We start from the raw sequence: 144,179 nt of genomic DNA, 5'->3' as shown, positions 1-144,179 counted from the left end.
CTCTGCGGTCCCGTCTGTCTGTGTGCGCTCTGCGGTCCCGTCTGTGTGTGTGCGCTCTGCGGTCCCGTCTGTGTGTGTGTTGTGCGCTCTGCGGTCCCGTCTGTGTGTGTGTGTGCGCTCTGCGGTCCCGTCTGTGTGTGTGTGTGCGCTCTGCGGTCCCGTCTGTGTGTGTGTGCGCTCTGCGGTCCCGTCTGTGTGTGTTGCGCTCTGCGGTCCCGTCTGTGTGTGTGCGCTCTGCGGTCCCGTCTGTGTGTGTGTGTGTGTGCTCTGCGGTCCCGTCTGTGGTGTGTGTTGTGCTCTGCGGTCCCGTCTGTGTGTGTGTGTGTGCTCTGCGGTCCCGTCTGTGTGTGTGTGTGTGCTCTGCGGTCCCGTCTGTGTGTGTGTGTGTGTGTGTGCGCTCTGCGGTCCCGTCTGTGTGTGTGTGTGCGCTCTGCGGTCCCGTCTGTGTGTGTGTGTGCTCTGCGGTCCCGTCTGTGTGTGTGTGTGTGCTCTGCGGTCCCGTCTGTGTGTGGTGTGTGTGTGTGCTCTGCGGTCCGTCTGTGTGTGTGGTGTGTGTGTGTGTGCTCTGCGGTCCCGTCTGTGTGTGTGTGTGTGTGGTGCTCTGCGGTCCCGTCTGTTGTGTGTGCGCTCTGCGGTCCCGTCTGTGTGTGTGCGCTCTGCGGTCCCGTCTGTGTGTGTGTGCTCTGCGGTCCCGTCTGTGTGTGTGTGCTCTGCGGTCCCGTCTGTGTGTTGTGTGTGTGCTCTGCGGTCCCGTCTGTGTGTGTGTGTGTGCTCTGCGGTCCCGTCTGTGTGTGTGTGCTCTGCGGTCCCGTCTGTGTGTGTGTGTGTGTGTGCTCTGCGGTCCCCGTCTGTGTGTGTGTGTGTGTGTGCTCTGCGGTCCCGTCTGTGTGTGTGTGTGCTCTGCGGTCCCGTCTGTGTGTGTGTGTGTGTGTGCTCTGCGGTCCCGTATGTGTGTGTGTGTGTGCTCTGCGGTCCCGTCTGTGTGTGTGTGTGTGCTCTGCGGTCCCGTCTGTGTGTGTGTGTGTGTGTGTGTGCTCTGCGGTCCCGTCTGTGTGTGTGGGTTGTGTGTGTGTTTGTGTGCTTGCTCTGCGGTCCCGTGTGTGTGTGGTGTGTGTTGTGTGTGCTCTGCGGTCCCGTCTGTGTGTGTGTGTGCTCTGCGGTCCCGTCTGTGTGTGTGTGTGTGTGTGCTCTGCGGTTCCCCGTCTGTGTGTGTGTGGTTGTGTGTGCTCTGCGGTCCCGTCTGTGTGTGTGTGTGTGTGTGCTCTGCGGTCCCGTCTGTGTGTGTGTGTGTGTGTGTGTGTGTGCTCTGCGGTCCCGTCTGTGTTGTGTGCTCTGCGGTCCCGTCTGTGTGTGTGCTCTGCGGTCCCGTCTGTGTGTGTGTGTGTGCTCTGCGGTCCCGTCTGTGTGTGTGTGTGTGTGTGCTCTGCGGTCCCGTCTGTGTGTGTGTGTGCTCTGCGGTCCCGTCTGTTGTGTGTGTGTGTGTGTGTGTGTGCTCTGCGGTCCCGTCTGTGTGTGTGTGTGCTCTGCGGTCCGTCTGTGTGTGTGTGTGTGTGTGCTCTGCGGTCCCGTCTGTGTGTGTGTGTGCTCTGCGGTCCCGTCTGTGTGTGTGTGGTGCTCTGCGGTCCCGTCTGTGTGTGTGTGTGCTCTGCGGTCCCGTCTGTGTGTGTGTGTGTGTGCTCTGCGGTCCCGTCTGTGTGTGTGGCTCTGCGGTCCGCGTGTGTGTGTGTGCTCTGCGGTCCCGTGTGTGTGTGTGTGCTCTGCGGTCCCGTGTGTGTGTGTGTGCTCTGCGGTCCCGTGTGTGTGTGTGTGCTCTGCGGTCCCGTGTGTGTGTGTGTGCTCTGCGGTCCCGTGTGTGTGTGTGTGCTCTGCGGTCCCGTGTGTGGTGTGTGCTGCGGTCCCGTGTGTGTGTGCTCTGCGGTCCCGTGTGTGTGTGTGTGCTCTGCGGTCCCGTGTGTGTGTGTGCTCTGCGTCCCGTGTGTGTGTGTGTGCTCTGCGTCCCGTGTGTGTGTGTGTGCTCTGCGGTCCCGTGTGTGGTTGTGTGCTCTGCGGTCCCGTGTGTGTGTGTGTGCTCTGCGGTCCCGTGTGTGTGTGTGCTCTGCGGTCCCGTGGTGTGCTCTGCGGTCCGTGTGTGCTCTGCGGTCCCGTGTGTGTGTGTGTGCTCTGCGGTCCCGTGTGTGTGTGTGTGCTCTGCGGTCCCGTGTGTGTGTGTGTGCTCTGCGGTCCCGTGTGTGTGTGTGTGTTGCTCTGCGGTCCCGTGTGTGTGTGTGTGCTCTGCGGTCCCGTGTGTGTGTGTGTGCTCTGCGGTCCCGTGTGTGTGTGCTCTGCGGTCCCGTGTGTGTGTGTGTGTGTGTGCTCTGCGGTCCCGTGTGTGTGTGTGTGTGTGTGCTCTGCGGTCCCGTCTGTGTGTGTGTGCTCTGCGGTCCCGTGTGTGCGCTCTGCGGTCCCGTGTGTGTGTGTGTGCTCTGCGGTCCCGTCTGTGTGTGTGTGTGCTCTGCTGTCCCATCTCTCACCTCTCTCCTCTGCAGAGACCGGGGAGTTCCTGAACTGTGAAGGCTCGGGGCTGTACATGCTGCAGAGCTGCTGTGAGTACCACTAGCACTGACTGTGCAGAGCGGCTCACTGTCCGGCAGCCCCTGATCGCCCCTTCTGTATTCACTGCAGGTAATCACAGCTGTGTCCCCAACGCCGAGGCATCATTCCCTGACAACAACTATCTGCTGCACCTGACTGCACTGGAGGACATCCAGCCCGGGGAGGTGAGTACCAGGGGCCTGATCACTTACATACACACAGAACATGAGTCATCCCAAGTTCAGATAAGTAATGTATGTACACAGTGACTGCACCAGCAGAATAGTGAGTGCAGCTCTGGAGTATAATACAGGATGTAACTCAGGATCAGTACAGGATAAGTAATATATGTACACAGTGACTGCACCAGCAGAATAGTGTGTGCAGCTCTGGAGTATAATACAGGATGTAACTCAGGATCAGTACAGGATAAGTAATGTATGTACACAGTGACTCCACCAGCAGAATAGTGAGTGCAGCTCTGGAGTATAATACAGGATGTAACTCAGGATCAGTACAGGATAAGTAATGTATGTACACAGTGACTGCACCAGCAGAATAGTGAGTGCAGCTCTGGAGTATAATACAGGATGTAACTCAGGATCAGTACAGGATAAGTAATGTATGTACACGGTGACTGCACCAGCAGAATAGTGAGTGCAGCTCTGGAGTATAATACAGGATGTAACTCAGGATCAGTACAGGATAAGTAATGTATGTACACAGTGACTGCACCAGCAGAATAGTGAGTGCAGCTCTGGAGTATAATACAGGATGTAACTCAGGATCAGTACAGGATAAGTAATGTATGTACACAGTGACTGCACCAGCAGAACAGTGAGTGCAGCTCTGGAGTATAATACCGGATGTAACTCAGGATCAGTACAGGATAAGTAATGTGTGTACACAGTGACTGCACCAGCAGAATAGTGAGTGCAGCTCTGGAGTATAATACAGGATGTAACTCAGGATCAGTACAGGATAAGTAATGTGTGTACACAGTGACTGCACCAGCAGAATAGTGAGTGCAGCTCTGGAGTATAATACAGGATGTAACTCAGGATCAGTACAGGATAAGTAATGTATGCACACAGTAACTGTACTAGTAGAATAGTGAGTGCAGCTCTGGAGTATAATACAGGATGTAACTAACTGATTTTCCTAGTCTACGACGTAAAGTCATAGTTTTATTAAGACACGGAGGCGAATATTGCTTTCTCTTCCTTTACTGATCACCATAGCAGCAAGGAGAAACAAAAACAAATGCAAATGGTCACCATAGTAACCCATACGTCCCACCCCTACAGCCCCAATATAAGGCTGCGTCCAAGGTGGTACTTCCTCTTTCTCTGCGAACCAGTCCATAATAACCGATGAACGAACAACTCCGGAACACCCAAAGAATGATCCGCGCCAAAGAGACCCACGGAGTCCAAGCAGGAACTTTCCAGCGACAGGATCCACTTCAGGGGAAGGACTGGAAACCATCATCCAAGACTCTCAGCAAATCCAACGTGGTAGATGCAGGAGCTGGAGGAAAACATCGTCCAGAACAGGAACATTCCAGGGCAGGAAGACTCAACCTGAAAGAACAAGAGAAGCAAACTCCGATAAAGCGAGAGTATGGCCAAGCCAAACCCATATCCAGCCGACACAAGAGGTCCAGGCCGGTGTAAAGCATACAAACAAGTATGAGCACATAATGGCGAACAACGTAACACAATAAAGTATAACAGTTCAAAATAGGCCTACCAAATAAAGTAGAGCTAACAGGTCAAAAAAAAAACCCACACTAAGAGTCCAGGGGAGGGAAGGGTGGGCAATATTCGCCTCCGTGTCTTAATAAAACTATGACTTTACGTCGTAGACTAGGAAAATCAGTTAGTTTTACATCAGACACGGAGGCTTCATATTGCTAGTTCAAAGCTGGTTAACCAAGGGATCAAACAAATGAGGAGGAGGACGGAAATAATACTCACGGAAAGTGGAGGCACTAGACCAGTCCGCCAATCGTAGGATGTCCTCCAGGCGAGCTCCCGAGACCGCCAACGAGGTAGACGCCGCACCGCGCGCCGAATGAGCTGTAAACACCGAAGTGTCCACACCGGCCAGAGCCATAACCCATTTCAACCAACGGGCCAAAGTGGGGCTAGTCACCGGACCGAACGGGTGACGGATGGAGAGAAACAATTGCGGCACCGCCGGAGACCTGTAAGGACGAGTCCTGGCCTCGTATTCTTTCAAACAAGCTACCGGGCACAAGGCCGGAGAAGCAGGAAAGCTGGGGTACGACACGACCCGGATGTTCGTCTTCGTGCGTCTCGAAATGTTAAAAGACACGCCCTCCGGGGTAAAGGACCTGGCGTCGTGGTCCAGAGCCCGCACATCAGAAACTCTTTTACAAGAAATTAAGCAAAAGAGAGTGACCAACTTTGCGGAAAGCTGACGTAAGGAAAGGTCAGTATTGGTAGGCCAAGAGGACAAAAAGGTAAGCACCAGGGAAACATCCCAAGTGGAAGAAAATCTCGGCCGGGGAGGCCGAGACAGCCGCGCGCCTCGGAGGAGGCGCGAAACGGAAGGGTGCTGTCCTGCCGGAACGCCATCAAATCCTTGATGTGACGAAGAAATCGCCGAACGAAAAAAAAATGATCGTTCTGTAAGCCTTTCCCTCTTCAAAGAGGGAGGTGAGGAACTGAAGCAACCGAGCTACAGGAGCTGAAACGGGATCCAGGTCCCGTTCCAGGCACCAGCCAGCCCAAGTTCGCCAGGCCGCCCGATAAGATTTTCGGGTGCCGGGAGCCCAAGCGTCGTCCAGGAGGCGCCTAGTTGCCTCCGAAACTCCGTCGACCGCTCCTGGAGTCCTGAGAGCCGGCAGGCCATCAAACGTAGGGATCCGTCCAGGAGCAGAGGGTGGGGGATCCCCTGAGGGCAGCGCAGGAGAGAGGTCGGGTTCGGTAGAAGGACGGGAATGTCCACTAGAAGCTCCAGGAGAGACGGGAACCACACCTGGGAGTCCCAGAACGGGACTATCGCCACCAACTCCGCCCGATGGCGACGAACTTGGAGAAGCATCCGCGGAATCATCATGAATGGGGGAAAGGCATAGAGAAGGCCGGAGGACCAGTCCTGCAGAAACGCGTCCGCCGCCAACGCCTCCGGATCCGGGCGCCAACTGTAGAACCGAGGGAGGAGAGCGTTGAGCCGGGAGGCGAACAAGTCCACGGAAAAGGGTCCCCATCTGGATGACACCTCCGAGAAAATCAACGGGTCCAACTGCCAGTCGCTGCCGTCCGTAAGATGGCGGGAACTCCAATCCGCCCGCACGTTGTGAAGTCCCGGTAGGTACTCGGCCTGCACCATGATGTCCCTGGAGAGACAGTACGCCCAAAAGTCCTTCGCCAATCCCGCCAGAGTAGCAGACCGGGTTCCGCCCAAACGGTTGATATAGCGAACCGCTGAAATATTGTCCATCCGGAGACGGATACATGCGTTGGCCATACCGTTGGTAAAACTCTTGACGGCCAAGGAGCCGGCCAGCAACTCCAGGGCATTGATGTGCAAGTGTGTCTCGACATGCGACCAAGGTCCTCCGGTGGAGACCCCGTTGCAGTGTGCTCCCCAGCCCTGAAGGCTCGCATCCGATTCGATGGTGAATTCCGGCTGGAAACCAAAGATCGCCCTGCCGTTCCAAGCCTCCAGATTGGCGATCCACCAACGAATCTCTTCTCTGGCCTCCGAATCCAATTCCACCATGTCTGCAAAGGAGGCCCCCGAGCGGAGGTGCGCAATCTTCAAGCGCTGTAGAGCCCGGTAATGCAACGGTGCCGGGAAGACCGCCTGTATGGAGGATGCCAGCAGGCCGATGATGCGGGCTAGGTGACGCAGGGACAGGTGGGCCCTGGTCAATGCCCGTCGCAGTTCCTTGCGAATGGACCGTAACTTGTCCCCTGGAAGGCTGAGGGATTCCGAGATCGAGTCCACTGTGAAGCCTAGGAAGTCCAACCTCTGGGAGGGAGTGAGCCAGGACTTCTCCAAGTTGAGTAGGAAGCCGAGCGACTCTAGGAGATCCGCCGTCCATCGGAGGTGCTGCAGCAGTGTCGACCTGGATTGATGCATCAGGAGGATGTCGTCCAGGTATATTATGAGGCGTACTCCGCGACTCCTCAACCAGGCCATGACCGGACGCAGGAGTTTGGTGAAACACCACGGAGCCGACGACAAGCCGAATGGAAGGCATGTGAATCTCCAGACCTCGTCTTTCCAGAGGAAGCGAAGGAGATCCCTGGAGTGGGGGGCCACCGAGACCGTAAGGTACGCGTCCTTCAGATCCAACTTCACGAGCCAATCCCTGGGGGAGAGAAGATCCCGGAGTAGATGGATTCCCTCCATCTTGAAGTGACGGTACCGCACGATGCTGTTTAGGGCCCGGAGATTGATGACGGGACGCATCTGACCCCCTTTTTTCTGGACCAAGAAAATGTTGCTTATTACCCCCCCTGAGTGGCCGTGAGCTCTCTCTATGGCTCTCTTGAGGAAGAGGGAAGAGAGCTCCCCGTCCACCCGGGCGGAGTCCGATCCCCTCCGAAGAGAGGACGGTGGGTGTTGCACTGAGCAAGGGGTGTCTATGAGCTCTATGGAGAAGCCCCTGACCGTCGTCAGAACCCATGGGTCTGATGTAATTAGTTCCCAAGCGTGTAAAAAATGCCGAAGCCTGCCCCCTACACAAAGTACCGAAGAATCCCCGTCCGGGGTCTGACTTACCGGATGACTTGCGGGGAGCCGTGTTTCCTCGGAAGGAACGAGAGCGCCATTGTCCCCCTCTGGATGGGAAGAACGTCGGGGGAGACCGCTGGTTTTGAAATGCAGCTCGCTGGGAGAAGGAGCCTCTGGATACACCCCTGCCTCGGGTGCTGGAGCGGCCGGACAGACGGCCCCTGTTGCTGCCGGCCCTGTGAGAGACCCGGCCCTGGAAGACTTTGCGCATAGTAGCCTGCGCCTTGTCCAGAGCGGAAAATGTGCCGACGAAGCGGCTGAGGTCCTTTATAAAGGAGTCCCCAAAAAGCAGGCCTTCCGCCTCTTTGCCCGTCTCCGTCTGGGCAAGATTTATAAGCTTGGGGTCTATCCTAAGCAGGATGGCTTTGCGCCTTTCCACTGACAGGGATGCATTGGTTCCCCCGGCGATGCAAATCGCCCGCTGGGCCCAGCCCGTGAGCTCCTCAGGGTCAATGTGGGAACCCTCATGTCTGGCGGACTCCGCCAATTCCATAATCTTTGCCAGCGGACCGAAAATGTCCAGGAGCTTGTCCTGGCATCCTCTAAGGGCTGAGTCTAAGCCCTTCTTGGCATTCCACCCAGACTTGGACAAAAATTGGGTCATTTTCGGGTCCACGACGGGCGTGTCGCAGACCTTATGGGGTATAATAGGCCGTGGGCACTCGGCCCGCAGCTTACTGCGCGCCTCCTTGGACAGAGGACGGCGGGCCCAATGCTCCAGGTAACTACTAATTTGTGTGTCGGGGAGCCACTCTGCCGATCTAGGGTGGTGGAGGGCCTCAGGATCAAACATGGGAGCCCCGGAGGAATCCAAAGGGAAATTGTCCACAGAGGCCGAGGAGGATTCCTTAGTTAAAGGAACAGCAGGGGGAGTGGCAATAGGGTCGGACCCCAGAGGGGCGTCATCCTCCTCTGAAAAATCGCTAGCCTCCGCCGGATCCTCCGGGCCCGAACCCAGATCCGAGTCAGAGTCGGCATCCGCTTGGGCTCTAGCGTGTTTCCACACCCGCGATTTATCAGCCTGGCGGGGACAAGCTCTTTTACGCGACCTCAGCGCGTCGTCTGGGGTGGTCATCAACACACCGGTCATTGTCTCCTGTCCAACAGGAGGTTCAGCAGCAAAAGAATGCTGAGCAATCTCAGGGGGAGCAAGTCTGGCCCCAGCTAGGGGGTGTGCAGACAGGGCCTGGGAGATGGTCTGTGATAAGACAGTGGACATGGAACCCATAGCCTGTAAAATAGCATTAGACACAGAGCGCTGGATGAGCTGCGCCTGTGTGTCTGAGTCAGTGAGATTAGCATCCCCAGGGAGGGGGGAGGGGGATGACTGGGCAGAGGGATCCATATGGTCCAGCACAGGGAACAGGGTACCTGCAGGAAGAAGACTGTGAGGGAGGAGAGCCTGAGGAACTAGGTGTAAAGCGCTTGGAAAACGAGGGGTTAATCACCCCAGGAGAGAGGGGAGCGGAGCGGCAGCACAGGTGACCGGCAGCAGGCACGCAGGAGACCGGAGGAAGCGAGATCTCGCGGGAACGGGAACCAAGATGGCCGCCGGATCTCGCGAGATCTCGCTCCAGCCAGCCAAAAGAGCGCGAACAGTGGAGAGAAGGCCGCCGAGCCGGGGAAGCAGACGCGCGCCAAAAGGGGGCGTGGCCCACCACCGGGAGGCAGAAGATGGCGGTAAGGCCAGCGGCGACGCCAAAACACAATGGGACCCCCAAGCAAATACTCCCGAGGGGAGAAGGGGGAGAGGGAGGAAACACAAGGACCCCCAGAGGGAAGGGTCCCAGGGGGAAAACGCAGCGCGTAATTAGGACCAGGGAATACTGAGGAAGGCAAAGGCTGCCCTGACAGGGATAAGCCCCTGGGACAAAGAATGCAGGGTAAATAGATATCCCGCCGCACAATCACTAAAGCACCTAAAGGGAGGAAACCAGCCCCAGGGGAGAAAATAACAGGGGGAATATAATCTATAGTGATATAAACCCCTAGGGAGAACAGAAGCAGCTAACAGATAAATGAACATGTTACTTATCTGGTGAGCAGCAAGAAAGAGGAAGTACCACCTTGGACGCAGCCTTATATTGGGGCTGTAGGGGTGGGACGTATGGGTTACTATGGTGACCATTTGCATTTGTTTTTGTTTCTCCTTGCTGCTATGGTGATCAGTAAAGGAAGAGAAAGCAATATGAAGCCTCCGTGTCTGAGGTAAAACTCAGGATCAGTGCAGGATAAGTAATGTATGTACACAGTGACTGCACCAGCAGAATAGTGAGTGCAGCTCTGGAGTATAATACAGGATGTAACTCAGGATCAGTACAGGATAAGTAATGTATGTACACAGTGACTGCACCAGCAGAATAGTGAGTGCAGCTCTGCAGTATAATACAGGATGTAACTCAGGATCAGTACAGGATAAGTAATGTATGTACACAGTGACTGCACCAGCAGAATAGTGAGTGCAGCTCTGCAGTATAATACAGGATGTAACTCAGGATCAGTACAGGATAAGTAATGTATGTACACAGTGACTGCACCAGCAGAATAGCGAGTGCAGCTCTGGGGTATAATACAGGATGTAAGGTGTCAGCAGTCAGTGCAGGCGCTGTGTGAATATCCTGCATGTGACATGCTTTGTCTCTTCTTTGTCAGGAGATCTGCATTAGTTATCTGGACTGCTGCCAGAGAGAGCGGAGCCGACATAGCCGACACAAGGCCCTCAGGTACATGACATGTCTTCTCTGTGCAGCAAAACAAATCCAGCCCAGAAACAGTCCAATAAAATCCATGGTGTATTTCTCAAAGTACGAAGAGTCCACATCCAGGGGCCCGCTCCCTGCTCTACACCCCATATGTGTTATGACCCTGTTCACACTGTTCTCAGGATTCTCAGTCAAAATTGAAGGATGAGATAATGCTGCTTGTTCATCTCCTGCAGCTCCCTAAACTGCACCCCAAAGATCCAGTAAGAGCCTCTATTCAAAAGTTTTCTAAGATGATCTTCTTCGTCTATACACCCTTTCTATGCCAGATCTCTTTAACCCTTTGAGGACATGGCAGTTTTCCATTTTTTTAATCCCTGCCTTTCTGGAGCCATAACTTTTTATTTTTCCGTTCACACAGCTGACCTGTTCTCTTCATCCTCCAGGTCAGTACGATTACAGCGATACCGCAGTTATATAGTTTTAGGGGTTTTGTTTTTCCCCGGCGCCACCCCAACGGCCCTGGACAGGAGGGTGTCCCCCTGGACAGGAGACAACACTGAAGCCCCAGATTTAAAAGGCCTCCTCTCCTCACCTAAGCCAGTGTTTCCTGTCCCCGGAGAGGGCAGAAGCTCCTGCTCTGACTGGTATGCCGAATTATTCACCGCACAGCCTTGTTGTTTCCCCAGGTTTGGGAGGGCCGCTGCAGAGGTCAGGGGCTCCGGGGACGCTGTGCCTCCCTTCCCCATCTTTAGGCATAAGCCCTTCCAAAAGAAGGCAGCCCCAGGCTTTTACCTCTATGCAGAGGATGTGGATCCAGCTTGGCAGGTGGGGCCTTCTCAGGTGCAGAGGAGGCTCCTGGCGGAGCGGGCCGTCAAATAACGCACAGTGACGTCATGACGCAGTGATGGTCCATCGGCATGTCGCGTACCCAGTGTGGGCGGGTATATGAAGGAAGATGGCCACAGCAGAGTCCGGTGGCGTTTCCCTGCTGCAGCATGTCGGCTCCCCAGGACGCAGACTCGGCCCGCAAGCCTGTGCATCCTGGTTCCAGCACCCTCAGCCCGGTAAGCCTGGGCAGATATTTTTTCTGGTGTAAAGCTCTTTTCTCATGCACCCATAGGGTGTCTGGTGCTAAAGGTTTAAAAAAAAATTCTGCTAGCCCCTTTTTTTTTTTTTTTTTTTTTTTTTTTTTCATTTTTGATTATTTTAGGGCAGAGAAACCTCCAAGACACCAGGGGGATATTCAGGACGCAAGAAGTGCGCAATATGCAGGAAATCCTTTATATCTAAATCCAAGAAGTCACTATGTGTGAAGTGCACAGAAAAAGTGGTATCTGAAGCATCTCCCTCATTTCCAGACTCCGTGAGGAGTATGAATAGAGAGGAAGTAAATGTCGCGGTGGAATCAGGATTGCCTCCCTTGTCTCCACGAGCCTCCACCTCTCAAAAATTCCCGGTTATATGGATTTGATGTAGATGAAGGAGAAATCCTTGAAGACAGCTCTGAGTCCTCGGAAGACGGTTATGAAAGACCGTTATTCCTTCCAGAAGAATCTCAGTCTTCTAAAAACCATAAGGGCTACTATGAACTTAGAGGATACTAGAGCAAGCCAGTCGGCGCAGGACCAGATGTTCCAGGGTCTGGGGGAAAGGAGAAGTCTTCCCTGTCCATAATAGCATTAAAGATCTAATCTCTAAAGAATGGAGAGACCCCGAGAACAGAGCCCCTGTCACAAGCTCTTTTAAGTGAAAATTATCCTTTTGCGGGTTCTGATTGAAATCTTTGGGATAAGACTCCAAAGATCGATGCACCTGTAGCCCCCATTTCACAGAAATTCTCCCTTCCATTTGAGGACATGGAGCTGCTACGTGACCCCCACGGACAAAATATGCGAAAGCTTACTTAAAAAGGCATGGGAGACAAATACCACTATGTTTAGGCCCAGTATGTCTTCCACGTGCACAGGTCCTTGTCAGTATGGCTGGGTCAATTAGAGGATCATCTGGCAGCAGGAACCCCTAGGGAGGAAATTTTGGCATCCTTACCAACGTTGAAACAAGCGTCAAATTTTTTAGCGGATGCTTCGGCTCATTTGGTAAAACTGTCTGCCAGATCAGCCGCCATCTCCAATGCTGCCAGAAGGGCCGTATGGCTCCATTCCTGGTCGGGGACAAGGCATCTAAAAAACGCGTTTGTTCCATTCCATGTGAAGGGGGTCAACTTTTTGGATCAGTCCTTGATGACATCTTGGAGAAGGCTTTTGATAAGAAAAAAGGATTCCCTACGGAGAGCAGGTTTTTTCATCAGAGGCGGTCTTTTCAGAATCAAAAGAACAGGCAGAAGACAAAGCAGAAGAGAAGAGACTACTCGGGAAGATGGCAGACCTCCAGAGGGAGGGGAAACGATCCCTCTTCACTCAATGACACCAGATATCAAGTTGGAGCAAGTAAAAAAAAAATAATCAAAAATGGAATGTACTGGGAACCTCCCCATGGGTTCTGGCTTCCATTCAAAGAGGCTTCAGTCTAGAATTCGATACCTATCCAACAGATTATTTTATAATCAACAAGCCGTTGCCTCAGAGGGAAAAGCAACTGTCCCTGGAGTCAGAAATCTCCATTCTTCTCCAGAAAAAGGTATCACTTCTGGTCCCAGAAGACCAACTCAAAAAGCGTTTCTATTCTCCAGAGTTACTGATCATAAAACCCGAGGGATCATTCAGGCTCATTGTAAATCTAAAGAGATTAAACAAATGCCTAACCCACAAGAAATTCAAAATGGAAACCATCAAATAGACCATAAACCTCCTTCACCAGAACTTCTATATGGTAACTATGGATTTACAGGATGCTTCTTATCATGTGCTCATCCTCCGAGAACTAACAGATAAATACAGTGGCGTGGCACTCTCGTCCTCAGCAGCGTGGCCTCCAAACATGAAGAGAATTATAAACTTCAGCACTCCAGTGGATATGGTGAAATCCTTGTATAGTTTTCTTTTAATAATGCAAGGCAACTCCAAGTGAACAGTCTAACGTTTTGGTCAATTTAGACCTTTTTCAAACACCATGGGGAGACAAGAATCCAAAGAAGACATCAATAAATCGATATGTAATTTTACAAGGTAATACATAAAATTGCGTATCGATTTATTGTTGTCTACTTTGGATTCTTCTCTCACCTTAGTGTTTGAAAAAGGTCAAAATTAACCAAAACATCAGACGTTTCACTTGGAGTTGCCTTGCATTATTAAAAGAAAAATATACAATGATTTCCCCATATCCACTGGAGTGCTGAAGTTTATCATTTTCTTCATCCTCAGAGAACACCAGAAGTTTTTGAGAATTGCGGTCTACATAGGAAGTCGCCTTTGTCACTTTCAATACCCTTCGGTCTCTCTTCTGCTCCAAAGATCTTCTCAAAAGTATTCGCCGAGGTAACAGGCTACCTTCATCTACAGGGAATTCCTATAATACCCTACTTAGTCAACTTTCTAATTGCGGCTGGAACAGAAGAGCTTCTTCTACTCCATCTAGACCTGGTAAAAAAGACCTTTGGTTTAGGATGGATAATAAATCTCAAGTCAACAAAAAGTCTTCCTAGGCGTTCTTCTCGATTCACGTCTGCTGATGTCTTCTCTTCCAAATCGACCATGTATCAGAAAATCTCTCGGTTTTGCAGGTTAAAAACCTCCACCATCAGGAGTATTATGACTGGTCTGGGTCATCTAATGTCTTCAATAGCGGCAGTCGGATGGGCACCGAGCCATACATTCTACAGTCCTTTTTCCTAGATTCCTGGGACTGTACTCAGACCTCCTTAGTCAAAAGGGTAGGTCTTCCATCAAACGTATTGCAGTCCCTAGCCTGGTAGAGAATAAGAAAACATTTACAGACGGGGGTCTACTGGTGTCAAGATGCTAGTCGTCACAACAGACCACAGCAACCGAGGCTGGGCTGGTCACGTTGCAGACCTAATAGTTCAATTTGGGACAAATCGATGACAAACAGAACGAACAGCAGTTCTCAAGGTTCTTCTGGCACTCCATTCAAAGATACGTCTAGGTCATGTAAAAATCCTATCAGACAACACGGTTGCATACATAAACAGACAGGGGGGCACTCGAAGCAAGAATCTTGCCGCAACTGCAAATTTTTCTCTGGCCAGAAAAGCAATGGACTTCCTTGTCAGCAGTCCATATAAAAGGAAGCAAGAATCTTGTGGCTGATTTCTGAGGAGGCAGACAATAAAAGGAGAATGGGCCTTGGATCCCGATGTCTTCCATCAGATAACAGTAAGATGGGGAGTTCCAATCCTCGACCTGTTTACAGATCTGGAAAACAAGAAGGTACAGAGATTTTGTTCTCTATCCCCACAGGATCAACCATAGATTCTGGATGCCATATCTCACCTATGGCCAAGAGGACTTGCTATACGCACTTCCCCCATTCAGCTTAAGTCCAAGAACTCTTATGAAAGTGGCAGAGGAACTGGCGCAAGTAATCATGATCGCTCCTTATTGATCAAGAAGGGCCTGGTTTTCTCTACTCAACTTGTCAGCAGGAGCAGACTGGACTGGAGAGTGTTTCCAGGACTCTTATTCCAGGGTCCGATCTACCATCCCCGAGTCCCTCAACTCAGATTGACAGCTTGGAGATTGAACGCCTAGCCCTAAGAAATAAAGGTCTCTCCGATCCAGTAATTTCCACTATACTAAAAGGTAGGAAATCGGTAACATCTAAAATTTACCTTAGAACTTGGAAGGCAAAGGTTATCGAAATTCCCTTACAAATGTTTGTTATTCTACATTTCCTGCAAGCAGGGTTGAACAAGGGCCTCAAGCCCTCTACCCTCAAAGTGCAAGTATTTTTCTGGACTTATGACTGGCAGAGCAACCTTTAGTCAAACGTTTTTTGTTTTTTTTAAGGGTGCCGTCAAACTCTCACCTCCCATACTCTCCACCTGGGACTTATGTCTAGTTCTTACAGCCTTAATGGAGTCACCGTTCGAACCAATTGATAACATTTCCCTGAAACGTCTGTCACTTAAGACCGTCTTTCTTCTAGCCGTAACTGCTAGAAGGATTGGTGAAATCCAGGCTTTCTCTTGTCTGCCACCGTATCGGAGTATTTTGGATGAGCGTATAGTCCTAAAACATTGCCCATCCTTCCTTCAGAAAGTGGTTTCAAAATTCAATTGCAATCTGGAAGTTGTGCTGCCGTCCTTCTGCTCTTCACCTTCCACGGACCGGGAGAGGAAATGCCACAATCTGGATGTGAGACGTTGCCTACTGTGTGATCTGGAGAGAACAGAGCAGTTCAGGAATTCGGACCATCTCTTTCTCCAGTTCCAGGGTCCTAATAAGGGTCTAGCAGACAAGAAGCCTACCATTGCCCGAAGGATAAGAGATGCTATCTCTTTGTTATACCAACAAGAATCTTGTTTCCCCCGTGGGACTCAAGGCCCATGTCGGCCTCCTTGGCAGAGAATGCCGCCATATCAACTGAACAGATCTGCAGAGCGGCTGCCTGGGCTTATCCTATAGGCTGGATGTGACTCACAACCAGGACTTGTCCTTTGGGCGTAGAGTTCTTTCTGCAGCAGTCCCACCTTAAGTTGTGTTTCATTCTGTTATTCCTCTGGTCAGTGCCGTTGGGGAGGCGCCGGGGAAAAGTTTATATGGCTTTGTTTTTACAGTGTCCCCAATGAGGTAAAACTAACCTGTTCCTTTCATTCTACCATATTTTTTGGACTATATAAGGAGGAAAAAAATAAATATTTCATCAGACCTCGGAGCAAACCACATTCTCAATCCGCCTCAGATGGGACCCCACAGCTCCCATCAGACCTCAGATCAGACATTTGAAGCCCTGCCACCTGCAAGAACTACTGCTGTGACAGGTTCTTCTGCAGGCCCCAGCCTACCACAGCTGCTCAGGGAAGCCGTTCAGGCCCCAGCCTACCACAGCTGCTCAGGGAAGCCGTTCAGGCCCCAGCCTACCACAGCTGCTCAGGGAAGCCGTTCAGGCCCCAGCCTACCACAGCTGCTCAGGGAAGCCGTTCAGGCCCCAGCCTACCACAGCTGCTCAGGGAAGCCGTTCAGGCCCCAGCCTACCACAGCTGCTCAGGGAAGCCGTTCAGGCCCCAGCCTACCACAGCTGCTCAGGGAAGCCGTTCAGGCCCCAGCCTACCACAGCTGCTCAGGGAAGCCGTTCAGGCCCCAGCCTACCACAGCTGCTCAGGGAAGCCGTTCAGGCCCCAGCCTACTCTACAGCTGCTCAGGGAAGCCGTTCAGGCCCCAGCCTACCACAGCTGCTCAGGGAAGCCGTTCAGGCCCCAGCCTACCACAGCTGCTCAGGGAAGCCGTTCAGGCCCCAGCCTACCACAGCTGCTCAGGGAAGCCGTTCAGGCCCCAGCCTACCACAGCTGCTCAGGGAAGCCGTTCAGGCCCCAGCCTACCACAGCTGCTCAGGGAAGCCGTTCAGGCCCCAGCCTACCACAGCTGCTCAGGGAAGCCGTTCAGGCCCCAGCCTACCACAGCTGCTCAGGGAAGCCGTTCAGGCCCCAGCCTACCACAGCTGCTCAGGGAAGCCGTTCAGGCCCCAGCCTACCACAGCTGCTCAGGGAAGCCGTTCAGGCCCCAGCCTACCACAGCTGCTCAGGGAAGCCGTTCAGGCCCCAGCCTACCACAGCTGCTCAGGGAAGCCGTTCAGGCCCCAGCCTACCACAGCTGCTCAGGGAAGCCGTTCAGGCCCCAGCCTACCACAGCTGCTCAGGGAAGCCGTTCAGGCCCCAGCCTACTCTACAGCTGCTCAGGGAAGCCGTTCAGGCCCCAGCCTACCACAGCTGCTCAGGGAAGCCGTTCAGGCCCCAGCCTACCACAGCTGCTCAGGGAAGCCGTTCAGGCCCCAGCCTACCACAGCTGCTCAGGGAAGCCGTTCAGGCCCCAGGAGCTCAGCGCACCCTCAGATCTGTCCATAATTGACCACAGCATCAGAAGGGTTGAACATCTGTAGTTGTCCACAGGGTATGAACAAGCAACATGATCTTATCCTTCAATATTGACTGAGATTCCTGAGAACAGTGTGAACAGGGACATATCAAATATGGTAACACATACTGCGGGTACACATAGACTTGTGTTTCTTTGTCTGCGCTTCCCGTCGGCCCCCCCGCTGCTTTTCCTTGCGCTTCCTTCGGCCTCCCAGTCGTCTCCCACCTTTGGTTTCTGATGCAAGATACTCGTACTTCCCATTATATCAGTTCTCTGCAACCAGTGACTACCAGTGTGGTGAAACTACAAGTCCCAGCATGCCTTGGAAGCCGCTTACTGGCAGCAGAGGGCCCACAGGCTCCAGGTCATTGATGTAGCGCACCCCCATGGACAGTCACATACATGTGACCATTAATACCACACTGAATGATGGACCCTGAGTGAACTACCCGGCAGCTGAGCATGCTGGGCATTATAGTGCACTTACAACCACCTGGTGGGAGGAGTTACATTTAGACCCCTCCTCTTCCAATGATACGTGCTCAGGGTGTCCCCTCTTCTTCCAGGGAGAACTATCTGTTTGTCTGCTCCTGTCCCAAGTGCCTATCGCAGTCTGAGGACCCGGACGTGACCTCCGAGGAAGAGGATGAGGAAGACGCGGAGCTGGAGGATGAGATGACGGATGTGTGACACAGACCGCCTCCCACCAAACCCCACAATCCAGCACTTGAATTGGCTTTGCCTGTTACCGCTATTCACATCTTTCCACTAAACTTTTATACATAAACTCTCCCCGACACAGACCCCCCCGAGTACGGGGGAGGGGCAGGTGCTGCATGGGCTCCTCCCCCAACAAACATCCACATTCATACTGGTCAATTGTGATAAGCATTTTATAGGATTGGCAGACAAAATACTAAATTATTTCTATACAGTTCTCCGGCAATGGCGGCCTCTGCGTCTTCTGTCTAAGCGCAGCACACCCCCACCCATCGGGGTGGGGTATCTACTGGAAAATCTGTGGGTGACAACCCGTATCACATCAGAATGGAGATCGATATCAATTATCCAATGCAAGAGCCTGGCGGTAGCTGTATAATCTGTATATAGTGAGCTCCCTCTAGTGGTGGCTGTATAATCTGTATGTAGTAAGCTCCCTCTAGTGGTGGCTGTATAATCTGTATGTAGTGAGCTCCCTCTAGTGGTGACTGTATAATCTGTATGTAGTGAGCTCCCTCTAGTGGTGGCTGTATAACCTGTATATAGTGAGCTCCCTCTAGTGGTGGCTGTATAATCTGTATATAGTGAGCTCCCTCTAGTGGTGGCTGTATAATCTGTATATAGTGAGCTCCCTCTAGTGGTGGCTGTATAATCTGTATATAGTGAGCTCCCTCTAGTGGTGGCTGTATAATCTGTATGTAGTGAGATCCCTCTAGTGGTGGATGTATAATCTGTATATAGTGAGCTCCCTCTAGTGGTGGCTGTATAATCTGTATATAGTGAGCTCCCTCTAGTGGTGGCTGTATAATCTGTATGTAGTGAGCTCCCTCTAATGGTGGCTGTATAATCTGTATGTAGTGAGATCCCTCTAGTGGTGGATGTATAATCTGTATGTAGTGGGCTCCCTCTAGTGGTGGCTGTATATAGTGAGCTCCCTCTAGTGGTGGCTGTATAATCTGTATGTAGTGAGCTCCCTCTAGTGGTGGCTGTATAATCTGTATGTAGTGAGCTCCCTCTAGTGGTGGCTGTATAACCTGTATGTAGTGAGCTCCCTCTAATGCTGGCTGTATAACCTGTATGTAGCGAGCTCCCTCTACTGGTGGCTGTATAATCTGTATGTAGCGAGCTCCCTCTACTGGTGGCTATATAATCTGTATGTAGCGAGCTCCCTCTGGTGGTGACTGTATAATCTGTATGTAGTGAGCTCCCTCTGGTGGTGGCTGTATAATCTGTATGTAGTGAGCTCCCTCTAGTGGTGGCTGTATAATCTGTATGTAGTGAGCTCCCTCTAGTGGTGGCTGTATAATCTGTATGTAGTGAGCTCCCTCTAGTGGTGGCTGTATAATCTGTATGTAGTGAGCTCCCTCTAGTGGTGGCTGTATAATCTGTATGTAGTGAGCTCCCTCTAGTGGTGGCTGTATAATCTGTATGTAATGAGCTCCCTCTGGTGGTGGCTGTGGGCAGAAGAAATTTATAGCTCTGCACCAGAATTAATCTATCGTACAGATATATATTACCGTTATACTGAGAATTTTAGAGCTCAGTATCACCTTGTGTCTGTAGAAGTGGTGGATCTCTGGTGAACTCCCCGATGTCTTGAGCGGGCTCTCGCTTTTCCAGTGCTGGAATTCTCGGGGTCATTCTCTTCTGGTAGGTAAGATACCTTCTACAATCTCAACCACTGACCTTTGATACTTCTACATACAAGTCACACTTCACTTGCAGGTCGGCTTCTGCCCAGCATCAGGTCACTTATTAGAAGCTAGCCGAGTTCCAGGAATGGTTCCTTGTAACCTTGGCACCGTGTGCAGCAGCGGGTGGTGGGCTCCTTGGAGAACTGGCCGCTCTCCCTGAGCTAGAACATATTACACTTTCTCTGGCCGGAGCGCTGTATATAAGGAGGCGCTCTCTGGCCGGAGCGCTGTATATAAGGAGGCGCTCTCTGGCCGGAGCGCTGTATATAAGGAGGCGCTCTCTGGCCGGAGCGCTGTATATAAGGAGGCGCTCTCTGGCCGGAGCGCTGTATATAAGGAGGCGCTCTCTGGCCGGAGCGCTGTATATAAGGAGGCGCTCTCTGGCCGGAGCGCTGTATATAAGGAGGCGCTCTCTGGCCGGAGCGCTGTATATAAGGAGGCGCTCTCTGGCCGGAGCGCTGTATATAAGGAGGCGCTCTCTGGCCGGAGCGCTGTATATAAGGAGACGCTCTCTGGACGGAGCGCTGTATATAAGGAGATGCTCTCTGGCCGGAGCGCTGTATATAAGGAGGCGCTCTCTGGCCGGAGCGCTGTATATAAGGAGGCGCTCTCTGGCCGGAGCGCTGTATATAAGGAGGCGCTCTCTGGCCGGAGCGCTGTATATAAGGAGGTGCTCTCTGGCCGGAGCGCTGTATATAAGGATCTAACATCGATCATCTTGTAGACCTTTGGCATATGCCTTTATATAAGACTTTTTTAGGGTAGTCTCTAGAATAGAAGCAAGGTTTCTTCCTCAAATCCCTCTTTAGTAGAGCAATTTCTTCTTGCACGTAGGTATTGCCCTATTGGGATACCTTTTTTCAATGCTGGTGGGTGGTAACTTTTCCAGTGAAGGACCCTAAAAAAGTCTTATATAAGGCATATAATAGAGCAAAAAATACTGAAAGGACTACTCTGCTGCAGGACCAAAAGCAAGAAACAGAAAATAAGAAAATAATACGATGTATCGGTACATATGATGCACAACACGAAAAAGTCAGAAATATTCTAAAGCGTCATCAGTACATACTACAAGCAGATGATGATCTAAGAGAAGTAATATCTCCTAATTCTACAATTCCCTACAGAAGAGGCAAAAATCTGAAAAATCTTAGTACACAGCCACTACCAGCCGAATCGTAAGGAGCAGAAAATGACATGGTTATCCACAAGAGGCTCATACCCCGGTGGAGATTGTATATTCTGTAATAAGATGGTTCCCAAAAAGGAATTTATTAATCCAGTGGACAATAAAAAAATCAGATTAAAGCGTACATTAATTGTAAATCCACAGGAGTAATTTATACTATTGAATGTGGGTGTCCTAAGACCAGACAACAACTGAGAAGACGCATTTCAAAACATCTAAGCAGCATTAATACAGACTCTGATGCAGCCCTTGCGAGACACATTCAAGAAAAACATAGAGGTGATATAAAAAATCTGAAAATCTGGGGTATAGAAAAAAGACTAGGCCCTAGACAAGGAGCCATTGATAGAATGTTACAACGAGAAGAGACTAAATGGATCTATCGATTTGAAGCCTGTCCCCTCTTGGACTCATTGAAGGATTCACATACGCATCGTATTCATGACTCATGAGGTATTAAAAGGAAAAAGATATGATCATATAGGAACATTGTATAAAAATAAAGACGGTAGAAGAATTGGTGGTAGGGGTATGACCAGTAGTAGTGATGTTTACCCCCCTCCTCCTGCCTATATCTCCCTTTATTATCACAGTGTAAGGGGTTGCTCTCTCAAGCAGGGCAGCGGTGACAGATTCGTTGCAGACAACAGGATTAAAGTCCAACTTGATGCTTCATTTTATGACACTGGCAATTTACAGGCACCTCCGTTTATAATTCACTGGGTACGGCGTAGATCCATCATCACAAAACATAAATCAAATAAACTCCTGCCCGTCTGGGCTCTAACTAATACAGATTAGCTCCTAGCTCACCTGTTGAGCGCAGGTCACACACCGAGTCTCCGGAGTCTCTAGCCAGCAAAGCAGCCAGCTTCCTAGTCTTTTTCCAGGTATCACTCCCCCTGACTGACAGCCTGGAATATGTTTTTATTTCCCCCCCAATGATCCCAGCTGGGTACACCCGAGGATCCCTCAGGCTAGGTGAAAAACCTGCCCTGGACTGGGGTGGACTGGGGAGGTCCCACTACCAAACCTACCTTCCCAGTCCAAATAAAATCCATCACGTTTAACAAAACTGTCTCAGCAACCTACACCTTGCTAAAACCACTTTAGATTTTTTGGATTTTACTTACCTCACCCAGTTGAGGAACCTGGGTGAGATATACACCCCTTCCAAGACTTTTCCATACACTTTACCACATATCCCCCCCCCCTTCTTCTCCAGACCAGAGGTCTGGGCATGTTCAGCAACCATACAGTGTATCCTGGATGACGCATCTGCGTTTCCCTGCAACTTCCCCGACCTCTGCTTAACTTTGAAATTAACATTTTGCAGGGAGAGAAACCACCTGGTCACCAGTGATGGTCAGTTCGCAGTGCTCGCCAGCCTCTAGACCTACCGCACACTTCTCAAGGCTTATGGTTAGGCAGCATCACTAATGGAGTCTATCACAGCCTGCACTTTCCAGAGGTGACTTTTCCAATCAGGTGAAAAAATGACCACATCATCCAGGTAAGCGGCAGCATAGTCACGATGTGGCCTCAAGATTAGGTCCATCAACCTCTGAAACGTAGCAGGGGCTCCATGTAACCCAAACGGCATCACTGTGTACTGGAACAGCCCCTCCGGAGTGGAGAATGCCGTCTTTTCTTTAGTGTCCTCTGACAATGGTATCTGCCAATAACCCTTTGTAAGGTCAAGGGTCATGATGCACCTTGCTTTCCCAAGCCTCTCAATCAGTTCATCTACTCTGGGCATGGGGTACGCGTCAAATTTTGACATCTCATTTAGTTTCCGAAAATAATTACAGAACCTCCAAGTCCTATTGGGCTTCGGGATTAACACAATAGGGCTCGACCACTCACTGGTGGATTCCTCAATGACCCCAAACTCAAGCATGCGCCTGACCTCAGAGGACACCGCTTTTCTGTGTGCTCCTGGTATCCTGTAGGGCTTTAGATTCACCTTACTGTGGGGCTCAGTTCTCACGGAATGTTTTATCAGGTGGGTATGGCCTGGTACGTCAGAAAACCTTCTATTTTTCTGCAGAAACTCGTTTGCAACTTTTTTTTTTTGCACATTTCTTTATTAATTTTTGTTACATACATGTCACATGTACCAGGACGTTAACTTAAATGGAGACAGGATTCGTGAATATTCCGAAGCGGGAGTGTATCTGATCAGGAGCCGTTTCCACACTTGATAGAGTTTTTTCCCCAAAAGCTCCTTATTATTCAGGGCCTCAAGCCATTATAAGTGAAACACATGTCTCGAGACGGAGCTGCAGGCTGCAGCCATAACTGCAAAATATGTTTGGCCACCATCAAAAGTTTATGACCCAATGGTGCAAGATGCAGAGCTCCACCATCTCCTTCCTTCCCTGAAGACTAAGAGGGCTGAATGATCGAGTGCGTGATCACCAATACTGCGGTAATATCTCCCTTAAAACTGCTGATATCCCGCAAGATCTGACCCACCTGTGACCAGAAATCTGCCAGCTTTGGACACGGCCACAAGCCATGGAAAAGGTCCGACCCTTCCAACATACATTTGGGGCACCCCTTCAATCTGCTGGTATCACCCTCCTTACATGGGATGTTAAAGCCATAAATGGCACGATGTAATATTTTAAGATGGGTTTCTCGCCATAGCTTATTTGTAACCGCTCTATATAGACCCGACAGACCTGAACAGATATGCGAGTACAAATCCTCCACTCCCAATAGCCCCTTCCATTTATAAAAAAAAAAAATCCCTATCCCTAGATCTCCATTTGTCTCGTAGGGACTGGTACAAGGAGGTTATCGTGGGTCTAGTCGTAGTCTTGAGAAATCGGTCAAAATTATTTCTAGTCCACTCCCGAGACAGGTCTTTAACAAAGCTTCTACTATAACTTCTAACCTGCAGATATGGCAAAAAGTTTGATCCCCGTATCCTCCATCTCTTGCATTGTGGCCCATCTGTCTTCCCTCTCCTTGAACAGGTCACCCATTGTAGTAATCCCTTTCTGGGCCCAGTCACCAAAGAGCTTCTTAGTCTCTCCCAATTGGAAGCTGGGGTTACAAAATAACGGAAGATTCTTAGAGAATTGGTAAGACAAATTGTTTCCTCAAGATCTTCCACGTCAGGACAGTGTCCCTCAATATAAGCGACCTCTTGGCAAAGATTGGGAGCTTGGGTATGCTAGTATGCAGCAAGGCCATAAGGTCCCAAGGTTCCACCAGTTGTGTTTCCACTCTCAAATTGGAATAATCGGACGTTTTATTAGCCCAATCCAATAAGTGACGGCTCAGGCACGTCAAATTATACCCTCTTAAGTCCGGGAAATTGAGTCCCCCGTGTTCCCTTCTCAACTTCAACTTGTCTAGGGAAATACGTGGCCTCTTTCCCTTCCACAAAAATCTCAAGAAACCCCGTTCTAATTTCTGAATATCCACATGCCTGAGCAAAAGTGGGATGGTCTGTAAGGGATATAACATTCTAGATACCCCCATCATTTTTATTAAATGACACCGCCCCATCAGAGAAAGTGGGAGGTTCATCCATCTTTCCAGGTCTGTCAGTATTCTAGAGATCAGCGGTGGGAAATTTAATTGGTACAGTGAGTGAGGGTCTTTCCCCACCTTAATGCCCAGATAAGTAATGTGGGCCTTGGCTCTAGTAAGAGGTAAACTTGTCAACCCACGCTGGGATCCCCCACTATCAGAAGACAACGTTAGCAACTCGCATTTGGCCATATTAACACGGTAACCCGAGTAGAAGCCAAAGACCCTCAGCTCCTCGAAGATTCTTCCTATATGATCTTGGGGTCGAGCTAGAAAGAGGATGATGTCCTCAGCGAACAAGGCCGTTTTCAATCGCGTGTTACCTATCCTTATCCCCTCAAAGAGGTCAGACTGGTTCAGGCTCCTATCTAACCCTGTCCAGAACCGTTAGCACATTCTTTATATTAATAACCTCCGACCTCCCCTGCACAAAGCCTACTTGTTTGGGGGCAATCAGAGTAGGCAACATAGTCGCCAAGCGTTCAGCCATTATTTTGGAGAGTATTTTCGTATCAAGTCTTTCCCCGCTTTGGGCAGCAATTTAATGTAGGACATGTTCTCCCTGTCTAGGGGCGCCTTTCCCCTCAGCACCTCGTTATACAGCCGCAGCAAGACTGGAGACACCTGGGTAAGCAAGGTCTTATAATACTCCCCCGAATAGCCATCAGGTCCTGGGGCTTTGGAGTTACCCAGGTGACGTAGGACCGTCTGGAGCTCCCCCATGGAAACATCTGCATTTAGCTGCGCAACCACGGCAATTGTACCCGACTTAAAAGAGTATCTGTAAGGCCTGCAGTGACAGGATCTTCATACAGGGATTTATAATACTCCCCCACTATTCTGTTGAGACTGGCTGGGTCAGAAACCACCTTGTTATCCGGGCCCCTAAGGGCAGATATAAATTGTGGGCGCCTTCGGCCCTTCGCCAGGTTCGCCAGCAGACGGCCCGCCGTATTACCAAATCTATGCAGGGTAGCTTCAAACGCAATGAACCGCAGGGATTCCCAATCTTTAGTGAGCTTGTCAAAATCCTGACGCCACCCATTTCCTTTTATTCGCTTCAGTTCGGTTTCTATGGCTACTTTCACACCTGCAGCAGGACGGATCCGACAGGCTGTTCACCCTGTCGAAACCGTCCTGCCGCTATTTCGCCGTGCCGCTGGACCACCGCTTCGTCCGCATTAACTATAATAGGGAGGGGGGCGAGGCTCCGACGCAGCACGGCAGTGCACGGCGAAAGGCCGCCGGACTAAAAGTCCTGCATGTCCGACTTTTTAGTCTGGCGGCCTCTCACCACGGTGAAATAGCGGAAGGACGGATCGGACATGGTGAACAGCCTGTCGGATCCGTCCTGCCGCAAGTGTGAAAGTACCCTTAGAAAGCAGTATAAGAAGTCCGAACTCTAGCACTAGCTTCTTCCTGTTGTACCAGCACCTTTTTTTTTCTTCCCAAACACATAGCTCATTATCCTCCCCCTCATCACCACCTTAGACGTATACCAGAACAAACTGGGGTCCTCCATATGCTCCTGGTTCGCATCCTGATATTCTTCCCACCACCCCACCAGCTTATTTTGAAAATCCTCTCGGGATAACAACTGGGAAGGAAATCTCCAGAGATAGTCCGGGCCTCTGGGGTACTCTGCACTAAGAACCAACTCTACCGAGGCATGAGCCGCAATTACTAGGTCCCCCACAGTCGCCATCTCCACCCTCCCTCTCAGAGAATGGTGCAGTAAGATATAATCTAAGCGAGACCACGAATCTCTCGCATGGGAATAAAAGGAGTAGCACCACTTATCAGGATGCAACCGTCGCCAAGGATCCACCAGCTCGGTCACCTGCATCAATGTTGACAACACCCCATCTTGGGACCGAGCGACCTCTTCTCCACAGTCAGCATGCTTCCTATCTTCCAGTTCACTGAGTACGGCGGTAAAGTCCCCCCCCCTACTATTTTGTTGGAACACTCATCCTGCAATAACATCTCCTCCAACTCTCTATAGAACCGCGCATTATTATGATTCGGCCCATAAATATTGTACAAGCTGTACTGAGTCTCCTGCACCTTCAACGATACATGCACCCACCTTCCCTGGCTATCTGACTCCCAGCCCATTACCTGATGTTAATGAGGACTAACACCCCAGCCTTTCTGATGACCGCCGGCGAGCCCACTACTTGCGCTACCCACAGCTTTTCCATCCTGAAAAATTCCTCCTGACCCAAATGTGATTTCTGCAATAAGACTAAGTCGGGTTTCAACTTTTTGAGATGTCTAAGAACTCTCCACCTTTTCTGTGGTGAGCAGAGGCCATTTACATTCCATGATATTCCTTTCATTGTACCGAAAAATAGGCAAAAACTTCATCTCCCCTCATCCCTGTCAACACCGCCAAACAGATCGTAAAACTTATTAGACAATATAAAGAGAGATAAAGGAAAAACAACTTAACGACTAGTAACGGTAGCTCAGTAAACCTTGGACGTTTGCCTCTTCAGCGTCTGTTCAGTCTGAAAGTCCCCAAAGGCACGATCAAATCCGCCACCATTACAGTGCGGACCGGAGCAGTCAATTCCTCTTGGTCGATGCTCTACGACTCCCCGGAGATCTCTGGTCCCGGGGCCGTGGTGCACTATCCCGAACCTCCCAGTCGCGGCCTGCCGGTTCTTGATCCTCCTGCTTGCCAGGCGGATCCCTCAAAGGGCCAGAAGTAAACGGCACATCAGACCGGTGAGAGTCCAGATTGTCCTCCTTGAGTCTTCTAAGCATTTGCTCCGCTTCCTGGGGGTCCCTGTAGAACTGCACCGAACCATCACGCAAAGTTACTTTTAGGCGAGCTGGATATTGTAGTTGGAACTGCATCTGCTGCTTATACAATTCCGAGCAAACTCGACTAAAGTCTCTGCGTTGACGTGCTACTGCGGCCGAGTAGTTGGAAAATAGAAGAACAACGTGGCCTCGGATCCACAGGGGCTCTCTACGGGCCCGGAAATCGCAGAGAATCGCCTCTTTATCGCAGTAGTCTAAATAGCACATTATCACCTGTCACGGTTTCCCACGGGCATCCACCGTATTGTTGCCTCTGCGACCTTTACTGTCCGGTGCCGGGCCTACACGATGGGCCCTCTCCACCTTATGCTTGCCCTCCAGACCAAGGGCTTCGGGCACCTTGTGCTCACATATCTCCACCAGAGCCTGAGGCCTAATAGTTTCAGGTAGGCCCAGAAGTCTCAAGTTATTCAGCCTAGACCTATTTTCCAGGTCCTCCAGCCGGTCTCTCAGGATATCGTTCTGTTTGTACAGATCCTGGGCTTCACTTTCCGCTCTCTCCATTGCCCCTTCTACTTGTAGCAGTGTTTTTTCCACCTCCTCTATGCAGGAATCTTGTTGGGTCAACGCCTGCCGGATCTCGTGCAAGGATTGGTTAGTGTCTCTCTAATGTCCGGCACCAAATGCCAAGCCACCTCAATTGCCAGTGTCTGATAGTCGATCACCGGAGTGTCAGTAGCCACTGTTTGGGGTACGAGGGATAGCGGCTCCACCGCCTGTGAGATCAGCGGCTCGACTGGTGAGGCAGGACAGGGATCTTCCATCTTGTTGAGCACGTTCTCCCCTCGTGCGGCCTTGCTGCTCGTCATTATCTTGCTCCAGCTCCTCAAAAGATAGCGGTCCATGGACCGAATTGCCCAGATGTGAGGCAAACCAAACCTCTCACGTTCCGGTCCCTGTTGCACGCCTTTACAATGGAGTGGGGTTCAATTTAGGTGAGCGGTGTCCGGAGCTCTAGCACTCCACGTCCTGCATCTGTCACGGAATGTGTACAGGTAACAAGGCAAAACAACATGCATAAATGACTCGCTGGATCCAAAAGCTAAGGAACGAAAGGGAGACCCCTGTAGAAGACCTGGCACTTTCCCTGGCTGCTCAGCCTATGCATAGATCCGAATGGTGGAGGTATGCATATCCACATACCTTGACTATATAACCCCTGAGCACCCTACAATAGTGAGGGGACACGACCACCGGCTCCCTACACCAGACACGGAGGGAGTCAGGGTCACCTGGGATCCAGCAAACAGAAAATAACAGATAACAGTTTAACACTTAACTTTGTAGAGGAGAGGAGAACCAGATGGGCATGCACACATACTCCAGGAAGAAATATAAGCCGCCCAGAAAAGGCTTCTGTGGAAGAATTTAAAGGGAAGCAATTAGTCCAACACATGACAGCTGAGAGAGACTAACGAGAGGAGGAGCTGAATACCACAACACAGAAACTCAAGGGGGAGGTTCTGAAAGGCCTCTGTCAGAGCTTCTCAGCTGTCTGGTTCTGACAGTACCCCTCCCTCTACGAGTGGACTCCGGACACTCAGAACCCACCTTCTCAGGATGGGACCTATGGAAAGCCCTGATGAGACGAGAGGCTTTAATGTCCGTCACTGGGACCCACATCCTCTCCTCAGGGCCATACCCCTCCCAGTGAACAAGGTACTGAAGAGAACCGCGGACAAGACGAGAATCCACAATCCCAGAGACCTGAAATTCAAGATTCCCATCAACCATAATCGGAGGAGGAGGCAAAGGCGAGGGTACAATGGGTTGAACATAAGGTTTCAATAAGGACTTATGAAAAACATTATGGATCTTCCAAGTCTGAGGAAGATCAAGACGGTAGGCAACAGGATTGATGACAGACAGGATTTTGTAAGGCCCAATAAACCTAGGACCCAACTTCCAGGAGGGAACCTTCAATTTGATATTCTTGGTAGACAACCACACCAGATCACCAACATTCAGGTCCGGACCAAGCACACGTCTCTTATCAGCCACACGCTTATATCTCTCACTCATGCTCTTTAGATTATCTTGAATCTTTTGCCAAATAGATGACAAAGACGAGGAGAATCTGTCCTCATCAGGTAAACCAGAAGACCCCTCTCCCGAGAAAGTCCCAAACTGTGGATGAAACCCATATGCACCAAAAAATGGTGACTTATCAGAGGACTCCTGACGACGGTTATTTAAAGCAAACTCAGCAAGGGACAAAAAAGAACACCAATCCTCTTATATTCTCTGCCACAAAACAGCGCAGATATGTCTCCAGATTCTGATTGACGCGCTCTGTCTGGCCATTCGACTGCGGGTGGAAAGCAGAAGAGAATGACAACCGAACCCCCAAGCGAGAACAGAAAGCCTTCCAGAATCTGGAAACAAACTGCGTGCCCCTATCAGAGACTATGTCTGAAGGAATACCGTGCAATTTGACAATGTGATCAACAAATGCCTGCGCCAGCGTCTTAGCATTGGGCAAACCAGGAAAAGGGATGAAATGCACCATTTTGCTAAATCGGTCCACCACCACCAGAATCACAGTCTTCCCCGAGGAACGAGGCAGGTCCGTTATGAAGTCCATGGACAGATGTGTCCAAGGACGGGAAGGAATGGGTAAGGGAAGGAGAGAACCTGATGGCCGTGAATGAGGGACTTTGGCACGAGCGCAAGTCTCGCAGGCTGCCACAAAACCCTCAACCGACTTACGAAGCGCAGGCCACCAGAATCTCCGAGCGATGAGATCCAGTGTGGCTCTTACCCCCGGGTGCCCAGCAAGGACCGTATCGTGGTGTTCTTTAAAAATCTTGTGTCTTAAAGCGAGAGGCACAAACAACCTCCCAGGAGGACAAAGATCAGGAGCCTCTGACTGGGCTGCCTGCACCTCTGCCTCCAATTCAGGAAAAAGAGCAGAGACCACCACACCTTCAGCCAAAATGGGACCCGGGTCTTCAAAATTCCCGCCTCCCGGAAAACAACGTGACAGGGCATCTGCCTTCACATTCTTAACTCCAGGGCGGAACGTGACAACAAAATTAAACCTAGAAAAGAACAACGACCATCTGGCCTGTCTCGGGTTCAGACGCTTGGCTGACTCCAAGTAGGCCAGATTTTTATGGTCAGTAAATACGGTAATAGGGTGTCTGGCTCCCTCTAGCCAATGGCGCCATTCCTCAAAAGCCAACTTGATGGCCAACAATTCCCTATCTCCCACATCGTAATTTCTCTCTGCGGAGGAGAGTTTTCTTGAGAAAAAGGCACACTGTCGCCAATTGGCAGGAGAGGAACCCTGAGACAAGACCACACCCACACCCACCTCAGAAGCATCAACCTCAACTATGAAGGGTAACGAAACATCAGGTTGCACCAAGATGGGAGCGGAAGCAAAACTCTCCTTGATATCAGAAAAAGCCTTACGCGCCTCTACTGACCAAGAAGAAAAATCTACCCCCTTTCTGGTCATATCAGTGAGTGGTTTAACAATAGAAGAATAATTCAAAATGAACTTCCTGTAATAATTGGCAAAGCCCAAAAAACGCATCAGCGCCTTTTGATTCTCAGGAAGCTCCCACTCAAGCACAGCGCGGACCTTCTCGGGGTCCATGCGAAAACCAGAAGCGGAGAGAAGAAACCCCAGAAATTGAATTTCTGGAACCGCAAACACACATTTTTCCAGTTTCGCATATAATTTATTCTCCCGCAGGATGAGCAAGACCTGACGTAAATGTTCCTTATGAGTTTTGAAATCGGGAGAAAAAATCAAAATGTCATCCAAATACACCAATACAAATTTTCCCATCAAATGATAAAAAATGCTGTTCACGAAATGCTGAAAAACGGCTGGGGCATTCATCAAACCAAAAGGCATAACCAAGTTTTCAAAATGGCCCTCAGGGGTATTGAAGGCCGTCTTCCATTCGTCTCCTTCTCTGACCCTGACCAGGTTGTATGGCCCTCTTAAATCTAATTTGGAAAAGACTTTAGCCCCAACAACCTGGTTAAATAAGTCCGGGATCAGAGGAAGCGGATAAGGGTCACGAATTGTGATACTGTTCAGCTCCCTGAAATCCAGACAAGGTCTTAAAGAACCATCTTTTTTCTTAACAAAGAAAAAACCAGCGGCAACAGGTGACTTCGAGGGTCGTATGTGTCCCTTTCTCAGACTCAGAGATATAAGCACGCATAGCGATCCTCTCAGGTTGGGAAAGATTGTATAAACGAGATTTAGGCAGCTTGGCGTCTGGGATGAGATTAATAGGGCAATCGTACTCCCTGTGCGGGGGCAAATCCTGAACTCCACTCTCAGAGAAGACATCCGAAAATTCAGAGAGAAAAGATGGTACAGTCTTAGTAGCAACCTCAGAAACAGATGTCATGAGGCAATTCTCTCTGCAAAAGTCACTCCAACCATTTATTTGCCTCGCTTGCCAATCAATGGTAGGGTTATGCTTAGTGAGCCAGGGCAGCCCCAACACCAGAGGGGTGGGCAAACCGCTAAGGACGAAACATGACACATCCTCAACATGAGCATCACTCACAATTAAACGGATATTGTGAACTATGCCCTTTAATGATTTCTGAGAAAGTGGAGCGGAATCGATAGCAAAAACAGGAATATCCTTTCTCAAAGCGCACACCTGGAAACCATGAGTTATCGCAAATTGATTATCAATGAGATTGACCGCTGCTCCACTATCCACAAAAATCTCACAAAAAATGTTCTTGCTCTCTAGCGCCACCCTAGCCGGCAGGACAAAACGGGAACTACAAGCAAACGGAAAACCTTCAATTTCCGCCTCAACCCTGCCAATAGTAACAGACGGAACATTTTTCAAAGATTTTTTCCTCTTTGTTTCTTTATTATACCCAGAGAACTGCCTGAATCTCCTAGAGGGACAAATATTTGCCAAATGATTAATACCTCCACAACAAAAACAAACCGTCCCATGCGGGCTGAATCTTCTATTGTCAGAAGCAATCAACCCAGCTGCATGGGCTCCTGCTCAGAAGGGGCTGACAGCGACTGAGACCCCTGCGCACAGAATGGGACCGCTGCACAGTCCTGGGACCGAGTATGACATGAAGGAGAGATCTCTCCTCTCTCTCTAAGACGCCTGTCAATACGAACGGCCTGAGACATAGCAGAGTCCAAAGAAATAGGCCTCTCATGAAAGGCAAATGCATCTTTCAATCCCTCTGAAAGACCATGGCAAAATTGACTTCGGAGTGCAGCATCATTCCAACCAGTATCAGCTGCCCATCTCCGAAATTCTGAGCAGTATATCTCTGCGGATTGTTTACCCTGGCATAAGAGACGTAGTCTAGACTCCACCAGCGCAATACGATCCGGATCATCATATATCTGACCCAGGGCTAAAAAGAATTCATCCACTGAACGGAGAGGCCGTGCCCCCTCCGGCAGCGAAAAGGCCCAGGACTGAGCGTTACCTCTGAGCAGCGATATAATGATCCCCACCCTCCGTTCCTCATCTCCAGAGGAAAGGGGAAGAAGGCGAAAATGGAGTTTGCAAGCCTCTCTAAAACGCACAAAATTCTCACTACCCCCGGAGAACGTAACCCGGGAGCGAGATCTTAGGCTCAGAACAAGCTCCATGAACGCCAGCTGAACCGGTCACTTGAAGCTGAGAAAAAGTCTTACGGAGGTCAGCTACCTCCAATGAAAGACCCTGGAAGCGTTCAGCCAAAAGTGAAACCGGATCCATGCTTGAGACGGTTTTGGCGGCTTATAATGTCACGGAATGTGTACAGGTAACAAGGCAAAACAACATGTATAAACGACTCGCTGGATCCAAAAGCTAAGGAACAAAAGGGAGACCCCTGTAGAAGACCTGGCACTTTCCCTGGCTGATCAGCCTATGCATAGATCCGAATGGTGGATGATCGCATATCCACATACCTTGACTATATAACCCCTGAGCACCCTACAATAGTGAGGGGACACGACCACCGGCTCCCTACACAAGATACGGAGGGAGTCAGGGTCACCTGGGATCCAGCAAACAGAAAATAACAGATAACAGTATAACACTTAACTTTGTAGAGGAGAGGAGAACCAGATGGGCAAGCACACATACTCCAGGAAGAAATATAAGCCGCCCAGAAAAGCCTTCTGGGGAAGAATTTAAAGGGAAGCAATTAGTCCAACACATGACAGCTGAGAGAGGCTAAGGAGAGGAGGAGCTGAATACCACAACACAGAAACTCAAGGAGGAGGTTCTGAAAGGCCTCTGTCAGAGCTTCTCAGCTGTCTGGTTGTGACAGCATCACAGCGGAAGTCTCCTTGTTTACTTCTTGTTTCTGGTGCACTGACAGTGCCTCACTAATTTTTACCGGGGAATTTGGTTGCGACACTCCTTAGTCATGGTCTGTGTGGCCACCAAGGATTCCCAATCTTTCCACGGCTTGATCAGATTTACGTGGTAAGTCTGGAAGGGTTTTCTCCTTCCTGGTTGGTGCACCTTATAGTTCACCTCGCCCACTTTTTCCACAATCCTCGTAGGGACCCTGCCACGTTGCCAGAAACGTACTCTCTATAGTGCGAATTAAGATCAGGACTCTGTCCCTGGGATTAAAGCCCCTTACCCTGGCAGATCTGTTGTAGATTCTGCTTTGAGCCTTCTGAGCTCTTTGCAGATGCTCTTTAACTATGGGCATCGCGGTCGCTATCCGGTCTTGCATTTGAGTCACATGTTCGATGACGCTTTTATAGGGAGTAGCATCGGTCTCCCAGGTTTCTCTGGCCACATCTAGTAAACCCCATGGGTGACGGACATATAGTAACTCAAAGGGCGAAAGCCTGGGGCACCCCTCTGATGGAAACCATAAGGTAGGGGAGGAGCAGTCCCAGCCCCGACCATCCTTTTCTACCACTTTTTTTAACATCTGCTTCAGGGTCTTATTGAATCTCTCGAGCAGCCCGTCTGTCTGGGGGCGATATACGGATGTACGTACTTGTGTGATTTTAAACAATTTACATAATTATTTTATTACCTTTGACATAAAGGGGGTACCCTGGACTGTGAGAATTTACTTACGGATCCCTGTGCGGGAGAACATGAAAAACAACTCGAGCAATATTTTTGGCCGCCATGTTTCGTAGGGGCACTGCTTTCGGGTAGCGAGTGGCATAGTCCAATACCACCAAGAAATACTAGTGTCCCCTAGCCGACTTAACGATGGGACCCACCAAATCCATCACAATTATTTCAAAAGGTACCTCAATAATGGGAAGAGGCACCAAGGGTCTCCGGAAATGTGAGGTCGGGGCCCTTATCTGGCAGGTGGGGCACGGCTCACAGTATAATCTGACCTCCTTATACACTCCATGCCAGTAAAACCTTTGTAGTACTCTCTCATGGGTTTTTATAGCGCCAAAATGACCCCCAAAGTAAGTGGCTATGTGCAAGACGCTCTCTGGATGGAGCGCTGTATATAAGGAGACGCTCTCTGGATGGAGCGCTGTATATAAGGAGACGCTCTCTGGATGGAGCGCTGTATATAAGGAGACGCCCTCTGGATGGAGCGCTGTATATAAGGAGACGCTCTCTGAATGGAGCGCTGTATATAAGGGGACGCTCTCTGGCCGGAGCGCTGTATATAAGGAGACGCTCTCTGGATGGAGCGCTGTATATAAGGAGACGCTCTCTGGATGGAGCGCTGTATATAAGGAGACGCTCTTTGGATAGAGCACTGTATATAAGGAGACGCTCTCTGGATGGAGCGCTGTATATAAGGAGACGCTCTCTGGATGGAGCGCTGTATAAAAGGAGACGCTCTCTGGATGGAGCGCTGTATATAAGGAGACGCTCTCTGGATAGAGCGCTGTATATAAGGAGACGCTCTCTGGATGGAGCGCTGTATATAAGGCGACGCTCTCTGGATAGAGCGCTGTGTATAAGGAGACGCTCTCTGGATAGAGCGCTGTATATAAGGAGACGCTCTCTGGATAGAGCGCTGTATATAAGGAGACGCTCTCTGGATGGAGCGCTGTATATAAGGAGACGCTCTCTGGATGGAGCGCTGTATATAAGGAGACGCTCTCTGGATGGAGCGCTGTATATAAGGAGACGCTCTCTGGATGGAGCGCTGTATATAAGGAGACGCTCTCTGGATGGAGCGCTGTATATAAGGAGACGGTCTCTGGATGGAGCGCTGTATATAAGGAGACGGTCTCTGGATGGAGCGCTGTATATAAGGAGACGCTCTCTTTGCCATGTACTACTCCTCCTCTCATGCAGCGGGCGGAGAATGGGGGTGATTTCTCCTCCTCCAGGAAGTAAAAAGTCTAAAATACTGAAGGGAAACCCCTCGCGCCCCAGTCACTTCCCTGCTCCGGACGCCATGCTGCCCCTGTGCCGCCTGCTCCTGCCCAGAGCCCAGGTAATACCAGCCCCAGTGGAAGGAGCAGCACAGAGGGTTTCAGGAGAGCAGTGAGCTGATCCGCATTGCTGCCGTTTCAGGTCTCCCCTCGGACTCTCCGCCTGTTCTCGGACTCCCCGGCCCCGTTCCGGATAAAACACCTGGACCACCTGGTGCTGACGGTGCGGAGCATAGAGCAGACGGTCGGCTTCTACACCCGGGTCCTGGGCATGGGCCTGGTCACCTTCAAGGTACGACCGATGCCCGGTGCCCACTGCTCTGTGCCCTCAGGGCCGCCATCCCTCCGGGCATCCTCCCAGCTTTCCTGCTGATCCCTCTGTACAGTCAGAAGTGGCCGAGGTAGGAGAGATAGGCCAGCACCGCACCGAGGGGCCCCCACCTCCACTGTAGGGGCCACTGATCTGCAATAGACTGGAACCTGCTACTGACACAGAGATCTTACTGACAGGCAGAGGAGGCCATGTCCGAGGGTCTTACTGACAGGTAGAGGAGGCTGTGTCCGAGGGTCTTACTGACAGGCAGAGGAGGCTGTGTCCGAGGGTCTTACTGACAGGCAGAGGAGGCTGTGTTCCAGGGTCTTACTGACAGGCAGAGGAGGCTGTGTCCCAGGGTCTTACTGACAGGTAGAGGAGGCTGTGTCCGAGGGTCTTACTGACAGGCAGAGGAGGCTGTGTCCCAGGGTCTTACTGACAGGTAGAGGAGGCTGTGTCCGAGGGTCTTACTGACAGGCAGAGGAGGCTATGTCCCAGGGTCTTACTGACAGGCAGAGGAGGCTGTGTCCGAGGGTCTTACTGACAGGCAGAGGAGGCTGTGTTCCAGGGTCTTACTGACAGGCAGAGGAGGCTGTGTCCGAGGGTCTTACTGACAGGCAGAGGAGGCTGTGTTCCAGGGTCTTACTGACAGGCAGAGGAGGCTGTGTCCCAGGGTCTTACTGACAGGTAGAGGAGGCTGTGTCCAAGGGTCTTACTGACAGGCAGAGGAGGCTGTGTTCCAGGGTCTTACTGACAGGCAGAGGAGGCTGTGTCCCAGGGTCTTACTGACAGGTAGAGGAGGCAGTGTCCCAGGGTCTTACTGACAGGCGGAGGAGGCTGTGTCCGAGGGTCTTACTGACAGGTAGAGGAGGCTGTGTCCCAGGGTCTTACTGACAGGTAGAGGAGGCTGTGTCCCATGGTCTTACTGACAGGTAGAGGAGGCCGTGTCCCAGGGTCTTACTGACAGGTAGAGGAGGCCGTGTCCGAGGGTCTTACTGACAGATAGGAGGCCGTGTCCGAGGGTCTTACTGACAGGCAGAGGAGGATGTGTCCCAGGGTCTTACTGACAGGTAGAGGAGGTTATGCCCGAGGGTCTTACTGACAGGTAGAGGAGGCTATGTCCGAGGGTCTTACTGACAGGCAGAGGAGGCTATGTCCGAGGGTCTTACTGACAGGCAGAGGAGGCTATGTCCGAGGGTCTTACTGACAGGTAGAGGAGGCTATGTCCCAGGGTCTTACTGACAGGCAGAGGAGGCTGTGTCCGAGGGTCTTACTGACAGGCAGAGGAGGCTATGTCCCAGGGTCTTACTGACAGGTAGAGGAGGCTATGTCCCAGGGTCTTACTGACAGGTAGAGGAGGCTGTGTCCGAGGGTCTTACTGACAGGCAGAGGAGGCTATGTCCGAGGGTCTTACTGACAGGCAGAGGAGGCTATGTCCGAGGGTCTTACTGACAGGCAGAGGAGGCTATGTCCCAGGGTCTTACTGACAGGTAGACGAGGCTGTGTCCGAGGGTCTTACTGACAGGCAGAGGAGGCTGTGTCCGAGGGTCTTACTGACAGGCAGTGAAGGCTTTGTCCGAGGGTCTTACTGACAGGCAGAGGAGGCTGTGTCCCAGGGTCTTACTGACAGGTAGAGGAGGCTATGTCCCAGGGTCTTACTGACAGTTAGAGGAGGCTGTGTCCCAGGGTCTTACTGACAGGCAGAGGCGGCTGTGTCCCAGGGTCTTACTGACAGGTAGAGGAGGCTGTGTCCCAGGGTCTTACTGACAGGTAGACGAGGCTGTGTCCGAGGGTCTTACTGACAGGTAGACGAGGCTGTGTCCGAGGGTCTTACTGACAGGTAGACGAGGCTGTGTCCGAGGGTCTTACTGACAGGTAGAGGAGGCTATGCCCGAGGGTCTTACTGACAGGTAGAGGAGGCTGTGTCCGAGGGTCTTACTGACAGGTATCGGAGGCTATGCCCGAGGGTCTTACTGACAGGTATCGGAGGCTATGCCCGAGGGTCTTACTGACAGGTAGAGGAGGCTGTGTCCGAGGGTTTTACTGACAGGTAGCGGAGGCCATGCCCGAGGGTCTTACTGACAGGTAGAGGAGGCCATGTCCGAGGGTCTTACTGACAGGTAGAGGAGGCCATGCCCGAGGGTCTTACTGACAGGTAGAGGAGGCTATGCCCGAGGGTCTTACTGACAGGTAGAGGAGGCCATGCCCGAGGGTCTTACTGACAGGTAGAGGAGGCCATGCCCGAGGGTCTTACTGACAGGTAGAGGAGGCTATGCCCGAGGGTCTTACTGACAGGTAGAGGAGGCTGTGTCCGAGGGTTTTACTGACAGGTAGCGGAGGCCATGCCCGAGGGTCTTACTGACAGGTAGAGGAGGCTATGCCCGAGGGTCTTACTGACAGGTAGAGGAGGCTATGCCCGAGGGTCTTACTGACAGATAGCAGAGGCTATGCCCGAGGGTCTTACTGACAGGTAGAGGAGGCAGTGTCCGAGGGTCTTACTGACAGGTAGCGGAGGCTATGCCCGAGGGTCTTACTGACAGGTAGAGGAGGCCGTGTCCGAGGGTCTTACTGACAGGCAGAGGAGGCTATGCCCGAGGGTCTTACTGACAGATAGCAGAGGCTATGCCCGAGGGTCTTACTGACAGGTAGAGGAGGCTATGCCCGAGGGTCTTACTGACAGGCAGCAGTCTTACTGACGAGCCCCGTCCCGATATCTGGCTGATGACGTTTTGCTCTCTCAGGGGGACAGGAAGGCGCTGACATTCGGGATACATAAGATTAACCTCCATGAAGTTGGGAAAGAATTTGAGCCGAAGGCAAGACACCCCAAACCGGGCTCCGCCGACCTGTGTCTGATCACCGAGACCCCCCTCCGCACCGTGCTGCAACATCTGCAGGTCTGTCACTTGGTGAAAGAGTTAACTATCCCGACCCTCAGCAGACTGGGAACGCTGGAGCAGTTGTCCATGGATCGGCCACTCCAGGATCACTCCCATCATCTGCTAGGACTCATGACTGCTGCTGATGATGGGTGATGTTTTCTATTGTTCTTGATCACAGTCGCCTCCAAGTAAAACTACAACCCCCATCGTGGCTGGAGACCACAGTTCCAGTGTAGAATCCGGCCTCACGCACACGAGCGTATTTTCTTTCCATTTCCGTTCCGTTTTTTTTTTTGCGGACCATACACGGAACCATTCATTTCAATGGGTCCACAAAAAAAACGGAGGTTACTCCATGTGCATTCCGTTTCCGTTCTGCAAAATAATAGAACCTGTCCCATTATTGACCGCATTACGGACAAGGATAGTGCTGTTCTGTACCGCAAAATACATACGGTCATGTGCATGAGGCTGGGCTCATTAACCCTATGGTGGCCTTCTCTTAGTACTTGCTGGGCCCCATCCTGTTCACACTTCTGAGGGTTTGTTACAGGACTGACCCATCATATATCTGATCATAGCGGGTCCGACGCCCCCACCGATCAGATGGTCCGCAGCGGAGCCACAGCTACATCTCCAGGCATTGACTTCAGTGGAAGCAGCGCTGCAGTTACCAGCTCTGTCCACTCCACAGAGGATGGCGCCAAGTGCGAGGTGTCGGTCCTGTGGACGGCCCACCAGATCCACTGACTCTGCAATCCCGTCTTACCCAACTCGAGTTTCGCAGTCCTGCTTCTTCCGAGGCACAGCCAGTCCCCGTCCCACAGATCAGCGAACCCCTCGGGGCCTCACCCATACATCAAAGTCACGTGCGCCGCTGCTCGGGACTGTGGCAGACGGCGACCAAAGGAGCCGGGGCCCAGCACCAGGATGAAAGGCCCTGGAAGCTGGCGCATTCTGAGCGGAGTGGGTGAGGCCCTGAAGGGTTAGAGGAAACTCAGGCGTTACCAGCCACATGGTAATTGGGGCTCATCCACACTAACATTTTCTTTCCGTGTCCGTTTTTTTCTGCAGCCCATATGTGGAACCATTCATTTCAATGGTGCCGCAAAAATGAAAATGACTGTGTGCATTACGTGTCCGCAAGTCCGTTCCACAAAAAAACAGAACATGTCCTATTTTTTGGACAGGCATTGGCACAACGGATGTAACATGGACGTCACACGGATGTCATCCGTTTTTCTGGCGTTTTACAGCTGTGTGCATGAGCCTTTAACGGGAGGATTTATTGCTGTCTCACGGGATTCCAGGAGACGTGATCCTGAACGCTCTGCGCCGGTTAACGGGACGACATTTGATAAAATTGGCACAAAACTGCCGTCCCTTCTGACAAGGGCTCATGGATCCGCGTGACGTCCGTTATTTTGCAGATCCATTGTAACAATGTCTATGAATAGGACGTGTGGTACAGGCTTGCAGACATACAGATTCGGAATGCACACGCAGTCATTTCCTTTTTTGTTTTTTTTAACATGGTCCTGCATACAGGCGCAAAGAAAAAAAATACGGAACAGACATGGACAAAAAATATGTTCATGAGCCCTAAATCTCTCTTCCCCCCCGGGTCGCACCTACTGCCCGGAGCCCCCCGCCCTTCCTGTTGGATGAGTTTTGTACTTGTTCCCGGTTGTTGCTGCAGAGCATCGCTCCCGCTGCGCTCACAGATGTACGTTTCTTGCAGGCCTGCAACGTCCAGGTAGAGGAAGGCCCGGTGCCCCGGACCGGAGCTGTGGGCGACATCCACTCCGTGTATTTCCGGGATCCTGATCACAACCTAATAGAAGTCTCCAACTACGCGACCGACGTCGAGCGACCCTGAGGAGATGAGCCACAGCAGAGGCTTTGTTACAGTCGTGTCCGGTCCAGATGGTCCACGCGTCAGGTGCTCCTGTCCTGATCGTTTGTTACAATGTATCAGTGCAGGCACAATGTATCCAACCTGTCTAGAACAGATACAATGTAACAAACCCTCAGCTGTGAGACTGAGATCGGGACAGTGGGCACACTCACCGGGAGACATGTACAGTGACGGGCCCCCGGGGGCCACACCTCTCCTGCAGTTTGCAGCATTAATGATACAAAGCTGGAATCTTCCTGTTTTCTCTATTTTAAATAAATTACTGCTGGTGCTAAGTCTGCAGAGCATCGCATCACTGACCCGCAGCCCATAAGTAATGGCGCCGCTGATCCCCAGACCTCAGTTCATACACACAACCGTTTTTTTTTTAAGGTCCGTGATCCGTGTCCGGTTTTTCATCCGTGGGTCTTCCTTGATTTTTGGAGGATCCACGGACATGAAGAAAAAATCGTTTTGGTGTCCGCCTGGCCGTGCGGAGCCAAACGGATCCGTTTGACGTTGACACAATATGGTGTAATTGCAAACGGATCCGTCCCCCATTGACTTTCAATGTAAAGTCAGGAGTCCCTATTATACCATCGGATCAGAGTTTTCTCCAATCCGATGGTATATTTTAACTTGAAGCGTCCCCATCACCATGGGAACGCCTCTATGTTAGAAAATACCATCGGATTTGAGTTAGAATATACTGTCACATCGTGAAAACTCAGATCTAACACAGAGGCGTTCCCATGGTGATGGGGACGCTTCTAGTTAGAATATACTAAGAACTGTGTACATGACTGCCCCCTGCTGCCTGGCAGCCCCTGATCTCTTACATGGGGATATGATACGCACAATTAACCCCCTCAGGTGCCGCACCTGAAGGGGTTAATTGTGCGTATCATATCCCCATGTAAGAGATCAGGGGCTGGGAGGGGGCAGACCCCCCTCTCCCCTCTTAATTTCATTGGTGGCCAGTGCGGCCCCCTCCCTCCCTCTATTGTATTCTTTTCGTTGGTGGCCAGTGTGCGGCCTCCCCTCTCTCTCCTCCCCCCATTGGTGGCAGTGGAGAGTTCTGATCGGAGTCCCAGTTTAATCGCTGGGGCTTCAATCGGTAACCATGGCAACCAGGACGCTACTGCAGTCCTGGCTGCCATGGTTACTTAGCAATATTAGAAGCATCATACTTACCTGCTGCGCTGTCTGTGACCGGCTGGGAGCTCCCAGCCGGTCACAGACAGCACAGCAGGTAAGTATGATGCTTCTAATATTGCTAAGTAACCATGGCAGCCAGGACTGCAGTAGCGTCCTGGTTGCCATGGTTACTGATCGGAGCCCCAGCGATTAAACTGGGACTCCGATCAGAACTCTCCGCTGCCACCAATGATCGGGGAGGGGGGCTGCACACTGTGCCACCAATGATATAAATACAATAGAGGGAGGGGGGGCCGCACTGGCCACCAATGAAATTAAAACGGGAGGGAGGGGGGTCTGCCCCCTGCTGCCTGGCAGCCCCTGATCTCTGACAGGTCTGAAAAAGCTTTTATGCAGACGGATCTTCGGATCCGTCTGTATGAAAGTAACCTACGATCACGGACGCGGATGCCAATCTTGTGTGCATCCGTGTTCTTTCACGGACCCATTGACTTGAATGGGTCCGTGAACCGTTGTCCATCAAAAAAATAGGACAGGTCCTATTTTTTTGACGGACAGGATACACGGATCACGGAGGTGGATGACAAACGGTGCATTTTCCGAGTTTTCATCGGACCCATTGAAAGTCAACGGGTCCGCAGAAAATTATGGAAAACGGAACAATGGGCACGGGTGCACACAACAGTCGTGTGCATGAGGCCTCAATCTATAAAAAATAGCATCCAGAGCTGCACTCTCAATTCTGCTGGTTCTCACTGGAAACCATCAGCAAGCAGCTAAGCTCCCGGGGGGGGCAGTTATTTGTGGCCTGATGACCCCGGCTCGCGCGCCATCTTACTATAAATCAGGAGATCAGACGCGGTCTGTGAAATCATCTTTATCTTGTACGACACGGAGTCCGGGAGGAAGACGAGAAATACAAAAATCAGCTTCACAAAAGCGAAAAAACCTTCCTGTGCAGAAATAGAGTCAGCGGCGCCCTCTGCTGGAGAACACCGGGTGGCGCTGCGGTCGCTACCAGAACGTCCAGGGCGGCTGCCGGAGCTCAAACGTGGGGATGCTGCTGACGTTGACCGGGATGGAGATGACCGCCCAGGGGAGGCCGTGCTGCTCCAGGGAGCGCTGGATCATGTACCTGCAGGGGAGACACAGGCCGAATTATACTCCAGTCACAACCAAAGCTGCAGTCACAACCCTTCTGGCTACCGGCTTATGCCCTGCACTCCAGACACTGAACCAGCAGGGGCAGCTGTTAAGTGAGGGCGTGCAAATAGGATAGTAAATGCAGCTCTGGAGGTGACTGGAGTAGAAGATAAAGATCTCTCAGGGCAGAACAACCTGTGAATTCACCGCCGAGATCATGTGACCCAGAAAGCTGACATATCAGCGCCCGGGAAAGCTGGGTGAGAACAAACATGGCCGCCATACTCCAACAGAGCTAGGTCAGCCCTGCGCCGCTCAGCTCTGCTACAACACACGTTCAGGAATATATGCAAATGAGAGCGGACGACGAGGACTAATTTACATCCTAGGCCCCACCCCCCAGGCCAGCTCACCCGTCTCTCCCCAGCAGGAAGAGCGCTGGGATTTCCGCCGTCCGTCCGCTGTTATCCTGGATCATCTCCACGTAGACGCTGTCGTTGTCGGAGGCGTTGTCAGCGATGATTACCGCTCGTCCGCCGTGTTCCTGGATCACCCGCGTCTTGGACAGAAAGGAGCAGCCCCTGTCAGGAGGAGACAAGACCACGGGAATCAGAGGCGGAAGCTCCCCCTGTAACCATCACATAATGGAACTGTCCAATAGACATGCGGGATACGAGCTCCGCCCACAGCGCAGGGAGGGCCTCATCCACACAGCTGAATCTGCCAGAAATAAGCCATTACTTAAAGGGCCGGCGTCCAGTCTTCTGTATTATCGTACAAGGATAAATTCTGCAACTTAGTCATTTAAATTTCTAACTATTTAAAAAAAATAAAAATCTCTGCTTCCTGTCATTGAATGGAATCATTTATAGATCATAAGCAGAGACTGAAACCCCATCCTGATCTAATACCTCTCACCGCTGATGGTTTGTTGCAATTGCGTCCAGTCTAGACAATCTTCTGCCTGCAAAATAACCTACCTGAACGGATACACTGCAACAAACCCCCAGCTGTGTGAGGAAGTTGTAGTTGACAGTACCGGCCTTTTAACGAGTAATCAATGCTCCGTGTGAGGAAGATGCATTTATACCGCAGTGACCATGAGCGACTCTCTGCACGCAGTCTTAGGGGATTGCCTGACGTCATGTGACCTACGAACGGAAGGAGCGGCTCCTCCGTCACCTGCGTCGCTCCTGCCCGAGAGGACAGTTTAGTAAAAGACATAAATGAGGGAATTGTCCTGCATGCACTTCTCCCCCCGCAGGGTTCACAGCGGCACCTCTGGAGTTAAACAGCAGGATGTGATTATAGAATCAGCTGATACATTGTGTCAGATGCTTCTGTTTCCATGGAGACGAGAATAGTGTCCGAGAAGTGTGCTGCTGCTTCATGTCACCTGGAGGTGGCGCTGCTCAATCACAGCAGCTCAGGACGTACCAAGTGCTAGTACAGAGGGGCGTACCACCCATACTGGGTGCAGGGGTGTGCCAAGGTGGTGGCGGTCCACCCGGGTGCCAGAAGCAATGAGCACTCCCATAAATAAAGATGGAAGTGGTCACTGCCGGAGCCGGCTGTCCTTTCACTTACTGACCACCCAGCTCCCCGCACTCCTTGTCCCTGATGATCACCTCCAGCTCTCCCCCTGCGGGCACAGATGGCGCTGCCGACCTGTGTGGGAGGAGCCTGCAGGCTGGGAATCGCCTGTGCTCCTCCCACACAGTGCCATCTGTGCCCGCAGGGGGGAGCACTGGAGGTGATCATCAGGGACGGGACAAGGGGAGTAATTAATAAAAACAGTGACAATGGGGGGCACAGAGGGCATCGCCAGCGTGAAGGGGGGCACAGAGGGGGAATCGCCAGCGTGAAGGAAAAAAATGTTTTGAAGTATGGGGAGGTGCCAAAGAAAGGACCCATCTCAGGGGCAAAACACCTTAGACACACCACTGACTGGGGGCCCCTTTATGGCATGGTCCACTCACCCGCGCTCCACCAGTGCGATCTGGCCCTGGATGAAGGCGCCATTGTTGAGCTCTCCACAGGCCTCGGGGGGATCAGCCGGGACCAGGTGGATCTGGTCGTATCTCTGGCTCTACAGGAGAAACAGACACAGAGGAGTCAGGGCCAAGCGTTTATGTAAAGTGGCGCCAATCTTACGGGGCGGGGCCACGTGACAGCCTTACGTGACAGATATCAGGTGCAATGGTGTTATAAGGTCAGTGGCCCTTTAAGACAAATCTTGTACCATGTGACCTCACGGTCACATGACGCTATCTGCGCTCCAGTCAAACTGCACAAACCTTCTACAGACAAAGTCGCTGGAGGGCGCCAGAATACTCACAAACGCTCCACCAAAGTCTTTAGCTGGGGTGGCAGTAAAGATGTAGCGGATATCGCCTGGGCTCAGCACCTGGAAATACAAGTAATCCTGGATCCGGAGGCCTGAGGGTGAGAGAAGAGGGCGACCATTAACCACCGAGCACACCGGGGAAAAAAAAATAAATCACTCGACTGGCTACATCCAGGGGGCACTACACCAGAAAATGGGTATTAAGCTGGGGGAGGAGTTTGATGTGATGCTCCACCCACCCCAGGTCTGATTACAGAGGACGCTGGGAGGTGCAGTTCATACTACTCTCTCCACAGTGCACGTTTCAGGTCTATCCCCCTGTACCCCCTCTCACATTCGGCTCTTCTGAGATCCACACCATCAGACTCTTCCACCTACCAGTTGTCTATGGTCCCCCAGGCTCCCCCCACCAATTCCTAGATCACTTTGCCACTTGGCCTCCTCACTGACCTCCAATATCCGTCCAACCCTGCCAACGAAGAACATATCAACCCTGGCACACGCCTGAAACGCGTTTTCTCCGGTGATGCTCCAGATGTGCAGAATGCTTATGGAGAAAATCAACTGATTTCCTCCATTATAAAAGTATAAAAAGAATTCGGCTCTCAACTTTGACAAACAGAAGTACTTGTCCTCTCATCTCCTCACTCTCAAATAACCCAAAACCACTCTGACACTTTTCATTCTCTTCTAAGCCCTAAAGTTCCAGAACCTGTCACTGACCTCTGCGCGGATGGCACGGCCACTTACATCAGAGATAGGATTGGCAGTATCCGGCAGGAAATAATCTCCCAGTCCCCAACCAATTTCAGTCCTCCTCCCTCCCACACGTTCTTTCTCCTCTTTTGACCCTATAACAGAAGGAGTCTCCAGACTTCTCTCTGTTTCTCGACACCCCCGCCCTCTCTACAATACTTAACCTTTTTCTCTCTTCTGATATCTTTCTGTCTTTCAAACATTCTTCTATAACCCTGCTACTAAATCACTACTTGATCCGACCCGTTTCTAACCTCGCCTTCATCTTTAAACTCCTGGAACGTCTTGTCTACTCTCAGGTAATTATCTCTCTGCAAACTCTCCTCTTGACCCCTTACAATCTGCCTTTCGCCCTCTTCACTCTGCAGAAACTGCCCTTACTAAAGTGTCTAATGATCTCCTGACAGCAAAAAGAAATGGTGACTATTCTCTACCGATTCTGCTGGATCTCTCTGCAGCGTTCGATACCGTAGACCATAAACTCCTCCTCACCATGCTCCACTCAATTGGCCCTTAAGGACACTGCTCTCTCTTGGTTCTTCCTATCTCTCTGGCCGCTCCTTTAGTGTATCATTCTCTGGCTCTTCTTTTCCTCTTGATGTCAGCGTTCCTCAGGGATCAGTACTAGATCCTCTACTCTTCTCCCTCTATACAGCCCCCATCAGACAGACTATCAGTAGATTTGGTTTTCGATACCATCTCTTTGCTGACGACACCCAACTATACACTTCATCCCCTGACATCACCCCTGCTTTACTCCAAAACACCAGTGATTGTCTGGCAGCTGTCTCTAACATCATGTCCTCTGTATCTAAAACTGAACCTCTCAAAAACGGAACCTCCTTGTCTCCCCCCCCCCCCCAATCTACTAACTCACCTAAACTTGATATTTCAATTTCGGTCTGCAGCACTATCATAACTCCTGTGCACATGCTGCTGTCTTGGGGCCACACTTGACTCTGATCTTGCCTTTGTTCCCCATATTCAATCACTTAGGCTACTTTCACACTAGCGTTGTTTGAATCCGGCGTGCAATTCCGTCACCGGACCTGCCCGCCGGATCTAGAAAAACGGATTACATTTGAATCCTGATCAGGATTTTGATCACAATGAAAAAAATGCATTGGAAAAAACAGATCCGCCATTTATGGATTTTAACTTTTTTTTCACATTTTTCAGGTTTAACATACAAAATCCGGATCCGGTTTGACGGAACACACGGCGCCAGATCCGGCATTAATGCAAGTCAATGGGAAAAAGGCGTTCAGTCAAAGTGTTCCGGATTTTTGGCCGGAGGTAAAAATACAACATGCTACGGTTTTCTGAAAAAGCCCGATTAGTCAAAAAGACTGAACTTATGAACGGATCGCTCTCCATTCAGAATGCATGGGGATAAAACTGATCAGTTCTTTTCCGGATTTGAGCCCCTAGGACGGAACTCAGCGCCAGAAAAGAAAAACGCTAGTGTGAAAGTACCCTTACACGCTCTTGTCGTCTGCACCTCAAGAATATCGCCAGAATCCGCCCTTTTCTTACGGTGGAAACAGCAAAACTCTTGTTGTTGCTGTAATTAGTTCTCGTCCTGACCACTAATACTGGTCTCCTCTCACTAGTCTCTCCCCCCTTCAGTCTGTCCTAAATGCTGCAGCCAGGCTCTTCCGTCTGTCCATCCGCTAGACCGATGCTACTAGCCTGTGCCAGTCACTTCACTGGTTGCCCATCCAGCACAGAATACAAAGCTCTCCACAGTGCCGCACCTCCATACATCTTCATCTACCACCCTGCTCCTGCTCTCCACAGTGCTGCACCTCCATCTACCACCCTGCTCCTGCTCTCCACAGTGCCGCACCTCCATACATCTCCATCTACCACCCTGCTCCTGCTCTCCACAGTGCCGCACCTCCATACATCTCCATCTACCACCCTGCTCCTGCTCTCCACAGTGCCGCACCTCCATACATCTCCATCTACCACCCTGCTCCTGCTCTCCACAGTGCCGCACCTCCATATACCTCCATCTACCACCCTGCTCCTGCTCTCCACAGTGCTGCACCTCCATACATCTCCATCTACCACCCTGCTCCTGCTCTCCACAGTGCTGCACCTCCATACATCTCCATCTACCACCCTGCTCCTGCTCTCCACAGTGCTGCACCTCCATATATCTCCATCTACCACCCTGCTCCTGCTCTCCACAGTGCCGCACCTCCATATACCTCCATCTACCACCCTGCTCCTGCTCTCCACAGTGCTGCACCTCCATACATCTCCATCTACCACCCTGCTCCTGCTCTCCACAGTGCCGCACCTCCATATACCTCCATCTACCACCCTGCTCCTGCTCTCCACAGTGCTGCACCTCCATATATCTCCATCTACCACCCTGCTCCTGCTCTCCACAGTGCTGCACCTCCATATATCTCCATCTACCACCCTGCTCCTGCTCTCCACAGTGCTGCACCTCCATATACCTCAATCTACCACCCTGCTCCTGCTCTCCACAGTGCTGCACCTCCAAACACCTCCATCTACCACCCTGCTCCTGCTCTCCACAGTGCTGCACCTCCATCTACCACCCTGCTCCTGCTCTCCACAGTGCTGCACCTCCATATACCTCCATCTACCACCCTGCTCCTGCTCTCCACAGTGCTGCACCTCCATCTACCACCCTGCTCCTGCTCTCCACAGTGCTGCACCTCCATACACCTCCATCTACCACCCTGCTCCTGCTCTCCACAGTGCTGCACCTCCATCTACCACCCTGCTCCTGCTCTCCACAGTGCTGCACCTCCATATACCTCCATCTACCACCCTGCTCCTGCTCTCCACAGTGCTGCACCTCCATATACCTCCATCTACCACCCTGCTCCTGCTCTCCACAGTGCTGCACCTCCATATACCTCCATCTACCACCCTGCTCCTGCTCTCCAGTGCTGCACCTCCATATACCTCCATCTATCACCCTGCTCCTGCTCTCCACAGTGCTGCACCTCCATACACCTCCATCTACCACCCTGCTCCTGCTCTCCACAGTGCTGCACCTCCATATACCTCAATCTACCACCCTGCTCCTGCTCTCCACAGTGCTGCACCTCCATCTACCACCCTGCTCCTGCTCTCCACAGTGCTGCACCTCCATACACCTCCATCTACCACCCTGCTCCTGCTCTCCACAGTGCTGCACCTCCATATACCTCAATCTACCACCCTGATCCTGCTCTCCACAGTGCTGCACCTCCATACATCTCCATCTACCACCCTGCTCCTGCTCTCCACAGTGCTGCACCTCCATATACCTCCATCTACCACCCTGCTCCTGCTCTCCACAGTGCTACACCTCCATCTACCACCCTGCTCCTGCTCTCCACAGTGCTGCACCTCCATCTACCACCCTGCTCCTGCTCTCCACAGTGCTGCACCTCCATCTACCACCCTGCTCCTGCTCTCCACAGTGCTGCACCTCCATATACCTCCATCTACCACCCTGCTCCTGCTCTCCACAGTGCTGCACCTCCATCTACCTCCATCTACCACCCTGCTCCTGCTCTCCACAGTGCTGCACCTCCATCTACCACCCTGCTCCTGCTCTCCACAGTGCTGCACCTCCATATACCTCCATCTACCACCCTGCTCCTGCTCTCCACAGTGCTGCACCTCCATCTACCACCTGCTCCTGCTCTCCACAGTGCTGCACCTCCATATACCTCCATCTACCACCCTGCTCCTGCTCTCCACAGTGCTGCACCTCCATATACCTCCATCTACCACCCTGCTCCTGCTCTCCACAGTGCTGCACCTCCATATACCTCCATCTACCACCCTGCTCCTGCTCTCCACAGTGCTGCACCTCCATCTACCTCCATCTACCACCCTGCTCCTGCTCTCCACAGTGCTGCACCTCCATCTACCTCCATCTACCACCCTGCTCCTGCTCTCCACAGTGCTGCACCTCCATCTACCACCCTGCTCCTGCTCTCCACAGTGCTGCACCTCCATATACCTCCATCTACCACCTGCTCCTGCTCTCCACAGTGCTGCACCTCCATATACCTCAATCTACCACCCTGCTCCTGCTCTCCACAGTGCTGCACCTCCATATACCTCCATCTACCACCCTGCTCCTGCTCTCCACAGTGCTGCACCTCCATCTACCACCCTGCTCCTGCTCTCCACAGTGCCGCACCTCCATATACCTCCATCTACCACCCTGCTCCTGCTCTCCACAGTGCTGCACCTCCATATATCTCCATCTACCACCCTGCTCCTGCTCTCCACAGTGCTGCACCTCCATATACCTCCATCTACCACCCTGCTCCTGCTCTCCACAGTGCTGCACCTCCATATACCTCCATCTACCACCCTGCTCCTGCTCTCCACAGTGCTGCACCTCCATCTACCACCCTGCTCCTGCTCTCCACAGTGCTGCACCTCCATCTACCACCCTGCTCCTGCTCTCCACAGTGCTGCACCTCCATATACCTCCATCTACCACCCTGCTCCTGCTCTCCACAGTGCTGCACCTCCATCTACCACCCTGCTCCTGCTCTCCACAGTGCTGCACCTCCATATACCTCCATCTACCACCCTGCTCCTGCTCTCCACAGTGCTGCACCTCCATATACCTCCATCTACCACCCTGCTCCTGCTCTCCACAGTGCTGCACCTCCATATACCTCCATCTATCACCCTGCTCCTGCTCTCCACAGTGCTGCACCTCCATATACCTCCATCTACCACCCTGCTCCTGCTCTCCACAGTGCTACACCTCCATCTACCACCCTGCTCCTGCTCTCCACAGTGCTGCACCTCCATACACCTCCATCTACCACCCTGCTCCTGCTCTCCACAGTGCTGCACCTCCATACACCTCCATCTACCACCCTGCTCCTGCTCTCCACAGTGCTGCACCTCCATCTACCACCCTGCTCCTGCTCTCCACAGTGCTGCACCTCCATACACCTCCATCTACCACCCTGCTCCTGCTCTCCACAGTGCTGCACCTCCATATACCTCAATCTATCACCCTGCTCCTGCTCTCCACAATGCCGCACCTCCATATACCTCCATCTACCACCCTGCTCCTGCTCTCCACAGTGCCGCACCTCCATATACCACCCTGCTCCTGCTCTCCACAGTGCTGCACCTCCATATACCTCAATCTATCACCCTGCTCCTGCTCTCCACCGTGCTGCACCTCCATCTACCACCCTGCTCCTGCTCTCCACAGTGCTGCACCTCCATATACCGCCATCTACCACCCTGCTCTTGCTCTCCACAGTGCTGCACCTCCATATACCTCCATTTACCACCCTGCTCCTGCTCTCCACAGTGCTGCACCTCCATATACCTCCATCTACCACCCTGCTCCTGCTCTCCACAGTGCTGCACCTCCATACACCTCCATCTACCACCCTGCTCCTGCTCTCCACAGTGCTGCACCTCCATATACCTCCATCTACCACCCTGCTCCTGCTCTCCACAGTGCTGCACCTCCATATACCTCAATCTACCACCGTGCTCCTGCTCTCCACAGTGCTGCACCTCCATATACCTCCATCTACCACCCTGCTCCTGCTCTCCACAGTGCTGCACCTCCATATACCTCCATCTACCACCCTGCTCCTGCTCTCCACAGTGCTGCACCTCCATATACCTCCATCTACCACCCTGCTCCTGCTCTCCACAGTGCTGCACCTCCATACACCTCCATATACCACCCTGCTCCTGCTCTCACAGTGCTGCACCTCCATCTACCACCCTGCTCCTGCTCTCCACAGTGCTGCACCTCCATCTACCTCCATCTACCACCCTGCTCCTGCTCACCACAGTGCTGCACCTCCATATACCTCCATCTACCACCCTGCTCCTGCTCTCCACAGTGCTGCACCTCCATATACCTCCATCTACCACCCTGCTCCTGCTCTCCCACAGTGCTGCACCTCCATACCTCCATCTCCACCCTGCTCCTGCTCTCCACAGTGCTGCCCCTCCATACAACCCCATCTACCACCCTGCTCCTGCTCTCCACAGTGCTGCACCTCCATATACCTCAATCTATCACCCCTGCTCCTGCTCTCCACAGTGCTGCACCTCCATACACCTCCATCTACCACCCTGCTCCTGCTCTCCACAGTGCTGCACCTCCATATACCTCCATCTACCACCCTGCTCCTGCTCTCCACAGTGCTGCACCTCCATACACCTCCATCTACCACCCTGCTCCTGCTCTCCACAGTGCCGCACCTCCATATACCTCCATCTACCACCCTGCTCCTGCTCTCCACAGTGCCGCACCTCCATATACCTCCATCTACCACCCTGCTCCTGCTCTCCACAGTGCTGCACCTCCATATATCTCCATCTACCACCCTGCTCCTGCTCTCCACAGTGCTGCACCTCCATATACCTCCATCTACCACCCTGCTCCTGCTCTCCACAGTGCTGCACCTCCATATACCTCCATCTACCACCCTGCTCCTGCTCTCCACAGTGCTGCACCTCCATCTACCACCCTGCTCCTGCTCTCCACAGTGCTGCACCTCCATCTACCACCCTGCTCCTGCTCTCCACAGTGCTGCACCTCCATATACCTCCATCTACCACCCTGCTCCTGCTCTCCACAGTGCTGCACCTCCATCTACCACCCTGCTCCTGCTCTCCACAGTGCTGCACCTCCATATACCTCCATCTACCACCCTGCTCCTGCTCTCCACAGTGCTGCACCTCCATATACCTCCATCTACCACCCTGCTCCTGCTCTCCACAGTGCTGCACCTCCATATACCTCCATCTATCACCCTGCTCCTGCTCTCCACAGTGCTGCACCTCCATATACCTCCATCTACCACCCTGCTCCTGCTCTCCACAGTGCTACACCTCCATCTACCACCCTGCTCCTGCTCTCCACAGTGCTGCACCTCCATACACCTCCATCTACCACCCTGCTCCTGCTCTCCACAGTGCTGCACCTCCATACACCTCCATCTACCACCCTGCTCCTGCTCTCCACAGTGCTGCACCTCCATCTACCACCCTGCTCCTGCTCTCCACAGTGCTGCACCTCCATACACCTCCATCTACCACCCTGCTCCTGCTCTCCACAGTGCTGCACCTCCATATACCTCCATCTACCACCCTGCTCCTGCTCTCCACAGTGCTGCACCTCCATATACCTCCATCTACCACCCTGCTCCTGCTCTCCACAGTGCTGCACCTCCATACACCTCCATCTACCACCCTGCTCCTGCTCTCCACAGTGCTGCACCTCCATATACCTCAATCTATCACCCTGCTCCTGCTCTCCACAGTGCTGCACCTCCATATACCACCCTGCTCCTGCTCTCCACAGTGCTGCACCTCCATATACCTCAATCTATCACCCTGCTCCTGCTCTCCACAGTGCTGCACCTCCATACACCTCCATCTACCACCCTGCTCCTGCTCTCCACAGTGCCGCACCTCCATATACCTCCATCTACCACCCTGCTCCTGCTCTCCACAGTGCCGCACCTCCATATACCACCCTGCTCCTGCTCTCCACAGTGCTGCACCTCCATATACCTCAATCTATCACCCTGCTCCTGCTCTCCACAGTGCTGCACCTCCATCTACCACCCTGCTCCTGCTCTCCACAGTGCTGCACCTCCATATACCGCCATCTACCACCCTGCTCTTGCTCTCCACAGTGCTGCACCTCCATATACCTCCATTTACCACCCTGCTCCTGCTCTCCACAGTGCTGCACCTCCATATACCTCCATCTACCACCCTGCTCCTGCTCTCCACAGTGCTGCACCTCCATACACCTCCATCTACCACCCTGCTCCTGCTCTCCACAGTGCTGCACCTCCATATACCTCCATCTACCACCCTGCTCCTGCTCTCCACAGTGCTGCACCTCCATATACCTCAATCTACCACCGTGCTCCTGCTCTCCACAGTGCTGCACCTCCATATACCTCCATCTACCACCCTGCTCCTGCTCTCCACAGTGCTGCACCTCCATATACCTCCATCTACCACCCTGCTCCTGCTCTCCACAGTGCTGCACCTCCATATACCTCCATCTACCACCCTGCTCCTGCTCTCCACAGTGCTGCACCTCCATACATCTCCATCTACCACCCTGCTCCTGCTCTCCACAGTGCTGCACCTCCATATACCTCCATCTACCACCCTGCTCCTGCTCTCCACAGTGCTGCACCTCCATACATCTCCATCTACCACCCTGCTCCTGCTCTCCACAGTGCTGCACCTCCATACACCTCCATATACCACCCTGCTCCTGCTCTCCACAGTGCTGCACCTCCATCTACCACCCTGCTCCTGCTCTCCACAGTGCTGCACCTCCATCTACCTCCATCTACCACCCTGCTCCTGCTCACCACAGTGCTGCACCTCCATATACCTCCATCTACCACCCTGCTCCTGCTCTCCACAGTGCTGCACCTCCATATACCTCCATCTACCACCCTGCTCCTGCTCTCCACAGTGCTGCACCTCCATACACCTCCATCTACCACCCTGCTCCTGCTCTCCACAGTGCTGCACCTCCATATACCTCAATCTATCACCCTGCTCCTGCTCTCCACAGTGCTGCACCTCCATACACCTTCATCTACCACCCTGCTCCTGCTCTCCACAGTGCTGCACCTCCATATACCTCCATCTACCACCCTGCTCCTGCTCTCCACAGTGCTGCACCTCCATACACCTCCATCTACCACCCTGCTCCTGCTCTCCACAGTGCTGCACCTCCATATACCTCCATCTACCACCCTGCTCCTGCTCTCCACAGTGCTGCACCTCCATATACCTCAATCTACCACCGTGCTCCTGCTCTCCACAGTGCTGCACCTCCATATACCTCCATCTACCACCCTGCTCCTGCTCTCCACAGTGCTGCACCTCCATATACCTCCATCTACCACCCTGCTCCTGCTCTCCACAGTGCTGCACCTCCATATACCTCCATCTACCACCCTGCTCCTGCTCTCCACAGTGCTGCACCTCCATACACCTCCATATACCACCCTGCTCCTGCTCTCCACAGTGCTGCACCTCCATCTACCACCCTGCTCCTGCTCTCCACAGTGCTGCACCTCCATCTACCACCCTGCTCCTGCTCACCACAGTGCTGCACCTCCATATACCTCCATCTACCACCCTGCTCCTGCTCTCCACAGTGCTGCACCTCCATATACCTCCATCTACCACCCTGCTCCTGCTCTCCACAGTGCTGCACCTCCATACACCTCCATCTACCACCCTGCTCCTGCTCTCCACAGTGCTGCACCTCCATATACCTCAATCTACCACCCTGCTCCTGCTCTCCACAGTGCGGCACCTCCATATACCTCCATCTACCACCCTGCTCCTGCTCTCCACAGTGCCGCACCTCCATATACCACCCTGCTCCTGCTCTCCACAGTGCTGCACCTCCATATACCTCAATCTATCACCCTGCTCCTGCTCTCCACAGTGCTGCACCTCCATCTACCACCCTGCTCCTGCTCTCCACAGTGCTGCACCTCCATATACCGCCATCTACCACCCTGCTCTTGCTCTCCACAGTGCTGCACCTCCATATACCTCCATTTACCACCCTGCTCCTGCTCTCCACAGTGCCGCACCTCCATACATCTCCATCTACCACCCTGCTCCTGCTCTCCACAGTGCTGCACCTCCATACACCTCCATCTACCACCCTGCTCCTGCTCTCCACAGTGCTGCACCTCCATATACCTCCATCTACCACCCTGCTCCTGCTCTCCACAGTGCTGCACCTCCATATACCTCAATCTACCACCGTGCTCCTTCTCTCCACAGTGCTGCACCTCCATATACCTCCATCTACCACCCTGCTCCTGCTCTCCACAGTGCTGCACCTCCATATACCTCCATCTACCACCCTGCTCCTGCTCTCCACAGTGCTGCACCTCCATATACCTCCATCTACCACCCTGCTCCTGCTCTCCACAGTGCTGCACCTCCATATACCTCCATCTACCACCCTGCTCCTGCTCTCCACAGTGCTGCACCTCCATCTACCACCCTGCTCCTGCTCTCCACAGTGCTGCACCTCCATCTACCTCCATCTACCACCCTGCTCCTGCTCACCACAGTGCTGCACCTCCATATACCTCCATCTACCACCCTGCTCCTGCTCTCCACAGTGCTGCACCTCCATATACCTCCATCTACCACCCTGCTCCTGCTCTCCACAGTGCTGCACCTCCATCTACCACCCTGCTCCTGCTCTCCACAGTGCTGCACCTCCATATACCTCCATCTACCACCCTGCTCCTGCTCTCCACAGTGCTGCACCTCCATACATCTCCATCTACCACCCTGCTCCTGCTCTCCACAGTGCTGCACCTCCATACACCTCCATCTACCACCCTGCTCCTGCTCTCCGATCCGTTAGTGATCAAAGATAAAAATCCTCCACGATTCGTTCGTCTTTAAGACTTTTCTTGAGCTGCACCTACTCTCTGGAATCCTCTGCCCTGGAATATCAGGTCAATTCCCCACTTACCTACCTTCAAATGTGCCTTAAAAACACATATTTTCAGGCAGGGTTATCATACTTACTAAACTGACTCTTCCCCAAGTAACCCCCCCCTCCCCCCTAACTCGTCAGACCTGAAATCGACCTTCTGACAGTAACCCCCACACCCAAAGCATTAGCGCACACAGATCGGCCCGTTCAGTCCAAAGATGGCTGGAACACGTCATATCACAATTAACTACCTTTTGTGTCCCCCCCACTTCCTCATAGATTGTAAGCTCTTGTGAGCAGGGTCCTCACTCCTAGTGTTTCAGTTGTATATTAACCGGTAACTTTGTGACGTCTTGTTTTGTACAAGAACCCTCTAAATTGTAAAGCGCTGCGGAATATGGTGGCGCTATAGAAATAAAGAATATCTGTGACTGCTTCCATTCAGACATCAAGACTCCTGAAATACCTAGCGTGGACCAGCAGAGGGCGCACCAGCACCTCCACACTGCACCCCCAGAGCTCTACCTGCTGTTATACCTACTCCAGACCAGCAGAGGGAGCACCAGCACCTCCACACTGCACCCCCAGAGCTCTACCTGCTGTTATACCTACTCCTGACCAGCAGAGGGAGCACCAGCACCTCCACAGTTGTACTGCTGGTATACCTACTGCAGACCAGCAGGGGGAGCACCAGCACCTCCACACTGCACCCCCAGAGCTCTACCTGCTGTTATACCTACTCCAGACCAGCAGAGGGAGCACCAGCACCTCCACACTGCACCCCCAGAGCTCTACCTGCTGTTATACCTACTCCAGACCAGCAGAGGGAGCACCAACACCTCCACACTGCACCCCCAGAGCTGTACTGCTGTTATACCTACTGCAGACCAGCAGGGGGAGCACCAGCACCTCCACACTGCACCCCCAGAGCTATACTGCTGTTATGCCTACTCCTGACCAGCAGAGGGAGCACCAGCACCTCTGCACTGCACCCCCAGAGCTCTACCTGCTGTTATACCTACTCCTGACCAGCAGAGGGAGCACCAGCACCTCCACAGTTGTACTGCTGGTATACCTACTGCAGACCAGCAGGGGGAGCACCAGCACCTCCACACTGCACCCCCAGAGCTCTACCTGCTGTTATACCTACTCCAGACCAGCAGAGGGAGCACCAGCACCTCCACACTGCACCCCCAAAGCTCTACCTGCTGTTATACCTACTCCAGACCAGCAGAGGGAGCACCAGCACCTCCACACTGCACCCCCAGAGCTATACTGCTGTTATGCCTACTCCTGACCAGCAGAGGGAGCACCAGCACCTCCGCACTGCACCCCCAGAGCTCTACCTGCTGTTATACCTACTCCTGACCAGCAGAGGGAGCACCAGCACCTCCACACTGCACCCCCAGAGCTCTACCTGCTGTTATACCTACTCCAGACCAGCAGAGGGAGCACCAGCACCTCCACTCTGCACCCCCAGAGCTGTACTGCTGTTATACCTACTCCTGACCAGCAGAGGGAGCACCAGCACCTCCACACTGCACCCCCAGAGCTGTACTGCTGCTATGCCTACTCCTGACCAGCAGAGGGAGCACCAGCACCTCCGCACTGCACCCCCAGAGCTGTACTGCTGTTATACCTACTCCAGACCAGCAGAGGGAGCACCAGCACCTTCACACTGCACCCCCAGAGCTGTACTGCTGTTATACCTACTGCAGACCAGAAGGGGGGAGCACCAGCAACTCCACACTGCACCCCCAGAGCTCTACCTGCTGTTATACCTACTCCAGACCAGCAGAGGGAGCACCAGCACCTCCACACTGCACCCCCAGAGCTGTACTGCTGTTATACCTACTGCAGACCAGCAGGGGGAGCACCAGCACCTCCACACTGCACCCCCAGAGCTATACTGCTGTTATGCCTACTCCTGACCAGCAGAGGGAGCACCAGCACCTCCGCACTGCACCCCCAGAGCTCTACCTGCTGTTATACCTACTCCTGACCAGCAGAGGGAGCACCAGCACCTCCACAGTTGTACTGCTGGTATACCTACTGCAGACCAGCAGGGGGAGCACCAGCACCTCCACACTGCACCCCCAGAGCTCTACCTGCTGTTATACCTACTCCAGACCAGCAGAGGGAGCACCAGCACCTCCACACTGCACCCCCAAAGCTCTACCTGCTGTTATACCTACTCCAGACCAGCAGAGGGAGCACCAGCACCTCCACACTGCACCCCCAGAGCTATACTGCTGTTATGCCTACTCCTGACCAGCAGAGGGAGCACCAGCACCTCCGCACTGCACCCCCAGAGCTCTACCTGCTGTTATACCTACTCCTGACCAGCAGAGGGAGCACCAGCACCTCCACACTGCACCCCCAGAGCTCTACCTGCTGTTATACCTACTCCAGACCAGCAGAGGGAGCACCAGCACCTCCACACTGCACCCCCAGAGCTGTACTGCTGTTATACCTACTCCTGACCAGCAGAGGGAGCACCAGCACCTCCACACTGCACCCCCAGAGCTATACTGCTGCTATGCCTACTCCTGACCAGCAGAGGGAGCACCAGCACCTCCGCACTGCACCCCCAGAGCTGTACTGCTGTTATACCTACTCCAGACCAGCAGAGGGAGCACCAGCACCTTCACACTGCACCCCCAGAGCTGTACTGCTGTTATACCTACTGCAGACCAGCAGGGGGAGCACCAGCACCTCCACACTGCACCCCCAGAGCTCTACCTGCTGTTATACCTACTGCAGACCAGCAGGGGGAGCACCAGCACCTCCACACTGCACCCCCAGAGCTGTACTGCTGTTATACCTACTCCTGACCAGCAGAGGGAGCACCAGCACACTGCACCCCAGAGCTGTACTGCTGTTATACCTACTCCTGACCAGCAGAGGGAGCACCAGCACCTCCACACTGCACCCCAGAGCTGTACTGCTGTTATACCTACTCCTGACCAGCAGAGGGAGCACCAGCACCTCCACACTGCACCCCCAGAGCTGTACTGCTGTTATACCTACTGCAGACCAGCAGAGGGAGCACCAGCACCTCCACCGCCAGAGCTGTACTGCTGTTATACCTACTCCTGACCAGCAGAGTGGCTCCTGCAGACGCCACCTCCAAGTTGTGTCTGAGATCTCCTGTCATGTAATACCTACCCCCGGCCAGCAGGGGTTGTGAGAGCAGCAGCAGGGTCAGCAGGCAGCAGCTCCACATTCTGCCCCCCGCGGTCCCCTCCGCTGTTTGACCATACGGAGCCTCCTCGCCGCTTCCACAGTCCAGCTGTACCGAGCCCCGCCCACACGAACGTCTATTGGTGGGTAGATACGTGAAACCTATTGGCTCGCTGTAACGTCAATCAATGTCCCTGCGCGTAGTCACCCTAATAGAAGCGCACGCTCTATGAATAAGCGGCAGCTCGCGGCTTCAGTCCCGCCTTCTGATAGGGATGACCAATCAGAATTGAGACAACCAATCGCAACCTCCAATCAGACGTTCCTCGGTGAAAACGAGGCATGAAACGCAGGCCTCTTATTTCCATGGCAACTGACAGATCCGGTATGGTAGGCCAATAGGAACTAAGAGGGATAGTGGTTGACCAATCATTTGTTCCGTCTCCACTCTCGGAGGCGTGGTCTCTGCCTTGTGCGTCTATGGTAATGAAATAGCCACGCCCAGTGGCGGTTGGAAGGTTCCGGAAGGTTCTTCCCGGTGCATTGTGGGAGCGGAGACGCTGGTTCGGATCCTCAGACATCTGACAAGATGATGGTGAGTGACACGATCCGCCGCCATCCGGGGCCAGGGGAGCCCGCCCGGTGGAGGCGCTCCGTGTGTCCCCTGTTCCGGGCGATGAGGGGCCCCGGGGGATACATGTGGGGTGCGGAGGTGCCCGGGGTGTGCGCACAGGTCTTCCGGTGCAGTGTGCTAATAGACAATGCATCTCCGCTTCATGTCAGTGAATGGTGAGCCGGTCCTGATTTTGTCAGTAGTCACAGCTGAGGGTTTGTTACATTGTATGCAGCAGGGCTCCAGTGATACATTGTAACGAGGTGTCAGGGGCCGGTAGGGCGCCCCCTGCAGTGCAGTGTGAGGGGCTGGCAGGGCCGGCTGTATGAGGTGTGATGGAGGCCCCTGTACAGGCGCATTCAGCGGCAGCAGTCCTCTGCAACGCTTAAAGGGCGATTCCATATCGCTAGGATATGCCCCCAGTGTCCAAGAGGTGCAGGTCCCTCCTCTGTACGCGGCCGCCCTCCATTCATTGGGAGCCGGGCTCGCCTGTCTCATTGGGGATATCCTAGCCATGTGTCCAAGATGGAAACACTAGTCCCGTAGCCTCAGTGGTGGCCCCTGTGACATTCCCAATTTGAATTCAGACACGGACCCTCAAGAAATGAAGGGGGAATGTAAATTACATAACTCTTACTAAGCGGACACTTTCACACTTGCGGCAGTGTGATCCGGCAGGCAGCTCCGTCGTCAGAACTGCCCGCAGGATCCGCCGATCTGGATGTGACTGAAAGCGTTTGTGAGATGCATCCGGATGCGGATCCATCTCACAAATGCATTGCAAGAACGGATCCGTCTCTCCGCTTGTCATCCGGCACTAATACATTCCTATGGGGAAAAAATGCCGGATCCGTTCTCGCCGGCATTCTGGTAAGTCCTCAGTTTTTTTCGCCGGAGATAAAACCGTAGCATGCTGCGGTATTATCTCCATCCTGATCAGTCAAAAAGACTGAACTGAAGACGTCCTGATGCATCCTGAACGGATTACTCTCCATTCAGAATGCAGGGGGATAAAACTGATCAGTTCTTTTCCAGTATTGATCCCCTGTGACGGAACTCGGTGCCCGAAAAGAAAAACGCTAGTGCGAAAGTGCCCTAATGAAGTGTCAAACAGCGCCATTACTATGGTACAACCATCGAGGAAATGAAGGGGATTCCCACTAATGGTGCGCCCCCCCGTAACTGGTAGTGGTCACCGACAAGATGTCCACAGTGATTGTATTTGAACAGTCTCACCAGATCCTGTGCAGATCTCGGGGTCCCAGTCCAGTGAGAGACATTCGGATGGGATCCAGTGGAGGAAACTCAAAAGGTCCTGGAGTCTGTGTAATGGCCGGTCCCTAGTAGAGCCTACCTGTCTACAGAGAGGGGCCGTCCCGTCCGGATATCTGACCCTGAGTGCGGCCGATAATCGCACAAACGCCAGCCACACAGAAGACACATACAGGCTGCACACATCACTTATAGTCAGGACCTGAGGGGTTAATTGTGGCGGATCGCAGCGCGCAGTCAGAGGCCGGGTATGGGATATGTCCGACACCCACAGCCTGCGTTTGTATTCAAGCATTAACTATATTCATTGGTGGCGCAGTGTCCACAGCCCCTCCCCTCCGGCTCTGCTCTCATTGGTGGCGCAGTGTCCACAGCCCCTCCCCTCCGGCTCCTCTCTGCTCTCATTGGTGGCGCAGTGTCCACAGCCCCTCCCCTCCGGCTCCTCTCTGCTCTCATTGGGGGCGCAGTGTCCACAGCCCCTCCTCTCTGCTCTCATTGGTGGCGCAGTGTCCACAGCCCCTCCCCTCTGGCTCCTCTCTGCTCTCATTGGGGGCACAGTGTCCACAGCCCCTCCTCTCTGCTCTCATTGGGGGCACAGTGTCCACAGCCCCTCCCCTCCGGCTCCTCTCTGCTCTCATTGGTGGCGCAGTGTCCACAGCCCCTCCCCTCCGGCTCCTCTCTGCTCTCATTGGGGGCACAGTGTCCACAGCCCCTCCTCTCTGCTCTCATTGGTGGCGCAATGTCCACAGCCCCTCCCCTCCGGCTCCTCTCTGCTCTCATTGGTGGCGCAGTGTCCACAGCCCCTCCCCTCCGGCTCCTCTCTGCTCTCATTGGGGGCGCAGTGTCCACAGCCCCTCCTCTCTGCTCTCATTGGTGGTGCAGTGTCCACAGCCCCTCCCCTCCGGCTCCTCTCTGCTCTCATTGGTGGTAGCGGCAGCCGCGCACAGTGGGGAGGGACAACGGCCGGCTCAAGATAACATGGTGCGCGCTGAGAGCGGCGCGTGCCATGTTCTATCGCGGTAGAGAGAAATCTCTATCGTTGGCCAAATTTATATCGTATGTCGCCCCGCCCTAGTGTACACCTAACCCTCTATAACATACAAGATCTCTGGTGTAGAATTTAATGTTTCACTCTCCACACGGGATCTACATATCATGTCACTGGCGAGTCTGGATACACGACTAGTCGGGGTAAGGCCTCATTCACGGGGTTTTCACGTAGTCTGTGATAATCCACCCCTCTTCCCACAATCCCTTGCGGCAGTGTCCGGAGTCAGCAGCTCTGTCAGTACTACAGGGGGGGTTCGTGGATGAGGCACGCAGCGTCCTGTCCCTGGGGGTCGGCTCATTACTGGACGCCATCTCCTCGCCTTTCTCTCTGGTCACATGTATTACCGGAGACGGGGCCTCTGATTTCCCTCATATCCTTAAAGGGTTTGTCCAGGGACATAACTGTGGGCAGCAGAGTCCTGAGCCTGCTGAGAACACCGTCCTCTCCCCACCGATCCAGGGGAAGGGGCCGCCACTATTGTGTACTTCTGCACGTAGTGCGCCGCCACGTACTGCACACGTAGTGCGCCGCCACGTACTGCACACGTAGTGCGCCGCCACTATGTATTGTCCACTGTGCTGTTTCGCCCCTGCACACTTGATGCCGCCGCTCTGTAGTACTGCACAGTATGCAGAGTTCCTCTGTAGTTGTTGGGCCCCGTGTACTGCAGGTTTCTGGCAGCGTGTCCTCCGACGTTGCGCCTACCTGTGGCTGATAGCGGAGAGGCCTCCTGCGGTGGTTGTTGGAGGCCGGTACGTTTGCCTCACAGCCTCCCATGAACTGACTGAGGGGCTTATTTAAAGTGCTCTGCATTCTAAAAAGCACTGAGGGCCCTTTGCTGCGGATGTTGGTGGTGGTAGTCCGAGCTCTCAGACCCCAGCCGTATCTTCTGTGATATATCGGAACATCATTTCTTTTGGCTGTGCTTCCCTTTTCTAAAATGTGAGGGCGTGGCCTTCTACATGTCACATGTTAACCCCTTGGTGGCTTTGTCTTGCAGCCCACACCGGTCATCCTGCTGAAGGAAGGCACAGACACGTCTCAGGGCGTCCCGCAGCTCATCAGCAACATCAATGCCTGCCAGGTGATCGCCGAGGCTGTGCGCACCACCCTGGGCCCGCGGGGCATGGATAAACTCATCGTAGATGACAGAGGTGAGTGTGTCCCGGTGGTGAAGGCCACTTACCTGTCAGTACAGCGGGTTAACCCCAGTCTTTCTTCCACACAGGTAAAGCCACCATTTCCAATGATGGGGCCACCATCCTGAAGCTCCTGGACGTCGTCCATCCTGCGGCCAAGACCCTTGTGGACATCGCCAAGTCTCAGGACGCGGAGGTAATGATCCCAGACATGGTCACCAGGCAGGATAATTATACTATTCCTCATGTCCGATGGGGGTTGTGGTACCTGCTGTAAGACATTTCTGTATCTTTACAGGTCGGTGATGGCACCACATCTGTGACGCTGATCGCTGCCGAGTTCATGAAGCAGGTGAAGCCCTATGTGGAGGAGGGGCTGCACCCCCAGGTCATCATCAGGGCGTTCCGCACAGCCACCCAGAAGGTGAGTGTCTGAGGGTTACCCCGGGGCGAGAGCATCATTTCCCTGCACTCCTGCCCCACATTTCCCATGTTCCTCTGCAGATTTTGGGCTTTGACTGATTTTTATTTTTCCATTTTCCTGCAGGCGGTTGATAAAATCCGAGAACTCGCTGTGACCGTAAAGAAGGATGACAAGGAGTAAGTGTCTGATCTGCTCTGTACAGAACCAAGATCTGAGGCCCGCCATGTTATTAATCCACTACACTGCCTGCCTTACAGAGAACAGCGCCGCCTGCTGGAGAAGTGCGCCGCCACCGCCCTGAGCTCAAAGCTGATAGCCGTGCAGAAGGACTTCTTCTCCAAGATGGTGGTGGACGCAGTGTCCTTGTTAGATGACCTGCTGCAGCTCAAGATGATTGGGATCAAGAAGGTCCAGGGAGGGGCTCTGGAGGTGGGTGCCACTCTTCTGCGTCTGCATGCGCAGGACAAGCAGATACTGACGCTCTGTGCCCGCAGGAATCTTGCCTGGTGGCTGGAGTGGCATTCAAGAAAACCTTCTCCTACGCCGGATTTGAGATGCAACCCAAGAAATACGAGTCTCTAAAGATCGCCCTGCTGAACATAGAGCTGGAGCTGAAAGCAGAGAAGGATAACGCCGAGGTCCGGGTCAGCAATGTGGAAGTAAGTGATCAGGGTGGTGGCTGGGCGGGGGAGGAGGAGAGCTGGTAGTGCCAACCTTTTGTCCGTCCCACAGGAGTACCAGGCCATTGTGGACGCCGAGTGGAACATCCTCTATGACAAACTGGACAAGATTTACAAGTCCGGAGCCAAAGTCGTCCTCTCCAAGCTGCCCATCGGGGATGTGGCCACCCAGTACTTCGCTGACCGTGACCTCTTCTGTGCCGGCAGAGTGCCCGAGGAGGACCTCAAGAGAACTATGATGGTAGGAGGGTCACTATTATCACCCTGCAATATGTTGGTTAGTGGTCCTTGATTCCAGTGGATAATCCTCCCGGCGTTTCTCCCCCAGGCCTGCGGTGGCTCCATCCAGACCAGTGTGAACGCTCTGACGGATGATGTGCTGGGGCGGTGTGCTCTGTTCGAGGAGGTCCAGGTGGGCGGAGAAAGGTGAGCGCTACCTGGCAGTGACGAGTCAGACATTGTTATTCAGTGATGGAGGGCACGGCGTTGTGTGCAGACATGATATGGATGGTAGAAAGGTAGGATCAGGTGATAAATATTGGGGGGGGTGACCTCTGGGGCGTCCCCTAAGTGTCCTCTCTCAATGGAGCATTAATGTGCATGCGCCGTCCCAGTTCTGGGGGGCTGAGGTTTTCACTCTTTCTGGAGCCATAACTTTTTTTATTTTTCCGTTCACATTGCCGTATGAGGACTTTGTGTGTTTTTTATTTTATTTGCAGGACAAGTTGTACTTTCTAATGGTGCCATTTAATATTTCATATAATATAAAGTTGAAAACTGGAAAAAAAATAAAAATGGGGTGGAATTGGGTTTTGTTCTCTTCATTTTTTGGGTCAATACTGTTACAAAGATACCACATTAATATAGTTTTAGTACTGAAAAAATAACTTCTAACCCCAATAAGTAAGCAATGAAAAGTAATAGAAATGATGGGTATATTCCAATGCAGTGCTGCCGCCTACAGCAGTAGTAAGCCTAGTACTTATGGCGGTGGAATGGCCAGGGAGAGGCTGTGTGCTTCTTGTGTGTTTTTTGCCTTTTAGGTGCCATGGTCACATTCGACCACGGCATCTGAGGGGTTAATGTCTGCAAACGGCACTATGGCAGACCTTAGCCCTGGGTGTTTGCCGTGTGATACGGCAGGCACCCAGTAGCTGTGACACTCGCTCCGTAGAGGTCGCCATCTTTAAAGGGGTCCTCCAGGTTTTCCATACTGACGACCTATCCTGTGGATAGTGTGTATCGCTCAGTCCGCCTCCAGTTAGCGTGGTGCTCGGGTCTAGAGAAGACGTGCTTTGTGCTGCACTAAGGTATTGCAGGCCACACCTACTTCTGTTGCCCCGCCTTCAATTTGGACCACTTACAACATGGGACCACTTTTAGATTTTTATTTTATTTATTTTTTGATTATTTTTTTCCTCCAGGGCCACTGTAAGTTCCCAGTCCACCCCTGGGTCTAGGCGCAGCTCAGCCCCATTAATGTTTTATAGAGCTGCAATACCAAGCATGGCCACTACATAATGTACAGCGCTATGCTAGGTGGCGGTGGCCCTACTGCGAGCACAGGTGCCTTCTCAAACAGCTGGTCGACCAGAGAATAGGTTATCAGTATAAAACTCCTGGAAAACCCTTTTAACGACCTGACACCCACTATATGGCGGATGTCGGTAAGAGGTTAAATTACTCCTGGTGATGCCCGGTTAATAAATGTGACCTGCTGTGTTGTCCTGATATTTATATATCCCTTTCTGCAGGTATAACTTCTTCACTGGCTGCCCGAAGGCAAAAACCTGCACCATCATCCTGAGAGGAGGAGCCGAGCAGTTCATGGAGGAGACTGAGCGATCTCTGCATGACGCCATCATGATTGTACGAAGAGCCATCAAGGTACAGTCTCCATACACAGGCCTGCGGCCTTCACCTCCCACAATACCTTGGGGAGGGCACTTGGTTGGCAGTAACAGTTCTTGTTTTCCTCTAGAATGACTCAGTGGTCGCGGGGGGCGGAGCTATTGAGATGGAACTCTCCAAATATCTGAGGGACTACTCCAGGACGATTCCTGGCAAACAGCAGCTCCTCATTGGCGCTTACGCTAAGGCCCTGGAGATCATCCCCCGGCAGCTCTGTGACAACGCCGGATTCGATGCCACCAACATCCTGAACAAGCTGAGAGCGAAGCATGCCCAGGTGAGCGCCACTCGTATGCAGTCACTGCCGAGAGGAGCCTTCCTGTAGGCTGTCTCGCCCGCTGTCCTGCTCTTTCTGTAGGGCGTCCGCTGATTCCTTGATAAATGGCAGAGTAATATCAGGGCTCTTTATGAAATGTCAGCGGTGCCTCGTACCGTTCGTCTCTCTGACCCTGCTGGTGATGTTTACAGGGCGGCGTGTGGTACGGAGTGGACGTGAACAATGAAGACATCGCTGACAACTTTGATGCCTGCGTCTGGGAGCCGGCCATCGTGAGGATCAACGCGATGACGGCAGCCTCAGAAGCCGCCTGTCTTATCCTGTCTGTGGACGAGACCATCAAGAACCCCAGCTCTTCAGGCAACGCCCCAGGAGGAGGAAGGGGCAGAGGGAGGCCGCACCAGCATTAACCACATCTCCACTACTGGTGGGTGACCTGCAGAGGAGGATGGGGAGAGTACTCCATGGTGGTAAACCACCACACTGTCCTCTAGAATGGCCGTCTGTCCTGTCACTGAGGGCGGCTCTAGGAGCCAGGCGGTTATCGGATCTTTGTCTGAATGAGTTGGTCCCTCAGCAGGACAGGATCCTCACTCTCATCATCTGCTCACGTTGTTCTGAGGATTCTGACCTCTTCATTTTGTTACTGTATTTATTTTCTCTGAACAAAAGCAACTCGCTAATAAATGCACTTCACTGAGGAACCGTGTGCCGGTTGCTGTCTCGGGTCTGACCACGTTTGCAGCTCTTAGCAGCCAGAGGTACAGTTTTCACCTCCCGTCCCCCCACTCCTCTCGATCACCCATGCAGACCTGAAATTGCAGCATGCAGCACCCAGGATGTGTGAACGTGTCCTGCGCGTCACTTCGAGCTCAGCGATTATGCAGAGTGGTGTAAAGACCTTTAAAGGGGTGGGCCACTTTTCTAACATTTTGTGTCATTCTGTACTGCGCAGGCGCCAGAGGAAGATTTCAGCGTGTGCCTGGTCTACTACTGCTCCGCTTCTCCAGATAATTCGTTCTCTCTAAACTCCTGTCTTGACAGATTGATGACGGTGACATCATCTGAACATGCCCCGACCGGCACAGGCCATCAAAATGTTAGAAAAGTGGCCCATCCCTTTAATGCCATCGTTCTCTTTCTTTCCAGGCTCAAAGATTTCTCCAAATCTTTGGGCCGGACTCAGAAGGCTCTTCCATCCACAAAATATGGATGTATCTGGATGTGCACAGGATAACTGAGCGGTGACAGTCCACCTACTGGGACCCCCACCTGTCCCCAAAGGTTCACATGTTCCCGTCTTTATGGAGCAGCAGGCTAACAGTCCACCCTGCTCCACCGATGTCTATCGGGCTGGTAGCGAGAGCAGAGTTCAGCGCCTGCGTATTTCCAGCAGTGCCATAAAGTATGGATGGTGTGGCAGCGTGCATGCTCCATCAGGACTGGACTGAGGGCCCCCCCCCCCAGTTTTGATAAGTTTCCAACCAGCGCTGAACTCAGTCTTATTCACACATGACAGCTTTCCCGGTGAACATAAATTTATCAACTTTTATTAAATTCCAGAAAATTGTTTTTTTTTTTCAATTTCTATCAGAGAGACAATCAATGGTTTGATATCGGCGGTACAAGGACTCGGCGGTATCCTCACATTTGCTCATTGATTCTTGTCAGATGGAATCACAAGGGTTAAGACTCCTCATAAGAAAAGTAATTTACAGTCAATGTGAAGATCATAGAATAATCAGTGCAAATGAATGAACCGGCCCCGGGCTCCTTGATAGCCTCGTTATAACGCAGGGGGCGTCACTGCTGAATCGGGACAAGATGAGATCATAAAGCTCTGGTGAAATCAATGGCTCAACTGCTCCACTACAGCAACGCAGAGGGCGCCGAGCGGCGCTCTGTAATACTGGTACCGCAGAGGGCGCCGAGCGGGGCTCTGTAATACTGGTACTGCAGAGGGTGCCGAGCGGGGCTCTGTAATACTGGTACTGCCGAGCGGCGCTCTGTAATACTGGTACCGCAGAGGGCGCCGAGCGGGGCTCTGTAATACTGGTACCGCAGAGGGTGCCGAGCGGGGCTCTGTAATACTGGTACTGCCGAGCGGGGCTCTGTAATACTGGTACCGCACAGGGTGCCGAGCGGGGCTCTGTAATACTGGTACCGCACAGGGTGCCGAGCGGGGCTCTGTAATACTGGTACCGCACAGGGTGCCGAGCGGGGCTCTGTAATACTGGTACCGCACAGGGTGCCGAGCGGGGCTCTGTAATACTGGTACCGCACAGGGTGCCGAGCGGGGCTCTGTAATACTGGTACCGCACAGGGTGCCGAGCGGGGCTCTGTAATACTGGTACCGCACAGGGTGCCGAGCGGCGCTCTGTAATACTGGTACCGCACAGGGTGCCGAGCGGCGCTCTGTAATACTGGTACCGCAGAGGGTGCCGAGCGGCGCTCTGTAATACTGGTACTGCAGAACGGCACTCTGTAATACTGGTACCGCAGAGGGTGCCGAACGCTGCTCTGTAATACTGGTACCGCAGAGGGTGCCAAGCGGCGCTCTGTAATACTGGTACCGCAGAGGGGGCCCGAACGCAGCTCTGTAATACTGGTACCGCAGAGGGTGCTGAGCGGCGCTCAGTAATACTGGTACTGCAGAGGGGGCCGAGCGGCGCTCAGTAATACTGGTACTGCCTCTTACTTTCGGAGCGGTACAGTGCCTCTCCATGCTGCACAGACTTGTTGGGATCCCTCCTGCTCAGTCTACAGAAGGGAGCAGGAAAGCACATAAAGAAGACAAGATGGGGGTCGGTGCCGGGATAGAGACTGAGCAGGAGGCTTTCGGGTCCATGGCTGACAGGTTGGGAGCTACAGCCCGGAGGACTAGCTGGCCCGTTGCATTGTCTTGGGCCTGGAGCTCATTAGTCTATGGTGGCTGCAGATAAGCCTGGGCGACCTGCGGAGACCTAGATTAGCGACCTTTCTTTTCTGCCTCCTCTTAAACTTGTTCATTTAACATAAAACTCTTTCTAGAAAAATAATCTCCGCGACCTTTTGTCTATAGAACGTCTATGTAACTAAGTGCTGGGGGTAGTAGTGCAGAAGCGACCTGGCACCGAGACGTAGCTTACACCTCCTGGGCTCATCAACCGTGATTTATAAAAATACCGCTTATATGGCAGACGTTCCTCTAGTTCTAACATGACAACCACCACTTCATCATTGCTGAGAGGTTGTCACAGCTACGCCCTTTGCTGCGGATAGAATACTGCTCGGAGGAGTAACCGCTACTTAGTCAATGCTGCAGCTTCACCAGGTTTCCTCCCATGGGCACAGCGTAGTTGATCCCATGAAAATAGCAGTCATGAGCTGTAGAAACCACACTGATGGGACCCAGAAGGGTGTCCCCGCCATCACCAGCCTGACCTCCTCCTCCCATGTCCTTTGTGTCATTAGCCTGACTTTCCCTTGTGGCACATGAGAAGGTGGCAGAGCAGGCACAATGCCAAACACAAGAGGACTTTTACATCCACGTCTTGTAGATGCCCCAGGACGGGCAGTAAATAGTGCCCCTTACACTGTAGTCCCCTGCCCCTCTGTAAACTCCGCCATTCGTTAGTGTTAAGGGCGCCCTCTGGTGGGGACACTTGTGCTTGGATTCTGTAAAATGCTTAATTTTACAGGTCCTCAAAAAATTAGCATATTGTGATAAAGTTCATTATTTTCTGTAATGTACTGATAAACATTGTTTTAATATTGATGATTTTGCCCACAGCTCATAAAAACCCAAAATTCCGATCTAAAAAAATTAGCATATCATGAAAAGGTTCTCTAAACGAGCTATTAACCTAATCATCTGAATCAACTAATTACCTCTAAACACCTGCAAAAGATTCCTGAGGCTTTTACTCCCAGCCTGGTTCATTACTCCAAACCACAATCATGGGTAAGACTGCCGACCTGACTGCTGCCCAGAAGGCCATCATTGACACCCTCAAGCAAGAGGGTGAGACACAGAGAGACATGTCTGAAGGAATAGGCTGTTCCCAGAGTGCTGTATCAAGGCCCCTCAGTGGGAAGTCTGTGGGAAGGAAAAAGTGTGGCAGAAAACGCTGCACAACGAGAAGAGGTGACCGGACCCTGAGGAAGATTGTGGAGAAGGACCGATTCCAGACCTTGGGGGAGCCTGCGGAAGCAGTGGACTGAGTCTGGAGTAGAACATCCAGAGCCACCGTGTACAGGCGTGTGCAGGAAATGGGCTACAGGTGCCGCATTCCCCAGAAACAGCGGCAGAAGCGCCTGACCTGGGCTACAGAGAAGCAGCACTGGACTGTTGCATGTCATTCGGAAATCAAGGTGCCAGAGTCTGGAGGAGACTGGGGAGAGGGAAATGCCAAAATGCCTGAAGTCCAGTGTCAAGTCCCCACCGTCAGTGATGGTCTGGGGTGCCATGTCAGCTGCTGGTGTTGGTCCACTGTGTTTTATCAAGGGCAGGGTCCATGCAGCTATCAGGAGATCTTGGAGCACTTCATGCTTCCATCTTCTGAGAAGCTTTATGGAGATGTCATTTTTCAGCACGACCTGGCACCTGCTCACAGCGCCAACACCACTGGTAAATGGTTTACTGACCATGGTATTACTGGGCTCAACTGGCCTGCCAACTCTCCTGACCTGAACCCCATAGAGAATCTGTGGGATATTGGGAAGAGAAAGTTGAGAGACGCAAGACCCAACACTCTGGATGAGCTTAAGGCCGCTATCGAAGCCTCCTGGCCTCCATAACACCTCAGCAGTGCCACAGGCTGATTGCCTCCATGCCACGCCGCATTGAAGCATCCTGGGCCTCCATAACACCTCAGCAGTGCCACAGGCTGATTGCCTCCATGCCACGCCGCATTGAAGCCTCCTGGGCCTCCATAACATCTCAGCAGTGCCACAGGCTGATTGCCTCCATGCCACGCCGCATTGAAGCATCCTGGGCCTCCATAACACCTCAGCAGTGCCACAGGCTGATTGCCTCCGTGCCACGCCGCATTGAAGCCTCCTGGGCCTCCATAACATCTCAGCAGTGCCACAGGCTGATTGCCTCCATGCCACGCCGCATTGAAGCATCCTGGGCCTCCATAACACCTCAGCAGTGCCACAGGCTGATTGCCTCCATGCCACGCCGCATTGAAGCATCCTGGGCCTCCATAACACCTCAGCAGTGCCACAGGCTGATTGCCTCCATGCCACGCCGCATTGAAGCCTCCTGGGCCTCCATAACACCTCAGCAGTGCCACAGGCTGATTGCCTCCATGCCACGCCGCAGTGAAGCAGTCATTTCTGCAAAAGGATTCCCGACCAAGTATTGAGTGCAGAACTGAACATAATTATTTGAAGGTTGACTTTTTTTGTATTAAAAACACTTCTTTTATTGGTCGGATGAAATACGCAAATTTTTTTCGATAGGAATTTTGGGTTTTCATGAGCTGTAGCCAAAATCATCAATATTAAAACAATAAAAGGCTTGAACTACTTCAGTTGTGTGTAATGAATCTAAAATATATGAAAGTCTAATGTTTATCAGCACATTACAGAAAATAATGAACTTTATCACAATATGCTAATTATTTTAGAAGGACCTGTAGTTTGGGTTAAAAGTCGAGGGGTTGAGCGCACGTCTGCATCCTCATAGAATATATCATGGGGGGGGGGTGTATCTTACTGGATCGCCTCACAAATATTTCTGGGGAGCCTCAAATATAAAGTGACAAGCAAAAGAAGACACGGCACAGACCAAGCAATGGATGACAACCACATGACACAGCGACCACACAACGAGGCTGCACTAAAATTGTGGGGTGTGCTCACAAGGTAACAGGAGTGATGTGATGGTGGAGCTAGGCGATCGTGACCACAGGATAACGGGGCTCTCTAGTGGACGCGCTGGACCGGTGATGAGCACATGCAATCTAAACAAGATGACAAAGCTGCAGGACGGCGCCTTAGTCCAATGCTAGAACACCCATCTAATGGTCACCAATACTCAGGTCTCGCTTCCAGTGTGTGGGACGTCTACTGATCTGGGATACTCTGCTGTCACCGGCTGAGATCATCAGGCAAACCCTAAAATGTTAAGGTTACTGGCTGCAGGTGTAACCCAGGAGGTGGCTGCAGTCCACGGGACTCAAGACAGCTCCACGTGTCCCTGCGGCCTACAGCTGGAGCACAGCATTGCAAAAGGTCTCGGTGTAGCTCAGGCCATATTCGCTGTAGAATGAATGTTTCCATTCACTGACTGCAAACAGTGTGAAAAGATTTATCCAAAATAATTTGGATTGGCCTTTTGAGGGAAGAAAAGACCTGAAGATTGGCTGGAGAGGTTTGGGGTAACCCTGCCACCCCTCCTAACGTGGATCATCTGGTGATGGCGTCTGGACTGGAACCCCTTCAGTACGAGAATGAATGGAACGCATAGATAAAGTCAGGGGAGTCGGAGCCTCTTGTAGCACCTGTAACCAACGAGGACAACGTAATCCATGAGCAACAAAAAATAGTCCACATATGGTATACGGGACACATGCTCCAACATGGCTGAGTCTGTGAGATGATGGCCCCTGCATGAGGCTGCGGTGGCCCTCCGTGGTGGCCCCTCTGGAACTTGATATGTTGTAAATGTGTATTATTGCCTTTCCCAAGATTCATCCCGGGACTGAGAGGAGGATCCGGTCTTGTAAGCGTTCCTCGTGAGGTGACCACCAGCAGCCGTCCTCTGCGGCCTCATAAATAACAGTATAGATATATTTCTCAATAAAATATGGATATATATAATATACAGATCTATATGGATATCTCACTGGACTGAAAACACAAAGAATAAGATCAACACGGACGTCAGGACCGTCCCCTGGCCTCTGGCGTCTCCCCCGGGGGTTTCTTGGCTATCGCAATGAACTCACATGAACGAGGAGGAAGAATACGAAGAACCCTGGAGATAGAAGAGTCCTGATAGAGGGAGCGTGTCCTGACTGCTTCCCTAGTCTGCCCTACCGTCTTAAGGCGCGCCGGAAACAAATACAGATATTTGGCAATTGGTCTTTGCGGCACTTCCCATGGTGAGACGGCACGGTTACATCAGAGGAGACCTCAGAGTCTGTTTCGTATGGGTTAGCAGCCTTCCTCCACCTTAATGTGTAAGATCTTGGAGAATCCCGGCCTCTTCTTAAGAGCCTAGAAGACAAGAAATGCCAAGAAAATCCATATTACTGCTGGTCCTAAATATGGCTTAGCAGGGCGTTAGGAGCACATATAGCCTCAGCCAGGGGCGGACTGGGAACTTAAACTGCCCTGAAAAAACACCAGGCGGTTCCAAACTGACAGAAGCGGGCAGGGCCAGTAATACCATCCAGCAGGACAATATACTGCTGCCCGCTCCTCAGTATTCACCTGTATCATTGTCCTGAGGATGGGAGAACATTGGAACTGCAGGGGGCGCGGGCAGGTGCTGGCCGGATGCATAAGTGCCTGATGCTCCTACATTAAAGGGGTATTCCCATCACAGACAATGGGGGCATATCACTAGGATCTGCTAGGTGCGGGTTACACCTCTGCACCTACACTGTGCATTCACAGCCAACCCCTATTCAATTATATGGGGCCACCGAAAATAGCAGAGCGCTGTCAGTCCCATAGTAATGAATGGGAGAACGGTGGACGCACAAGCGCGGTGCGCTCCCATTCACTTGTATCGGGAGATCGCTTGGTGGTGACGGGGTCCTCCAGTCACCGCTCTCCCCACTCTGTTCTCGGAGTAGGTGCTGGTCCCAGAGGTGAGACCCGCAGTGCCCCCATTGTCTGTGTTGGGAATACCCCTTTAATTGATGCTGACAGCTTCATATCTTTCCCTTACGTCCTAACCAGCAGCACAAGTGGGGAGTTCTCCCCTGTGAAACTGGTAGGACAGGTGGAATTTTTGTTGAAAATAAATTCCCTACCAAGCACTAATTAAATAATTAGTAAAGCCCACCCCTATAAAGGGCAGACTGCCCACATCCCAGTGCTTTTTTTCTCTGTCCCTGTGGATAGTAGGACGGGTCAGGCTGCTCGCCTGTTACTTCAAAAAGACATTCCTTAATTTTTTTTTTAATCAGATAATTTTTTATTTGCAGTTTTTCAATACAGTACAATAGGTGCCAACACACCCAAACCCCCCCCCCCCACCCCCCTCCCTTCCCCCCCCCCCCCCCCCCAACATTCCCCTTCAAGGCAAGAGCAGTACACCACGTTTCGTTATCCTGAAAAGCTCAGTTCAGTGTGTAGATTAATCCATGACAGAAAGCATAAAACATGGCAATACGGCTTTGTAGATGTGCATAAACTCCTGGGCAATCATGTACCCAATCATACAAAGAATTTAACATACATTCGGCCCCTTGCAAACATTAATCTCAGACACTTCTTAGACTAGCGTTTCATCCATACCTTCCCAAACCCATTCCCCATTCCCTATTCACCCCTCCACTCCCAAGCCCACTCATACGTTCACACCATCCCTCACACTTGAATATTGTAATGTTGAATCCAGAGTGACCAAATTTTTTCAATTTTTTTTAAACTATTCCTTTTATGGTACACAAATTGTTCAAGGCGTATCAGTAAATGTACTTTGCTCTCCAATTCAGTCACCGATGGCGACAATCTATCCAACCAATGAAATGCTATCACCTTCCTTGCCTGATACAGCACTCTAAGGATTGCTAGTCTTTTCTCCTCCATCCCCTCAGATAGTTGCACACACCCCAGAATACAGGACAGAACTGTCATATCTAGACTGACGTCAAATACATTCTTTATTACCTCCTCTACACCCCTCCAATACCTCCGCAGCCTGGGGCAATTCCACATTAGGTGTATAAGATCGGCGTTTGCCACGTCACACCTTGGGCAACAGTCGTCTATTCTGTACCCCATCTTTTTTAACAGGACCGGAGTCTTATATACCCTATGCAGTAACAGGAGTTGAGACACTCTATGGGCTTCGCTCACCGCCACCTTGGTAAAATCCTCTAAGACAGCATCCCACTGCTCCTCCTGTAAGATCCGGGACATCCTTCCTCCATTTTTCACATAGTGGGAAATCCTGTTTTTTAAACCGTGCCTCCATAAGGCAAGCATAATTCAGTGATATCACCCCCGTTGTACCCCCACTGGTTTTCGCCAGATCTATCACTGAGTTCTTGTTTGCAGGTCCCACTACCTCTTCCTGTCCTTGAGCCCGTAGTGCATGTCTCAATTGCAGATACAGGTAGAATTGGGACTTCAGCAATCCAAATTCCTGCTGTAATTGACTGAACTCCTTAAGGATATTATTATCGAACAGCTGCCTCATGTAGTTAAGCCCCTTTGCCTTCCACACCTGAACTCCATCCACTTTGTCCACTTCCCTATACATAAAATTTGGCCAAATATGAGTAAGATCCGAGTACCCCTTTATGCCTAGAATCTCTCTGGCTTTCCACCATGTATTGTGCATGGATCGCAGAATTCTATGAGCGCTACCCTTTTTATGGAATGTGCCATCCTCCAGCGAGGCCCTCAAGTTGCTACTCCCCACCAGTACCTGAATAATTTTACCAGCCGTGCTCAGGCCCTCAATCGATTCCCATCCCCTCATATGCTGCAATTGTGCCGCCAGGTAATACACCCATGGATCCGGAACTCCCAGCCCCCCATTTGTTTTAGGCCTACATAGGGTTGCAAGCTTAATCCTTGGAGTGCCCTTCTTCCAGATGAGATCCCTAAATATTGCATTCACCACATGAAAAAGTCTCAGCGGCAACCAAACCGGAGAATTATGTAGCATGTATAAAAGCTGGGGCATTAGTATCATTTTGATCAGGTTAGTCCTACCTATCAATGACAGTGGTAGTTTTACCCATGCATTGACCTTCTGCTTAAACTTTTGCAGCAAAGGGGCGACGTTCAACCTCTCAAACTCTGAATCCGTATTAGATACTTGGATACCCAGGTATTTAAAAGACCGAACAATCTGTAGACCCTCCACATTCACGTCAATCCGGCTGTCATCATCCTCCAGAGGCATCATCACGGATTTTGTCCAGTTAATGCATAACCCTGACAACTTCCCAAACTTATCTATCACCTCCATTGCTGCTGGGAGAGATACAGTCCAGTCATCTAAAAACAGTAGCATGTCATCTGCGTACAATGCTATTTTCTCCGTCAGGGAGCCGTACATAAAACCCTTAATCCGCTCAGAAGTCCTGATAGCCTCCGCTAATGGTTCAACTGCTATTGCAAACAACAGGGGCGATAAAGGACAACCCTGCCTCGTCCCTCTGTGTAGTGCAAAGCTATCCGACAGATTGCCATTCACTCTGATCTTCGCCTTTGGGTCCTTATACAAGAGCCGAATCCAGTCTATGAAGGCGGTGCTAAACCCCAACTTTCTTAGTACCTTCCACAGATATCTCCACTCCACACTATCAAATGCTTTGGCCGCATCAAGAGATGCGACCGCCGCATTCGGATTACGGGCCTGTCCCTGGATATTTAGAAAAAGACGTCTGATGTTAACTGCCGTAGACATATTTGGCATGAAGCCAGCCTGATCTGGGTGAATCAGCGTAGAAATAACCACATTCATACGGTTTGCTAAGACCTTTGCTAGAATCTTAATATCCACCTGGAGTAGTGAAATAGGCCTATAAGACTCCGCCTCCATGATATCTTTGCCCGGTTTCGGGATGACATTCCTTAATTTTAATTTCCTACCAAATTAACCCTTGTTGGTTTTCCTCAGCTTCGGCCCGCCGACTTTTTTATCCCCCCAACCTTACTGCTTCTGCTGGTTGTTGCGGTCCGCCTTTTTTTTCGGCGGTCCGAGCGGGAAGGGCGGAGCCTAATGCGGCAGTTATACTTGCTTGCCTGGGCGGCATCGGGCCTCCTGCGTCCCATCGCTGCGCCGCCTGCTCTGTGATTGGTGCGCGGCCCGGCAGGAAGTACATCAGATGACGACTTCCGGGTCTCGCGCCGGTCATTTCTATAGTTTTAAGAATAACTAGGTAGCGGTGCCCTAGGTGCTAATGTATGTCAGCGTATATCTATATTATATATAGAAAGGCCAGATATTCCTGTGGAATTATGAGGAATATTGGTATATAGGCGGGACTATCGTTGGGGCGGAGCTAAGGGGGAAGGTGGAGTTTTTATCCATCTATATAAACCCACAAACAAGTGGGGCAGTTCCTCTTTCTTTGCGCTTCTGTAGCTACTACTACTACTACTAAAACTTGCCAAAGTTTTTTTCCTTCTATATGGCGTCTCCTAATGGCGATCAACGCGGGAAGGCTTCCCACAAACAGAGACACTTAGGGCCCTTTCACACTTGGGTTGTCCGGATCCGGAAAAACGCAAGTGTACTGAAAGCATTTGAAGACGGATCCGTCTTCAAAATGCGTTCAGTGTTACTATGGCACCCAGGACGCTATTAAAGTCCTGGTTGCCATAGTAGGAGCGGGGAGCGGGGGAGCAGTATACTTACAGTCTGCGCGGCTCCCGGGGCGCTCCAGAATGACGTCAGAGCGCCCCGTGCGCATGGATGACGTGTTCCATGTGATCACTTGATCCATGCGCTTGGGGCGCCCTGACGTCCTCACTCAAATGGTGGAAGAACCTATCAGATGGGAGGTCCTTGATTCAACCTCGTTGGATCACGTTGACCACAGACGCCTCCCTTCTAGGTTGGGGAGACCATCTGGAAGACAGTCCAGTACAGAGTACCTGGACTCCACAGGAGAGGCTTCTCTCGTCCAATATGAGAGAACTAAGAGCCGTACGTCTAGCTCTTTATTATTTTGCTCCTCTCATCCGCGGAAGGCGGTGAGAGTCCGTTCGGACAGCACGACTGTGGTCGCTTATATCAACAGACAGGAAGGTACGCGATCTCGACCTCTTCTCCAGGAAGTTGGTCTAATCCTCTGTTGGGCAGAGCTCAGTCTATCCCACCTTTCTGCGGTTCACATCAGGGGAGATCTCAACATGTTGCAGATCGACTCAGTCAGGGTCTGCCAGTTCCAGGCGAATGGTCACTGAACAGGGACATCTTTTTCCATATCACTCTACGTTGGGGCACTCCAGAGATCGACTTGAGGGCGACCCGATTGAACGCAAAGGTGGACAAGTTCTGCTACCTCTACAAGGAGGACAACCCTGATGCGATAGACGCCCTGTCCATACCATGGAGGTTCAGGCTGGCATACATATTCCCTCCAATTTCCATGATACCAAGGGTATTGACGAAAATCAAACAAGACCAGACCCCGGTCATTGCAATAATACCATTCTGGCCGAAGAGGTCTTGGTTCACCCAGCTCATTAAGATGAGTCAGGGCACATATTGGAGACTTCCCCTAACGCAGGACCTTGTGTATCAGGACACAGGTCCCTGCCTAGATCTGAGGAAACTCAATCTGACAGCCTGGAGATTGACAGGTCCCTACTAGAAGCTAGAGGGCTTTCTGCGGAGGTCTTGAGAACTATTTCACAATCCCGCACGGAGTCTACAAACAAGTCGTACTCAAGAATTCACAAGGTCTTTCTTCAGTGGTGTGCTGTTAAAGAGGTAGTACCCTCAGATCTTTACCCTCTTTCAGCTATTTTACAATTTCTGCAGGACGGCCTGGACAAGGGTCTAAGCCCATACCAGTGCTCTCTCTGCCTTTCTAGGTAGACCATTATCTCAAGACCCCCTACTCAGGAGGTTCCTCAAAGGAGCCGAAAGATTAAAACCTAGAATCCTGAGACCTATCCCTGAATGGGACTTATCCATTGTTCTAAAGGGGCTATCCTCTCCCCCCTTTGAACCCCTAGAGAATGTAGACCTTAGATTCCTATCTTTAAAGGTCACATTTTTACTGGCCATAACATCGGCCAAAAGGATTGGAGATTTACAGGCCTTGGCGGCCGCTGAGCCTTATACCCTCTTTCTCCATGACTGTGAGCAAAGGTCGGTAAAAATCTCAACAGGACACAAAGTTCCATCTTTCGGTAACCGAAATCAGACCATCTCCTTGCCGGTCCTATGTCCCACTCTGTCATCTCCTAAAGAGGAGGCCCTTTACTCCTTGGACATTTCCAGGAATCTCAAAATCTACCTGAATAGGACTGCGGACTTTAGAAATTCGGAGCACCTGCTGCTCTCCTTCTCCGGTAAAAGCAAAGGTCTAAAGGCCTCCAAACCCTCTCTAAGTAGATGGGTAAAAGAGGCAATCCGGGAAGCTTTTCTAGCCCAGGGGTTGGCTCCTCCTTCCTTTGTCACCGCCCACTCCACGAGAGCAATATCGACTTCCTTTGCGGAAAAAAGTTTAGTTCCGCTAGAACAGATTTGTGCTGCGGCTTCTTGGAGCTCCCACAGCACTTTCGTCAAACACTATCGTTTAGACTCCAGGCGCTCTGAGGGGGTAGCATTCGGACGCACCATTCTGTCTGCCGCCCTAGGTGGACCCTATTAGGTGGACCCTCCCAATTTGTCCGTGTTACTTGCTAGGTCCCCACTTGTGCTGCTTGTTAGGACGTAAGGGAAGCGTTAATTTTTAACGTAAATTTGTTTTCCTTAAGTCCTAACAGCAGCACACAAATTTCCCACCCTTGTTTTAGTTCCTACTTGATAATAAAGCACTGTGATGTGGGCAGTCTGCCCTTTATAGGGGTGGGTTTTACTAATTATTTAATTAGTGCTTGGTAGGGTATTTAGTTAAAAAAAAGATTTCCACCTGTCCTACCAGTTTCACATGGGAGAACTCCCCACTTGTGCTGCTGTTAGGACTAAGGGAAAACAAATTTACGTAAAAAATTAACGCTTATGTCCCTGGTCGGTGGCCTAGAGGTCTTCGGTCCACCAGTAAGTTTCCTTGTGGGGTCAGTTGCCCATCAGCACATGTAGCAGGTAGTGCTCCAGTAGTTGCTTCAATGCTCTGTCTGATCTTGGACCCCAGTTGTGGCGGCGATGGCTTGGGCTTGTTTCACATTTGCATTGACAGATTTGGCAGCCTGCCAGATCCAGCATTGCCGGATGCTGCCGGAAAACTGTCCAGCCCCAGTAACTATAATGGCGACCAGCGAACATCCGTCCAAAATGGCCGAACAAATAGAATCAGCAGAGAATTGGCCAAATACCGCTGAGCGCGGTGCTTTTTGTCTGGCTGATTCCGGGCATTTTGTACCAGAACAGCCTGGCGACAGTGCGAAACAAGCCTCAGACAGTCAGGGAGTGCACGTAAATATATTATGGAGCCACCACCTGTGGTCAGCAGAGCTGGATAGCAGTGTGCCACACCAGAATTATGGATGCCATAGTTACCTGCAGCTTGCTGACCATCTCCTCAAACAGTTTCTGGGCTTCTGGGCTACTTGGGTCCTTAAAGTAATCTGCAATTCCAACCTGCACCACAATGGACTTGAGATTGCGACATACACCTGCAGAAAAACACGAGCAGGAAGGTAAGAGACATCACGTCTGCTGGAAGACATCGCCACGTGGCCGTGGTACTCACTATTGAAGTGCAGGAGGGCTTTGGGAGTGACCGGGGTGGAGGTTAGGACCAGCATCTCCAGGCCCTTCAGACCCTCCCTGCAGACCTCTGCTGCCACCTCCTGGTTGATCTCAGTCACATGATCCAACTCCAACACCTGCAGACGCATACAGTTCCGTGCTGTGGGGGAGCGAGAATACCGTGAACAGACGACGCAGACACATGACGTAAAATGTACTGCCACTGAGCACCTCTCAGCGTAGATGCTGCACTGCATTACACTACACCTGCTCCTCTCACTGTGTACTTCTCAGTCTCAGTGCTGCACTACATTACACTACACCTGCTCCTCTCACTGTGTTCCTCTCAGTCTCAGTGCTGCACTACATTACACTACACCTGCTCCTCTCACTGTGTACCTCTCAGTGCTGCACTACATTACACTACACCTGCTCCTCTCACTGTGTACCTCTCAGTGCTGCACTACATTACACTACACCTGCTCCTCTCACTGTGTACCTCTCAGTCTCAGTGCTGCACTACATTACACTACACCTGCTCCTCTCACTGTGTACCTCTCAGTCTCAGTGCTGCACTACATTACACTACACCTGCTCCTCTCACTGTGTACCTCTCAGTGCTGCACTACATTACACTACACCTGCTCCACTCACTGTGTACCTCTCAGTCTCAGTGCTGCACTACATTACACTACACCTGCTCCTCTCACTGTGTACCTCTCAGTGCTGCACTACATTACACTACACCTGCTCCTCTCACTGTGTACCTCTCAGTGCTGCACTACACTACACTACACCTGCTCCTCTCACTGTGTACCTCTCAGTGCTGCACTACATTACACTATACCTGCTCCTCTCACTGTGTACCTCTCAGTCTCAGTGCTGCACTACATTACACTACACCTGCTCCTCTCACTGTGTACCTCTCAGTCTCAGTGCTGCACTACATTACACTACACCTGCTCCTCTCACTGTGTACCTCTCAGTCTCAGTGCTGCACTACATTACACTACACCTGCACCTCTCTCTGTGTACCTCTCAGTGCTGCACTACATTACACTACACCTGCTCCTCTCACTGTGTACCTCTCAGTCTCAGTGCTGCACTACATTACACTACACCTGCTCCTCTCACTGTGTACCTCTCAGTGCTGCACTACATTACACTACACCTGCTCCACTCACTGTGTACCTCTCAGTCTCAGTGCTGCACTACATTACACTACACCTGCTCCTCTCACTGTGTACCTCTCAGTGCTGCACTACATTACACTACACCTGCTCCTCTCACTGTGTACCTCTCAGTGCTGCACTACACTACACTACACCTGCTCCTCTCACTGTGTACCTCTTAGTGCTGCACTGCATTACACTACACCTGCTCCTCTCACTGTGTACCTCTCAGTCTCAGTGCTGCACTACATTACACTACACCTGCTCCTCTCACTGTGTACCTCTCAGTCTCAGTGCTGCACTACATTACACTACACCTGCTCCTCTCACTGTGTACCTCTCAGTCTCAGTGCTGCACTACATTACACTACACCTGCTCCTCTCACTGTGTACCTCTCAGTGCTGCACTACATTACACTACACCTGCTCCTCTCACTGTGTACCTCTCAGTGCTGCACTACATTACACTACACCTGCTCCTCTCACTGTGTACCTCTCAGTCTCAGTGCTGCACTACATTACACTACACCTGCTCCTCTCACTGTGTACCTCTCAGTCTCAGTGCTGCACTACATTACACTACACCTGCTCCTCTCACTGTGTACCTCTCAGTCTCAGTGCTGCACTACATTACACTACACCTGCTCCTCTCACTGTGTACCTCTCAGTGCTGCACTACATTACACTACACCTGCTCCTCTCACTGTGTACCTCTCAGTCTCAGTGCTGCACTACATTACACTACACCTGCTCCTCTCACTGTGTACCTCTCAGTCTCAGTGCTGCACTACATTACACTACACCTGCTCCTCTCACTGTGTACCTCTCAGTGCTGCACTACATTACACTACACCTGCTCCTCTCACTGTGTACCTCTCAGTGCTGCACTACATTACACTACACCTGCTCCTCTCACTGTGTACCTCTCAGTCTCAGTGCTGCACTACATTACACTACACCTGCTCCTCTCACTGTGTACATCTCAGTGCTGCACTACATTACACTACACCTGCTCCTCTCACTGTGTACCTCTCAGTCTCAGTGCTGCACTACATTACACTACACCTGCTCCTCTCACTGTGTACCTCTCAGTCTCAGTGCTGCACTACATTACACTACACCTGCTCCTCTCACTGTGTACCTCTCAGTGCTGCACTACATCACACTACACCTGCTCCTCTCACTGTGTACCTCTCAGTGCTGCACTACATTACACTACACCTGCTCCTCTCACTGTGTACCTCTCAGTGCTGCACTACATCACACTACACCTGCTCCTCTCACTGTGTACCTCTCAGTGCTGCACTACATTACACTACACCTGCTCCTCTCACTGTGTACCTCTCAGTCTCAGTGCTGCACTACATCACACTACACCTGCTCCTCTCACTGTGTTCCTCTCAGTCTCAGTGCTGCACTACATTACACTACACCTGCTCCTCTCACTGTGTACCTCTCAGTGCTGCACTACATTACACTACACCTGCTCCTCTCACTGTGTACCTCTCAGTCTCAGTGCTGCACTACATTACACTACACCTGCTCCTCTCACTGTGTACCTCTCAGTCTCAGTGCTGCACTACATTACACTACACCTGCTCCTCTCACTGTGTACCTCTCAGTCTCAGTGCTGCACTACATTACACTACACCTGCTCCTCTCACTGTGTACCTCTCAGTCTCAGTGCTGCACTACATTACACTACACCTGCTCCTCTCACTGTGCACCTCTCAGTCTCAGTGCTGCACTACATTACACTACACCTGCTCCTCTCACTGTGTACCTCTCATTCTCAGTGCTGCACTACATTACACTACACCTGCTCCTCTCACTGTGTACCTCTCAGTCTCAGTGCTGCACTACATTACACTACACCTGCTCCTCTCACTGTGTACCTCTCAGTGCTGCACTACATTACACTACACCTGCTCCTCTCACTGTGTTCCTCTCAGTCTCAGTGCTGCACTACATTACACTACACCTGCTCCTCTCACTGTGTACCTCTCAGTGCTGCACTACATTACACTGCACCTGCTACTCTCACTGTGTACCTCTCAGTGCTGCACTACATTACACTACACCTGCTCCTCTCACTGTGCACCTCTCAGTGCTGCACTACATTACACTACACCTGCTCCTCTCACTGTGTACCTCTCAGTCTCAGTGCTGCACTACATTACACTACACCTGCTCCTCTCACTGTGTACCTCTCAGTGCTGCACTACATTACACTACACCTGCTCCTCTCACTGTGTACCTCTCAGTGCTGCACTACATACACTACACCTGCTCCTCTCACTGTGTACCTCTCAGTCTCAGTGCTGCACTACATTACACTACACCTGCTCCTCTCACTGTGTACCTCTCAGTGCTGCACTACATTACACTACACCTGCTCCTCTCACTGGTTACCTCTCAGTGCTGCACTACATTACACTACACCTGCTACTCTCACTGTGTACCTCTCAGTCTCAGTGCTGCACTACATTACACTACACCTGCTCCTCTCACTGTGTACCTCTCAGTCTCAGTGCTGCACTACATAACACTACACCTGCTCCTCTCACTGTGTACCTCTCAGTCTCAGTGCTGCACTACATTACACTACACCTGCTCCTCTCACTGTATTCCTCTTAGTGCTGCACTACATTACACTACACCTGCTCCTCTCACTGTGTTCCTCTCAGTCTCAGTGCTGCACTACATTACACTACACCTGCTCCTCTCACTGTGTACCTCTCAGTCTCAGTGCTGCACTACATTACACTACACCTGCTTCTCTCACTGTGTACCTCTCAGTCTCAGTGCTGCACTACATTACACTACACCTGCTCCTCTCACTGTGTACCTCTCAGTGCTGCACTACATTACACTACACCTGCTCCTCTCACTGTGTACCTCTCAGTCTCAGTGCTGCACTACATTACACTACACCTGCTCCTCTCACTGTATTCCTCTTAGTGCTGCACTACATTACACTACACCTGTTCCTCCCACTGTGTACCTCTCAGTGCTGCACTACATTACACTACACCTGCTCCTCTCACTGTGTACCTCTCAGTGCTGCACTACATCACACTACACCTGCTCCTCTCACTGTGTACCTCTCAGTCTCAGTGCTGCACTACATCACACTACACCTGCTCCTCTCACTGTGTACCTCTCAGTCTCAGTGCTGCACTACATTACACTACACCTGCTCCTCTCACTGTGTACCTCTCAGCCTCAGTGCTGCACTACATTACACTACACCTGCTCCTCTCACTGTGTACCTCTCAGTCTCAGTGCTGCACTACATTACACTACACCTGCTCCTCTCACTGTGTACCTCTCAGTCTCAGTGCTGCACTACATTACACTACACCTGCTCCTCTCACTGTGTACCTCTCAGTCTCAGTGCTGCACTACATTACACTACACCTGCTCCTCTCACTGTGTACCTCTCAGTGCTGCACTACATTACACTACACCTGCTCCTCTCACTGTGTACCTCTCAGTCTCAGTGCTGCACTACATTACACTACACCTGCTCCTCTCACTGTGTACCTCTCAGTGCTGCACTACATCACACTACACCTGCTCCTCTCACTGTGTACCTCTCAGTCTCAGTGCTGCACTACATTACACTACACCTGCTCCTCTCACTGTGTACCTCTCAGTCTCAGTGCTGCACTACATTACACTGCACCTGCTTCTCTCACTGTGTACCTCTCAGTGCTGCACTACATTACACTACACCTGCTCCTCTCACTGTGTACCTCTCAGTCTCAGTGCTGCACTACATTACACTACACCTGCTCCTCTCACTGTGTACCTCTCAGTCTCAGTGCTGCACTACATTACACTACACCTGCTCCTCTCACTGTGTAACCTCTCAGTCTCAGTGCTGCACTACATTACACTACACCTGCTCCTCTCACTGTGTACCTCTCAGTGCTGCACTACATTACACTACACCTGCTCCTCTCACTGTGTACCTCATCAGTCTCAGTGCTGCACTACATTACACTACACCTGCTCCTCTCACTGTGTACCTCTCAGTCTCAGTGCTGCACTACATCACACTACACCTGCTCCTCTCACTGTGTAACCTCTCAGTCTCAGTGCTTGCACTACAATACACCTGCTCCTCTCACTGTGTACCTCTCAGTCTCAGTGCTGCACTACATTACACTACACCTGCTCCTCTCACTGTGTACCTCTCAGTGCTGCACTACATTACACTACACCTGCTCCTCTCACTGTGTACCTCCTCAGTCTCAGTGCTGCACTACATTACACTACACCTGCTCCTCTCACTGTGTACCTCTCAGTGCTGCACTACATTACACTACACCTGCTCCTCTCACTGTGTACCTCTCAGTGCTGCACTACATTACACTACACCTGCTACTCTCACTGTGTACCTCTCAGTGCTGCACTACATCACACTACACCTGCTACTCTCACTGTGTACCTCTCAGTCTCAGTGCTGCACTACATTACACTACACCTGCTCCTCTCACTGTGTACCTCTCAGTCTCAGTGCTGCACTACATCACACTACACCGGCTCCTCTCACTGTGTACCTCTCAGTCTCAGTGCTGCACTACATTACACTACACCTGCTCCTCTCACTTTGTACCTCTCAGTCTCAGTGCTTGCACTACATTACCTACACCTGCTCCTCTCACTGTGTTCCTCTCAGTCTCAGTGCTGCACTACATTACACTACACCTGCTCCTCTCACTGTGTACCTCTCAGTCTCAGTGCTGCACTACATCACACTACACCTGCTCCTCTCACTGTGTACCTCTCAGTCTCAGTGCTGCACTACATTACACTACACCTGCTCCTCTCACTGTGTACCTCTCAGTGCTGCACTACATTACACTACACCTGCTCCTCTCACTGTGTACCTCTCAGTCTCAGTGCTGCACTACATTACACTACACCTGCTCCTCTCACTGTGTACCTCTCAGTGCTGCACTACATTACACTACACCTGCTCCTCTCACTGTGTACCTCTCAGTCTCAGTGCTGCACTACATTACACTACACCTGCTCCTCTCACTGTGTACCTCTCAGTGCTGCACTACATTACACTACACCTGCTCCTCTCACTGTGTACCTCTCAGTCTCAGTGCTGCACTACATTACACTACACCTGCTCCTCTCACTGTGTACCTCTCAGTGCTGCACTACATTACACTACACCTGCTCCTCTCACTGTGTACCTCTCAGTGCTGCACTACATTACACTACACCTGCTCCTCTCACTGTGTACCTCTCAGTGCTGCACTACATTACACTACACCTGCTCCTCTCACTGTGTACCTCTCAGTGCTGCACTACATCACACTACACCTGCTACTCTCACTGTGTATCTCTCAGTCTCAGTGCTGCACTACATTACACTACACCTGCTCCTCTCACTGTGTACCTCTCAGTGCTGCACTACATCACACTACACCTGCTCCTCTCACTGTGTACCTCTCAGTCTCAGTGCTGCACTACATTACACTACACCTGCTCCTCTCACTGTGTACCTCTCAGTGCTGCACTACATTACACTACACCTGCTCCTCTCACTGTGTACCTCTCAGTCTCAGTGCTGCACTACATTACACTACACCTGCTCCTCTCACTGTGCACCTCTCAGCCTCAGTGCTGCACTACATTACACTACACCTGCTACTCTCACTGTGTACCTCTCAGTCTCAGTGCTGCACTACATTACACTACACCTGCTCCTCTCACTGTGTACCTCTCAGTGCTGCACTACATTACACTACACCTGCTCCTCTCACTGTGTACCTCTCAGTGCTGCACTACATCACACTACACCTGCTCCTCTCACTGTGTACCTCTCAGTCTCAGTGCTGCACTACATTACACTACACCTGCTCCTCTCACTGTGTACCTCTCAGTCTCAGTGCTGCACTACATTACACTACACCTGCTCCTCTCACTGTGTACCTCTCAGTCTCAGTGCTGCACTACATTACACTACACCTGCTCCTCTCACTGTGTACCTCTCAGTCTCAGTGCTGCACTACATCACACTACACCTGCTCCTCTCACTGTATTCCTCTTAGTGCTGCACTACATTACACTACACCTGCTCCTCTCACTGTGTTCCTCTCAGTCTCAGTGCTGCACTACATTACACTACACCTGCTCCTCTCACTGTGTACCTCTCAGTGCTGCACTACATTACACTACACCTGCTCCTCTCACTCTGTACCTCTCAGTGCTGCACTACATTACACTACACCTGCTCCTCTCACTGTGTACCTCTCAGTGCTGCACTACATTACACTACACCTGCTCCTCTCACTGTGTACCTCTCAGTCTCAGTGCTGCACTACATTACACTACACCTGCTCCTCTCACTGTGTACCTCTCAGTGCTGCACTACATTACACTACACCTGCTCCTCTCACTGTGTACCTCTCAGTGCTGCACTACATCACACTACACCTGCTCCTCTCACTGTGTACCTCTCAGTCTCAGTGCTGCACTACATTACACTACACCTGCTCCTCTCACTGTGTACCTCTCAGTCTCAGTGCTGCACTACATTACACTACACCTGCTCCTCTCACTGTGTACCTCTCAGTGCTGCACTACATTACACTACACCTGCTCCTCTCACTGTGTACCTCTCAGTGCTGCACTACATTACACTACACCTGCTCCTCTCACTGTGTACCTCTCAGTGCTGCACTACATTACACTACACCTGCTCCTCTCACTGTGTACCTCTCAGTCTCAGTGCTGCACTACATTACACTACACCTGCTCCTCTCACTGTGTACCTCTCAGTCTCAGTGCTGCACTACATTACACTACACCTGCTCCTCTCACTGTGTACCTCTCAGTCTCAGTGCTGCACTACATTACACTACACCTGCTCCTCTCACTGTGTACCTCTCAGTCTCAGTGCTGCACTACATCACACTACACCTGCTCCTCTCACTGTGTACCTCTCAGTCTCAGTGCTGCACTACATTACACTACACCTGCTCCTCTCACTGTGTACCTCTCAGTGCTGCCACTACATTACACTACACCTGCTCCTCTCACTGTGTACCTCTCAGTCTCAGTGCTGCACTACATTACACTACACCTGCTCCTCTCACTGTGTACCTCTCAGTCTCAGTGCTGCACTACATTACACTACACCTGCTCCTCTCACTGTGTACCTCTCAGTCTCAGTGCTGCACTACATTACACTACACCTGCTCCTCTCACTCTGTACCTCTCAGTGCTGCACTACATTACACTACACCTGCTCCTCTCACTGTGTACCTCTCAGTGCTGCACTACATTACACTACACCTGCTCCTCTCACTGTGTACCTCTCAGTGCTGCACTACATCACACTACACCTGCTCCTCTCACTGTGCACCTCTCAGTGCTGCACTACATTACACTACACCTGCTCCTCTCACTGTGTACCTCTCAGTGCTGCACTACATCACACTACACCTGCTCCTCTCACTGTGCACCTCTCAGTCTCAGTGCTGCACTACATTACACTACACCTGCTCCTCTCACTGTGTACCTCTCAGTCTCAGTGCTGCACTACATTACACTACACCTGCTCCTCTCACTGTGCACCTCTCAGTCTCAGTGCTGCACTACATTACACTACACCTGCTCCTCTCACTGGGTACCTCTCAGTCTCAGTGCTGCACTACATTACACTACACCTGCTCCTCTCACTGTGTACCTCTCAGTCTCAGTGCTGCACTACATTACACTACACCTGCTCCTCTCACTGGGTACCTCTCAGTCTCAGTGCTGCACTACATCACACTACACCTGCTCCTCTCACTGTGTACCTCTCAGTCTCAGTGCTGCACTACATTACACTACACCTGCTCCTCTCACTGTGCACCTCTCAGTCTCAGTGCTGCACTACATTACACTACACCTGCTCCTCTCACTGTGTACCTCTCAGTCTCAGTGCTGCACTACATCACACTACACCTGCTCCTCTCACTGTGTACCTCTCAGTGCTGCACTACATTACACTACACCTGCTCCTCTCACTGTATTCCTCTTAGTGCTGCACTACATCACACTACACCTGCTCCTCTCACTGTGTACCTCTCAGTGCTGCACTACATTACACTACACCTGCTCCTCTCACTGTGTACCTCTCAGTCTCAGTGCTGCACTACATTACACTACACCTGCTCCTCTCACTGTGTACCTCTCAGTCTCAGTGCTGCACTACATCACACTACACCTGCTCCTCTCACTGTATTCCTCTTAGTGCTGCACTACATCACACTACACCTGCTCCTCTCACTGTGTACCTCTCAGTGCTGCACTACATTACACTACACCTGCTCCTCTCACTGTGTACCTCTCAGTGCTGCACTACATCACACTACACCTGCTCCTCTCACTGTATTCCTCTTAGTGCTGCACTACATTACACTACACCTGCTCCTCTCACTGTGTACCTCTCAGTCTCAGTGCTGCACTACATCACACTACACCTGCTCCTCTCACTGTGTACCTCTCAGTCTCAGTGCTGCACTACATTACACTACACCTGCTCCTCTCACTGTATTCCTCTTAGTGCTGCACTACATTACACTACACCTGCTCCTCTCACTGTATTCCTCTTAGTGCTGCACTACATTACACTACACCTGCTCCTCTCACTGTGTTCCACTCAGTCTCAGTGCTGCACTACATTACACTACACCTGCTCCTCTCACTGTGTACCTCTCAGTGCTGCACTACATTACACTACACCTGCTCCTCTCACTGTGTACCTCTCAGTGCTGCACTACATTACACTACACCTGCTACTCTCACTGTGTACCTCTCAGTGCTGCACTACATCACACTACACCTGCTCCTCTCACTGTGCACCTCTCAGTGCTGCACTACATTACACTACACCTGCTCCTCTCACTGTGTACCTCTCAGTCTCAGTGCTGCACTACATTACACTACACCTGCTCCTCTCACTGTGTACCTCTCAGTCTCAGTGCTGCACTACATTACACTACACCTGCTCCTCTCACTGTGTACCTCTCAGCCTAGATGCTGCACTACATTACACTACACCTGCTCCTCTCACTGTATTCCTCTCAGTGCTGCACTACATTACACTACACCTGCTCCTCTCACTGTATTCCTCTCAGTGCTGCACTACATCACACTACACCTGCTCCTCTCACTGTGTACCTCTCAGTCTCAGTGCTGCACTACATTACACTACACCTGCTCCTCTCACTGTGTACCTCTCAGTGCTGCACTACATTACACTATACCTGCTCCTCTCACTCTGTACCTCTCAGTGCTGCACTACATTACACTACACCTGCTCCTCTCACTGTGTACCTCTCAGTGCTGCACTACATTACACTACACCTGCTCCTTTTATGGTAAATGATTGCACATACCTAACGAGGAGAGCCCCTGCACCCCACAGCCCGCTCCCCCGACGCCCAGCGCCCTGAGGTGAGGCCAGCATCGTCCAATCATCTGCAAGCAGCGGTTACTGAAGCGCGTGGGCTGCTGACTATGGAGAAAAGAGAGCGTCAGGTGAGCGGACACAAGCAGCAGCTGGCGGAACACTGCCCTGCCCACAGGGGGCGATCTGGAGCCGGCAGTGAGAGGAGCTGACTGTCAGAGCTGCAGTGTGTGACCGGCTGGGATTCACTCACCATGGATGCAACGGCGCCACCTGGAGGGAGATGATGTCTCTGCATCCAGCACCTAAGGCCCAAATGACTTCATGTCCCACAGGATCGGTCCCACTTCTGGAGATGAAACGCACAGGAGTCAGAGATAAGACAGACTGCAGAGAGCGACATATAACTGCTGAAATAAACCTGCTACCACCTGTATGTGACTGCCTGAAGTGCCCGACAGTAGCAGCTCGCCAACCACAGGGAGCGGTCCGTCAGGATGTTCGGACATTGGGATATTCGCAGGATTAACAGGTTCCCCCCTGTTGCTTTCAGTAGAGATTCCAGACCAGATTCTAGACTGCCCCTAGTAATATATAACACACAGAGACAGCGCCAGCAGTATTATAGTAGTTATATTCTTGTACATAGGAGCAGTATTATAGTAGTTACATTCTTGTACATAGGAGCAGTATTATAGTAGTTATATTCCTGTACATAGGAGGCAGTATTATAGTAGTTATATTCTTGTAAATAGGAGCAGTATTATAGTAGTTATATTCTTGTACATAGGAGCAGTATTATAGTAGTTATATTCCTGTACATAGGAGGCAGTATTATAGTAGTTATATTCTTGTACATAGGAGGCAGTATTATAGTAGTTATATTCTTGTATATAGGAGCAGTATTATAGTAGTTATATTCTTGTACATAGGGGCAGTATTATAGTAGTTATATTCCTGTACATAGGAGGCAGTATTATAGCAGTTATATTCTTGTACATAGGAGGCAGTATTATAGTAGTTATATTCTTGTACATAGGAGGCAGTATTATAGTAGTTATATTCTTGTACATAGGAGCAGTATTATAGTAGCTATATTCCTGTACATAGGGGCAGTATTATAGTAGTTATATTCTTGTATATAGGAGCAGTATTATAGTAGTTATATTCTTGTACATAGGGGCAGTATTATAGTAGTTATATTCCTGTACATAGGAGCAGTATTATAGTAGTTATATTCCTGTACATAGGAGCAGTATTATAGTAGTTATATTCTTGTACATAGGAGCAGTATTATAGTAGTTATATTCTTGTACATAGGAGCAGTATTATAGTAGTTATATTCTTGTACATAGGAGTAGTATTATAGTAGTTATATTCTTGTACATAGGGGCAGTATTATAGTAGTTATATTCTTGTACATAGGAGGCAGTATTATAGTAGTTATATTCCTGTACATAGGGGCAGTATTATAGTAGTTATATTCTTGTACATAGGAGGCAGTATTATAGTAGTTATATTCTTGTACATAGGAGCAGTATTATAGTAGTTATATTCTTGTACATAGGAGGCAGTATTATAGCAGTTATATTCTTGTACATAGGAGCAGTATTATAGTAGTTATATTCTTGCACATAGGAGGAGTATTATAGTAGTTATATTCTTGTACATAGGAGGCAGTATTATAGCAGTTATATTCTTGTACATAGAAGGCAGTATTATAGCAGTTATATTCTTGTACATAGGAGCAGTATTATAGCAGTTATATTCTTGTACATAGGAGCAGTATTATAGTAGTTATATTCTTGTACATAGGAGGCAGTATTATAGCAGTTATATTCTTGTACATAGGAGCAGTATTATAGTAGTTATATTCTTGTACATAGGAGCAGTATTATAGTAGTTATATTCTTGTACATAGGAGCAGTATTATAGTAGTTATATTCTTGTACATAGGAGTAGTATTATAGTAGTTATATTCTTGTACATAGGGGCAGTATTATAGTAGTTATATTCTTGTACATAGGAGGCAGTATTATAGTAGTTATATTCCTGTACATAGGGGCAGTATTATAGTAGTTATATTCTTGTACATAGGAGGCAGTATTATAGTAGTTATATTCTTGTACATAGGAGCAGTATTATAGTAGTTATATTCTTGTACATAGGAGGCAGTATTATAGCAGTTATATTCTTGTACATAGGAGCAGTATTATAGTAGTTATATTCTTGCACATAGGAGGAGTATTATAGTAGTTATATTCTTGTACATAGAAGGCAGTATTATAGCAGTTATATTCTTGTACATAGGAGCAGTATTATAGTAGTTATATTCTTGTACATAGGAGCAGTATTATAGTAGTTATATTCTTGTACATAGGAGGCAGTATTATAGTAGTTATATTCTTGTACATAGGAGGCAGTATTATAGCAGTTATATTCTTGTACATAGGAGCAGTATTATAGTAGTTATATTCTTGTACATAGGAGCAGTATTATAGTAGTTATATTCTTGTACATAGGAGCAGTATTATAGTAGTTATATTCTTGTACATAGGAGCAGTATTATAGTAGTTATATTCCTGCACATAGGAGCAGTATTATAATAGTTATATTCTTGTACATAGGAGCAGTATTATAGTAGTTATATTCTTGTACATAGGAGCAGTATTATAGTAGTTATATTCTTGTACATAGGAGCAGTATTATAGTAGTTATATTCTTGTACATAGGGGGCAGTATTATAGTGGTTATATTCTTGTACATAGGAGCAGTATTATAGTAGTTATATTCTTGTACATAGGAGCAGTATTATAGTAGGTATATTCTTGTACATAGGAGGCAGTATTATAGTAGTTATATTCTTGTACATAGGAGGCAGTATTATAGTAGTTATATTCTTGTACATAGGAGGCAGTATTATAGTAGTTATATTCTTGCACATAGGAGGCAGTATTATAGTAGTTATATTCTTGTACATAGGAGCAGTATTATAGTAGTTATATTCTTGTACATAGGAGCAGTATTATAGTAGTTCTTGCACATAGGAGCAGTATTATAGTAATTATATTCTTGTACATAGGAGCAGTATTATAGTAGTTATATTCTTGCACATAGGAGCAGTATTATAGTAGTTATATTCTTGTACATAGGAGCAGTATTATAGTAGTTATATTCTTGTACATAGGAGCAGTATTATAGTAGTTATATTCTTGTACATAGGAGCAGTATTATAGTAGTTATATTCTTGTACATAGGAGCAGTATTATAGTAGTTATATTCTTGCACATAGGAGCAGTATTATAGTAGTTATATTCTTGTACATAGGAGCAGTATTATAGTAGTTATATTCTTGCACATAGGAGCAGTATTATAGCAGTTATATTCTTGTACATAGGATGCAGTATTATAGTAGTTATATTCTTGTACATAGGAGCAGTATTATAGCAGTTATATTCTTGTACATAGGATGCAGTATTATAGTAGTTATATTCTTGCACATAGGAGCAGTATTATAGTAGTTATATTCTTGCACATAGGAGCAGTATTATAGTAGATATATTCTTGAATATTGGGGGTATTGTTGTAGTAATGGACTGTAGCGACCGATATCAATACCAGTAATTGAATATGTGTGTTACTAAACAAATTACCAAAAATGATACACACATATAATGTAAGTTCAATCTTTATTGTTTTAAAAACAAAAATAAATACATATTAAAGCCAAAGTACAGACAGTGGTAGCAGTGCAGGACGGGACTGCGACGAGCAAACCTCCAGCGTCCCTCCAGTAACAATAGCTCCTATGATTAGGAGATTATAAGCAGCACTCTTAATACCGATAAGCAAACACATATAAGAATATAAATAGGTCAAATATCTCATGTCTTGACCTCATGCCACATCATATAGCCATACCCAAATAAATATGAACTAGGCGCGGAGTCTCCGAAAGGCATACTCCAAGTGCATACAGCCAGCACCATGTTCTAACATTGTGTGCAAAATCCTTGATGCAAATATGGCCAATGGAAAGTGGTAGGCATGAGAAAAGCAAATACTGGCCCGGAGCAGAGGAGGACTGATGGCAATATTTGCAGCTAGGATTTTGCACACAATGTTAGAACATGGTGCTGTATTAAGAGTGCGGCTTATAATCTCCTAATCATAGGAGGTATTGTTACTGGAGGGACGCTGGAGGTTTGCTCGTCGCAGTCCCGTCCTGCACTGCTACTACTGTCTGTACTTTGGCTTTAATATGTATTTATTTTTGCTTTTTAAACAATAAAGATTGAACGTACATTATATGTGTGCATCATTTTTGGTAATGGACTGTAGGACAGATGTGTCACCTTGTGCTTTTCATGTAGTCTTCCTTGGTTTCCTTCTTCCCCCTCTGCCGAGGTTTGAGGTTCTGTAGGGTCAGGGAGTGGGTTTGTGTGCACCACTGTGAGAGGGTGACCAGAAACTGCAGGAGGAGAAGAGCATGATGTCAGCTCCTATAATTAGATAGATGTGTGACTATAATCAGACATTCTCGGGCTAGCTTCAGGCGGTAAAAGCAAAGAGCCGTCCGTCTACTGTCATCATCCATCTCTGTGCTAGCCACACCCCTAAGTGTCATGTGACTGTGGGAGGAGTAATATGTCAGTGAAGAGCAGAGGATCGGAGGGAAGATTAAACTTCTGATTTTTCCACCTGACGGGCACAGTAAGCCCAGGGAACGTGTGTACAGTGATCAGAGTCGTGTCCCGACCCCATCAGGTTGGTTTACAGTTCAGTCTGGAGATGTACTTTAAGCACTGACACCTCTGAGGTTCTCCAGGCAGGGCGTCTCCTCCACGCTTCACTCACTGATGGTGATGTCCCCAGTCCCACTAGAGGAACGTATTAATGGAGACTCCCGCCGCTATCACTTACCTTAGGGGACACCCTGGTATTCTCAAGGAAAACGCGAGTCCACACAGCCGGATGCCGAGCCACAAACTTCCAGTCCCTGCTGACCTCAGCCACCCGCAGCAGAGTCTTGGTATCGAGGTAGGTGAATATACAAAATAACGCGGCCCGCATCTTCAGGATCTCGGGGCTGATGACTTCGTTGGCTCGGGACGGGCTGCCTTTCTCTGGCCTCAGCAGCCTTCCATCACAGCGGCCTGGAGATGAAATTAAAGGCACAGTACACCGTCAGCTCCCAGTGTGACAGGTAGTTAATGCTCGGTGAAAGTACTGTTACGGCACTGGAATGGCACAGGCCTAGGAGCTGTGTCCCCGCCATCATTTTCAGGCGAGTGCCGGCTGTATTACACAGCTGATATTGGAGATAACTCCCATCCATGTTCTTTAACCCCTTAGCTGACATGGCCGTGGCATGTGAATAGAGAGAAGGAGGGGGCTCCCTCTCTTACTCCATCATCCCCCACCATGGTGTGATCACAGGGTGCTGATGGGTCACTAATATATGATAATGCCCCCCCAGGCCTGTCATTTATGGAAGTCCTGTATACCCCCCACCCTTTAGTATCCTGTCAAATTTCCAGTAGCTGACATAATACACTGCAATACACAAGTACTGCAGTGTATTACCTGGGAGATCAGAGGATCGCATGACCAAGTCCCCAAAAAAATAAAAAAAATCAAGAAGAGTTTGTAGCCTCATGGGTATGGTGACATTCATGTGTGCCATGTATACAGATCAGGAAGCGGCGTCAGCACTTACTGCTGCAGTCCTACTGATCACGTGAGCGAGGGCAGCAGCAGGAGCTGCTGGATCTTAGCACCCTCAAAACAGCTCTGCAGGGCAGTCATGAGACCAAATCAGGGAATGATGAGGGAAATCAGCGATAAAAAAATTATAATGTCATGTTAAAATGTCCCCCTAAAGGACATAATAGGGACATCATTTATATAAACGATAAATAAAAAGAAAATACTAAAAGAAAATACACGAACCACCACTAGCACAATCTATGGTATGGCCCGCCCCCAAGGAATCAGAACTATATACAGTGGCATGCAGAAGTTTGGGCACCCCTGGTCAAAATTATTGTTACTGTGAACAGTTAAAAGGATTGTCTGGGTTCAGAGCTGAACCAGGACATATCCCCCTCTCCCCCCCACACTCAGCCCCTCAGCGTTTCATGCTTTTTCTAGACTTCCGGTGATGTACCTGGCTCTCTATAGGGACTACTTGGCGGAAATGGCTAGGGGAGCGCTATAGCCCGACCATCAATGCCGGTGACGTCACCGAGAACAAAGCTGGGCGGAAGCGTCCACCTAACAGTGTAAAAATGTTAACAAAAAAGCCATTGCCCTGCGCGATACATTGCCAGAAAAAACATGAAATTCTCCAATACTCGAGGGGCTGAGTGGGAGAAGAAGGGGATATGTCTGGCTTCAGCTCTAAACCTGGACAACCACTTTACGCAAGTTGAAGATGAAATGATCTACAAAAGGCACAAAGTTACATTCCCTTTTTCATCTTTTACATTTTCTAAATAACCAAAAAAAGGAAAAGGACCCGAAGCAAAACTTTGGGCCCCCTGCATGGTTAGTACCTAGTAGCGCCCCCTTTGGCACGTAGCACAGCTTGTAACCACATTTAGAAGCAGCCAAGAGTCTTTCAGTTCTTGTTTTCAGCTTTTTTACAATTGGTGTTATGTTTGCTTCAGGCTTGTTTAGATGTTCCTTTGCAAACTTCTGACACTGAATGTTTTGGTGCGGACACAGGAGAGGTTTTCTTCTGAAGACTCTTCCAGGAAGGCCATATTTGTGCAGGTGTGCCTGAGCAGTGGAACAATGTCTCACAACACCAGAGTCTGCTAAATCTTCCTGAAGGTCTTTTGCAGTCAAGCAGGGGTTCTGGTTTGCTTTTCTAACAATCCTACGTGCGGCTGTCTCTAAAACCTCCAGATCTTCTCTTGACCTTCACTGTTCCTGTTAACTGCCATTTTTTTATTACATTTCGAACTTAGGAAACGGCAACCTGAAAACACTTTCCTATATTCTTATAGTCTTCTCCTACTTTGTGGGCTTCGACCATTTAAATTTCCACAATGTTAGACAGCTGCTTATAAGAACCCAAGGCTGCTGTTTTTTGGGACAAGGTTAGAGGAGTCTAGGTACAGTACTGATCAAAAGTTTAAGACCACTTGAAAAATGGCAAAAAATCATATTTTACATTGTTTGATCTTAACAAGGTTCCAAGTAGAGCTTCAACATGCAACAAGAAGACATGGTAGTGAGACAAAACATTTTTTGAGCATTCAATTAATTGAAAATAACGATTAAACTGAAACGGGCTGTTTTTCTGCTGATCCATAGTTTAGGACCACATGCCTTTAAAAGGCCGAATCTGTGCAAAGATGTGGATTCATTGTCATTCTCTGTCAGATAGTCACACGTTGTGATGGCAAAGGCAAAAGAAAGTCTCCCTTTTTGAACGTGGTCGGGTTGTTGAACTGCATAAGCAGGGTCTCTCACAGCGCGCCATCGCTGCTGAGGTGGGACGCAGTAAGACAGTCATTTGGAATTTCTTAAATGATCCTGAGGGTTATGGAACAAAAAAGTCAAGTGGAAGACCCAAAAAATGTCATCAGCACTGAGCCGGAGGATCCAATTGGCTGTCCGTCAAGACACTGGACGATCCTCGACCCAAATTAAGGCCCTTACTGGTGCTGACTGCAGCCCCATAACCATCAGACGGCATCTGAGACTGAAGGGCTTCAAAAACAAAAAACATCTTCAAAGACCTCGTCTCCTTGAACGCCACAGAACTGCTCGTTTGGACTTTGCAAGAGAGAAACATGGGACATTCAAAGGTGGAAGAAAGTTTTATTCTCTGATGAGAAAAAAATTAACCTTGATGGTCCTGATGGTTTCCAACGTTACTGGCATGACAAGCAGATCCCACCTGAGATGTTTTCTACGCGCCACAGTGGAGGGGGCGCCATAATGGTCTGGGGGGCTTTTTCCTTCAGTGGAACAATGGAGCTTCAGGAAGTGCAGGGGCGTCAAACGGCCGCTGGCTATGTCCAGATGTTGCAGAGAGCAATCCTCATGACTGAGGGCCCTCGTCTGTGTGGTAACGACTGGGCTTTTCAACAGGACAACGCTACAGTACACAATGCCCGCAGGACAAGGGACTTCTTCCAGGAGAATAACATCACTCAGGGATGTCAAACTCGTGGCCCTCCAGCTGTTGCAAAACTACAACTCCCATCATGCCTGGGCATACTACAGCTATCAGGGAATGATGGGAGTTGTAGTTTTGCAACATCTGGAGGGCCATGAGTTTGACATCTATGCTTTAGGCCCATCCTGCGTGTTCCCCTGATCTAAATCCATTTGAGAACCTTTGGGGATGGATGGCAAGGGAGGTTTACAAAAATGGACCACAGTTCCAGACAGTAGATGGCCTTCGTGCGGCCGTCTTCACCACTTGGAGAAATGTTCCCACTCACCTCATGGAAACGCTTGCATCAAGCATGCCGAAACCATAACGGCGGAGCTACTCATTACTGAGTTCATGTTTGGAGGTTAGATTTCTGTTTTGGGGGGGTTTAGGATTTTTTGGAGGTGTGGTCCTAAACTTTTGATCAGCTGAAAAACAGTCTTTCAGTTTATTCGTTGTTTTCATAAAATTGAATGCTCAAAAACTGTTTTGTCTCCCTCCCATGTCTTCTTGTTGCATGCTGAAGCTCTACTTGGAACCTTGTTAAGATCCAGCCGTGCTGAATAGGATTGTTTGCCATATTTCAAGTGGTCTTAAACTTTTGATCAGGACTGTATTTATCCCCGGGCCTTTCCTACTGATGAGTATGAACAAGCCTTAACAGGCTATTCAAGGTCTGAGACCTCGGTCAAAGTTATTTGGGCATTCTAATCTTCTTAGGTGCCCCTTTCCTTTTTTCACGCTAAAACTGTACAAAACCAAAATAATCCAGCTGGGGTGAAACTACGACTCCCAGCATGCTCCATTCATTTCCATGCAGTTCTGAGAATAGCCAAGCAAGTGTGCATCTTGGGAGTTGTAGTTTTACCACAGCTGGAGTGCCGGAGGTTAGCCATCACAGGCATAGGTCATCAATAACAGATTAGCGGGGGTCCGACACCCAGCACCCCTGCCAATCAGCTGTATGAGGGGACGGCGCGCAGTGTGCACGTGCCATCTACCGACTCTCTTCTTCTCGCTGCTACTGTCAATGGGAGATGGCACGTGCACACTGCGCGCCGCCCCCTCATACAGCTGATCGGCAGCAGTGCTGGGAGTTGGACCCCCGCCAATCTGATATTGATGACCTATCCTCATTATTAAAAGCCCAGAGAATCCCTCTAAATATGTGTTTTAGTTGTACTTTATGCTGTTAATAATGTGAAAAAAAAAATGAAAAATGCCAATTTTTCTAATATCACAAATAATAAAAAAAAAACATTAAAAGTATCATAACAATAAGACAGACATTTATATGACTGACCAATTATCTGGAATATCCAATAATCCGGTACCTGACAGATCCCACTCTTGCTGGATTTAAGGAATTTTTCTGCACAACCAATGGGATGAGACGAGTGCTGAACAGGAGATGTGTCCACATATAACATTCACCTATGAGTTTAGAGGACAACAGGCACAGACAAGACCCACCCTTTGGCTGGCAGGCCCCCGAGGAGCTGATGCTCTCCTGCTCCCAGACTTCAGCCTCGGACTCCGTGGTCCTGGATCCTACATCTGAAATATCTCCCTCTTCGCCCTCGGTGCTGTTCCTGTACGGCCGGCGGTGCCAGTTCTGGATGGCCTGCCTGCGGAGACCAGAACTATGCTGGTTGTTCCTCTCAAAGCTGCTGTCAGCACCATGACTGTTACTGGAGTAGGGGTGAGACTCCAAACCATCGTCCACCTGGATCTGCTCAGGCCCATCGCTGTCGTAACCGCCCGAGCTCTGAGATACGGTCTTCACCCTGCCCGGGACCCTGGAACAGATATGGACAATGGTCAGGCTTCTCAGCGCATTTTGTTAGAAATGCCTATTCTTGTCCACAAAAATAATAGGACATGCTCCATTTTTTCCATCCATTGAAATGAATGGGTCCGCATCCAATCTGAAAAAAATGTGGATCGGATGCGGACTGAAAATACGGTCGTGTGAATGGCCCCTTAGCAGCGCTTTCATCAATCTCTGAGACACGAAATGTCTGGTGGTATCTACTGCTGCTACAGGTAGAGCAATAAGTTAAGAAGTGTCAAGGGGGCAAATACTTTGGACTGGGCTGATGTGAAGGCCCTCGGGGGCCTTTATCTGTAAAGCCTCGTGAACGCGTCAGTGTTCCGTCAGTGATTTTGAGCCAAAACCAGGTGCGGCTCTAAACACAGAACATGTGCAGAGCTTTCCCTGATACCTTATGTCTGTGGAGGCCCCAATCCTGGTTTTGGCTCCTAATCACTGATGGAAATCACTGACCAAACACTGACGTGTGAATGAGGAATATGGAGGAAAGTCATCATAACTCACCCAATGCATGAGGAGGATCGCTGGTTCACTGGGTAAGATCCGTGGGTGGAGGAGCCGGGCCCCTGGTGCCTGTCTGCCCTCTGCGAGGATAGATGGAAGAAGTCAGCACTGTCATGTATGTGATGTCTTCACAGTGTGGTCCCTGCAGAACTTACCTGTCTGGAGGCCCGAGCTTCTGTCACTTTGTACCCGGGTATGCTGCACCTGCTCAGGCTGCCGTTGGGGGTACTGCCACAGCTGCTGATGATCTGCAGCTGTTTCTCGGCCCGGTCGGCGCGGTCCAGAAGCTCCTCTATGAACTGCTGAAGGCGCACCTTGGCGTTGGCTTCTCGGCTGGCCGTCTCCTTCAGGAACAGGTCGATCTCTACCACCTCCCTGCAGGATAAAGCACAGGAACAGGTCACGCAGGACGCCTCGTATATCCTGCAGTACAGAAATGTCAAACTCAATGCAAAACTACCACTTCCATCATGCCTGGACATCCTACAGCTATCCGGGCATGCTAGGAGCTGTAGTTTTACAACAGCTGGAGGACCACGAGTTTGACATCCGTGCTGTAGTGTTACTTACCGCTGCAGAGGTCAAAACTGGGCCTGTTACAATGTGTCAGCGCTGCCTACACTGGTACACTGTAACGATCTCCAGCTCTATAAACAGGACTGGAACAGGATGAGTTTTCCTATTCACTGACAGCAAGCAGAGATTGAGACAAAAAGTGTCTCAGAATGATTGCAGACTATCTCACGCCGCTCCTGCCCCGGCAGTGAGGAGTTAAACCTCTGACATCTTTCTTTTTCCGCCGCTCTCAGGGGGCAGCACTTTGCGGTTATTTTTAATCCCGTTAAACAATGCCGAGCCACGGGGCGTGAGCTCGCACCTTCCCCTTCGAAGTGTTTGTTTTCTGCCTCCATAATGAGGAGCGCGGCGCCGAGCGGCTCACGATCACACAGCACAGTCACCTTCTTACATTAGGATCACCGCCTGGAAAGTCCTTTGTGGTCAGACAATGGAATGTGGCCCCTGGGCACAGTACCAGAATGGGGGGACACGACTGTACCATGTGGTCCTTATACACTAGGGTCCTAGGGGTGGCTCAGAGGGAAAGCTTCAGATTGTGCTCACCTTGTCTCATGGAGGTGCCCTGCCCGCCATATAGTGCCCAAATAAAACTGTCACCCTGCGGGATTGAGGGTGCACACTCAGGGTGTCACAGGCACCCACTGAGGACACACACCCCTGGACGGATTGTAGCTGATCCCTGAGGAGCGCACATCTTTTTATTGTGCGGCAGTAATGGCTTCTGGCCAGCAGATGGCAGCCTTACTACATCTCTAGTGCGGTGCTGCACTTGGGGTCAGTAGACTTACAGGCAGAAGTGTCTTCCCCCCAATCACAGGCTGCAGAAAACATATACCGCCATATAACTAGCCATACGCCAGCCGGACTCAGGGCCATGCAGTGCCCTGCTAGTTACTTTTATACTGACCGTACAGAACAATGGACACATGTTGCAGACGTCACCCAGATGTATCAGGAACACCCAGAGAATTTCGGGACCCCTGACAAAGTCAAATGTTCCCTCCCTGGTGTTTACTGGGGTGAAGCAGTGATGGTATTATTTCTGGTGGTCTAGGGCAGTAAAAGGGGTGGTCCTACTTATAAAACATCCCCCCATCATGTGATAAAATAATAAAACCACATACAGTCATGTGAAAAAATTAGGACACCCTTTGAAAGCATGTGGTTTTTTGTAAAATTTTTAATAAAAGGTTATTTCATCTCCGTTTCAACAATACAGAGAGATTAAAGTAATCCGACTAAACAAAGAAAACTGAAGAAAAGTCTTTTCAAGATCTTCTGTAAATGTCATTCTACAAAAATGCCTATTCTAACTGAGGAAAAAGATAGGACACCCTTGCCCCTAATAGCGAGTGTTACCTCCTTTGGCTGAAATAACTGCAGTGAGACGGTTCTTGTAGCCATCTACCAGTCTTCGACATCGGTCTGAGGAAATTTTACCCCACTCCTCAATGCAGAACTTTTTCAGCTGTGAGATGTTTGAGGGGTTTCTTGCACGTACAGCCCTTTTCAAGTCACCCCACAGCATCTCAATGGGATTCAAATCTGGACTTTGACTTGGCCATTCCAGGACTCTCCATTTCTTATTTTTCAGCCAATCTTTGGTTGATTTACTAGTATGTTTTGGGTCATTGTCATGTTGCATGGTCCAGTTCCGCTTCAGCTTTAATTTTCTAACTGATGGTCTCACATGTTCTTCAAGCACCTTCTGATACACAGTAGAATTCATCGTGGATTCTATGATGGTGAGCTGACCAGGTCCTGCTGCAGCAAAGCAGCCCCAAACCATGACACTTCCACCTCCATGCTTCACAGTTGGTATGAGGTTCTTTTCTTGGAATGCTGTGTTTGGTTTACGCCAAACATGTCCTCTGCTGTTGTGTCCAAATAATTCAATTTTGGACTCATCTGTCCAAAGAACATTATTCCAGAAGTCCTGGTCTTTGTCAACTTTATCTCTGGCAAATGTCAGTCTGGCCTCGATGTTTCTCTTGGAAAGCAAAGGTTTCCTCCTTGCACACCTCCCATGCAAGTTAAACTTGTACAGTCTCTTTCTGATTGTAGAGGCATGTACTTCTACATCAACAGTAGCCAGAGCCTGCTGTAGTTCTCGAGATGACACTTTAGGGTTTTTGGAGACCTCTTTTAGCATCTTGCGGTCTGCTCTTGGGGTGAACTTGCTGGGGCGACCAGTCCTGGGCATGTTGGCAGTTGTTTTGAAAGCCCTCCACTTGTAGACTATCTTCCGGACAGTGGAATGGCTGATTTCAAAATCTTTTGAGATCTTTTTAAATCCCTTCCCAGACTCATAGGCTGCTACAATCTTTTTTCTGAAGTCCTCTGACAGCTCTTTTGCTCTCACCATGGTGCTCACTCTCACTTCAACAGTCAGGAGCACACCAAACTAAATGTCTGAGGTTTAAATAGGGCAAGCCTCATTCAACATGCAGAGTAACGATCTACTAATTATGTGCACCTGGTGTGATATACCTGTGTGAGATCTGAGCCAATTTAAGAGGGAATACATGTGAGGGTGTCCTATCTTTTTCCTCAGTTAGAATAGGCATTTTTGTAGAATGACATTTACAGAAGATCTTGAAAAGACTTTTCTTCAGTTTTCTTTGTTTAGTTGGATTACTTTAATCTCTCTGTATTGTTGAAACGGAGATGAAATAACCTTTTATTAAAAATGTTACAAAAAACCACATGCTTTCAAAGGGTGTCCTAATTTTTTCACATGACTGTATCTGTGTCCACAGGCAGCTGTGTACGGCAGGGACCACCAATCACTGGCCTCGTGGTCTTCTGGGAACAGCGGGAATGAAGTGCTAATTATACATTGCTGTTTATTACTTTATCACACGTTCAGGCTCTGAGGGTCGCTTAGAAGGTGGACAATCCCTTTAAGAGTTTAATAGAAAAACTGTTGGTGGTTTAGTGCAGTGAAGGGGTGAGAATCAACATCTGACTGGCGAATCCGTGGATGTCGTGTATCTGACACTGCGCCACATAGAAGGTTAGTATATAAAATGAGAATGCTCGGACTGGGAGAAAACATCTGTAAGTGGGTAAGTAACTGGCTGAGGGATAGAAAACAGAGGGTGGTTATTAACGGTACACACTCAGATTGGGTCACTGTCACTAGTGGGGTACCTCAGGGGTCAGTACTGGAGGGGTCACTGTCACTAGTGGGGTACCTCAGGGGTCAGTACTGGAGGGGTCAGTACTGGAGGGGTCTCTGTCACTAGTGGGGTACCTCAGGGGTCAGTACTGGAGGGGTCACTGTCACTAGTGGGGTACCTCAGGGGTCAGTACTGGAGGAGTCACTGTCACTAGTGGGGTACCACAGGGGTCAGTACTGGAGGGGGTCAGTGTCACTAGTGGGGTACCTCAGGGGTCAGTACTGGAGGGGTCACTGTCACTAGTGGGGTACCTCAGGGGTCAGTACTGGAGGGGTCACTGTCACTAGTGGGGTACCTCAGGGGTCAGTACTGGAGGGGTCACTGTCACTAGTGGGGTACCTCAGGGGTCAGTACTGGAGGAGTCACTGTCACTAGTGGGGTACCTCAGGGGTCAGTACTGGAGGGGTCACTGTCACTAGTGGGGTACCTCAGGGGTCAGTACTGGAGGGGTCACTGTCACTAGTGGGGTACCTCAGGGGTCAGTACTGGAGGGGTCACTGTCACTAGTGGGGTACCTCAGGGGTCAGTACTGGAGGAGTCACTGTCACTAGTGGGGTACCTCAGGGGTCAGTACTGGAGGGGTCACTGTCACTAGTGGGGTACCTCAGGGGTCAGTACTGGAGGGAGTCACTGTCACTAGTGGGGTACCTCAGGGGTCAGTACTGGAGGGGTCACTGTCACTAGTGGGGTACCTCAGGGGTCAGTACTGGAGGGGTCACTGTCACTAGTGGGGTACCTCAGGGGTCAGTACTGGAGGGGTCACTGTCACTAGTGGGGTACCTCAGGGGTCAGTACTGGAGGGGTCACTGTCACTAGTGGGGTACCTCAGGGGTCAGTACTGGAGGGGTCACTGTCACTAGTGGGGTACCTCAGGGGTCAGTACTGGAGGGGTCCACTGTCACTAGTGGGGTACCTCAGGGGTCAGTACTGGAGGGGTCACTGTCACTAGTGGGGTACCTCAGGGGTCAGTACTGGAGGGGTCACTGTCACTAGTGGGGTACCTCAGGGGTCAGTACTGGAGGGGTCACTGTCACTAGTGGGGTACCTCAGGGGTCAGTACTGGAGGGGTCACTGTCACTAGTGGGGTACTCAGGGGTCAGTACTGGAGGGGTCACTGTCACTAGTGGGGTACCTCAGGGGTCAGTACTGGAGGGGTCACTGTCACTAGTGGGGTACCTCAGGGGTCAGTACTGGAGGGGTCACTGTCACTAGTGGGGTACCTCAGGGTCAGTACTGGAGGGGTCACTGTCACTAGTGGGGTACCTCAGGGGTCAGTACTGGAGGAGGTCACTGTCACTAGTGGGGTACCTCAGGGGTCAGTACTGGAGGGGTCACTGTCACTAGTGGGGTACCTCAGGGGTCAGTACTGGAGGGGTCACTGTCACTAGTGGGGTACCTCAGGGGTCAGTACTGGAGGGGTCACTGTCACTAGTGGGGTACCTCAGGGGTCAGTACTGGAGGGGTCACTGTCACTAGTGGGGTACCTCAGGGGTCAGTACTGGAGGGGTCACTGTCACTAGTGGGGTACCTCAGGGGTCAGTACTGGAGGGTCCTGTCACTAGTGGGGTACCTCAGGGTCAGTACTGGAGGGGTCACTGTCACTAGTGGGGTACCTCAGGGGTCAGTACTGGAGGGGTCACTGTCACTAGTGGGGTACCATCAGGGGTCAGTACTGGAGGGGTCACTGTCACTAGTGGGGTACCTCAGGGGTCAGTACTGGAGGGGTCACTGTCACTAGTGGGGTACCTCAGGGGTCAGTACTGGAGGGGTCACTGTCACTAGTGGGGTACCTCAGGGGTCAGTACTGGAGGGGTCACTGTCACTAGTGGGGTACCTCAGGGTCAGTACTGGAGGGTCACTGTCACTAGTGGGGTACCTCAGGGGTCAGTACTGGAGGGGTCACTGTCACTAGTGGGGTACCTCAGGGGTCAGTACTGGAGGGGTCACTGTCACTAGTGGGGTACCTCAGGGGTCAGTACTGGAGGGGTCACTGTCACTAGTGGGGTACCTCAGGGGTCAGTACTGGAGGGGTCACTGTCACTAGTGGGGTACCTCAGGGGTCAGTACTGGAGGAGTCACTGTCACTAGTGGGGTACCTCAGGGGTCAGTACTGGAGGGGTCACTGTCACTAGTGGGGTACCTCAGGGGTCAGTACTGGAGGGGTCACTGTCACTAGTGGGGTACCTCAGGGGTCAGTACTGGAGGGGTCACTGTCACTAGTGGGGTACCTCAGGGGTCAGTACTGGAGGGGTCACTGTCACTAGTGGGGTACCTCAGGGGTCAGTACTGGAGGGGTCACTGTCACTAGTGGGGTACCTCAGGGGTCAGTACTGGAGGGGTCACTGTCACTAGTGGGGTACCTCAGGGGTCAGTACTGGAGGGGTCACTGTCACTAGTGGGGTACCTCAGGGGTCAGTACTGGAGGGGTCACTGTCACTAGTGGGGTACCTCAGGGGTCAGTACTGGAGGGGTCACTGTCACTAGTGGGGTACCTCAGGGGTCAGTACTGGAGGGGTCACTGTCACTAGTGGGGTACCTCAGGGGTCAGTACTGGAGGGGTCACTGTCACTAGTGGGGTACCTCAGGGGTCAGTACTGGAGGGGTCACTGTCACTAGTGGGGTACCTCAGGGGTCAGTACTGGAGGGGTCACTGTCACTAGTGGGGTACCTCAGGGGTCAGTACTGGAGGGGTCACTGTCACTAGTGGGAGTACCTCAGGGGTCAGTACTGGAGGGGTCACTGTCACTAGTGGGGTACCCCAGGGGTCAGTATTGGAGGGGTCACTGTCACTAGTGGAGTACTCCAGGGGTCAGTATTGGAGGGGTCACTGTCACTAGTGGAGTACCTCAGGGGTCAGTATTGGAGGGGTCACTGTCACTAGTGGGGTACCTCAGGGGTCAGTACTGGAGGGTCACTGTCACTAGTGGGGTACCTCAGGGGTCAGTATTGGAGGGTCACTGTCACTAGTGGGGTACCTCAGGGGTCAGTACTGGAGGGGTCACTGTCACTAGTGGGGTACCTCAGGGGTCAGTACTGGAGGGGTCACTGTCACTAGTGGGGTACCTCAGGGGTCAGTATTGGAGGGGTCACTGTCACTAGTGGGGTACCTCAGGGGTCAGTACTGGAGGGGTCACTGTCACTAGTGGGGTACCTCAGGGGTCAGTACTGGAGGGGTCACTGTCACTAGTGGGGGTACCTCAGGGGTCAGTACTGGAGGGGTCACTGTCACTAGTGGAGTACCTCCAGGGGTCAGTACTGGAGGGGTCACTGTCACTAGTGGGGTACCTCAGGGGTCAGTACTGGAGGGGTCACTGTCACTAGTGGAGTACTCCAGGGGTCAGTACTGGAGGGGTCACTGTCACTAGTGGGGTACCTCAGGGGTCAGTATTGGAGGGGTCACTGTCACTAGTGGGGTACCCCAGGGGTCAGTACTGGAGGGGTCACTGTCACTAGTGGGGTACCTCAGGGGTCAGTATTGGAGGGGTCACTGTCACTAGTGGGGTACCTCAGGGGTCAGTACTGGAGGGGTCACTGTCACTAGTGGGGTACCTCAGGGGTCAGTATTGGAGGGGTCACTGTCACTAGTGGGGTACCTCAGGGGTCAGTACTGGAGGGGTCACAGTCACTAGTGGGGAACCTCAGGGGTCAGTACTGGAGGGGTCAATGTCACTAGTGGAGTACCTAAGGGGTCAGTACTGGAGGGGTCACTGTCACTAGTGGGGTACCTCAGGGGTCAGTACTGGAGGGGTCAATGTCACTAGTGGAGTACCTAAGGGGTCAGTACTGGAGGGGTCACTGTCACTAGTGGAGTACCTCAGAGGTCAGTACTGGAGGGGTCACTGTCACTAGTGGAGTACCTCAGGGCTACTCCACTACAGAGGGCAGTATACTGTATATATATATATACTACAGAGGACAATATACTGTATATATACTACAGAGGACAATATACTGTATATATACACTACAGAGGACAGTATACTGTATATATACTACAGAGAACAGTATACTGTATATATACTACAGAGGACAGTATACTGTATATATATACTACAGAGGACAATATACTGCATAAATACTACAGAGGACAGTATACTGTAAATATACTACATAGGACAGTATACTGTATATATACTACAGAGGACAGTATACTGTATATATATATATATATATATATATATATATATATATACTACAGAGGACAGAATACTGTATATACTACAGAGGACAGTATACTGCTACAGAGGGATCTGGATAGATTGGAGGCTTGGGCAGATAAGTGGCAGATGAGGTTTAACACTGACAAATGTAAGGTTATGCACATGGGAAGGAATAATGCAAGTCACCCGTACATACTAAATGGTAAAACACTCGGTAACACTGACATGGAAAAGGACTTAGGAATTATAGTTCTGGGCTCCTGTGAACAAGGCAGACATAGCAGAGCTGGAGAGGGTCCAGAGGAGGGCAACTAAAGTAATAACTGGAATGGGGCAGCTACAGTACCCTGAAAGATTATCAACATTAGGGTTATTCACTTTAGAAAAAAGACGACTGAGAGGAGATCTAATTACTATGTATAAATATATCAGGGGTCAGTGCAGAGATCACTCCCATCATCTATTCATCCCCAGGACTGTGACTGTGACGAGGGGACATCCTCTGCGTCTGGAGGAAAGAAGGTTTGTACACAAATATAGAAGAGGATTCTTTACTGTAAGAGCAGTGAGACTATGGACTCTATACTGTAAGAGCAGTGAGACTATGGAACTCTCTGCCTGAGGAGGTGGTGATGGTGAGTACAATAACGGAATTCAGGAGGGGCCTGGATGTATTTCTGGAGTGTAATAATATTACAGGCTATAGCTACTAGAGAGGGGTCGGGGATCCAGGGAGTTATTCTGATGCCTGATTGGACTCGGGGAGGAATTTTTTATTCCCCTAAAGTGGGGAAAATTGGCTTCTACCTCTGGATCAACTTGCAGGATAACAGGCCGAACTGGATGGACAGATGTCTTTTTTCGGCCTTATGTACTATGTTATGTACTATGTTATACCATAGGGGGGCAGTATTATGTTACTATGTTACCCAGAGCAGTAACACGGGTCAATCCTGCTACCCCGGTGTGACCACGAAACTAGAATCTATTATATTGTATGGACACTGCTGTATATTGTATGGACACTGCTGTATATTATATGGACACTGCTGTATATTATATGGACACTGCTGTATATTATATGGACACTGCTGTATATTATATGGACACTGCTGTATATTATATGACACTGCTGTATATTATATGGACACTGCTGTATATTGTATGGGCACTGCTGTATATTGTATGGACACTGCTGTATATTATATGGACACTGCTGTATATTATATGGACACTGCTGTATATTATATGACACTGCTGTATATTATATGGACACTGCTGTATATTATATGGGCACTGCTGTATATTATATGGACACTGCTGTATATTATATGGACACTGTTGTATATTATATGGGCACTGCTGTATATTGTATGGACACTGCTGTATATTGTATGAACACTGCTGTATATTATATGGACACTGCTGTATATTATATGGTCACTGCTGTATATTATATGGACACTGCTGTATATTGTATGGACACTGCTGTATATTGTATGGACACTGCTGTATATTATATGGACACTGCTGTATATTGTATGGACACTGCTGTATATTATATGGACACTGCTGTATATTATATGGACACTGCTGGATATTATATGACACAGCTGTATATTATATGGACACTGCTGTATATTGTATGGACACTACTGTATATTATATGGACACTGCTGTATATTGTATGGACACTGCTGTATATTGTATGACACTGCTGTATATTATAAGGACACTGCTGTATATTGTATGGACACTGCTGTATATTATATGGACACTGCTGTATATTGTATGGGCACTGCTGTATATTGTATGGACACTGCTGTATATTATATGGACACTGCTGTATATTATATGGACACTGCTGTATATTATATGACACTGCTGTATATTATATGGACACTGCTGTATATTATATGGGCACTGCTGTATATTATATGGACACTGCTGTATATTATATGGACACTGTTGTATATTATATGGACACTGTTGTATATTATATGGGCACTGCTGTATATTGTATGGACACTGCTGTATATTGTATGAACACTGCTGTATATTATATGGACACTGCTGTATATTATATGGTCACTGCTGTATATTATATGGACACTGCTGTATATTGTATGGACACTGCTGTATATTATATGGACACTGCTGTATATTATATGGGCACTGCTGTATATTGTATGGGCACTGCTGTATATTGTATGGACACTGCTGTATATTATATGGACACTGCTGTATATTGTATGGACACTGCTGTATATTATATGACACTGCTGTATATTATATGGACACTGCTGTATATTATATGGACACTGCTGTATATTGTATGGACACTGCTGTATATTATATGGACACTGCTGTATATTATATGGACACTGCTGGATATTATATGACACAGCTGTATATTATATGGACACTGCTGTATATTGTATGGACACTGCTGTATATTATATGGACACTGCTGTATATTGTATGGACACTGCTGTATATTGTATGACACTGCTGTATATTATAAGGACACTGCTGTATATTGTATGGACACTGCTGTATATTATATGGACACTGCTGTATATTATATGGACACTGCTGTATATTATATGACACTGCTGTATATTATATGGACACTGCTGTATATTGTATGGGCACTGCTGTATATTGTATGGACACTGCTGTATATTATATGGACACTGCTGTATATTATATGGACACTGCTGTATATTATATGACACTGCTGTATATTATATGGACACTGCTGTATATTATATGGGCACTGCTGTATATTATATGGACACTGCTGTATATTATATGGACACTGTTGTATATTATATGGGCACTGCTGTATATTGTATGGACACTGCTGTATATTGTATGAACACTGCTGTATATTATATGGACACTGCTGTATATTATATGGTCACTGCTGTATATTATATGGACACTGCTGTATATTATATGGACACTGCTGTATATTGTATGGACACTGCTGTATATTATATGGACACTGCTGTATATTATATGGACACTGCTGTATATTATATGACACTGCTGTATATTATATGGACACTGCTGTATATTATATGGACACTGCTGTATATTGTATGGACACTGCTGTATATTGTATGGACACTGCTGTATATTATATGGACACTGCTGGATATTATATGACACAGCTGTATATTATATGGACACTGCTGTATATTGTATGGACACTGCTGTATATTGTATGGACACTGCTGTATATTGTATGGACACTGCTGTATATTGTATGACACTGCTGTATATTATAAGGACACTGCTGTATATTGTATGGACACTGCTGTATATTATATGACACTGCTGTATATTATATGGACACTGCTGTATATTATGACACTGCTGTATATTATATGGACACTGCTGTATATTGTATGGGCACTGCTGTATATTGTATGGACACTGCTGTATATTATATGGACACTGCTGTATATTATATGGACACTGCTGTATATTATATGACACTGCTGTATATTATATGGACACTGCTGTATATTATATGGGCACTGCTGTATATTGTATGGGCACTGCTGTATATTGTATGGACACTGCTGTATATTATATGGACACTGTTGTATATTATATGGGCACTGCTGTATATTGTATGGACACTGCTGTATATTATATGGACACTGTTGTATATTATATGGACACTGCTGTATATTATATGGTCACTGCTGTATATTATATGGACACTGCTGTATATTATATGGACACTGCTGTATATTATATGGACACTGCTGTATATTATATGGGCACTGCTGTATATTATATGGGCACTGCTGTATATTGTATGGACACTGCTGTATATTGTATGGACACTGCTGTATATTATATGGACACTGCTGTATATTATATGGACACTGCTGTATATTATATGGACACTGCTGTATATTATATGGACACTGCTGTATATTATATGGACACTGCTGTATATTATATGGACACTGCTGGATATTATATGACACAGCTGTATATTATATGGACACTGCTGTATATTATATGGACACTGCTGTATATTATATGGACACTGCTGTATTGTATATGACACAGCTGTATATTATATGGACACTGCTGTATATTATATGGACACTGCTGTATATTATATGACACTGCTGTATATTATATGGACACTGCTGTATATTATATGGACACTGCTGGATATTATATGACACAGCTGTATATTATATGGACACTGCTGTATATTATATGGACACTGCTGTATATTATATGGACACTGCTGTATTGTATATGACACAGCTGTATATTATATGGACACTGCTGTATATTATATGGACACTGCTGTATATTATATGGACACTGCTGTATATTATATGGACACTGCTGGTAATTTAGGACACTGGTATATTTATGGGACACTGCTCTGTATTGTATATGACACAGCTGTATATTATTATGGACACTGGGTATATATATGGACACTGCTGTATATGATCTGACCAATGCTGTATTTTATATGGACACTGCTGTATATTATATGGACACTGCTGTATATTTATAGGACACTGCTGTATATTATATGGACACTGCTTATTATTGTATGAACCCTGCTGTATATTATATGGACACTGCTGTCTATTATCTATGGACACTTGCTGTTATATTATATCGGACACTGCTGTATTGTATATGACACAGCTGGTATATTATATGGACAACTGCTGTATATTATATGGACACCTGCTGTATCTTCTATGGACACTGCTGATTACTTATTTAGACACTGCTGTATCTTCTATGGGCACTGCTGTATATTTATATGGCCACTGCTGTATATTATCTGGACACGCTGTATATTTATATGGACACTGTTGTATATTATATGGACACTGCTGTATATTATATTGACACTGCTGTATATTATATGGACCCACTGCTGTATATTATATCAGACACTGCTGTATATTATATGGACACTGCTTGTATATTATATGGACACTGTTGTATATTATATGGACACTGCTGTATATTATATGGACACTGTTGTATATTATATGGACACTGCTGTATATTATATGGACACTGCTGTATATTATATGGACACTGCTGTATATTATATGGACACTGTTGTATATTATATGGACACTGCTGTATATTATATAGACACTGCTGTATATTATATGGACACTGCTGTATATTATATGGACACTGTTGTATATTATATGGACACTGCTGTATATTATATGGACACTGTTGTATATTATATGGACACTGCTGTATATTATATGGACACTGCTGTATATTATATGGACACTGCTGTATATTATATGGACACTGCTGTATAAGTGTCCTGGATCCCCCATCCATAGGACAATTTCTAGGCTGCAGGGGGTATTGATCTGGGCCCGTGTCACTGGAGAATGTATGGCTACATAGACAATGTTCGGCATCATGTTTGCACTGTTGTAACACTATGTGAGCCCAAAATAACACCATGTAGGCACATAATGTCACTCAGCACTCATTGGTCTCATGTGCACTGTGTGGCTCAGTGTGGGCACAGTATGGCAGTATGTTGGCACATTATCAAACTGTGGGCACATATTGTCACTCAATACTCTTTGGTTCCATGGGCACGGTATTGCTCAATATTGGCACTGTACAGCGTTATGTGAGCATATTAAAACACTGGGCACATAATATTACTTGGTACTCTTTGCTCTCATGGGCACTGTCTGGCTCAGTGTGGGCACAGTATGGCACTATGTGAAAGCTGTGGCCTCCTGACTGCAATCCTATGGGTATATGGGTATTATGTGAGTAAAGCTGGCAATGTGATGGCACAGAATGGTGCTACGTGTGGATGATGGAACGCTCTGGACACTGGTTGGCACTATATGGCTACATAAGGGCAAAGTATGGCACTATGTGGGTACTGCTTGGCTTTATGTGAGCTACCTGAGAAATGGCGGCATGTTTATATACAGTTGCAAGAAAAAGTATGTGAACCCTTTGGAATGATATAGATTTCTGCACAAATTGGTCATAAAATGTGATCTGATCTTCATCTAAGTCACAACAATAGACAATCACAGTCGGCTTAACCTAATAACACACAAAGAGTTAAATGTTACCATGTTTTTATTGAACACACCATGTAAACATTCACAGTGCAGGTGGGAAAAGTATGTGAACCCTTGGATTTAATAACTGGTTGAACCTCCTTTGGCAGCAATAACTTCCACCAAACGTTTCCTGTAGTTGCAGATCAGACGCGCACAACGGTCAGGAGTAATTCTTGACCGTTCCTCTTTACAGAACTGTTTCAGTTCAGCAATATTCGGATGTCTGGTGTGAATCGCTTTCTTGAGGTCCTGCCACAGCATCTCCATCGGGTTGAGGTCAGGACTCTGACTGGGCCACTCCAGAAGGCGGATTTTCTTCTGTTTAAGCCATTCTGTTGTTGATTTACTTCTATGCTTTGGGTCGTTGTCCTGTTGCAACACCCATCTTCTGTTGAGCTTCAGCTGGTGGACAGATGGCCTTAAGTTCTCCTGCAAAATTTCTTGATAAACTTGGGCATTCATTTTTCCTTCGATGATAGCAATCCGTCCAGGCCCTGACGCAGCAAAGCAGCCCCAAACCATGATGCCCCCACCACCATACTTCACAGTTGGGATGAGGTTTTGATGTTGGTGAGCTGTGCCTCTTTTTCTCCACACATAGTGTTGTGTGTTTCTTCCAAACAACTCAACTTTGGTTTCATCTGTCCACAGAATATTTTGCCAGTACTGCTGTGGAACATCCAGGTGCTCTTGTGCAAACTGTAAACGTGCAGCAATGTTTTTTTGGACAGCAGTGGCTTCCTCTGTGGTATCCTCCCATGAAATCCATTCTTGTTTAGTGTTTTACGTATCGTAGATTTGCTAACAGGGATGTTAGCATATGCCAGAGACTTCTGTAAGTCTTTAGCTGACACTCTAGGATTCTTCTTCACCTCATTGAGCAGTCTGCGCTGTGCTCTTGCAGTCATCTTTACAGGACGGCCGCTCCTAGGGAGAGTAGCAGCAGTGCTGAACTGTCTCCATTTATAGACAATTTGTCTTACCGTGGACTGAGGAAAAGCAAGGCTTGTGGAGATACTTTTATAACCCTTTCCAGCTTTCCGCAAGTCAACAATTCTTATTCGTAGGTCTTCTGAGGGCTCTTCTGTGCGAGGCATCATTCACATCAGGCAATGCTTCTTGTGAAAAGCAAACCCAGAACTGGTGTGCGTTTTATAGGGCAGAGCAGCCGTAACCAACACCTCCAATCTCATCTCATTGATTGGACTCCAGTTGGCCGACACCTCACTCCACTTAGCTCTTGGAGATGTCATTAGTCTAGGGGTTCACATACTTTTTCCACCTGCACTGTGAATGTTTACATGGTGTGTTCAATAAAAACATGGTAACATGTAACTCTTTGTGTGTTATTAGTTAAGCAGACTGTGATTGTCTATTGTTGTGACTTAGATGAAGATCAGATCACATTTTATGACCAATTTGTGCAGAAATCCGTATCATTCCAAAGGGTTCACATACCTTTTCTTGCAACTGTATAAGTATGCCAGGCCCATGGTGGATCTAGTGCCCCCTGCAGACGGTGGAGCAGAGGACAGGCAGGAGACCTCATCTATTCTCAGAAGGCAGACCCAGGACGACCAGTGCCCCCCCCGCTGCCGTATAAATATAGCCGCCTGGTGAGGAGAAGACTTAGCACCTCCTGTCGCCTGCGTCACGCGGATCAGGTGAAATCGCTCTTCCTGCACTGGGAATGTCTGCCATCTGTTAACCATTCCCTGACAGGAAGGAAGTAACAAAGGGTTAAAGTGAGAAAATCTGAAACTGATCAACTCCAGTCACCACCAGAGCTGTATTCATAATTCTGCCAGTTTCCTGATAGCTCTAAGGCAGCTCCTACTGCTGTCTGCGGAGAGTGCGCTGCCCTGCATGGCGGGAGATGTAGTGTTCACACTGAGTATGAACAGACTCCAGCCGGGCTGTGGATGCAGCTCTGGAAGTGACCGGAGCGTGACACAGGATAACCAGCAAAGGACAGGTTTATCAAGACGACCCCAACACAACCTGCACATCTACTACATTATCTGCACTCAGAGTTATCACTGTGTTACCTGTGGTGTTACATAGGACTGCAGGTGACATCTACTACATTATCTGTACTCAGAGAGCTATCACTGTGTTACCTGTGGTGTTACATAGGACTGCAGTTGACATCTACTACATTATCTGCACTCAGAGAGTTATCACTGTGTTACCTGTGGTGTTACATAGGACTGCAGGTGACATCTACTACATTATCTGCACTCAGAGAGTCATCACTGTGTTACCTGTGGTGTTACATAGGACTGCAGGTGACATCTACATTATCTGTACTCAGAGAGCTATCACTGTGTTATCTGTGTTGTTACATAGGACTGCAGGTGACATCTAGTACATTATCTGTACTCAGAGAGCTATCACTGTGTTATCTGTGGTGTTACATAGGACTGCAGGTGACATCTACTACATTATCTGTACTCAGAGAGTTATCACTGTGTTATCTGTGTTGTTACATAGGACTGCAGGTGACATCTACTACATTATCTGCACTCAGAGAGTTATCACTGTGTTATCTGTGTTGTTACATAGGACTGCAGGTGACATCTACTACATTATCTGTACTCAGAGAGTCATCACTGTGTTATCTGTGTTGTTACATAGGACTGCAGGTGACATCTAGTACATTATCTGTACTCAGAGAGCTATCACTGTGTTATCTGTGGTGTTACATAGGACTGCAGGTGACATCTAGTACATTATCTGTACTCAGAGAGCTATCACTGTGTTATCTGTGGTGTTACATAGGACTGCAGGTGACATCTACTACATTATCTGTACTCAGAGAGTCATCACTGTGTTATCTGTGTTGTTACATAGGACTGCAGGTGACATCTACTACATTATCTGTACTCAGAGAGTCATCACTGTGTTATCTGTGTTGTTACATAGGACTGCAGGTGACATCTAGTACATTATCTGTACTCAGAGAGCTATCACTGTGTTATCTGTGGTGTTACATAGGACTGCAGGTGACATCTAGTACATTATCTGTACTCAGAGAGCTATCACTGTGTTATCTGTGGTGTTACATAGGACTGCAGGTGACATCTACTACATTATCTGTACTCAGAGAGTTATCACTGTGTTATCTGTGTTGTTACATAGGACTGCAGGTGACATCTACTACATTATCTGTACTCAGAGAGTTATCACTGTGTTATCTGTGGTGTTACATAGGACTGCAGGTGACATCTACTACATTGTCTGTACTCAGAGAGATATCACTGTGTTATCTGTGTTGTTACATAGGACTGCAGGTGACATCTACTACATTATCTGTACTCAGAGAGTTATCACTGTGTTATCTGTGTTGTTACATAGGACTGCAGGTGACATCTACTACATTATCTGTACTCAGAGAGTTATCACTGTGTTATCTGTGTTGTTACATAGGACTGCAGGTGACATCTACTACATTATCTGTACTCAGAGAGCTATCACTGTGTTATCTGTGGTGTTACATAGGACTGCCACTGTAGTGATCTGGGTGTGACCGCTGCCCGGCTGGTGCTGTTGGCAGTGACTAGCTCTGCCTCTCACATGAACGTCCCCTGTGTCACCGTCCCTCTGAGGCCCCCATTGTACAGCCGGCTCCCCCTGACACGGAGATCGCCCGTAACATTAACCCTGACAGACACACGTCTACTGGGAGACTATTCTCTTAATAATGTGTCTGAGAGCGCCCATGTAACCATACCAACGGCAATTATCAGCGCACCCCCTGTCATAGCTGTGTACATGCAGGGGTCAGACACGACAGTCACAGAAGAGTTATATATAGTTACACCCTTCAACATTCTGACATCTCTGCTTGCTGTCAATGAACAAGACTGTGTGAAATTTACATTCAGAAGCTGAAAACCTGTTGTGACCTAATACTTCTCACAGCTCAGGGTTTGTTACAGTTGTATCTAGTCCAGACAATTCCTTGTGAGAGATGTGTGCTGCTGAGGAATTGCTGGAGGACTCCTTTAGGTTGATCATAAAGGACACCCCTACATGCCAGAGGACCCCTATAGGCTAATCATTGAGAACACTCCTACATGTTGGAGGTTCCCTTTAGGCTAATCATTGAAAACACCCCTACATGTTGGAGGACCCCTTTTGGCTGATCACAGAGGATGCCCCTACATGTTGGAAGACCCCTTTAGGTTGATCATAGAGGAAGCCCCTATATGCTGTAGGACATTAGGTTGATCATGGAGGACACTCCTACATACCAGAGGAACCCTTTAGGCTGAATATAGAGGATGTGCCTACATGCTGGAGGACTCCTTTAGGCTAATCATAGAGGATGCCCCTACATGCTGGAGGACTCCTTTAGGCTAATCATAGAGGATGCCCCTACATGCTGGAGGACTCCTTTAGGCTAATCATAGAGGATGCCCCTACATGCTGGAGGAACCCTTTAGGCTGAATATAGAGGATGCCCCTACATGCTGGAGGACCCCTTTAGGCTGATTATACATGCTGGAGAACCCCTTTAGGCTGAATATAAAGGATGCCCCTACATGCTGGAGGACTCCTTTAGGCTAATCATAGAGGATGCCCCTACATGCTGGAGGACTCCTTTAGGCTAATCATAGAGGATGCCCCTACATGCTGGAGGAACCCTTTAGGCTGAATATAGAGGATGCCCCTACATGCTGGAGCAACCCTTTAGGCTGATTATACATGCTGGAGGACCCCTTTAGGCTGAATATAAAGGATGCCCCTACATGCTGGAGGACTCCTTTAGGCTAATCATAGAGGATGCCCCTATATGCTGGAGGAATCCTTTAGGCTAATCATAGAGGATGCCCCTACATGCTGGAGCAACCCTTTAGGCTGAATATAGAGGATGCCCCTACATGCTGGAGCAACCCTTTAGGCTGAATATAGAGGATGCCCCTACATGCTGGAGGACCCCTTTAGGCTGATTATACATGCTGGAGGACTCCTTTAGGCTAATCATAGAGGATGCCCCTATATGCTGGAGGAATCCTTTAGGCTAATCATAGAGGATGCCCCTACATGCTGGAGCAACCCTTTAGGCTGAATATAGAGGATGCCCCTACATGCTGGAGCAACCCTTTAGGCTGAATATAGAGGATGCCCCTACATGCTGGAGGACCCCTTTAGGCTGATTATACATGCTGGAGGACCCCTTTAGTTAATCATAGAGGAAGCCCCTACATGCTGTAGGACATTAAGTTGATCATGGAGGACACTCCTACATACCAGAGGAACCCTTTAGGCTGAATATAGAGGATGCCCCTACATGCTGGAGGACTCTTTTAGGCTAATCATAGAGGATGCCCCTACATGCTGGAGGAACCCTTTAGGCTGAATATAGAGGAAGCACCTACATGCTGTAGGACATTAGGTTGATCATGGAGGACACTCCTACATGTCAGAGGACTCTTTTAGGCTAATCATAGAGGATGCCCCTACATGCTGGAGGAACCCTTTAGGCTGAATATAGAGGATGCCCCTACATGCTGTAGGACATTAGGTTGATCATGGAGGACACTCCTACATGTCAGAGGACCCTTTTAGGCTAATCATAGAGGATGCCTCTACATGCTGGAGGACCCCTTTAGGTTGGTCACTGAGCACTTACTGTTGTTTCTTGGTCAGCTCCTGCTCTTTCTGCACCAGGTCCTGTTTCAGAGAGGCCAGCATCTCCACACTGACGTCCACCTGCCTGGTCAGCTCTGAAGCCCTGTCCTCCAGCTCCTGCTTCTCCCGACCCAACCGTACGCTCTCCTGCTTGGCCTTCTCCAGCTCTGAACTCTTCCTTTCCAACTCCACCTGCAGCCTTCCCACCTGGGTGGCAATTTTTTGCTCCACTTCCTCGGTCAGTTTCTCCAGGCGCTTGTCCACTTCCAGTTTTTCAAACGCCCTTACTTTCAATCTGGCCAGGCCTTCTTCATAGGCGGCATCCACAGCCGCAGAGGCGGCAGCTGCAGCCGCCACGGCGGCCGGAGGAGGGGAGCGAGACGCCATGGTCGTCTTGGTGAAAATCTCGCCCAGTGGGATCTCCACCTCTTGGGTGAAGCGGGTGGACGCTTGGCTGAAGTCTTCTGCTTGGACTAAGTCCCCGGGGAACCTCTGCTCCTTGCCCTGGAAAGATGTGCTCTCAAAGACCTCCCTGCGGTGGGCAGGGGTCAACAAGGCCGCCTCGCTGGTCAGGGGGAATATGGCGGCGTCGCAGATGCTGTTAGTCTTGGATAAGACATAGAGGGTCTCGTAGGTGTGGTTGTATTCCAGGTGGGCCCTCAGGGAGGACAGGCTCCTGAAACGTTTGTGCTCGCCGCACCTTGGACACCGATAGGGCAGATCCAAAGAGGCCATGCCTCAGCTCATACGTGGGCGCCGGTCCGTCAGCCCTGTAGCCAGCAGGATGGCGCTGAGGGTCATGGTGTGCCGGGGACTCTGGATGGGTGACAACTGCAGGGCCAGCAAATCTCTAACAGTCTCTGCAGAAAAGGGCTCATCTCTGTAGCCAGAGGGCGATGGAGCTGATGGCGCCGGGGATCGGTTACGTCGGTGGATCACTCGTACGTGGCGGGATCTGCCACATCAGACTGGAGAGAGAAAGAAGAAACAAGTCACACTCTGCTCACCAGAGACCCGAACCACTGCATCATGAAACATTCTGCAGCTTTTCAACATCTCTGCTTGCTGTCAATCTATGAATATGTTCATTATTTCCATCCCAAAAACTACAGACCTAAAACACTTCTCACAGCTGAGGTTTTGACACAATTGCATCCAGGCTAGAACATCATGTGTGAGCTAATCACATCAGCTTCTCACCATGTATCAGTGCAGTGTCCTCATTCACTGACAGCAAGCATATACATTGAAATAGTGAGGGAGTAAACCATAATGTCTGCTTCCATCTAGATCAATCTAGAAGCATCAGGAGGCGGGGCCCCGGAGGTCGCCTACCTGACAGTCCAGAATCTCACTGGAATCTGGAAGCATCAGGAGGCGGGGGCCCCGGAGGTCGCCTACCTGACAGTCCAGAATCTCACTGGAATCTAGAAGCATCAGGAGGCGGGGCCCCGGAGGTCACCTACCTGACAGTCCAGAATCTCACTGGAATCTGAAAGCATCAGGAGGCGGGGGCCCCGGAGGTCGCCTACCTGACAGTCCAGAATCTCACTGGAATCTAGAAGCATCAGGAGGCGGGGCCCCGGAGGTCGCCTACCTGACAGTCCAGAATCTCACTGGAATCTGAAAGCATCAGGAGGCGGGGGCCCCGGAGGTCGCCTACCTGACAGTCCAGAATCTCACTGGAATCTGGAAGCATCAGGAGGCAGGGGCCCGGAGGTCACCTACCTGACAGTCCAGAATCTCACTGGAATCTGGAAGCATCAGGAGGCGGGGGCCCGGAGGTCACCTACCTGACAGTCCAGAATCTCACTGGAATCTAGAAGCATCAGGAGGCGGGGCCCCGGAGGTCGCCTACCTGACAGTCCAGAATCTCACTGGAATCTGGAAGCATCAGGAGGCGGGGGCCCCGGAGGTCGCCTACCTGACAGTCCAGAATCTCACTGGAATCTAGAAGCATCAGGAGGCAGGGGCCCCGGAGGTCGCCTACCTGACAGTCCAGAATCTCACTGGAATCTAGAAGCATCAGGAGGCGGGGCCCCGGAGGTCGCCTACCTGACAGTCCAGAATCTCACTGGAATCTGGAAGCATCAGGAGGCGGGGGCCCCGGAGGTCGCCTATCTGACAGCTCAGAATCTCACTGGAATCTAGAAGCATCAGGAGGCAGAGGGCCCGGAGGTAACCTACCTGACAGTACAGAATCTCACTGGAATCTGGAAGCATCAGGAGGCAGGGGCCCCGGAGGTCACCTACCTGACAGTCCAGAATCTCACTGGAATCTGGAAGCATCAGGAGGCGGGGCCCCGGAGGTCACCTACCTGACAGCTCAGAATCTCACTGGAATCTGGAAGCATCAGGAGGCGGGGGCCCCGGAGGTCACCTACCTGACAGTCCAGAATCTCACTGGAATCTGGAAGCATCAGGAGGCGGGGGCCCCGGAGGTCACCTACCTGACAGCTCAGAATCTCACGGGAATCTGGAAGCATCAGGAGGCGGGGCCCCGGAGGTCACCTACCTGAAACAGTACAGAATCTCACTGGAATCTGGAAGCATCAGAAGGCAGGGGGCCCCGGAGGTAACCTACCTGACAGTCCAGAATCTCACTGGAATCTGGAAGCATCAGGAGGCGGGGGCCCCAGAGGTCGCCTACCTGACAGTCCAGAATCTCACTGGAATCTGGAAGCATCAGGAGGCGGGGGCCCGGAGGTCACCTACCTGACAGTCCAGAATCTCACTGGAATCTGAAAGCATCAGGAGGCGGGGGCCCTGGAGGTCACCTACCTGACAGTCCAGAATCTCACTGGAATCTGGAAGCATCAGGAGGCGGGGGCCCGGAGGTCACCTACCTGACAGTCCAGAATCTCACTGGAATCTGGAAGCATCAGGAGGCGGGGGCCCCGGAGGTCACCTACCTGACAGTCCAGAATCTCACTGGAATCTGAAAGCATCAGGAGGCGGGGGCCCTGGAGGTCACCTACCTGACAGTCCAGAATCTCACTGGAATCTGGAAGCATCAGGAGGCGGGGGCCCGGAGGTCACCTACCTGACAGTCCAGAATCTCACTGGAATCTGGAAGCATCAGGAGGCGGGGGCCCCGGAGGTCACCTACCTGACAGTCCAGAATCTCACTGGAATCTGGAAGCATCAGGAGGCGGGGGCCCGGAGGTCACCTACCTGACAGTCCAGAATCTCACTGGAATCTGGAAGCATCAGGAGGCGGGGGCCCCGGAGGTCACCTACCTGACAGTCCAGAATATCACTGGAATCTGGAAGCATCAGGAGGCGGGGGCCCCGGAGGTCACCTACCTGACAGTCCAGAATCTCACTGGAATCTGGAAGCATCAGGAGGCGGGGGCCCGGAGGTCACCTACCTGACAGTCCAGAATCTCACTGGAATCTGGAAGCATCAGGAGGCGGGGGCCCCGGAGGTCACCTACCTGACAGTCCAGAATCTCACTGGAATCTGGAAGCATCAGGAGGCGGGGGCCCCGGAGGTCACCTACCTGACAGCTCAGAATCTCACGGGAATCTGGAAGCATCAGGAGGCGGGGGCCCGGAGGTCACCTACCTGACAGTCCAGAATCTCACTGGAATCTGGAAGCATCAGGAGGCAGGGGCCCGAGGCTCTCACGGGTGTCAGGACCGGTTTATGGAATGTTTAGAGGGATAACCTTTAGTGAGAGGTGGATGCAGTCTGACATGGTGGCTTCGGGGAGACAAGATGCTGGGTGACAGCCGGGGAGAGGAAGGAGCGGAGAGAGAGGGAATTAAGTCTCTGCCCCCCCTCCCTCCCGCAATCACAGGGGGCCCCTGTCACAGCCTTCCTGCTCCCCCACGACGGCACACCGGCTGAGACTGGAATACCATGCAAGCAATGTCTGCCGCGCAGTCCGCTCCTGCTTTCTAGAAGACACAAGTAATCAGTTCCTGCCACCTCCTGCCTCATCACTGCTCTACTTCTCCATGCTCTACACTGAATCACTTCTCCATTAGTACACACCTATTTCAATGGAATTAAATTCAGCTCCATTGACTGAGAAAGTCTATAATTCTGTTCACTCCCTTCTCTGTACAGTACTTTACACTACAGCGCCTCCCTATCAGGACACAGCTATGATTTGTGGTTACAGCTTTACCGCCTGTCTCATCAGTGCTTCATGCTGCTATTCAGTCCCTCCCCCATGCTTTACACTGCAGCTCTATGATGGGAGGCTCCAGCTTAGCTGCAAAAACAATCTAAAAATCCACCTCCAGTCTCCGGGCAAAGGTGCAATATTAAAAGTGCCGATAGTCACCGCCTCTCAGCATCACGCCGAATATTACCCCCAGGAAAACTGACCCCAGAAGCGTCTGCCGCAGTCCGGGGGTCACAAATACAACAGAAAGACAATGAAACATCAAGGAAAAGATGAAAAAAAGAATCTCCGGAACCGAGAACTTCTCACGATGAAGGAATCAGTGCGGAGACTTGGAAAGTTCTCTGCAGAAGAACTCAGGTTATAGGTCATGTAACCATCACATCACACAGACATCATTCATATCAACACCCCATCACCACAGCAGGAGAGCTGCGTACACCAAGAGGGGCGACACAACCCAGATCTGCAACTAGAATAGAGATAGATATGAGAGAGATAGATAGAGAGAGAGAGAGAGAGAGAGAGAGAGAGAGAGAGAGAGATATGAGAGAGAGAGAGAGAGAGAGAGAGAGAGAGAGAGAGATAGATAGATGAGATAGATAGATAGAGAGATAGAGAGATAGAGAGATAGAGATAGATAGATAGATAGAGAGATAGAGAGAGAGAGAGATATGAGAGAGATAGATAGAGAGATAGATAGATAGAGATGCTCTGGATGTCTACTGGATTAAGGCCATGTTCACACACTGTAGAGTTGATGTGGATTAGACTTTTTCTACGGACAGTTTTTCTAAGCTCCGGATTATCAGACTGTTCCTGACTATGGGAAGCCAGAGGTTTACTCTACTCTGCGGGGGTAATAAGCGGATCCTTCCTCCTCAGAGCCGCCGCTGCTCTTGGCTGACACACTTTCGTCTTATCATTATCTGTTCCCATGGTGATGAAGACTTTGTGACGCCTTCAATGATTCCTTCAAATGTATTTTTCAAGCAGTTTCCTCATTACAGGTCCATTCGCTCTTTGATCAGAATAAAAATAAAGAGAACACCTGGATGAATCGTACATCATGGGACATGCCGACTGACGTCACCTAATGTCACCCCCCCTCCCTACAGCCAACCACAGAAACCATGGAGCGTGGCCACAAGTCATGACCACAGACCACAACCATAGATCACATCCAAAAACAATGACCACAGATCATGACCACAGATCATGACCATAAACATTGACCACAGATCATGACTATAGAGACTGTCCAAAGACAATTACCATATATCAGGAGGATAGACCACGACTACAGACCTGGACCAAATATCATGACCACAGACCTACAGATATTGACCTTTTTTGAGTGAACAACCAATAATTAGTTGGTACATGGTCAGCCTTCAGCAGATCAGCATTACCATCTAATATATAAGCTGAGTGTATGTGTGTGTGTCCACTAAAGGAATCCGCACCATCGCTAGTGTTGATCACGAATATTCGAATTTCAAATTTTTATCGCGAATACAGGTACTTCGAAAATTTGCTAATATTTCGAATAGTGATATATATTTGTAATTTCGACTATTCGATTTTTTTTTTTAATCAGTACACATGATCCCTCCCTGCTTCTAGCTTGTGGGCCAATGAGAAGGCTGCAGTATATTTGACTTTGTTGTTTGCGAATTTACGTAATGCGAATTTTTATTGCAAATTTTTTAACTTACAACTATTAGACAAAGAAGATTATAGCACCATATTAGCTAATCTGCTCTATATTTTTATTTATTTTTTTCGAATATTCGCTATATTGCTATAACTTAGTTTTTTCGAATATTCGTAATATTCTAAAACAAGAATATATAGCAATATAGCGAATATTCGAAAAAAACGAATATAGAGCAATTTTGCTAATATATTGCTATAATCTTCTTTGTCTAATAGTTGTAATTTTTTTTCTCATCTGAAGTTCAGATTGGAAAAAAATTACAACTATAAAAAAAAAAGATTAGAGCACTATATTAGCTAAATTGCTCTATATTAGTTTTTTCGAATATTTGCTATATTGCTATATATTCTTGTTTTAGAATATTACGAATATTTAAAAAAACTAAGTTATAGAAATATAGCGAATATTCGAAAAAAAAACGAATATAGAGCAATTAAGCTAATATAGTGCTATAATCTTCTGTCTAATTGTTATAAGTTGAAAAATTAGCAAAATTCGCATTGCTAAAATTCGCATATTACACAATTCTACATATTCTACAAAATATTCGCGAAATATCGCAAATTCGAATATGACCCCTGCCGCTCATCACTAACCATTGCATTTACAATCACGAAATTTGGCACATCAGGTGTCCGGGAAGGTTTTAGAGTGGGTCTCAGCTCTCTAGGACGTACCGTTCCTGAGATATTCCCCAAAAATGTATTAACCAATAGAAGCTCACAGGTCCTCCAGCCTCCACACACAGTTTTACTCCAGGTTTCCATAACAACCCAGCCACTTATCTTCACTGCTGTAGGAGAGCTTTAAAGGAAACCTGTCACCAGGATAATCGCTATTGCAGTAAAGCCCTGGCCTAATAGCACTTAGCACCTTATTTCCAGATGTGCCTTTGTTCCAGCAATAGATGTTTTTATCCTCTGAAAATCCAGCTTATTTGGTATGCAAATGAGCCAGTAAGGTGCCCAGAGGAAGGAGCCCAGACACGCCCCCTGCCACAATGTGTCCACCCTCAAAAGACTTAAAACCCCACTCCATGTCCCGCGAAGCCACGCCCCTTATCAAAAGGACACGCCCAGATCTGGTTAGGCAATGCCCCTTCCCCACTCAGCCGACAGGGATTGAAAAAAATCTACTTCTAGGTCCCACTAAGAAACGCCCCCTATCCAGTTAGGCCACGCCCCTACCCACTCCTCAGCCAATAGGGATTGAAAAAATGAAGTTAAAAATCAGCTTCTGTCAGCTGCAGGGGTGGGAGGGAGGGTGACTTTCTCCCTGCAGCTCACACTCAGACTGCACAGTGCTGCTGTCTTAGAGTGAGCTGTTCAATAGGACATCCTTGTGTCCATCCAGGCACTGCGTCAGACGGAGGACAGGGAGTCTGAAAACCGGACTGTCCGGCCTCAAACTGGACCTCTGGCCACCCTAGGGGCAGGCTGCTGTGGAGGTCACAGTTAAGGGAATGGTCCGCTATGGAGGTCAGTGTTAAGGGGCAGATTGCTATAAAGGCTGCTGTTAAGGGGGCGGGCCCCTGTGAAGGTCACTGTCAAGGGGGTGGTGTGCTGTGAAACTCACTGTTAAAGGGGAAGGCTGCTGTAAAGGTCAAAGTTAAGGGGGTGGGCTGCTGTGGAGGTCCAATTTTAAGGGATGGGGCGCTGTGGGGGGGTCAGTGTTAAGGGGTGGGGGGCTGTGGAGGTCACTGTTATAGTGAATACTGTCGATATCTTTTAACGACACACAGAAACATTAAATGAAATAGATGAAATATACCCGAGCGAAGGCGCGTCCTTCTGCTAGTTCCTTATATATCTGGTAGTGGTAAGTGAAACGTGACTATAGACTTGTTTTGACTACACATAAGAGGGGCTTCTTCAGACTGAGAGGGCGGTAAGGAACTGTGCAGCACTGTCCATCACAATTCAGAGGAGGTGATGAAACATCCTACTAGAAGAGCTATGACCCAGAAGAAATGAAACCCTGATAGATATTGCTGGTCATGCTGATATGTACGGCCTGGTGGTAACATGGCCCATGCACATGGTGATACCTACGCCAATGTGTTCAGTGTCTACAACAACTAACCAATCAACCAACCAGACAGTCTACCAATCATACAACCAACCTATCAACCAGACACCCAACCAAACAGCTTACCAACCTGACAACCAACCAACAAACCAACCATCCAAAGTTTATCATAAAGTCTTACATTTTCACAGCAGACATCTTATGCTACTGCCTCAGCCAAGAACCTACTGTGTGAGGGGATGTCCATCAGCCTGAGCCCCCTCCCCGAGTTCTGTATTATCTACTCCATATTCATATACTATGTATTATATACTATAGTTACTTTTCTGAAATACGCCTAAATTAGGTGTATTTCAGGCACAGATGGTGGTGCAAGGGTTAGTTGAGTCGCTAACTGCGACTTCGCCCCGCTCACGCCAGGTCTAAATAAGTGGTTGGGGAAGGGGTAATTTTCTATACCTGTTTTAGGCGTAGAATATGGTCTAGATGTAAGACAGCAAGGAAGCTCTTACATATAGAACTGGCGCTGGATGCGCTGAAGTTATAGACAGGCCTGCGTCCACCGCCAATTATGGGCCTTTATTAAGATCGGTGTCTAAAACACCGGTCTTAATAAATGTGCCCATAAGGCTACCATACATTATGCCACCCCATACCATAATCCCGGGAGTGACAACATGGTGCTGCCCATGTGGCCACTAGACCTATCTCCAGCTATCATTGCATTCGAGGCACAAGTAGTACTCTTTGCCAAAGAGGACAGACCTCCATTCCCGTCTCCTTTGAGGAGCGGTGGTGTCAGGTCAATAGAAAATCTCCATGTCTAGCCCCAGGTCGCACTGGCACCTTCTGGGGGTTTGTGTAGACACTGTTTGCCCCCCCAACCATGACTGGGATGTGATGTACAATTTCACTTGCAGCACAGAATTGATCGATACAGGTCATCCTTCTAATCAGACGATCCGTCGGTGCAGAGCTTCTCCTCTGTGCACCTCCGGCCGTCATTCCAGTTCGTCGTAGTTCTCCCAACCACCGGGACACGCAATGTTGAACAGTGCTGATATCTCGGCCTAGGCGCATGGTGGTCTGCCGCAGTGATAAACCAAGGTCTCTCCCTTCGTACAATCATCCCACACAACTTGATACCATTTTTGAGGTTTCATGTGGCTAAAAAACTTTTCTTTCAATTCGTTTTTTAAGTCCCTTTCACATGCCATCTACATATCTGCTACTTCTTCGATTTGCATAGCCTTACAGCTTGTCCTTCTTAATGCTGTCATTTTAATGTGGAGGAGTTTACAGTGTATCTGTATTGTGTGCAGGAGCCTTGAGGGTGCAGCAGATGCCGTCAGATCCTGATTGACATGGAGCCGGGAGGCACTCCGCTCACACACTACAGTTCACTGTCTACCACAGCACACTGTAACGACGGAGTCAGCTGTGCAGTAATGACTATTCTCATCTCCTCTCATCTGCATTCATTATCCTGAGTAGGGCTGCAGCTATCGACTATTTTTGTAATCAAGTATTCTACCGATTAATCCAACGATTAATAACAAAAAACTAATAAAAAGAAAATTTTTCTTTATAAAAACTCATCAGCCCCCATGTCATCTGTTTCCTCCCCGTGCCATCAGCTGCCCCCCAAGTGCCATCAGCTGTCTCCCAGTGCCATCAACTGCTCCCTCAGTGCCATCAGCTGCCCGCTCAGTTCCATCAGGACCCCCTGTGCCATCAGCTGCCCCCCAGTGCCATCAGCTGTTTCCCAGTGCAAACAACTGCCCCCCAGTGCCATCAGCTGTCCCCCAGTGCCATCAGGACCCCCCAGTGCCATCAACTGCCCCCCAGTGCCATCAGCTGTCCCCCAGTGCCATCAACTGCCCCCTCAGTGCCATCAACTGCCCCCTCAGTGCCATCAGCTCCCCCCTCAGTGCCATCAGCTGCCCCCTCAGTGCCATCAGCTGCCCCCTCAGTGCCATCAGCTGCCCCCTCAGTGCCATCAGCTGCCCTCCTCCATGCCATCAGGCTCCCCCCCAGTGGCATCAGCTGCCCCCCATGTCATCAGCTGACCCCCATTGCCATCAGCTGACCCCCATTGCCATCAGCTGCCCCCTTAGTTCCATAAGCTGCCCCCCCAGTGCCATAAGCTGCCCCCCCAGTGCCATAAGCTGCCCCCCCAGTGCCATCAGCTGTCCCCCCAGTGCCATCAGCTGTCCCCTCAGTGCCATCAGCTCCCCCCTCAGTGCCACCATCACAGATACAAGAACTAACCTACTAAACATCAGAGATACAAAAACTAACCTACTAAACATCAGAGATACAAAAACTAACCTACTAAACATCAGAGATACAAGAACTAACCCACTAAACATCAGAGATACAAGAACTAACCTACTAACCATCAGAGATACAAGAACTAACCCACTAAACATTGGAGGTACAAGAACTAACCCACTAAACATCAGAGGTACAAGAACTAACCCACTAAACATCAGAGATACAAGAACTAACCCACTAAACATCAGAGATACAAGAACTAACCCACTAAACATCAGAGATACAAGAACTAACCCACTAAATGTCAGAGATACAAGAACTAACCTACTAACCATCAGAGATACAAGAACTAACCCACTAAACATCAGAGATACAAGAACTAACCCACTAAACATCAGAGATACAAGAACTAACCCACTAAACATTAGAGATACAAGAACTAACCCACTAAATGTCAGAGATACATGAACTAACCCACTAAACATCAGAGATACAAGAACTAACCCACTAAACATCAGAGATACAAGAACTAACCCACTAAACATCAGAGATACAAGAACTAACCCACTAAACATTGGAGGAACAAGAACTAACCCACTAAACATTAGAGATACAAGAACTAACTCACTAAATGTCAGAGATACAAGAACTAACTCACTAAATGTCAGAGATACAAGAACTAACCCACTAAACATCAGAGATACAAGAACTAACCCACTAAATGTCAGAGATACAAGAACTAACCTACTAACCATCAGAGATACAAGAACTAACCCACTAAACATCAGAGATACAAGAACTAACCCACTAAATGTCAGAGATACAAGAACTAACCTACTAACCATCAGAGATACAAGAACTAACCCACTAAACATCAGAGATACAAGAACTAACCCACTAAACATTAGAGATACAAGAACTAACCCACTAAACATCAGAGATACAAGAACTAACCCACTAAATGTCAGAGATACAAGAACTAACCCACTAAACATCAGAGATACAAGAACTAACCCACTAAACATCAGAGATACAAGAACTAACCCACTAAACATTGGAGGAACAAGAACTAACCCACTAAACATTAGAGATACAAGAACTAACTCACTAAATGTCAGAGATACAAGAACTAACTCACTAAATGTCAGAGATACAAGAACTAACCTACTAAACATCAGAGATACAAGAACTAACCCACTAAATGTCAGAGATACAAGAACTAACCCACTAAACATTGGAGGTACAAGAACTAACCTATTAAACATCTTAGATACAAGAACTAACCTACTAAACATCTTAGATACAAAAACTAACCTACTAAACATCAGAGATACAAAAACTAACCTACTAAACATCAGAGGTACAAGAACTAACCCACTAAACATCAGAGATACAAGAACTAACCCACTAAACATCAGAGATACAAGAACTAACCCACTAAATGTCAGAGATACAAGAACTAACCCACTAAACATCAGAGATACAAGAACTAACCCACTAAACATCAGAGATACAAGAACTAACCCACTAAACATCAGAGATACAAGAACTAACCCACTAAATGTCAGAGATACAAGAACTAACCCACTAAACATCAGAGATACAAGAACTAACCCACTAAACATCAGAGATACAAGAACTAACCCACTAAACATCAGAGATACAAGAACTAACCCACTAAACATCAGAGATACAAGAACTAACCCACTAAACATTAGAGATACAAGAACTAACTCACTAAATGTCAGAGATACAAGAACTAACCCACTAAACATCAGAGATAGAAGAAATAACCCACTAAACATCAGAGATAGAAGAAATAACCCACTAAATGTCAGAGATACAAGAACTAACCCACTAAACATCAGAGATACAAGAACTAACCTACTAAACATCAGAGGTACAAGAACTAACCCACTAAACATCAGAGATACAAGAACTAACCCACTAAACATCAGAGATACAAGAACTAACCTACTAAACATCAGAGATACAAAAACTAACCTACTAACCATCAGAGATACAAGAACTAACTCACTAAATGTCAGAGATACAAGAACTAACCCACTAAACATCAGAGATACAAGAACTAACCCACTAAACATCAGAGGTACAAGAACTAACCTACTAACCATCAGAGATACAAGAACTAACCCACTAAACATCAGAGATACAAGAACTAACCCACTAAACATCAGAGATACAAGAACTAACCCACTAAACATCAGAGGTACAAGAACTAACCCACTAAACATTAGAGATACAAGAACTAACCCACTAAACATTAGAGATACAAGAACTAACCCACTAAATGTCAGAGATACAAGAACTAACCCACTAAATGTCAGAGATACAAGAACTAACCTACTAACCATCAGAGATACAAGAACTAACCCACTAAACATCAGAGGTACAAGAACTAACCCACTAAACATCAGAGATACAAGAACTAACCCACTAAACATCAGAGATACAAGAACTAACCCACTAAACATCAGAGATACAAGAACTATCCCACTAAGCATCAGAGATACAAGAACTAACCCACTAAACATCAGAGATACAAGAACTAACCTACTAAACATCAGAGATACAAGAACTAACCTACTAACCATCAGAGATACAAGAACTAACTCACTAAATGTCAGAGATACAAGAACTAACCTACTAACCATCAGAGATACAAGAACTAACCCACTAAACATCAGAGATACAAGAACTAACCCACTAAACATCAGAGATACAAGAACTAACCCACTAAACATCAGAGATACAAGAACTAACTCACTAAATGTCAGAGATACAAGAACTAACCCACTAAACATCAGAGATACAAGAACTAACCCACTAAACATCAGAGATACAAGAACTAACCCACTAACCATCAGAGATACAAGAACTAACCCACTAAACATCAGAGATACAAGAACTATCCCACTAAGCATCAGAGATACAAGAACTAACCTACTAAACATCAGAGATACAAGAACTAACCCACTAAACATCAGAGATACAAGAACTAACCCACTAAACATCAGAGATACAAGAACTAACCCACTAGACCCCAGGGAGACAAGAATTAACAAGGTAATTTACTAACCAAAAATACATCTACAAACCGTATTCCCAAAAAGTTGTGACACTATACAAATCGTGAATAAAAACTGAATGCAATGATGTGGAGGTGCCAACTTCTAATATTTTATTCAGAATAGAACATAAATCACAGAACAAAAGTTTAAACTGAGAAAATGCACCATTTTAAGGGAAACATATGTTGAATCAGAATTTCATGGTGTCAACAAATCCCCAAAAAGTTGGGACAAGGCCATTTTCACCACTGTGTGGCATCTCCCCTTCTTCTTACAACACTCAACAGACGTCTGGGGGCCGAGGAGACCAGTTTCTCCAGTTTAGAAATAGGAATGCTCTCCCATTCCTGTCTAATACAGGCCTCTAACTGTTCCATCGTCTTGGGCCTTCTTTGTTGCACCTTCCTCTTTATGATGCGCCAAATGTTCTCTATAGGTGAAAGATCTGGACTGCAGACCGGCCATTTCAGTACCCGGATCCTTCTCCTATGCAGCCATGATGTTGTGATTGATGCAGAATGTGGTCTGGTATTATCTTGTTGAAAAATGCAGGGTCTTCCCTGAAAGAGATGACGTCTGGATGGGAGCAGATGTTGTTCTAGAACCTGAATATATTTTTCTGCATTGATGGTGCCTTTCCAGACATGCAAGCTGCCCATGCCACACACACTCATGCAACCCCATACCATCAGAGATGCAGGCTTCTGAACTGAGCGTTGATAACAATTTGGGTTGTCCTTGTCCTCTTTGGTCCGGGTGACATGGCGTCCCAGATTTCCAAAAAGAACTTTGAATCGTGACTCGTCTGACCACAGAACAGTCTTCCATTTTGCCACACTCCATTTTAAATGATCCCTGGCCCAGTGAAAACGCCTGAGCTTGTGGATCTTGCTTAGAAATGGCTTCTTCTTTGCACTGTAGAGTTTCAGCTGGCAACGGCGGATGGCACGGTGGATTGTGTTCACTGACAATGGTTTCTGGAAGTATTCCTGAGCCCATTCTGTGATTTCCTTTACAGTAGCTTTCCTGTTTGTGGTGCAGTGTCGTTTAAGGGCCCGGAGATCACGGGCATCCAGTATGGTTTTACGGCCTTGACCCTTACGCACAGAGATTGTTCCAGATTCTCGGAATCTTCGGATGATGTGATGCACAGTGGATGATGATAGATGCAAAGTCTTTGCAATGTTTCGCTGGGTAACACCTTTCTGATATTGCTCCACTATCTTTCTGCGCAACATTGTGGGAATTGGTGATCCTCTACCCATCTTGGCTTCTGAGAGACACTGCCGCTCTGAGAAGCTCTTTATACCCAATCATGTTGCCAATTGACCTAAATAGTGTTAATTGGTCTTCCAGCTCTTCGTTATGCTCAAATTTACATTTTCCAGCCTCTTATTGCTACTTGTCCCAACTTTTTGGGGATTTGTTGACACTGTGAAAATTTGAATCAACGTATTTTTCCTTTAAAATGATACATTTACTCGGATTAAACGTTTGATCTGTCATCTACGTTCTATTACAAATAACATATTGACATTTGCCATCTCCACATCATTGCATTCAGTTTTTATTCACAATTTGTATAGTGTCCCAACTTTTTTGGAATCCGGTTTGTATATTAGGTGCATTTCTGGTGGAGATTTAGATGCTGCGGTGCAAAGGTTATTTGCGCCACAACCAGTGACTTTCCCCCGCTCACGCCAGGTCTAAAAATGTGGGCGTGGCGTGGGCGGGGAAGGGCATGGGCAAGCAGGCCTGTCTCATTCATCATTTTCTACGCCTGTTTTAGGTGTAGAAAATGGTCTAAATGCAAGCTGGACAGCAAGGAAGCTGGACTGGCGTTGGATGTGCCGAAGTTATGGAGAGGCCGGCGCCTCTTCATAACTTCAGTGGATGCACCACCAGATATAGGGGTTTTTAAGACCAGCATCTAAAATGTTGGTCTAAGCCACAGGGAAGTGATCTTTTAATCACTAGACACTTGGGATAAAAGAACTCACTAAATCCCACAGATCTGTTAACCCCTAGCACCAAGGATACAAGAAACAACCAGTGAAACACCAGGTATACAAGAACTAACCAGCGAAACACCAGGTATACAGGAACTAACCAGCGAAAAGCCAGGTATACAGGAACTAACCAGCGAAAAGCCAGGTATACAAGAGCTAACCAGCGAAACACCAGGTATACAAGAACTAACCAGCGAAACACCAGGTATAAAAGAAGTAACAAACAAAACACCAGGTATACAAGAACTAACCAGCAAAACACCAGGTATACAAGAACTAACCAGCAAAACACCAGGTATACAAGAACTAACCAGCGAAACACCAGGTATACAAGAGCTAACCAGCGAAACACCAGGTATACAAGAACTAACCAGCGAAACACCAGGTATAAAAGAAGTAACAAACAAAACACCAGGTATACAAGAACTAACCAGCGAAACACCAGGTATACAAGAACTAACCAGCAAAACACCAGGTATACAAGAACTAACCAGTGAAACACCAGGTATACAAGAGCTAACCAGCGAAACACCAGGTATACAAGAACTAACCAGCGAAACACCAGGTATAAAAGAAGTAACAAACAAAACACCAGGTATACAAGAACTAACCAGCTAAACACCAGGTATACAAGAACTAACCAGTGAAACACCAGGTATACAAGAGCTAACCAGCGAAACACCAGGTATACAAGAACTAACCAGCGAAACACCAGGTATAAAAGAAGTAACAAACAAAACACCAGGTATACAAGAACTAACCAGCTAAACACCAGGTATACAAGAACTAACCAGTGAAACACCAGGTATACAAGAACTAACCAGTGAAACACCAGGTATACAGGAACTAACCAGCGAAACACCAGGTATACAGGAACTAACCAGTGAAACACCAGGTATACAAGAACTAACCAGTGAAACACCAGGTATACAAGAAATAACCAGCGAAACACCAGGTATACAAGAACTAACCAGTGAAACACCAGGTATACAAGAACTAACCAGTGAAACACCAGGTATACAAGAAATAACCAGCGAAACACCAGGTATACAGGAACTAACCAGCGAAACACCAAGTATAAAAGAACTAACAAACAAAACACCAGGTATACAGGAACTAACCAGCAAAACACCAGGTATACAAGAACCAGCGAAACAACAGGTATACAAGAAACAGTAACATACATAGTAACATAGTTTATAAGGCTGAAAAAAGCCCTTTGTCCATCCAGTTCGGCCTGTTATCCTGCAAGTTGATCCAAAGGAAGGCAAAAAACCGTGTGAGGTAGAAGCCAGTTTTCCTCACTTTAGGAGAAAAAATTCCTTCCCGACTCCAATCAGGCATCAGAATAACTCCCTGGATCCCGACCCCTCTCTAGTAGCTATAGCCTGTAATATTATTACACTCCAGAAATACATCCAGGCCCCTCCTGAATTCCTGTATTGTACTCACTATCACCACCTCCTCAGGCAGAGAGCTCCATAGTCTCACTGCTCTTACCGTAAAGAATCCTCTTCTATGTTTGTGTACAAACCTCCTTTCCTCCAGACACAGAGGATGTCCCCTTGTCACAGTTACCCTAAGTTGATAATCTTTCAGGGTACTATAGTCCCCCCATTCCAGTTATTACTTTAGTTGCCCTCCTCTGGACCCTCTCCAGCTCTGCTATGTCTGCCTTGTTCACAGGAGCCCAGAACTGTACACAGTACTCCATGTGTGGTCTGACCAGTGATTTGTAAAGTGGTAGGACTATGCTCTCATCACCAGCATCTATGCCCCTTTTGATGTAATCCATTATCTTATTGACCTTGGCAGCAGCTGCCTGACACTGGTTTCTACATCTTAGTTTGCTGTTCCCCAAAATTCCTACGTCCTTTTCCATGTCAGTGTTACTCAGTGTTTTACCATTTAGTATGTACGGGTGACTTGCATTATTCCTTCCCATGTGCATAACCCTACATTTGTCAGTGTTAAACCTCATCTGCCCAAAAAAAAAAAAAAACGAACCAAAGAAAAAACAGGTAAATAAGAACTAACCAGCGAAACACCAGGTATACAACAAATAACCAGCAAAACACCAGGTATACAAGAACTAACCAGCGAAACACCAGGTATACAAGCAATAACCAGCGAAGCACCAGGTATACAAGAAATAACCAGCGAAACACCAGGTATACAACAAATAACCAGCAAAACACCGGGTATACAAGAAATAACCATCGAAACACCAGGTATACAACAACTAACCAGGGAAACATCAGGTATACAACAACTAACCAGCAAAACACCAGGTATACAACAACTAACCAGCAAAACACCAGGTATACAACAACTAACCAGCAAAACACCAGGTATACAACAACTAACCAGCAAAACACCAGGTATACAACAACTAACCAGCAAAACACCAGGTATACAACAACTAACCAGCGAAACACCAGGTATACAAGAACTAACCAGCGAAACACCAGGTATACAGGAACTAACCAGCGAAACACCAGGTATACAGGAACTAACCAGCGAAACACCAGGTATACAAGAACTAACCAGCGAAACACCAGGTATACAAGCAATAACCAGCGAAACACCAGGTATACAAGAAATAACCAGCGAAACACCAGGTATACAACAACTAACCAGCAAAACACCAGGTATACAACAACTAACCAGCAAAACACCAGGTATACAACAACTAACCAGCAAAACATCAGGTATACAACAACTAACCAGCAAAACACCAGGTATACAACAACTAACCAGCGAAACACCAGGTATACAGGAACTAACCAGCGAAACACCAGGTATACAGGAACTAACCAGCGAAACACCAGGTATACAAGAACTAACCAGCGAAACACCAGGTATACAAGAACTAACCAGCGAAACACCAGGTATACAGGAACTAACCAGCGAAACACCAGGTATACAAGAACTAACCAGCGAAACACCAGGTATACAAGAACTAACCAGCGAAACACCAGGTATACAGGAACTAACCAGCGAAACACCAGGTATACAAGCAATAACCAGCAAAACACCAGGTATACAAGAATTAACCAACTAAACGTGATCTGTTAACCACTAGACACAAGTGTCAACTCATTGGACACCCGGGATACAAGTTTTAACCCACCAGACATCAGAGATACACGCATTACTCACTAAACACCAGGGATACAAATATTAACCCATTACACATCAAGTATTAACTCACCAGATATGAGGGATAGAAGTATTAAGTCACTAGACACAAACAATACAAGTATTAACCCACTAGACACCAGGGATACATGTGCTAGCCCACTAGACTCCAGGGATAAAAGTGCTAGCCCACTAGACTCCAGGGATACATGTGCTAGCCCACTAGACTCCAGGGATAAAAGTGCTAGCCCACTAGACTCCAGGGATAAAAGTGCTAGCCCACTAGACACCAGGGATACATGTGCTAGCCCACTAGACACCAGGGATACATTTGCTAGCCCACTAGACACAAGGGATACAAGTGCTAGCCCACTAGACACAAGGGATACAAGTGCTAGCCCACTAGACACAAGGGATACAAGTGCTAGCCCACTAGATACCAGGGATACAAGTGCTAGCCCACTAGACTCCAGGGATAAAAGTGCTAGCCCACTAGACACAAGGGATACAAGTGCTAGCCCACTAGACACAAGGGATACAAGTGCTAGCCCACTAGATACCAGGGATACAAGTGCTAGCCCACTAGATACCAGGAATTCAATTATTAACTAACTAGATATCAGGGATACGAGTATGAATCCATTAAACATGAGGGAACAAGTATTAACCTACTAGACACAAGGGATACAAAAACTAACCCACGAAAAAGCAGGGATGTGATCTATTAACCACTAGACACCAGGGATATAGATGTTTTAATTAACCCACTTCGGGGAATTAGGGCTGCCATTTAACGGCCTGGATTCTGGCACATACCCGTTACCACTCTAAGCTCCCGGGATATAATTATTAACCCTCTACATGACAGGAGAGGGAGGATGACTAGATGAGTCGCCATAAGACATATCTCTTGGGGTTCTGTTTCAGTACCCGGCGTCTTTCCTTTATTGCCGTCTCTAGACATTGTACTAAGCACTGACAGAGCACCCAGGTCACAGCGTTTCCACACTAAGGCCACATAATACCTAGACTATATGGTCAGATACTCCACATTGCAGTAATTATATAGGCCTAATAGTAGTGCCGACCAGTAATGACATCCACAAAATTCTACCCACACCACAGTGCCCACTACATGACCAATAAAACCATGGCATCCACACAGCAGTGCCCATCAAGTAGTACCACCAGAATTACAGTGGTTAGAAGAGATCTGTGGTGGATACTGGGACAATGCCAGATATTGGGGGCACTCTTACTGATCTGGCTGAGTACCATCAAACCAGTACCTGAGTAAGACCGTGGCCGCCTCTGATATACAACAGGTGCCACAGGTCTTGTACTAACATATCAGTGCTGTAATATGTCCACTATAGAAATCTATGGGCAAATGCTGGTCAGATGATGGTGTAAGGGTCAGCCCCTAGAATGGCCAAGTTACATGGAATTGCTAATGATGTTTTACACAGACTGTGATGCCTCCCTCCAGCCACAAGAGGTCACTGTGTCTTAAATATTAGAGGAGTGTAGCCATGGCCTGAAGGTGAAGCCAAAGAAGTGTCATCTCTTCAAGAGGGAGATCGAGTACTTGGGCCATACGGTGTCCCAAGAAAGAGTTCTGCCGTCCCAAGACAAAGTGGCTGCAATAGGAGAATGGCTAGTGCCCAGAACGCTGCGGGAGTTGAAGGCCTTCCTTGGACTGACCAGGTACTATCGGCGGTTCATCAAAGACTACGCAAAGATAGCGGGTCCTCTGAATGAGTTGTTGAGAGGAACGGCTAGGAGACCCAAGGGACAAAGTGTTCCCTGGGGACAGAAGCAGGAGGAGGCCTTCCAGGCCCTGAAAGAAGCCCTGACATCGGCCCCCCATCTTGGCTTATGCCAACTTCGACAAACCATTCCTCTTATCTACTGATGGAAGTCTCTACGGACTCGGGGCAGTCCTGTCGCAGGTACAAGATGGACACGAAGGAGTTATAGTCTATGCCAGTAGGTCCCTGCGGGATAGGGAGCGAAATCCCCACAACTACAGTTCCTTTTGGCTGAAACTCCTTGCCCTGGTGTGGGCCATGACTGAGAAGTTTGCGGGATATCTGACAGGGGCTAAGATCTTTGTACTAAATGACAGCAACCCCCTGGCCCATCTGGAGCAACGTTGGGCAGCTTGCCTTGCAAACTATGATTTCTCGATTCGCTACTGCTCCGCTACAGAGAATACTAATGCCGATGGTCTGTCGAGGGTCACTTTTGAAACTCCGGTAGGGGATATCAATGAACAAAAAGAAGACGATGAAACTCCAGACTTCCGCAAATTTGCACCTCCAGCAGTCGCGGCACAGACAAGTGGGGAGGTCTGTGCTCTACCCAAGACATTAGGGAGAACTAATGAAGAATGAGGCCGAATACAAGATGAAGACGTTGGACTGCTGCAGATGAAAGGCTGGGTGACCCAGAGAAGGAAACCCGACAGAGAAGAAAGGGCTGACCTTGATGCCGAGATGAAGTCTGGAAGTTCACAGAGTTGTTTTGTACCACAAGTGGCAGCAGCCTGCTGATCTAGAGGCGAGGTGGCAGGTAGTAATTCCCAGAAGTGTGGCACGGGAGATAGCCAAAGAGGCCCATGAATTCAGAGCTAACTTCGGGCCAGTCAAGACCTACCATTGGCTGCAGCGTTATGTATATTGTCCGCGACTGGAGGCCACGGTTGAGGAAGTTTGCCGACAGTGTTGAGTGTGTTAACTCACTAAAAGCACGGAACAGAAGGCACTCCTACAGGCCATACAGACCAAAGAACCGCTGGAAGTGTTAATATTAGACTATCTCCTCATGGGACAATCAGCCAGAGGCCTACAGTACTGCCTGGTCATGATTGACCACTTCTCCAAGTTTGCAGTGGTCACCCTCAATCGGGACCAGACGGCTGGTACGCAGCTCGGGCTGTCTGTCAAGAATTCATCTAGGTATACAGGTGTTCGAAGCGGATTCACTCAAGGAGTGTGTTTTCAAGGGAAAGTGATGGAGGAGCTACACCAACTGTATGACATTGAAAAATCCAGGACAACCCAATATCATCCCCAAGGGAATGGGGCCTGCAAGCGCTTTTACCGGACACTGCTTCAAATGCTGAGAACGCTAGAGGAAGACAAGAAGAAACACTGGCCCAACTATCTGTCTGAATTGGTCTGGGCTTACAATAATCGGGTCCACCCCACCCACGTTTACACCCCATACATGTTACTGTTTGGAAGAGCTGGTCGGGAAATCGTTGAATTGAATCTAGAACAACCAGGGGTCCTAACAGAACGATCAACCACCTAATGGGTGAAAGAACACCGTCAGCGGCTCCAGACCATCCGCCGGTTAGCAAGTCAGCGGTTGCAAGAGAGGACACATACTGACCATCCTCCAATCCAGGAGGTTCCGTTGCAGCCTAGGGACCGGTACTTTTGCAAGAGAAACGTCCCAGAGGCAAGTTAAGCGAGCGTTGGGAAGTACAGCCATACAAAGTGATCAAGAGAGTGT

At 49.4% G+C, this 144,179-nt stretch overlaps 5 protein-coding genes across 5 annotated transcripts in view; 3 read left to right on the top strand and 2 right to left on the bottom strand.

Moving 5' to 3' along the window:
- The window catches only part of LOC122924422 (SET and MYND domain-containing protein 5-like), a 19,925-nt gene extending 1,935 nt beyond the window's left edge, over positions 1–17,990 (top strand). Inside the window, 4 exon segments of the mRNA XM_044275504.1 lie at positions 2,526–2,582; positions 2,662–2,756; positions 9,997–10,067; positions 17,611–17,990. Coding sequence (XP_044131439.1) covers positions 2,526–2,582; positions 2,662–2,756; positions 9,997–10,067; positions 17,611–17,734 — 347 coding nt within the window. The 3' untranslated portion in view covers positions 17,735–17,990.
- Positions 17,991–35,289: 17,299 nt separating this feature from the next.
- On the top strand, positions 35,290–40,751 carry GLOD5 (glyoxalase domain containing 5). Its single transcript, XM_044277382.1, has 4 exons — positions 35,290–35,425; positions 35,506–35,655; positions 38,418–38,573; positions 40,300–40,751. Exons 1-4 carry the CDS (start codon positions 35,294–35,296, stop codon positions 40,435–40,437), a joined length of 576 nt encoding a protein of 191 aa, XP_044133317.1. The 5' UTR covers positions 35,290–35,293; the 3' UTR covers positions 40,438–40,751.
- Positions 40,752–42,475: 1,724 nt separating this feature from the next.
- PRADC1 (protease associated domain containing 1) lies at positions 42,476–59,686 on the bottom strand. The gene is made up of 5 exons (XM_044277274.1): positions 59,529–59,686; positions 45,095–45,195; positions 44,736–44,845; positions 43,170–43,337; positions 42,476–42,748 (listed from the first exon to the last, which is right to left on the bottom strand). Exons 1-5 carry the CDS (start codon positions 59,584–59,586, stop codon positions 42,628–42,630), a joined length of 558 nt encoding a protein of 185 aa, XP_044133209.1. The 5' UTR covers positions 59,587–59,686; the 3' UTR covers positions 42,476–42,627.
- A 352-nt stretch (positions 59,687–60,038) lies between these two features.
- CCT7 (chaperonin containing TCP1 subunit 7) lies at positions 60,039–67,619 on the top strand. The gene is made up of 12 exons (XM_044277206.1): positions 60,039–60,138; positions 63,480–63,633; positions 63,708–63,814; positions 63,917–64,042; positions 64,166–64,218; positions 64,300–64,471; positions 64,537–64,701; positions 64,775–64,963; positions 65,051–65,148; positions 66,477–66,609; positions 66,704–66,910; positions 67,102–67,619. Exons 1-12 carry the CDS (start codon positions 60,133–60,135, stop codon positions 67,318–67,320), a joined length of 1,629 nt encoding a protein of 542 aa, XP_044133141.1. The 5' UTR covers positions 60,039–60,132; the 3' UTR covers positions 67,321–67,619.
- Positions 67,620–74,030: 6,411 nt separating this feature from the next.
- FBXO41 (F-box protein 41) lies at positions 74,031–122,989 on the bottom strand. Its single transcript, XM_044277139.1, has 12 exons — positions 122,256–122,989; positions 102,724–102,943; positions 102,569–102,648; positions 101,704–102,029; positions 96,981–97,213; positions 96,413–96,528; positions 92,489–92,641; positions 92,311–92,406; positions 92,047–92,165; positions 81,463–81,621; positions 81,270–81,385; positions 74,031–74,119 (listed from the first exon to the last, which is right to left on the bottom strand). The coding sequence occupies exons 1-12, from the start codon at positions 122,987–122,989 to the stop codon at positions 74,057–74,059; spliced, it is 2,415 nt and encodes an 804-aa protein (XP_044133074.1). The 3' UTR covers positions 74,031–74,056.
- Between the last annotated feature and the right edge of the window lie 21,190 nt (positions 122,990–144,179).

This window comes from Bufo gargarizans, chromosome 1 (genome assembly GCF_014858855.1).
Source record: "Bufo gargarizans isolate SCDJY-AF-19 chromosome 1, ASM1485885v1, whole genome shotgun sequence".
In the NCBI taxonomy this organism is placed as follows: domain Eukaryota; kingdom Metazoa; phylum Chordata; class Amphibia; order Anura; family Bufonidae; genus Bufo; species Bufo gargarizans.
Note: the sequence above shows the minus strand (reverse complement) of the source record. Positions and strands in the feature narration are given on the sequence as shown.

Excerpts from the sequence above, each read along its gene's own strand:
- PRADC1 (XM_044277274.1), bottom strand. The coding sequence starts at position 59,586 with ATGTGGAGCTGCTGCCTGCTGACCCTGCTGCTGCTCTCACAACCCCTG. Across the intron at positions 45,196-59,528 it reads ACAACCCCTGCTGGCCGGGG|GCCTCCGGATCCAGGATTAC; the intron begins GTAGGTATTACA and ends TCTCACCCTCAG. Across the intron at positions 44,846-45,094 it reads AAGACTTTGGTGGAGCGTTT|AGCCAGAGATACGACCAGAT; the intron begins GTGAGTATTCTG and ends TTTCTCCTGTAG.
- GLOD5 (XM_044277382.1), top strand. The coding sequence starts at position 35,294 with ATGGGGGTGATTTCTCCTCCTCCAGGAAGTAAAAAGTCTAAAATACTG. Across the intron at positions 35,426-35,505 it reads TGCTCCTGCCCAGAGCCCAG|GTCTCCCCTCGGACTCTCCG; the intron begins GTAATACCAGCC and ends CTGCCGTTTCAG. Across the intron at positions 35,656-38,417 it reads TGGGCCTGGTCACCTTCAAG|GGGGACAGGAAGGCGCTGAC; the intron begins GTACGACCGATG and ends TTGCTCTCTCAG.
- FBXO41 (XM_044277139.1), bottom strand. The coding sequence starts at position 122,989 with ATGGCCTCTTTGGATCTGCCCTATCGGTGTCCAAGGTGCGGCGAGCAC. Across the intron at positions 102,649-102,723 it reads AAGCTCGGGCCTCCAGACAG|AGGGCAGACAGGCACCAGGG; the intron begins GTAAGTTCTGCA and ends CTATCCTCGCAG. Across the intron at positions 92,407-92,488 it reads CTTCAGGCAGTCACATACAG|AAGTGGGACCGATCCTGTGG; the intron begins GTGGTAGCAGGT and ends TTTCATCTCCAG.
- CCT7 (XM_044277206.1), top strand. Across the intron at positions 63,634-63,707 it reads ACTCATCGTAGATGACAGAG|GTAAAGCCACCATTTCCAAT; the intron begins GTGAGTGTGTCC and ends TCTTCCACACAG. Across the intron at positions 66,610-66,703 it reads TTGTACGAAGAGCCATCAAG|AATGACTCAGTGGTCGCGGG; the intron begins GTACAGTCTCCA and ends GTTTTCCTCTAG.